This window comes from Peromyscus maniculatus, chromosome 10 (genome assembly GCF_049852395.1).
Source record: "Peromyscus maniculatus bairdii isolate BWxNUB_F1_BW_parent chromosome 10, HU_Pman_BW_mat_3.1, whole genome shotgun sequence".
In the NCBI taxonomy this organism is placed as follows: Eukaryota; Metazoa; Chordata; class Mammalia; order Rodentia; family Cricetidae; genus Peromyscus; species Peromyscus maniculatus.
The window spans coordinates 85,219,315-85,331,324 of NC_134861.1; the positions used below are offsets into that span (position 1 = coordinate 85,219,315).

Consider the following 112,010-nt stretch of genomic DNA (forward strand, 5'->3'; position numbering starts at 1 on the left):
GTTCTCCATCTACTTCTCCAGTCAAAATCCTCAAAATCCTCTCTAAGTCCCTGAAGTTTACAGTTATATACCCATGCAAGAGCAATGCTCTAGCTAAAGCAAGGTCACCAGGCTTGAATTCTTACAGGGTCAAAAATGCAGGTAAGAGTTGTCCTCAGGCAGTGTCTACCAGGCTTTCTTTTACAACCCAAAAAGGGAGTGGTAAAGGTGGAGGTCAACTGAGAGCTAATATTAGAAAGGGAATTTATCTGCTCAATCTACATTCCTAGAAGTGGTTAGTAAGAAGTCAGGAGTCTATAATGTTAGTAAGGCTGTATAAGGAAGGAGGGTCTCAGTTTAAATTGCACAAGAAATAAAGCTACCCATCTGACCTAGGAGACAGGCGTTGTTTCCATAAGGGTGTTACCTTAGTTCAGGAGATCATTTAGCCTTGGAGGCTTGATGGATATTTTAGATAAATACACTGCTAGGAGTTCTTGGAAGCACACATAACATACAAGAAAATCATTGTAGGAGCTGGCTAATATTTATAATATATATATATATATATATACATATATATATATAAGCTAAAATATCACCAAGACTTCTTAAGCCATGGCTAGACCTTCAGAAAAGACCTTGACCTTTCCAAGTAGCAGCTTTTGTAATAGTAGCTGGATTCCACTGCATTTTTTTTATGACCTGCAGCATTTTAGAATGCAAACAAGTAATGTCACTACTTTTAGAAAATCTGTGGTAAAATCCTGAGGACATTATCAGATATTGTTGTCTTATTTTCCTGGACACGTTTTAATTCCAAGAAGAGGTCTGGAAATACTATAGGATCATGGGGGAAGAAACGTGCAGGCTGGACCAAGGTTGGCAGATGGAAGGCAAGGCTGGTTTGAAAGAATTTATGAGAAGTTCCAGAAATCAGGAGGGAGAGAGAGAGAGAGAGAGAGAGAGAGAGAGAGAGAGAGAGAGAGAGAGGGATGGTTTTAATGGGATGACAAGGAAGTTAAAAAAATTCCAATGAGATAATCCATCTACTTCAAATCATCTTATCAAATTGAGTGAAAGCAAAACAAAACAAGAAACATCCAAAGAGACAATAGGAAACAAAGGGCCAAAGGGATTGAAGCTCAGGGTTAATTCCTAGTCATACTGGGTTTCAACAGAAGTGGTTTTTTTTTTCTTTTTTTACTACAAAAGGATGAACACACGATTATACTTTCCAAACAATGAATTTTCTCAACTACTTTCTATTTTTGAAATCCTCCCACAAGCATGAGAAAACACTTAAAATAATCATCTGAGATATTTTCTATTTACTCAGAAACTAGATTCTCTAAACCACATTTAAAACTCAGTTTAAAATTTGCATATGGTCATGCCAAAATCTTTTGATGACTAATAAACCATAGAATTTAAAAATGTGAATAATAGGACATTTAGAAACAACTAACAATTATGTGGCTTCGTTCCTCTCAGTATAGAATGTACCTGCAGAATTAATGCCAGGATTTTCAGAAGGAAGAGTATAAATTCTTTCTTACCAAATGCAACTGTTCAAGCATTTCTTATCAGGTGAGAAGATATGTAAGCATAGAGGTAGTGTAAAGAATTAAGCCCTTTCATTCTCTGCTGCTAATGAATAATTAGGATATGCACATGTAAAACATTGAATTAATACAGGTAAGAAAAAACTCAGTTGTTGTTAATTTCTATTTTAAAATTATTGGAGCTTCATCAGTTAGTAAATTAACTTAAGTTCCTAGTCCATTATGATAAATTTAGTTTTTTTTTAGATTTTGGTATTTATGATTATACTACATATGAAGGTAATTTTTTTACTCAATTATCAAACTAAACACACACCCACACAGTACATGTGAGTGAAAAACCTGAATTTGTGAGTTAGCAATACAATGTATTCAAGGACTTAAGTGTTGCATACTTGCTCATGCCTCCAGACTCACACTAGGACAGGGCTAGGCATGACTACTGACTTCAAACAAATAGTGTCCACTCTTTCTAGCAGACTTAAAGAGAAATTCATAATTTGTCCAAGAAATAAATAGCTTCTTTCTTTAGTTTCTCTTTTTCTTTCCCAGTTTTTGCCTCAACTACCTCACCCCTGTGAGGTAGTTATTTCCACAGGCAGTCATGTTGCTACACTCTGTTCATCTATGTTCAGAGACTAGTCTGTTATTTCATTTCAGGATGCCTTTGAGTCATAAAACAACAAGGAAACACTTGGTCCTTCTCCTTCATTATTTGTGTTTGATATCTCTCTCTTGTGTTTGGTTATATATTTCATACACTTTCCTGAAGATGAGGACATGAAATGAGGTTATAGAAAGTCGATTTCTTTCATTGTCTAACTAGATATGAAACAGGAATGCTTTTTCTGGCCACTCAGTGGCCTCTGTCCATGTAGGAACCATGGGAACAATTTGGATGGTAGTCTTGATTAACTCACTTTTTAAGGTAAGTAAGACAACTGGTCTGCTACTTATTATCTTTCTATTGTGTCAGAGGAAGTCACAGTGGCAAAGACCGTCATCACTATCATTTAGGTGTGTGTTCTTCTACTGTCTCTTCTAAAAAAAAAAAATCCTAAGAAAGAGATTCACATCAGATGAAAACATTCCACGGCAGACCTGTTTCACACACAGCCAGAGCTAGGATGGTGACACAAAACTTCTAAACATGCTTCAGGATTGTTCTTATTGCTCTGGCTTTTTCTCAGTTTACATTTGACGCAATGTGAGCTTTATAGGAAATTCTAATTTTGAAAGGGTGAGAAAGACATGGAAACCCTATAATTAGCTCACCCCTTCTCATGTAAACTCTTTATTATCAAAAGATAAAAGCATATTTGAAATGAGAAATACGTGTAATTCAGTTCTTAGCTTTTAAAATACATCATGTTCCCATGCAAAGGCCCAAACCAAAAATGTTCAGAGAGCACAGTAAAGGATAATAGGTTTGAACAGTTTAAACTCCAAAAAACAGTTTACAGTTTATGTAAAATTTGATGTTTTACATAACTTTCATGAATTGATAAAGTCTTGTGGGGGAAAAAAACTGCAGAGAGCAAACACACACAAGGGATTCGGTCAAACAACTTTATGGCAAAGATTGTATGATTTTGTAATTGGGGAGGAACCAATGAAATGTGAGCTGAGTCTGGTTAATGATCTAAAATTATTGTTTGAAGAACTATATTAGAGCAGATTTCCCTCCACACATCTCAACTTTCCTGTCAAACCCAGGAGCATCTGGCCCAATGAAGTGGGTGACCTTCCTTTTCCTCCTCTTTGTCTCAGGCTCTGCTTTACCCAGCGGTGTGTTTTGCCAAGATGCACGTAAGAATTTTATGTTTGTACTGCTCTACTTTTATCTTACTTTCCTAGTAATGGAAGCTCTGCATTTTGAAAGAGTTAAGGTGCGGAGGACAATTTTAAGAGCCATGCCATATTGCCTGCCTGAGTTAAGTTTCTGTTGTCCAGTATTGAGTCACCAACCAGAAACTTTTGACATGCCTGGACAAGATGTGAGTTACTAGAAAGTAACTTAACATTTTCTTATCTTTCTGCTACAGTGACCATTAGTAACAATGTTTTGTGGTTAGGTTCCTTGGTTGGGTGGCTTGGCAACTCAATAGTCCCCTGATCTTTTCCCAAAGAAAGTTTCCTGGTCTGCTTACTATAAAACCCACCTGAGAAAAATAAAATTTTGCAGCTTGATCAGAATACTGTCTTGCTGCCAATTCTTTGTGTCTCTTGTCCCTTTCATTCGCCATTCCCCCTTCTAGTGTCTCTGTGGAAGGTCCCGCTGGCTGGGACATTAAGGTTTCCTTTAGTACTTATTTCTAGACTTTGATGATATTTTGCATCTGAGAACCCTTGTGTGGCTGTATTATTAATATACCTTAGACAGCTTAGGTGCCAATAATGAGGGGATTTTTTTAAAGTTTAGTTTTATATTTCTTTTAATTTTGAAGACATGCTAGGCTGAGTGACTTAAGCTATACTGAATACAGCTGAAGCCAGAATCTTCAAAGTCTCAAAGGCCTGTTTACTCTACTGTGCTATACTGAAAACTAAACATGTGTGTTGTTAATTTTATACATGGAGCTTCCATTTGTATTTTCTTTCATTTCAGATTGTCTTAGTAGATCCTTAGAGACATGATAAAAGCATTGACTCAGGATTGAATGCAAAGCTATAAACACTCAGACAGTTGTAAAGTAGTATTCGTGGTGAAAGGGTAGTTCTTTAAATGTAGAAGGAAGGAGTCATTGGCAGATTCCTTTTTTTTTTTTTTTTTTTTTTTTTTGGAGAGATCAGAGGCCAGTGTCTTAAAGTAAAGGAATAGCATAAGTGTGTGGAAAAAGAGTGTGAAAAACAACATTATACTTAGTTGTTTTCATCCATCTTTAAATATGGTTTTTAGTTTATGACTCCCTGTTCCCACAGACAAGAGTGAGATTGCTCATCGGTTTACTGATTTGGGAGAACAACATTTCAAAGGCCTGTAAGTTAAAATGTTGAAAGTCAATTTAATGTTTCTGGTAGTATTAGTTCCAGTTCTAAATTGCCTTTTTTTCCACATTGAGCTTGCAAAATTGTAGGGCAGCACTGTCCAACAAAAATGTCTCTGTTAATGGAAAGACTGTGGACCTGTGCTGAGCATATGGCAGCCAGAGGACACATGGTTACTGGGCACTTGAAACATGGCAATTCTAAGTGAGGAGCACACATTCAAATGTTATTTAACTTTGATTGAATATATCTATCCACTTGTGGCTAATGGCTGCTTTAGTGGAGGATAAGATTCTGGGGACCACATTAAACTTGTGAAGAATGGAATCTTCGTGTTCTTTCTGGGAAGGTCTATGATATATAAGTCCTTGAGAGGCTAATTCGCTAATTCTTTATGCAACAAGATCCCATGGTATAGTGAGAATATTATTTTGTCTTTTTAGAACTGGGGATTCACACACGTGAAACAAGTGATCTATAATTAAGTCACATCCCCAACCTCCAAAATATTTTAATGTAGTGAAAATAAGTATTTTTAAAACATCAGCAGTGTCATATACCTTGTTTAAAAGGAGTGATAAAAGGTTATTAAATGATCAAAGTTGCAAGCAAGTGGAGACATTCTATCTATTCTCACAACTTATAAAAATTCTTGGAGGCTACAGATAGAAGTTACAATAATGTTAATGGCAATTTGGTACTTGTACAATTTTTTTTCAAGCTCTAAAATCTGAATTCTGTTCACAGAGGCAAATAGTAATAGCATGCTTTATGTAATGATTAATTTTTTTGTGGTTAGAGCCTTCTACTCTCTTACTATAGCTGGCGATAACTACAATGAAACCAAGCTTATCTTGGAATTTGTCTTGCTTAACTGAGAGAATATGCCAGATGATCAGTAACTGAGTTCCTCCTCTCTCTGTCAGCCATCACACCTCTTTTGGATTTTGTGAATTGAACTATTTTAGTTATCTTTTTTTGATTGTTTGTTTTTGGAGACAGGGTTTCTAGGTGTAGCTTTGGCACCTTTCCTGGAACTCACCTTGTAGACCAGACTGGCCTCCAACTCACACAGATACTCCTGGCTCTCCCTCCTGAGGGCTGGGATTAAAGGCGTGTGCCACCATCGCTAGGCCTTATTTTAGGTATGTTATCTGAGTAGAACCACGCAGAATGTGTCTTTCTATGACTGGCGTATTGCACTTACCAACATGTCCTCCAGGTTGGCCCATGTTGGTGCCAGTTGCAGAACGTTCCTCTTCTAAGGGTTAGAGTAATCCCTAGTGTGTATTCATCACACTATTACCTGTCCATCCACATTTTCTTTATCCTTTCATCTGCTGGTGGCTGTTTAGGCTGTTTACACATTTTGATTATTACAGGCAATGCTACAGTAGCCTACGAGGGCTAATGTTTTCTTGACATAATAGTACTATGCTAATCTTCTGAATGCATCAGCTGATTTCTATGCTATTTTGTTACTTAGAAAAAATTATAGTGTATAGCTCTTTATTTCTGTTTTAGTGACATAAATATTTTAGAAACAATTAAAAAGTGGGGTTTTCAGGCATTTAGAAGAAGTTGTGCTATTTATGGGTACGGATTTAAAACCTGAGGCATGAGCTTCTCTGACTGCTTAATATATGGGCAAAGCCATTTCTCAAATTGATCTCTAGGCCCTTTCTTTTTGCTTTTCCTGGAACACTTTCCTCTGGAAACCTTTTCCTCTATTTGCAGAGTTAGTGATTCACACAAAATATTACAGTTCTACCTTAATTTTCATAAAAGTACATTTTTGAAAGTTAATAATTTCTGTTTAGATAAGTAAAATTTCCATGAAGTTATGTTATTTTTGTAATAAAAATTAATGAGGAAGGGAAAGATTATTTAACAAATGATGTCCTTTGGAGTGGCATTGTTTCTAGAATAAAAGGGCAATCTGTGTTTCAATGCAGTAATTATTTATAGTAGATTGTGTTATTCCTCAGTTTGAAAGAAAACCTACTAAAACCTTGAGATTCTTCAAAAAAAGCAGATCACGTAAGAAGTTGTGTGCACATGTTGTTCCTGAGCATGAGGTCACATGCTCCTTTAAATCCTAGCTTCCCATGATTTTTTTTATAGTGACTTCACTCCTAGCTTTTAGTTCCATATAGAAAACATGTAAGGCAACATTCCTTAAGGCCATTAGCTATTTGCTTCTCTGTTTTATTCACCATGCACAATACTGTGGCACTTGGCTATTATGAAAATTATCAAAAAATAGATGAATCAAAGAAAGTACATGAATTTTTATGTGATTTTCTTTTGCTTCACAGTTAAAACATTATATGATTAACAAATATTTATACTTAAATTTATTTTAAGTAGTACATTAAGTCATAAAATTGTATTTACTTCAAAGTGTCATGTGATGTTTCAATATCATGCACATATCATCTATATACCTATACACAAGGCATTTAGTTTCTTAATCAAGTTTTATCTGCACATTCAGTTTTTTAACATTGCTCTTTGGTTATAGAGAAAGTCAGGTACTGGCAGGAATTTGACAGCTTCTGTTTCCCACTTAGCAAACTCTTTTTGGAGACAAGTTATGTTCCATTCCAAGTCTTTGTGAAAACTATGGTGAACTGGCTGACTGCTGTATGAAACAAGAACCCGAGAGAAATGAATGGTTCCTGCAACACAAGGATGACAATCCCAACCTGCCCCCACTTGTGAGGCCAGATGCTGAGACCATGTGCACCTCCATTCAGGAAAATACTGTGGTGGTATTCTAATTGTATTGAAATGTGATTTTGATTGTATGTCAATAAATAAAGTTGCCCAGGGGTCAGAGCTATTAGAGCCATAGCAAGAGTGTGGCGGTGGTGGCACATGCCTTTAATCCCAGCACTTGGTAGAAGAGCTAGGTGGATCTCTGTGTGTTCAGGGATACAGCCAGCATTGGAGACATATGCGTTTAAGACCTGTGGGGCTGTACATACAGGCAGTGATGAGGCAGTCAAGTGTTTGTGTTTACAACCAATGAGAAGGCAGAACAAAAAGACTATGAAAAGACATACACACAGGAAGTAGCTCTCCTTCGGAGAGCTAGGACCACCGAAGGAGGAAGGGTGAGATTTTAGCTCTGAGCTCTGACCTCTTGGCTTTCTCTTTTACATTGGTTCTCTGTTTCTTATTTAATAAGACGGTTGACTACATCTACATCTGGTGCCCAACGTGACAAGAATCAATTAAAAACCTCTTGGTTTGGCGGCAAGTCTGGTTTCCCGCAAGGGTGGCAGGCTCCCTAGCCTGGGCAGCTCCCTAGTCCGAGCATCGGGTCCCTAGCCCGGGCCCAGGTCTGCTTGGACTCAGGCCGGAATAACCGTGAGCTGCTTGCTTCAAGCAGGTGCTACAAACAACTCAGGCCTGCCCTGCCGAACAGGGCCCCTGCCTATAAAGCCAATGCACGTGGTCGGGGCTTAAGGAAGCCAGAGCCAAGCCTTGTTTCGGCTCAAGAGGGAACACTTGGCTGCTTGGCTGGATTTAAGCTTTAGCTGGCTATGCTTTCTTGCTCTCTCTCTCTCTCTCTCTCTCTCTCTCTCTCTCTCTCTCTCTGGATTCACACCTCAGACACTAGGTGGCTGTTTTGAAAATCCCCTCAGACTTCTACTGTTCTATGCAGATTTGGTAAGTCACAACACATCAGATATTTTAAGGAAACTATTTAAAGGAGAAAAATTTCCACATTAAAAAAAATGGGTTTTCGGTGTACATTGGAAGAATGGGTGTTGTTTGAAATTTTAGGCAGTCTGACAATGGAACAACTATATGAGAAGATTAGTATTATTGGAATTATGCAGTTTATCACTATGCTGATCCTCATTTTATAATTTAAAAAGATAGTCAATTTAAGTGCCAGGAAGACAACTTTAGAAAAACTTGTTAAACCTGTAAAATTTCAGACAGAAGAAATTAACAGTGAAGTTGTTTCAAGTTTGGATCATAAGGTTACAGAAAGAAAGCCTGTTTTCACACAGTCACCCTTAATTTATCCTGTAACCATACAGCAGTTGCCTGATCAAATGACTACACAAAATATTTGGGCTCCAATGAAATGTTGGATTTAAAAAGGTTTAAGGAGGCAATAGTATCTTATGGCATGCATTCCCCATATGTAAAGCAAATGTTAAACTCTTGGTCAACATATAATAGGATTGTACCACAGGACTGGCTGGAGCTGGCACAAGCTGTTATTGAACCCAGCCAGAGGCTGCAATTTTTAACTTGGTTTAAGGATGAAGCTAAAAACATAGAAAAACAATGGAGGGATAAAGGAATACAAGTTTGCCAGGATCAGCTTATTGGAGGCAGATATGCTTCAGTACAAGCACAATGTTTATATGATGTCCAAACCCTAATTTTATGTTGAACGGCAGCCTTGAATGCATGGGACAGAGTTGAGGAACCAGGAAAAAAACCTGAGTCATTTACAAAGGTTATGCAAGGCCCAAAAGAATCTTGCACAGATTTTTTACAAAGACTGGCTTCAGCAGTAAAGAGAATGGTCTCGGATTCAGGAGCTAGTAAGATAATAATTGAATCTTTGGCTGCTGAGAATTCTAATGCAGCGTGCAAAAGAATAAATAGGCCATTAAAGGCAAGGTCTGCACCTTTGGAAGATTAGAATAGAGACACGGTTAATGTTGAGGCTCATGAGTATGATGATATGTGTGTAGAAGAAGCAATTACAAAAGTTTTGAGGAGTGTTAGATGTTTTGGATGTGGAAAGCAAGGACATTTGAAAAGGGACTGTAAACAGGTCATTCCTAGAAACAATGTTTCTTCAAGGAACAATGGCAACAGAATGCCCCTTCCATCTGGAGTATGCAGAAGGTGTGGTAAGGGAAAACACTGGACCAAGGAATGTAGATCAACAAAGGATAGACAGGGTAATCCTTTGCCTCAGTTTTTGGGAAACTCCCAGAGGGGCCTCATGCAGGCCCCCATAGCAAATCCAGTTCAAACCTTTCCTGCAACCATAGAGGAAACCCCTGCTCAGAACGATTAAATAACCAAATGCCTATTGGAATAAATCATGCTGGTCAGGATGATGAAACAGAGAGAATAGCAAATTCAGGAGAAAACATAAAGAAAATTTTTTGGCAAACTTCTATAAATGAACAGAGACCAAAATTAATGATAAAAATAAATGGTGTTTTGTTGTCTGGTCTGGTAGACACAGGTTCGGATGTTACCATAGTTGCACTAGAATTTTGGCATTCAACTTGGCCTCTTCAGGAGGTAAATGTTCAACTGTTAGGAATTGGGACATTCTCTCAGGTGAAATAGAGTGCAAGATGACTTGAATGTATAGATCCAGAAGGACAGGGAGGAAAATTAAAACCATATGTGGTTAACATAGCTATGAACCTGTGGGGTCGAGACTTGTTGCAACAATGGAATACTCAGATTAACATCCCTCCAATCTCAGAAACAAATCATAAACTAGCACATGTTTCTGAGAGAAATATTAGAAGGCATTATTTTAGTGGTCACCAGCCATCCATATTATACAAGAACAGGGCACAACAACTGATGATCTTCCAAACACACCAACAGCTCTACCTTTAAAATGGTTAACAGACAAGCCTGTATGGGTCTAGCAATGGCCTTTAACAACAGAGAAACTCCAGGCTTTAGAAGGGCTTGTAGAAGAACAGTTAAATGCTCAGCATATTGAAGAATCAACCAGCCCTTGGAATTCTCCTGTATTTGTTATTAAAAAGAAATCTGGTAAATGGAGAATGGTAACAGACCTTAGAGCAATTAACAAAGTAATTCAGCCAATGGGCTCTCTACAATCTGGGATTCTTTTGCCTCCTCTGTTACCAAAATGATGGCCTCTAATAGTTATTGATTTAAAAGACTGTTTCACTTCAATACCCTTACAAGAAAAAGACAGAGAAAGATTTGGTTTCACAGTGCCTACTTATAATAATTCTCAACCGGTTAAAAGATTTCATTGGAGGGTCCTCCCACAGAGAATGTTGAATAGCCCAACTCTGTGCCAATATTTTATAAAACACCCATTGGAAGTGATACGTAAAAATTTCCTAAATCGATAATTTATCATTATATGGATGATATTTTACTAGCTGACTCAAATGCAGATACTTTAGAAGGAATGTTTGAAGAAGTAAAGAAAATTTTGCCCTTCTGGGGTTTAAAAATTGCTCCTGAAAAGATACAAAGAGGAGATTCTATTAATTAATTGGGATATAAAATAGAGCTACAAAAAATTAGACCCCAAAAGGTGCAAATTAGGAGAGATAGACTACAGACTCTTAATGACTTTCAAAGATTATTTGGAGATATTTCTCACCTATGAACTATTGTTGGGGTAAAAAATGATGATCAGAATAATTTGTTCAAAACCTTAGAAGGTGACAAGGACTTAAATAGTCCAAGAGAATTATCACCTGAAGCTGAGAAAGAATTGGCTTTGGTAGAAAAGAAAGTACATGAAGGGCATGTGGATCGTATTGATCCAAAGCTGGATTGCATTTTGGTTATTTTACCTCTAGGCGTTCTCCTACTGGAATATTAATGCAGAGGGAAGATATTATATTGGGATGGATATTTTTACCAAATAAACCAAATAAAAAATTAGAAACTTATGTGGAAAAAATTTCTGACTTGATTTGGAAAGGAAAATTGAGACTTCGTCAATGAGCAGGTATAGACGCAGCAGAAATTGTCATACCTTTAACTAAGGAGGAGATTGAAAAATTATGGACAAAAAGTGAACCTTGGCAAAGAGCTTGCAGTAATTTTTTGGGAGAAATTAACAGCAAATATCCCAAAAGCGATAGAATTGATCTTATAAAGAGAGCTGATTGGATCTTGCCTCGAATTGTACGGCAAAAACCTATATCTGGAGTTCGCACATTTTATACAGATGCTAACAAACAAGGAGAGGCAGGTTACAAATCAGAAAATTTAAGTAAAGTGGTTCAAAGTCCGTATAATTCAGTTCAAAAATCAGAATTGTATGCTATTCTGTTGGTATTAGTGGATTTTTCAGAACCCCTCAACATAGAAACTGACTCTCAGTATGCTGAAAGAGTGGTATTACATATTGAGACTGCAGAATTTATCCCCGACGCTTCAGAATTAACTTCACTATTTATTCAATTACAAGATACAATCAGGAAAAGGAGTCATCCTTTATATATAACTCACATTCGATCCCATACTGGTCTGCCAGGCCCTCTATCACAAGGCAATGATGAGAATGATAAATTATTGATAGGAAATGTGCTGGAGGCCTCAGAATTTTATAAAAAACATCATATCAATAGTAAAGGTTTAAAAAAGGATTTTTCTATAACCTGGCAACAAGCCAAAGAAATAGTAAAGAAATGTCCTACTTGTTCCTTCTATAATCAAACACCATTACCAGTAGCATGTAACCCAAAGGATACTCAGTGGAATGAAATCTGGCAGATGGATGTGTTTCACATTGCAGAATTTGGAAAACTGAAATATGTACACCACACCATCGATACTTATTCAGGATTTCAATGGGCAACTGCTTTGAGTTCTGAAAAAGCTGATTCTGTAATCACTCATTTGCTAGAATTATGGCCATCATGGGTATACCTGCACAAATCAAAACTGACAATGCTCCATCAGATGTCTCTCTTAAAATGAAACAGTTTTTTGCATATATAAAGCATATTACAGGTGTACCACATAATCCTACAGGTCAATCAGTTATAGAAAGACCAAACATAACTCTAAAGGATATGCTAAATAAACAGAAAGGAGTAACAAACCCCCCCCAGAAATAGATTGCATAATTATCTATTAACTTTGAATTTTCTCATTGCCAATGAGAAAGGAACAACACCTGCAGAGAGACATTGGATAATAGAAAAAAACTACAGAATTAAATCAGCCTATATACTTTAAGGATGTGCTGACCTCAGAATGGAAACCAGGATATGTGTTACTTTGGGGAAGAGGTTTTGCTTTTGTTTCTACAGGAGACGATAAGTTGTGGGTACCATCAAAATTGATAAAGGTTCGATTTAAACAAGAGAAAGCTCTTAATTAGAGGAGGTGATAGTTCATCAACCAGCATGAGCATCCAATTTACACTAACTTGTACCAGTAACACATACCTTTTCATTTAATCAGACTTGCTAAAAAGGAACATCCCCAAAATTAGTCTTGGGGTTGCCGGGCGGTGGTGGCGCACGCCTTTAATCCCAGCACTCGGGAGGCAGAGCCAGGCGGATCTCTGTGAGTTCGAGGCCAGCCTGGGCTACCAAGTGAGTCCCAGGAAAGGCGCAAAGCTACACAGAGAAACCCTGTCTCGGAAAAACCAAAAAAAAAAAAAAAAAAAAAAAAAAAAAAAAAATTAGTCTTGGGGAAAGGTGTTTGTTTTTGTCTTTTAAGAGAATGAAGGTTAAGGAATCTGAAGAACACTGGACAAATGAGACAACTGAAGAAAAGGGACAAATCATCTATCCCAGGAAACAGAGTGAAACGGCATATGGGTATATATTATCTAAAAAATTTTATGTCTTCCTAAATGTTTGTTTCTGCTTTTCTCTAAAGATTTAACACTATTGATCTTCTAATAGTCCCAGTTCAATTGAAATTTAAAGCTGACTTTGGAGTTGGAGAATGGCTCTTTCCTTCTTTAAACTGAAGCACGTTGTTAAAAGGAAAATGCAAACTCCCTGTATCATGCCAGAATAAAAGAGCCATCTTCTGCTATGGGACAGGACAAAAGCCAAATTAATTAAGGGACTATTCTATTACTAATCTCAACTCTTTGATTCTATTCTGATTCTTTAAATTTCTCTTCATGTATGAATTTTATATCAAAATGTACAAGATTAACATATATAGATATATATACATTTTAAACTTTGTTGAGATATGAATGGTCATATAGAGTACTAACTAATTCTAGAAAAAAGGCTTCAATTAGCTGCATATGTATGCCTTTGTGTTCGAGTCTCATCAGTTTTCTGCAGGAAATCACGGCCAGGCCTAACATCAAGTGAAGTCTCCTGAAAGAAGGTGGGGCCACACAACAACAACAATTCCACGTGGACAATAATAATATCATTAAGCTGACAAACATCATCCACAAATTAACTTTGAACTACAAGGTGCTTAGAGCAATTTTGAGATTACTAGCTGAGATGATTCAGTCTCAAAGACTACTTGAATAAGGACTTGAGATAAACTCTGAACTTTGGCATTATACACAGACTGGATAATGAAGGATATCGTTACCTTTCCTAGAATTTCACAATTAACCTAAAATTTTTCTTTCAGGATAAAGATAACTTTGCCCATACCCAGAAGGAAGCAATTTTAAGAATATGACACCCACATTCCCAAAGAGGTGGTATGGGGCGGGTTGTTTTTTGGTCTTTTTAATGGGTTTTGGGTCTGGGATAATTTTCATTGTTTAGGGGGGTTGGTTACAAGTTGTTGTCAAGGGTTAGGAAAAAGGCTAAGCAAAGGACATTAGATTTAAGGTTCTTGTTAGAAAAAGGAAAGAACAGAAAAAGACAATTACTAGTTTTAAATGCTTTACATTGGATTGGATTGTTTTATATTGTATACAAATTTGAATTTGATATTGTTAGAAAATGCTGTATGTATATTTCTAATTGTATTTATACCATTCATTTAACAATGTAATGCAATTTTCTGCTCCTTGAATGTTATTATTAACAACTATTAGGATATTAAGAAATGAAAGTTTAGTAGTTAGACATTACAATAGAATTTTTAGTCATATTAGTTATGTCTTAAAAATTGAGCAGATATATTTTAGACAGGTCATCTTCAAACCCTTCAGAGATCTATAGAATATGGCATTTAAAATGTTTTAATAACTTAGAAATTTTCCTTTTTTGAGACGTGTCGGCTCCTGGCAGTACCAATCTACTTCAGAGAAAATATGGGCATTGAAGAAACTGCATATGGAGTCAACTTTCATTGTGGCAAAAGTTAGCCACTGGACAACAAAGTATCCTTGAATCAACAAGACAAAATGGACAGACAGGACATGAAACAAAGGACTACTGATTCTTGCCAAAACAAGTATGGTTATGGCTTTATCAAAAGGCATCTTCTGAGGCCAGGACAATATGGGCCCATCCCTGAAGTGGCCTTCGCAATCCGGAAAAGGTACAGTGCCCTTTTCTTCCTAGGCAGCTTAACAGGCAGAGGGCCGATGGCTTCTGTTGTGCAATGGAACAGCATCTGAAAGCTCACACCTCTCCATAGTAGACTGGCATTTAATAGCGGGATGTGGAGAAGAAGGGGATGTTGAGATGAAGCCATATATACATAGCCAAGAAGAATGAACAGCTGAATTCAAAAACCATCAACAATTTCCAGAATATAAAATCCTGAATCATATGACACTAGTGGAATTCAGGTGTTTCTGGTACATGGACTGCTCTCACCCAATGTGAGGTTGAACTGTTGACCTTGTGTACATCCTACTTCACAAATGAGTCTGTCAGATACGCTAAGCCTATCGGCTAAAGATGATGCCCCAACACTGAGGAGAAACCTAAGGTGACTGTCCAGGCAGCAGGCTGTTTCTGTCAACTCATAAATTTTTTGGAAGTTGCTTGCATGCACTTCCTGTGTTTATTTTTGTTAGCGAATATTTCCTTCTTGGATCTCTGAGGGAGTTGAAGATTAGTTAGTTATAGTTGAAGATTATTTAGGTATAATTGAAGATTAATTAGGATGGAAAGTGAATTAGATACATTTCGGATTTACAAAAATAGGATAGATAATGGAATTATTTTCTCTGATTTGTCAAATACAAATGGACTAGACATTGGTTAGGTCATTATTACTTATATATATTTTATATAGTTATTGTACTTTTGTGTATAGTTTTTCTTATGTTAGTTATAACCTTTTGCTTTTTTTCTTTTTATTAAAATAGAAAAGGGGAAATGTGGTGGTATTCTAATTGTACTGAAATGTGATTTTGATTGTATGTTAATAAATAAAGTTGCCCGGGGGTCAGAGCTATTAGAGCCATAGCAAGAGTGTGGCAGTGGTGGTACACGCCTTTAATCCCAGCACTTGGTAGAAGAGCTAGGTAGATCTCTGTGTGTTCAGGGATACATCCAGCAGTGGAGACATATGCCTTTAAGACATGGGGGGGGGGGCTGTACATACAGGCAGTGATGAGGCAGTCAAGTGTTTGGGTTTACAACCAATGAGAAGGCAGAAGAAAAAGACTATTAAAAGACATACACACAGGAAGTAGCTCTCTTTCGGAGAGCTAGGACCACCACAGGAGGGTGAGATTTTAGCTCTGAGCTCTGACCTCTTGGCTTTCTCTTTTACATTGGTTCTGTGTTTTTTATTTAATAAGACAGTTGGTTACATCTACAAAATACTGCCGTATTGATAGGACAGTAAGTAAACAGATATCTATGTTTTAAATTAAAAACTGAGCAATAGCTCTGGTAGGAACACTTACGCTAGTAGTTATAAAAAACTCAAATATCTTCATCAAGCCTGGGAAAGTTTTACCTTGAGGTAATTTTTAAAAATTTCACATTTGATACGAAAAAACTATGCAAAATGACAATAAAAAATCAAAGATATTTTGATCTTGAAAACAGATATTGCCTGTGGGAAAAATCTGAGATTGAGAAGTTGTAAAATATTCTGAAGTGGTGTGTGTGTGTGTGTGTATGTGTGTGTGTGTGTGTGTGTGTGTGTGTGTGTGTGTGTGTGGTGTTCATGTTCCCTGGATAATTTTCATTTTAGTCAACAATATTACATCACCCAAATTTAACCACTTACTGAAAATATACATGTGAATATTTGTATGCAGATACACAAATTTAATCCACCTTCTCTCACTTGAGAACAATAGAGACAGACCATCACACATGGCCACAATGAGTAAACTTGGTCAATTACACATCTTTGGGTTTGGGTTGACTGATGATTTGTGTAGTGTTTCATGCTGTGGGAAAAGATTGCCCGCTTTCTCCTTTTATCATAACTCAGCAATTTGTACAAAGTTGGCAGAAGACACCCTTACTTCTATGGCCCAGAGCTCCTTTACTATACTGAGAAGTACAGTGCCATCATGACTGAGTGCTGTTCAGAAGCTGACAAATCTGCCTGCTTGACACCAAAGGTGACCCCTGGGGAGATGGGGACAGAACTGCTCTGTATACCAAACCCAGAGATTTGACCGTCTTGTGCTTGACTTAGGAAATCTGAATCTCTGAATGAGACTTCTCTATGTCAATAGAAATCCTTCTTCCCTCTTACGTTACCAATGGCTTTTAGTTCTAATACCTTTCTTCCTTCTAAGATTTAGCAGTGATGGTCTAGAGAGGAAATTCTTGGATGTGTGTTTACTTGTCTTCCAATTCTTTATGGTGGTGACTTCTGCAGTGTAATAACGTTTGTCACACTGGACAGCAAGAGATAGTTTGTTTGTTTTTTGCTTTTTATTTTTTAGTCCTTCCTTGAGACATTTTAATGGAGATGGAATTCAAAGCTGTGAATTTTACTGAGGCTAGATGTTGGAATCCATTCATTTTGTATATATATTTATTATGCAAATTATTTGTTTTTCGTAGGCACTTACTCATTTTATGAAAGATGATGAAATAGGAACTGAGGTGAATTAGTCACACAACTAAAAAGTCATATCCAGGGCCCTTCCCCTGACAATGTCTCTATGCTGCTTTCTAAGTACCTAGCAGTCTCCACTATGCCCATACTGATTTTCATTCTATTAGGTATCAAAAATAATCATTTGTCAAAAGAGAGTACATGTGAATTCAGGTATTCAAAAGAAAAATCTTTTGAATTTTTCATTTGGATGAAAGGTACAACTCAATAGCATAACTCTGGCCAAACTTGCACAAGGTCCTGATTTCAACTCCCAACCCTACAAATTATCTTGGCATTGGGCTGTCTGAACTTTAGAAGGGGTGTGTGTGTGTGTGTGTGTGTGTACCAATTATCTTTTCCAACTGGATTTCTTCTTGTAGCTTGATGCTCTGACAGAGAAAGTGTTATATTCCTCTGTGCACCACAGACTGAAGTGCTCCAGTATTCAGAGATAAGGAGAGAAAGCTTTCAAAGCATGGTATATATGTATATATTTTTTATATCACAATTCACGTCTTGATAATGATATTATCCAATCTACAAGATTGTGTATTTATGAAGTACATCTTGAGAAGTGGATAGAGGTGAAATCAAAAAAACAGTAATAATTTGAAAATTTGTCCCAGTGTTTTTGTTTGAAATTGTCAAAGAATGTAGAAGACTTGATTTTGTCTAACTGAAGACAGATATTTAGATGCCATTTTTTATAAAGACCAGGAATCTCATTTTAAATAATTAAAAAATACAGTCACAGTCAGGGTAATTAATTTACTTAATTTATTTTCCCTCAATCTGAAATGACTCTTGAATGTATGGATAATTGAACTTAGCCAACAACCAAGTTGGAGTTATTACTTGGACTTTTCTTACAACTCCAATTCTGTCCCTAATTTCTTGTGTTTGCTCCACCATCTCTTGCTTTTATGTTATGTAGCTGTGTCTGGGAGCATCCTTTAATATTTAAGTCAAGAATAATGTGCCTGCCCATCTAGTACCTCTCCTGTTTGTCAATAATGAATCAACACAACAGGAGAGAAAATGGAGATGACAGACACTGTGCATGTTCTCTGGAGGCTGTCAGCAGGAATTACCCTCACTGAGTCATCCTTACTATTAAAATTATTAAAGCCAATCAGAACAATAAATATAGCAACTACAAGATGAAGCAACACACTGTTACATAGGCTATGGTTGGTTCTTACAAAGACAAGATAGCTTTATTAGAGCTATAGAACTGAAAATTACTTTTGAAATAACGAAGATCTTGGCTTTTGACATCTTGCCATAGAGCTTAGAGGCTCTCTGCTGGAACAATTTTTTTGGCAGAAGGATTCATAATTAAAAAAAAAAACTCTCTAATTCTCCAGAAGTTTGGGAATTTTTCCCTCCACAGACCTTTAGAATTCAGAAAATTTAAAATTAAAGGCACACACCTTTAATCCCAGTACTCGGGAGCCAGAGGCAGGTGGATCTCTGTGTGTTAGAGGCCAGCCTGTGCTACAGGAAAGGCTCCAAAGCTACACAGAGAAAGCCTGTCTCATTCTGCCCCAACACCAAAAAAAGAAAAAAAAAACATTTCAAGAAAGTATGTATTAATTAAGACAAATTTGATGAGTCATCATTTCCAGATAAGAAAACACTTTCTTGTCATGATGTAATTTAACCTCGTGGATCCTTCGATTTAGTGTGTTGTAACAGTATAAAATCTAAAGCCTGCTGGAGGTCACATTGCTAAGATGAGACCAAGCCAGAGACAGAAGCCAGGTGAGGATACAAAACTGATGCCCATTGTACTGCCACCCCTTTAGGAATTGCTCTTTGGTTTTAATTTTATGAGGCATTTGCTTTCCACGCACTACCCACATTCTTTCAGTAGATTCTGCCAAAGGAAAACATAACTATTATGTCAGAACTAGCATTCTAGTAAAGCTAGTTGTTGTAACTAGTGAATTTTTATAATTTTCTTCATGTCAGTTAGTTTTGAACTTCCTTGTTATAAATGGTAACTTCTCACTGCTTTCTTACAAATAAAATATGATAATAAGTCTCTGATGGCAAATTTTCTTTTTAGGGTGGTGATTTATGCAAGCCAGAAATTTCCCAATGCTGACTTCACAGAAATTAGCAAATTAGCAACAGATGTTACCAAAGTCACCCAGGAGTGCTGCCAGGGTGACCTGCTTGAATGCGCAGATGACAGGCTAAAGAGTTGTTGCATGCTCACGGTCAATGAGTGGATTTGTTTGCCTGCATCGGTGAACACTGATGGTGGCTGACCTGATCTCTGGGCTCTCCTTTATTCTACCAAGTTTCCTTGTTTTGTGGCACTTTCCAGAAACAAACAAACAAACAAACAAAAAATGCAGAACAAAACAAAAAACAATCAAACAACAAGCCCAAAAACGGTATTCTGATTGTTACATGACCCAAAACTCCTCTGTTCAGCTACCTTCTGAGGAGGCTTAAATAAAAAGAGAACAGTTACACATGTAGATTTCTAAGATGTTTTGGGGAGAGAAGTAGGGCTGGAGACCCCACAGATTGGAGAGGCTTTTAAAGAATGATGTCCTCATCCCTCCATAGTCTTTCCCCTAATTAACTGTGTGTGAAGTACATAAATATATGCTGTGACCTCAGTTTCTCTAAAGTTGTACTATTATCTCCTTCACTTCCCCCTTCAAGAGATTAAAAATACAACCCCATCTTCTTCTGCTATGATAACCCTGGAAAACCTAAGATCCATATGTTATATATGTAAGCAGGGCCCGTAACTCTGCTCATTACTCATTATAAATTATGCCTCATATTTTAATGAGTTATTTAGTTTTAAAATACGTAACTTGATTTTGGAGGAATACTTGGAAAAATAGCACTAAATTTTATGGAAAAAACAACCTGAAGTCTCTCAGTCATAGAAACATAAAGTTAATAAACAATCAAAGCAAATTAATTTAAATAAATAACTTGATTCTGAACAGTATAAAATCTAAAGCCTGCTTGAGGTCACATTGCTAAGATGAGACCAAGCCAGAGACAGAAGCCAGGTGAGGACACAAAACTGATGCCCCTTGTACTGCCACCCCTTTAGGAATTGCTCTTTGGTTTTAATTTTATGAGGCATTTGCTTTCCACGCACCACCCACAATCTTTCAGTAGATGTGTGTGTGTGTGTGTGTGTTTTCAGGGCCCAAAACTTGTTGCTGCAAGCCAATCGGCCTTAGCCTAAACACATCACAATCACAAGCATCTCAGGTAAGTGTATTTGGAATTTTTTTTAAAAAAAGCAATCATATGTATTTTTCCTATAATGGCTAAGATTTGTTGACCATTTGGCAAGAGCCATGTAGACTAGCACCTGCCACCAATCTTAGGCCCTCATGTATGTTCACCGATTTGCATATAAGAAAATGAATACATAAAGGTCTAGATCAATGCAATTTACCCAAGGGGCAGCCAAACTAGGGAGAGAAGGAGCCAAACTCAAGAATTCACTCCAGAGCTGAGGACTTAATCATGGCTCTGTTCTGACTTACATGGTGTACTACATGGAGTCACACATGTTAGTCCAGTCAAGGGGGGGCCTAAGAATAAAAGTGAAGCCATATGAAAGAACATTTTTTAGTCAAAACAATTGTGTATTATTGATTCTGCAGAGTTTGACTCAGTACTTCTATAAATTCATTTCATCAGAATATTTAATGGAGCTTTTTTATGGGGGTTCCTGTTTCATAATAAATGATCTGTTTCCAAATCTCTGATGTGTCACATGCCAAGCTTTGACAGAATTTATATTCAGATTTCAAAACAGCATTTGAAAATGTAGATAATTGAACAGAGCTATGATGATAACTATTGTTTGAAATATTTTGGAAGAGAATTTAAAAAATAGACCAGCAATGGAATAAGGTGGCAAAATAAAATAGTTTCTGCACATGAAAACACATATATATTGTGTACTTAATCAAGGAACCTACATATATAGGGTTATTTCAAAATTATTTCCATTTTTAGAAGGAAAGGGAAATTTTGTTGCATTCTGAGAAGACAGCTTTCATTTTTTTTTATTTTTTTTTTTTATTATTATTATTATTATTATTATTATTATTATTTTACAACACCATTCAGTTCAACATAATAGCCACAGAATCCCCTGTTCTCCCCCTCTCGCCCACCCCTCCCCCCAGCCCATCCCCCATTCCCACCTCCTCCAGATCAAGGTCTCCCCCGAGGACCGGGGTTGACCTGGTAGACTCAGTCCAGGCAGGTCCATTCCCCCCTCCCAGACCGAGCCAAGTGTCCCTGCATAAGTCCCAGGATTCAAACAGCCAACTCATGCAACGAGCCCAGGACCTGGCACCAATGCACAGCTGCCTCCCAAACAGATCAAGCCAAATGACTGTCTCACCCGTTCAGGTGGCCTGATCCAGTTGGGGGCCCCTCAGCCTTTGGTTCATAGATCCTGTGCTTCCATTCATTTGGTTATTTGTCCCGGTGCTTTATCCAACCTTGGCTTCAACAATTCTCGCTCATATAAACCCTCTTCTTTCTCACTAATTAGACTCCCAGTGCTCCACCAGGGGCCCAGCCGTGGATGTCTGCCTTCAGATTCCTCAGTCCTTGGATGGGGTTTATGGCACCACTATCTGGGTGTCTGGCCATCCCATCACCCGAGTAGGTCAGTTCCTGCCGTCTCGCGACCATTGCCAGCAGTCTTTTGAGGGGGTATCTTTGTGGATCTCCGTGGGCCTCCCTAGCTCTCTGCTTCCTCCCCTTCTCACCTTCTCATGTGGTCTTCATTTACCATGGTCTCCTATTCCTTGTTCTCTCTCTCTTTTCTTGATCCAGCTAGGATCTCCCACTCTTTCCCTCGACTGTCGCCCTTCATTGTTCCCACTCATGACCAGGCTATTCATGTAGATCTCGTCCATTTCTCCGTGTCTTTTTTTGGGGTCCCGTTTTCCAGGTAGCCTCACTGGTGATGTGAGTAGCAGTCTAGTCATCCTTGTTCCACATCTAGCATCTTCCTATGAGTGAGTACATACCATATTTGTCTTTCTGAGTCTGGGTTACCTCACTCAGGATGATTTTTTCTAGATCCATCCATTTGCCTGCAAACCGTGTGATGTCATTGTTTTTCTCTGCTGAGTAGTATTCCATTGTGTATATGTGCCACAATTTATTTATCCATTCTTCAGTTGAAGGGCATCTAGGTTGTTTCCAGGTTTTGGCTATTACAAACAATGCTGATATGAACATAGCTGAGCAAGTGCTCTTGTGGTATGATTGAGCATTTCTTGGGTATATGCCCAGGAGTGGTATAGCTGGATCTTGGGGGAGATTGATTCCCAATTTTCTAAGAAAGCGCCATATTGATTTCCAAAGTGGTTGTACAAGCTTGCATTCCCACCAGCAGTGGAGGAGAGTTCCCCTAGTTCCACATCCTCTCCAGCATAAAGTGTATTCAGTGTTTTTGATCTTAGCCACTCTGACAGGCGTAAGGTGGTATCTCAGAGTTGTCTTGATTTGCATTTCCCTGATGATTAGGGAAGTTGAGCAATTCCTTAAATGTCTTTCAGCCATTTGGGATTCCTCTGTTGAGAATTCTCTGTTTAGTTCTAAAGCCCATTTCTCAATTGGACTGTTGGTCCTTTTGATGTCTAATTTCTTGAGTTCCTTATATATTCTGGATATCAGTCCTCTGTCAGATGTGGGGTTGGTGAAGATCTTTTCCCATTCTGTAGGCTGTTGCTTTGCCTTGTTGACCGTATCCTTTGCTCTACAAAAGCTTCTCAGTTTCAAGAGGTCCCATTGATTGATTGTTTGTCTCAGTGTCTGCGCTACTGGTGGTGTTATATTTAGGAAGTGATCTCCTATGCCAAGGCGTTCAAGACTACTTCCTACTTTCTCTTCTAGCAGGTTCAGAGTAGCTGGATTTATGTTGAGGTCTTTGATCCACTTGGACTTAAGTTTTGTGCACGGTGACAGATATGGATCTATTTGCAGCCTTCTACACGCTGATATCCAGTTATGCCAGCACCATTTGTTGAAGATGCTTTCTTTTTCCATTGTACACTTTTGGCTTCTTTGTCAAAAATTATATGTCCATAGGTGTGTGGGTTAATGTCAGGGTCTTCAATTCGATTCCATTGGTCCACATGTCGGTTTTTATGCCAATACCAGGCTGTTTTTATTACTGTAGCTCTATAGTAGAGCTTGAAGTCGGGGATTGTGATGCCTCCAGAAGTTGTTTTATTGTACAGGTTTCTTTTAGCTATCCTGGGTTTTTTGTTTTTCCATATGAAGTTGAGTATTGTTCTTTCCAGATCTGTGAAGAATTGTGTTGGTATTTTGATGGGGATTGCATTGAATCTGTAAATTGCTTTTGGTAAGATTGCCATTTTTACTATGTTAACCCTGCCTATCCATGAGCATGGGAGATCTTTCCATTTTCTGAGATCTTCTTCAATTTCTTTTTTCAGGGACTTAAAGTTCTTGTCATATAGGTCCTTCACTTGCTTGGTTAGTGTTACCCCAAGGTATTTTATGTCATTTTTGGCTATTGTAAAGGGTGATGTATCTCTAATTGCCTTCTCAGCTTCTTTGTCCAATGTATATAGGAGGGCTACTGATTTTTTTGAGTTGATCTTGTATCCTGCTATGTTGCTGAAGGTGTTTATAAGCTTTATCAATTCCTGGGTGGAATCTTTGGGGTCACTCAAGTATACTATCATGTCGTCTGCAAATAGGGAAAGCTTGCCTTCTTCCTTTCCAATTTGAATCCCCTTAATCTCCTTATGTTGTCTTATTGCTCTGGCTAGAACTTCGAGTACTATATTGAATAAGTATGGGGAGAGTGGACAGCCTTGTCTCGTTCCTGATTTTAGTGGAATTGCTTTGAGTTTCTCTCCATTTAATTTGATGTTGGCTGTTGGTTTGCTATATATTGCCTTTATTATGTTTAGGTATGTTCCCTGTATTCCTGATCACTCCAAGACTTTTATCATGAAGGGGTGTTGGATTTTGTCAAATGCCTTTTCTGCATCTAGTGAGATGATCATGTGGTTTTTTTCTTTGAGTTTGTTTATATGGTGTATTACATTGATGGACTTTCATATGTTGAACCACCCTTGCATCCCTGGGATGAAGCCTACTTGATCATGGTGGATAATTGTTCTGATGTGTTCTTGGAGTCTGTTTGCCAGTATTTTATTGAGTATTTTTGCATCGATGTTCATGAGGGAGATCGGTCTGTAGTTCTCTTTCTTTGTTGCATCCTTGTTTGGTTTAGGAATCAGGGTAATTGTAGCCTCATAGAAGGAGTTTGGTAATGTTCCTTCTGTTTCTATTATGTGGAACAATTTAGAGAGTATTGGTATTAACTCTTCTTTGAAGATCTGGTAGAATTCTGCTCTGAAACCATCTGGTCCTGGGCTTTTTTTGGTTGGGAGACCTTTAATGACTGTTTCTATTTCCTTAGGGGTTATTGGACTATTTAAATAGTTTATCTGGTCTTGATTAAACTTAGGTATGTGGTATCTATCCAGAAAAATGTCCATTTCTTTTAGGTTTTCCAGTTTTGTGGAGTAGAGGTTTTTGAAATATGACCTTATAATTCTCTGGATTTCCTCAATGTCTGTTGTTATGTCCCCCTTTTCATTTCTGATTTTGTTGATTTGGATTCTCTCTCTCTGTCTTTTGCTTAGTTTGGATAAGGGCTTGTCTATCTTGTTGATTTTCTCAAAGAACCAACTCTTTGTTTCATTAATTTTTTGTATTATTCTCTTAGTTTCTAATTTATTAATTTCACCTCTCACTTTGATAATTTCCTGGCGTCTATTCTTCCTGGGAGACTTTGCTTCTTCTTGTTCTAGAGCTTTCAGATGTGCTGTTAATTCACTAGTGTGCGATTTCTCCAACTTCTTTATATGGGCATTTAGTGCTATGAATTTCCCTCTTAACACTGCTTTCATAGTGTCCCATAAGTTTGGGTATGTGGTGTCTTCATTTTCATTGATCTCTAGGAAGTCTTTAATTTCTTTCTTTATTTCTTCCTTAACCCATTGGTGATTCAGTTGAGCATTATTCAGTTTCCATGAGGTTGTAGGTTTTCTGTAGTTTTTGTTGTTGTTGAAATCTAGCTTTAAACCATGGTGATCTGATAGAACACAGGAGGTTATTCTGATTGTTTTGTATCTGTTGAGATTTGCTTTGTGGCCAAGTATGTGGTCGATTTTAGAGAAAGTTCCATGGGGTGCTGAGAAGAAAGTATATTCCTTCTTGTTAGGATGAAATGTTCTGTAGATATCTATTAGGTCCAATTGGGTCATGACATCGGTTAAGTCCTTTATTTCTCTGTTAAGTTTCGATTTGGGAGATCTGTCCAGTGGTGAAAGTGGGGTGTTGAGATCTCCCACTATTAATGTGTGGGGTTTTATATGTGGTTTAAGCTTTAGTAATGTTTCTTTTACATATGTGGGTGCCCTTGTGTTTGGGGCATATATGTTCAGAATTGAAACTTCATCTTGGTCAATCTTTCCTGTGACAAGGATGTAATGTCCTTCTTGATCTCTTTTGATTGATTTTAGTTTGAAGTCTATTTTGTTGGATATCAGGATGGCTACCCCTGCTTGTTTCTTAAGACCATTTGATTGAAAAGTCTTTTCCCAGCCTTTTATTCTTAGGTAGTGTCTATCTTTGAATTTGAGATGTGTTTCTTGTATGCAGCAGAAAGATGGGTCCTGCTTTCGTATCCATTCTGTAAGTCTATGTCTTTTTATAGGTGAATTGAGTCCATTGATATTAAGGGATATTAATGACCAGTGATTCTTCATCCCTGTTATTTTGGTGGTAGTGTGTGTGTACTTCTCTTCTTTGGGGTTTACTGTTGTGGCTTTATCTATTGCCTGTGTTTTCGAGTGTGCCCCTGACTTCCCTTCTGGACCAGAGGTGAGTGCCTGGGTCCAGCCCGGACCCCATCCCTGGCCACCAGCCACCCCAGGAGGACCTGCCCAACTTGGCACCAGGTTCTGGCCACCGGGCAGCTCCCCTTCTAGCCCCACCGGGAGGGATCCCCTTTTCCAAGCCCCCGGCAGCCCCTGCAGTCTCCGCACCCTGCCCCCACGCCCATCTGCCCAAGACCCCAGCCACTTCCTGAGACTTAGAGACCGGCCCCCAGCTCCCAGCCTGCCCCGAGGACTTCCCTTCTGGACCAGAGGTGAGTACCCGGGTCCAACCCGGACCCCATCCCTGGGCACCAGCCACTCCTGAGAGGCCTGCCCAGCTTGGTGCCGGGTTCTGGCCACCGGGCAGCTCCCCTTCTAGCCCCACCGGGAGGGATCCCCTTTTCCAAGCCCCCGGCAGCCCCTGCAGTCTCCGCACCCTGCCCCCACGCCCATCTGCCCAAGACCCCAGCCACTTCCTGAGACTTAGAGACCGGCCCCCAGCTCCCAGCCTGCCCCTGACGCCTTCCCTTCTGGACCAGAGGTGAGTGCCTGGGTCCAGCCCGGACCCCATCCCTGGCCAGCAGCCACCCCGGGAGGACCTGCCCAACTTGGCACCAGGTTCTGGCCACGGGGCAGTTCCCCTTCAAGCCCCACCAGGAGGGATCCCCTTTTCCAAGCCCCCGGCAGCCCCTGCAGTCTCCGCGCCCAGGCCCCACGCCCATCTGCCCAAGACCCCAGCCACTTCCTGAGACTTAGAGACCGGCCCCCAGCTCCCAGCCTGTCCCCGACTGACAGCTTTCATTTTTAATAAATTAGGGAATAAGTAGGTCTAGAGAAATGGTGAGACTTCTGACCTGACACTTGAGGGCCCTGATGGGACCAGTGAGGAAGAGCAGGTGTCAGAACAGGCAACAGTGTATCATCTGTCCCTGAGTGAGGGAGGTGAGCTAAGTCTAGGTCATGCTTAGGCTGTCTAGACCACTGAAAATTGCAAAAAGATTTTAAGAGATTCAAAATTTCTAAAAATAGTTTTGGAAAACATATTCCAATTTTTTTTTTTTTTTTTTTGGTTTTTTCGAGACAGGGTTTCTCTGTATAGCTTTGCGCCTTTCCTGGAGCTCACTTGGTAGACCAGGCTGGCCTCGAACTCACAGAGATCCGCCTGGCTCTGCCTCCCGAGTGCTGGGATTAAAGGCGTGCGCCACCACGCCCGGCTACATATTCCAATTTTAAAAGACACTTTTTTGTTTTTCAGTATACTGCGAGAAAAGGAGAGACAAAGACTCAAAACTTACTCATCTTTTCTGTTGGCGTGAAATCAACACCCTAAGGAACACAAATTTCTTTAAATATTTGACTTCTTTTCTCTGTACTGCAATTAATAAAAAATGACTCTGTATTTTCCAGGACTGTATTTTCCAAAGGCATGCTCCCCCTGACAGCCTTGTAGGCTCTGGGAAATACTCAGTTTTCTCTCTTCTTTTCCTCAGCAGAGGCTCTAGCTCCTTATAAGCAACCCAATGAAAATAAATGTTAAAACTCTCTGGAGTTGTGATCAGTGAGCATATAAACTAATTTCAACATTATGAAAGTTCTGAATGAGAGACTAAAAGCTTATGAACCATGGCTTTCCTTGTCAGTGGGACTCTAGGAATGAGTTGGGGACAAAAGAGACAGGAATGGCTTTAAAGATGGCTCAGTGAATCAACAAAGTAAGTGGTTCTAGAAAAATTTATTACAGTTCAGGATGATAGCATAAAACCTCAAGAAGCAATGTTGGAAGAGTGGACTGGGTGATCTGGAGGGATGCTGGAGGACACTGGATTGATGAAGAGAGGACTGCGTGATCTGGAGGGGTGCTGAAGGACACTAGATTGATGTAGCAGAAGAGTTGGTTGGTGAAAATTTGTATAAAAATTTTGAATATATATTCAATGCTAGATTCTTTTCTCTGTTCTAGGGGGCGATTGCTCATATACACTCTTTTTTATGAATTTTGTAGACTCACCGATGTATTGTCTATTAATTTACATACATAGTAATTCATGTCCATATGAAATTTTTATTATTACATCCTTGGTTTCAAATTTTGCATATTATTTTACAACCGGCTCTTAGTGATCCTTTATAGTTTCATTTAAAGCATAATACTTGAAAAGATGAGGAGACCTCTGTAGCAGGAATCTTAAATGGTCTTATTAATTAAATCAAACCCAAGGCCAGTTTTTGGTGTGAATACTGGAAAATCAGAGAAGCAGAACAAGCCACAGCTTCCTCACCTCGCCAGTTCCTCAGGTGATCCTGTTTCCTCAGACTGGATGCCTCTGAGTCCTCATCCAGAATGGTTCTCAGCTGAATTGCTGCTAGACTTCTGAAAACTTAACCAGCCAAATGCTTAACCAGGCCAAATGCTTCTAGTTTCTGGTCCTCACGCTTTATAAATCTTTCTGCTTTCTCCCTCACTCCCTGGGATTAAAGGCTTGCTTTCTGGAATTAAAGGCATGAGTCATCATGCTTGGCTGTATCCTTGAACACATGGATTTCTGCCTCTGGAATGCTAGGATTAAAGGCATATGCTACCACTGCCTATTATCTATGTTTCATATTGTGGCTGTTCTGTCTCTGACCCCAGATAAGCTTATTAGGGTGCACAATATTTTGGGGAACACAATACCACCTCATTTCCCCTGTTTTGTCTAAAATTAAAAAAGCTTATAACTAATACAAGAAAAAATATACCCAGTAAGTATATACAGTATACACAGTCAAGATTACATTAATGATGTCTAGTCCAATAACATTTGACAGACTCAGACAAAAAACTCCATTAACATATAACAATGTCCAGTCCAATAACATTTGATAAACTCAAAGAAAAAATTTCACTACTTATCCTGTTTAAAATGAGTAGTTCCTTTTTAAATATAGATTCAATAATTGACCTTTTTATCTTTTCATATCCATATTCTATCTTTTTTCTTTTCATAATAGATTCAGTAGTCTACCTTTAGTCATTTTTATATCTTCCCCCTTTTCTTTTTAGTGTAGATTCAGTGATCTACCCATTTATCCGATTATTTCTTTATCTTTTTTTCTCAGAGTAGATTCAATTATATACCTCAAATCTATATTCTCTTTTTTCTTTTTCTTTCTTTCTTTTTCAAACAAAAACTGTACCTAGAGTTTTCCTGCCTGGCCCACAGTCAGGACAAATCTCTGACACCCGCTAGTCCCACAGACACAACCAAGTAAACACAGAAACTTATATTGCTTACAAACTGTATGGCCATGGCAGGCTAACTGTTCTTATATCTTAAATTAATCCATTTCTATAAATCTATACCTTGCCACATGGCTTGTGACTTACTGGCATCTTCACATGCTGCTTGTCATGGAGATGGCTGGCAGTGTCTTCCTCCCGCCTTCTTGTTCTATCAATTGTCCTCTCTGTTAGTCCCGCCTATTATTCCGCCTGGTCACTGGCCAATCAGTGATTTATTTATTGACTAATCAGCAACACATTTGACATACAGACCATCCCACAGCACTTCCCCTTTTTTTTCTAAAAAGGAAGGTTTTAACCTTTACACATCTCCAAAGTCAGCTTGGTATATTTGGGAATTTGCGCATAGCTCTCAGTACTTCCTGCTGGAGGGTGGTGCTGTATCTTATGGGGACACAAGGAATCTAATCTCCTTGTTTAGCTTTTTTCTTGACCATTAACAATTAACAACTTGTAACCAACCATCATAAACCATAACAATGTCCATAACTCATTAAATGACCAAAAATCTTCCACCCCACCTCTTGGGAATGTGGGCATCATTTTCTTAAAAATACTTTCTGCTTTCTAGGGGCAAAGACATTTTTACGGAATCTTGACTGTGTATATTGTCAAAATTGGGTTTGATTTTATTAATAATAGCTTTTTAAGAGTCCTGCTACATCCCACATGTAAACAAAGGTCCTTTTCAATCCTCTTATATGCCACACTCACCTCTCCCTCAACCTGTGCTTTGGCCTCCTAATGAAAGTATCAAAGACAGCAGAAAGACTGGAAGGATAGAATGAAGACTGGGACCTGGCCTGATGGAAACCAGGAAGTATAGCAGACAATTTTGAGTAAAGTGTTGCTATTCAACTGGACCAAAAGGGGCCAGGTCTAGATGCACTCTCTGGAAGACACTGCCCCGGTAACCACTCCTAGATACCAAAAGGGAACTTCATACTTAGAGAGAATTGTGTGTACCTCGAATTTTCTTCAGTCCTGCCTGGCCCATGGTCAGCACAAATCTCTCTCGCCCGCCAGTCCCACAGCCACTTAGGCCCAACTGAGTAAACACACAGAGACTTAAATTGCTTACAGACTGTATGGCCATGACAGGCTTCTTGTTATCTAGTTCTTATATCATAAATTAACCCATATCTATTAGTCTATAAGTTGTCACATGGCTCCTGACTTACTGGTACCTTACATCTTGCTTTTCATGGTGGGTGGCTGGCAGTGTCTCTCTGACTCAGCCTTCCACTTCCCAGAATTCTCCTCTCTCCTTGTCCTGCCTGTACTTCCTTCCTGGCTACAGGCCAATCAGTGTTTTATTTATTAACCAGTCAGAGCAACACATTTAACATACAGAACATCCCACAGCACTTCCTCTTCTCTTTTTTTTCAAATAGGAAGGTTTTAACTTTCACATAGTAAAATTAGAGATAACAAAACAATTATCAAGCAAGCAAGAATTACAGTTACAATATCTAGTCTTTTTATAATAACTAGTCTATTTGTATTTGGCAAAACTGGAGAAGATATCCCATCTATCTTGTATTTGTGAGTATAGGGTTTCATAGCTAGCATGTTTTAAGGAAATTATAACTATGGTCTCTGATGACACCAAATAACAAAATTAACTTTAAATTTGTATCAGTAAACTAAAATCTATACCAATATAAAACATTTCAAACAAGTTATTGCTCTTTAAAAGTAGGTTCAAAATTATTATTTTAAGGAAATTATAACTATCTAGTCTTCAACTACATCAAAGACCTCAGAAGGATATAATATTACCTGAGAAATGGGATAAGAATGCAAGCAACTTTCAGGAGTCTTGCAAGAGTAGACAGAGACAGCTGGCAGCCTGAACAGTCACCTAATGTTCCTTTGTAAAGTTGGGGCATCTGTCTTTAGCCCACAGGCCTAGAGTCTCTCAGTCACTTTTCTCTGTGTACTGTAGAATGTCTGGCAGTTTCCTCTGCAAAGCAGGAACCTAAAGGACCATTTTGCCAAGCAAAGTTCAGTGGTCACCTTCCTATGAGTCCTGTATGTCCAGTGGATACATTTTTTTCAAGTAGTCCAGGCAAGAACAATTTCTTGCCCAAATGACTATTTTTGTCTAGAAGAAGATAAACTCCATATGGAGTGTCTTCAATGCCCATCCTCCTCTCTGAAGTAAATTCATGCTGCCAGGAGCAGACATGTCTCACTGTCCAGAAAGCCTAAAATTTTAAAACATTTTAAATGCCATATTCTGTAGGTCTTTGAAGTGTTTGAAGATTGCCTATCTGTCTGAAATATATCTATGCATACCTAGAAAACTTAACTAACATGGCTCCAAGTATGATTATCATAGATGACTAATTATTAATCTATTTCTTAATTATCCATTACAATTTTAAATGAGCTCTACAAACATAATACCTTAAACAAGAGCAGAAATATACACATAGTATAACAAAATTAACTTTAAATTTGTATCAGTAAACTAAAATCGATACTAATGTAAAACATTTCAAACATGTTGTGGCTCTTTAAAAGAAGGTTCATCAATCTACCCTTTTATCCTATCATTATCTATATTGTCCCCCTTTTTTTTTCTTTAGAAAGAAGAGATTGCATTTATAATCAATCTGTTTTAAATAAGACTATTGGTTTTTCTCTGTCACACACCAGAGGGCTCTTTTGGTATGGGGCAGAAAAATCTCTTAACTTTTTTTTTTTTTTTTTTTTTTTTTAGCAACATGCTTGGGTTTAGAGAAGGAGTGAGCCAATTCCATCTTCAAAGCCAGCTTGGTATATTTGGGAATTTGGGCATAGCGTCTCTTATTACTTCCTTCTGGATAGAGTCACTGTATCTTATGGGTACACAAAGAAAAATTTAGGCCTACATGGTAGTCCGTGAGGCTATATTGTCTGAGCCAGTTGCCTGGAAACCCTTCTGGATGTTGGATCATCTGGGCTATGGTGTCATCGGAGACCTTTCAGGGGGTCTTGGCTGGTCAAACCTGATGTATCTTAATCTGGAACAAATCCATAGCCTCTGGCGTTCTGTGGAAACAAAAGCAGAGCCTCCTTTCCAAAGCAACATATCCTTAAATCCAAATTTTGAAGTCAAAGTATCTCTAAAATATACATATTGGCTTAATTCAACAGCTTTTAAAATCAAATGTCTTTCTGCAGGTAAGAATATCAAAGACAACATAATCCAGATTCTCTGTGTGATATCCATCTTTATGTGGCTTATTTTTTATATTAATTTTACTGTCTTTTTTTTATTTTACAATATTATTCAGTTCTACATAACAGCCATGGATTCCCTTGTTCTTCCCCTTCCCAGCCCCCCTCCTCTTCCCCCCAACCCACCCCCCATTCCCACCTCCTACAGGCCAAAGCCTCCCCAGAGGACTGAGATCAACCTGGTAGACTCAGTCCAGGCAGGTCCAGTCCCCTCCTCCCAGATTGAGCCAAGCGTCCCTGCATAAGTCCCAGGTTTTAAACAGCTAACTCATGCAATGAGCCCAGGACCTGGTACCATCCCATCACCAGAGTAGGTCAGTCCCGGCTGTCTCTCGTCCATTGCCAGTGGTCTTTTGTGGGGGTATCTTTGTGGTTTTCTGTGGGCCTCTTTAGTACTTTGTTTCTTCCTTTTCTCGTGTGGTCTTCATTTACCATGGTCTCCTATTCCTTGTTCTCCCTCTCTGTTCTTGATCCAGCTGGCATCTCCCATTCTCTTTCCCTAGACCCTCCCCCTTCATTGCTCCTACTCTTGTCCAGGTTGTTTATGTAGATCTCAGCCATTTCTCCATCATTGGGCGATCCTCGTGTCTTTCTTGGGTCCTGTTTTCCAGGTAGCCTCCTACTGAAGAAGAGTTTTTTTTTTTTGTGCTATCTGCCCAAGGGCTTGAATCACTAGGGGTGGTGCCAGTGTAACAGTTGAGGAGTTATCAGGTATGTCAAGCGAGCATCTGCATGAGTCCAGGCACAGGGAGGTTGTTATTGTCAGGATAGAAGAAAGAAGCAGGAGTCTTGCCAACCATCCACGGAAGGCTGGTCTTTAGGGAACAATGTATCCAAGAACCACGGCTCGTGCTGATTGCCAGGGGACTGCCGGGGGGCCTAGCCTCGAGAGACACGTGCCCCCCCTTCCTTGTGAGACCACCAGATCGGCATTTGTCACACGGGCAACACCTTCGCGGGTATGGCAACCTACTCTGGTGATGGGATGGCCAAACACCCTAATAGTCGTGCCAGAAACCCCATCCAACAACTGAGGGATCTAGATGCAGAGATCCACGGCTAGGCCCCGGGTGGAGCTCCGGGAGACTAATTAGCAAGAAAGAGGAGGGTTTATATGAGCGAAAATTGTTGAAACCAAGGTTGGATAAAGCACAGGGACAAATAGCCAAATGAATGGAAACACATGAACTATGAACCAAAGGCTGAGGGGCCCCCAACTGGATAAGGCCCTCTGAATAGGTGAGACAGTTGATTGGCTTGATCTATTTGGGAGGCATCTAGGCAGTGGTACCAGGTCCTGTGCTCATTGCATGAGTTGGCTGTTTGAAAACCTGGGACTTATGCAGGGACGCTTGGCTCAATCTGGGAGGAGGGGACTGGACCTGCCTGGACTGAGTCTACCAGGTCGATCTCAGTCCTCGGGGGAGGCTTTGCCCTGTAGGAGGTGGGAATGGGGGGTGTGCTGGGGGGAAGGGGAGGGGGGCAGGAAGCGGGAGAACAAGGGAATCCGTGGCTGATATGTAGAACCGAATGGTATTGTAAAATAAAACACACATACACACACACACACACACACACGCGCGCGCACACACGCACACACGCACACCCAACAGCTCCAAAGCCATTTAATATACTTGTTTACCTTCATGTATAAATACTGTATCACATGATTTTGTTCCTTCCCTTTCTTCCTTCCAACCCTTTGTTTGTACTCCCTCTCAAATTCATGACTGTTTGTCCTCAATTATTATTGTTACATATATATATATATATATATATATATATATATATATATATATATATATATATATATATATATATGAATATTAAATATTACAACCTGCTGAGTCCATTTAGTTCCAGAAACCATTTTCTCACTGGTCCTGTCCTTGGAGGCTAGCATCTGTATACTCATATGCATCTAAGTCTACATTGTAGTGTTCTTCTGTTTTTCTTGAGACAGAATTTCTGTCACTATATAGCCCAGGCTGGCCTGAAATTTATGACCTCTGTGTTCAATAGTACTAGGATTATAAGGATGTCTGCAGGCATGGCACAATGATGTCTTCTTGTAGCAGAGCTCAGCTTCCTTTTCCAACAAAATCTTCTCTTTACTCATATCCACTTTCTCCATTCCCACATTCCCTATCAAACTTCTCAGAATGGAAGTTTTCACAGAGAAGGTCCTGACTCATTTTTTGGAGTTCTGCACGTTTTTGTTGTGAATTGTTATCTCCAAATGGTTCTGAGTTCTCCCTCTACACACCATCCCAGGTAAATGTGGTCATTAACTCTCTTGCAATATCTTTATTTACCTGATGGAATCTAACCACAGAGGGCATGTTACTAAGTTCTTCCATTTTTAAAAATCTTCATCTTTTTGACCAGATCCAGTGGGTCACATTACTCAATATATCTAGAATCTTTTCCCTTCAATTGCTCTAGTTCTGACAGGCCCACTATTCACCACACTATACATCACCTTCACTGGCATATATTTAAATGATTAAGTCCCTGCCCAAAAGGTGCAAAAAATAAACAAAAGCAATGCTGGACCCTGTTGTGAATGATGTCCCACCTACTGCAGCCACTTTTGTCATGTTAGTACTGTTCAAACTGCTTGTCAATGTCATTATCTTTAAACAATGTCTGCTCTTGATAGTATCAAAACACCACTGTTAAATGTGTCTGTCACCATAAGGTACAGCCTGAAGGATACTCCATGCCACAGTTTCCATCCTTAAGGGACTAGAGTCATAACCTAGTGGTAGAGCACTTGCCCGGCATGGCATGAGACCCTGCATTTGATAGCCAGCACTACACAGACCCAAAGAACCTCAGCCGTTGAGTTACATTTGGGCTGTTCTTGAACTTTTCTAGAGGCACCGGGTGTTTAGGAATAGGCGGTTTATGAGGAGAGGCATTCTAAGCCAGACCTGTCAATTGTGAACTCAGAACTTTCCGCCACTGCTTTCCTAGGAAACTGATCAGAATGATTTGCCAATCTAAGAGCCAGGAGTTTCTGGATTTATGCACTGAGTTGGCTGTTACTTAAACACCTTTCATGACGTTCCTTCCATCAGCTCTATCTGCTGATGTGATGGAAATCAGTGCCTAGTACTGATGGGATCCACCTGTCTAAGGTGAGATTTTTTGTCATATAAATTCTTTATCTCCAAGGAAATCTTTAGCACAATATGTGTTTCTCAATAATTCCAGTAGATATTTTGGAAGAATTGAAGCCTTACAGTGGCAATGATGAGGGACAATTAATGTTTGAATTACAATGTGTATTTGCATTAGAAAACTTGAAATAAGATCAAATATCATGGACATGTTTTGATTTTTACTAGGAAAAGTATTTTCATAACTGAATGAGAAATTAATTTGCTTAATATGTTTCATTCATTATTTGTTGAGTTTATGATCTTCCATTTTACTTCCTTCATTTTTTTCAGCAATTTCTAGCCCTTTAGACTCTGTGGGATCTGCATATATCCACTAAATTATAGAAAAAAGGCTGAAAAAATATTTTGTGTTCCCATTTGTCTTTCAGATTCAGTCAAATTTCCTATATTTTAGAATGGATACAGGTAATTTTAGTACTTTTAGAAAATCTGTGGTAAAATCCTGAGGACATTGTTAGATATTTCTGTCTTGTTTTCCTGGACAAATTGTATTCTCAAGAAGAGGTCCAAAAGTTCTATAGGATCATGGGAGAAGAAACGTGCAGGCTGGACCAAGGTTGGCAGATGGAAGGCAAGGCTGGCTTGAAAGAATTTATGAGAGTTTCCAGAAATCAGGAGAGAGAGAGAGAGTGTGTGTGTGCTGGTTTTAATGGAATGACAAGGAAGTAAAAAAAAAAATCCAGTAAGATAATCCATCTACTTCAAACCATCCTATCAAAATGAATGAAATCAAAACAAAACAACAGACATCCAACAAGACAATGGGAAACAAAGGACCAAAGGTATTGAAGCTCAGGGTTAATTTCTAGTCATACTGGGTTTCAACAGGAATCTTTTTTCCTTTTCTTTTTTTTCCACTTCTAAATGATGAGCACATGATTATACTTTCCAAAGAATTTTTTCAAACATTCTCTACTATGAAGTCATCATGTAAGCATGAGAAAACACTTAAAAATTATCTGAGCTATTTTCTATTTACTCAGAAACTAGATTCTCTAAATCATATTTAAAACTCAGTTTAAGTTTTGCATTTATTGTCATGACAATCTCTTCTGATGACAGATTAACCATAGAATTTTAAAACTTGAATAATAGGACATTTAGAAATAACTAACAATTATGTGGCTTCATTCCTCTCAGTATAGAATATACATGTAGAATTAATGGCAGGATTTTCAGAAGAAAGAGTATAAATTCTTTCTTATCAAATGCAACTGTTCAAGCATTTATCAGTTGAGCGGAGCTCTAAGGATAGAGGTAGTATAAACAATTAAGCCCTTTAATTCTCAGCTGCTACTGATTAATTAGGATATGCACATGTAAAACTCTGAATTAATACAGTTAAGAAAAGACTCAGTTGTTATTAATTTATACTTTAAATTTATGGAACTTCATCATTCAATAAATGAACTGAAGCTCCTAGTCCATTATGATAAATTTGATTTTTTTAGACTTTGGTATTTATGATTATACTACAAAAAAAATGTAAAGTAGATAAGCAGGTGATTTTTCTACTCAATTATCAAACTAAAAATATTTATACACAGTACATATGAATTTGTGAGTTAGCAATACAAATACATTCAAGGACTTAATTGTTGCATACTTGCTCATGCCTCCAGACTCACACTAGGACAGAGATAGGCATGACTACTGACTTCAAACAAATAGTGTCCACTCTTTCTAGGAAGCTTAAGGAGAAATTCATAATTTGTCCAAGAAAGAACTATCTTCTTTCTTTAGTTTCTTTTTTTCTTTTCTAGTTTTTGGTTCAACATCCTCTCCCCTGGTGGAATTATTTCCACAGGCAGGCATTGTTTTATATTCCATTCATTTCTGTCTTTTGAGACTAGTGTGTTGTTTTCATTTCAGGATGCCTTTGAGTCATAAAACAGCAAGGAAACACTTATTCATTCTTCATTATTTGTGTTTGATATTGTCTGCATTTGGTTTCATAATTTGTATACTTTCCTGAAGATGAGGACATGAAATGAGGACATAGAAAGCGATTTCTTCATTGTCTAACTAGATATGAAACAAGAATGCTTTTCTGGCCACTCAGTGGTCTCTGTCCATGTAGGTACCATGGGAACAATTTGGATGGTAGTCTTGATTAACTCACTTTTTTAGGTAAGAAAGATAACTGGTCTACTACTTATTATCTTTCTATTGTGTCAGAGGAAGTATGTCACAGTGGCAAAGACCATCATCGCTATCATTTAGGTGTGTGTTCTTCTACTGACTCTTCTAAAAAAAAAGAAAAGAAAAAGAAAGAAAAAACCCAAGAAAGAGACTCACATCAGATGAAAATATTCCACGACAGACCTGTTTCACACGCAGCCAGAGCTGGGATGGTGACACAAAACTTGTAAAGATCCTCCATGATTGTTCTTATTGCTCTGGCTTTTTCTCAGTTTACATTTGAGGCAATGTGAGCTTTATAGGAGATTCTAATTTTGAAAGGATGAGAAAGACATGGAAACCCTATAATTAGTTCCCCCCTTCTCATGTAAATTCTTTATTATCAAAAGATAAAAGCATATTTGGAATGAGAAATGCGTGTAATTCAGTTCTTAGCTTTTAAAATACGTCATGTAACCATGCAAAGGCCCAAACCAAAATGCTCAAATGGGAGATACAGAGGGCACAGTAAGGGAAAATAGGTTTGAACAGTTTAAACGCTTATGTAAAATTTGATGTTTTACATAACTTCAATGAACTGACAAAGTCTTCTGGGAAAAACAGCACCAGATGGCAAACACAATCAATGGATTTGGTCAAACAACTTTATGGCAAAGATTGTATCATTTTGTAATTGGGAAGGAACAAATGAAATGCGAGCTGAGTCTGGTTAATGATCTGCAGTTATTGGTTAAAGAAGTATATTAGAGTAGGTTTCCCTCCACCCATCTCATCTTTCCTATCAACCCCACAAGCCTCTGCCACAATGAAGTGGGTGACCTTCCTCTTCCTCCTCTTTGTCTGTTGCTCTGCTTTTTCCAGGGGTGTGTTTCGCCGAGATGCACGTAAGAATTTTATGTTTTCAATGCTCCACTTTTATCTTACTTTCCTGAAAATGGAAGCCCTGCATTTTGAAAGAGTTATTTCTAGACTTTGATGCTATTTTGCATCTGAGAACCCTTGTATGGTTATATTATTAATATACTTTAGACATCTTAGGTGATAATAATTTGAGGATTTTTTAAAGTTTAGTTTTATATTTCTTTTAATTTTGAAGACATGCTAGGCAGAGTGACTTAAGCTATATTGTATATAGCTGAAGCCAGAATCTTCAAAGTCTCGAAGGCTTGTTTACTATACCATGCTATACTAAACAATAAACATGTGTGTTGTTAATTTTATAAATGGAGCTTCCATTTGTATTTACTTTCACTTCAGATTGTCTTAGTAGTTACTTAGAGACATGATAAAAGCATTGACTCTTAAGTTTGAATGCAAAGCTATAAACACTTAGATGGTTTTAAAGTAGTATTCATGGAAAGGGTAGTTCTTTAGATGCAGAAGGAAGGAGTCATTGGCAGATTCATTTTATTTTTTGTAGAGATCAGAGGCCAGTGTCATGAAGTAAAGGAATAGCTTAAGTGTGTAGAAAGAAGTATGAAAAGCAGCATTATAATTAGCTATTGTCATCAATCTTTAAATATGTTTTGTGGTTTTTGTCTCCCTGTTCCCACAGACAAGAGTGAGATTGCTCATCGGTTTAATGATTTGGGAGAACAACATTTCAAAGACCTGTAAGTTAAAATGTTGAAAGTCAATTTAATGTTTCTGGTAGTATTAGTTCCAGTTATCAATTGCCCCCTTTCCCACCTTGAGCATGCAAAATTGGAGGTCATGACTGTCCAACAGAAATATCTCTGTTGGTGGAAAAACTGCTGACCTCTAAGAGCATATGGCAAGCAGAGGACACATGGTTATTGGGCACTTGAAACTTGGCAATTCTAAGTGAGGAGCACATATTCAAATTATATTTAACTTATTTAAATATATCTATCCACTTGTGGCTAATGGCTGCTTTAGTGGAGAATGTGATTCTGGAGCCCACATTAAACTAGTGAAGAATGGGATCTTAGTTTTCTTACTGAAAAGGTCTATGATATATAGCTCTTTGAGAGGCTAACTTGCTAATTCTTCTTTACACAACAATTTCTCATGGTATCTTGAAATGATTATTTTGTCTTTGTAGTACTGGGGACTCATACCTGTGAAGCAAGTGATCTATAATTAAGTCACATCCCCAACCTCAAAAATGTTTTAATATGGTGAAAATGAGAAGTTTATATTTAAATGTTCAATAGTGTCATATACCCCTGATTAACAGAGGTATATGGATTAGAAGAGAAAAAACTCAAAGGACTTTCATGATGTCTAGCCTTGACAATGAAATGTATTTAGAACATAGTTTGCTGGTTTGCCCCATGTTCATAAATCTAACTACACACCTATGTGTCTATACTTAAGCATGGTAGGAATCCATGTTCTTTTTGCTTGGAAAGGCACCTCTTCCTGGTTATGTCTCAGAGAACAGCTGACAGGAATAGGCTTTCGAGATAGTTATAAGAAAGATAGACAAAATATAGATGGTATACATGTACACAATTTGCTGTTTAGGAAAGCCAGCTACTTCGTAGTAAAGTTTTATTTCTATGTCTGTTTTCCAGAGTTCTGGTCATCTTTTCCCAGCATCTCCAGAAATGCCCATATGAAGAACATGTGAAATTAGTGAATGAAATAACTGAATTTGCAAAAACCTGTGTTGCTGACGAGTCTGCTGCAAACTGTGACAAATCAATTGTCAGTACATTCTGATTTTGAGGATCCCTTTGCCTCTTCTATATAATTCTGAGTATTTCAAAGGAAAACAAATACTTTCTCCCATACCTAAGGCCCAGGGGACATTGTGGAAGAGGGGCCAGAATGATTGTTAGAGCCAGAGGAACAGGGATTTTGCTATGAGATTGTCTCCTAGCAATGTCACAAGCTCCTAAAAAGTCTCACCAACATGACTGGCCAAATGTGAGCTTAAGAGTGACAACACAACAGACATGCCAGGGTGGATGAAAGACCCCAAGGCCTCAACCTATACAAAGAACTTCAGGCAAACAAGGATGCTCAGAGAGGGAGAAATTGGCTTCTGCAGGGAAGAGAGAACCAATTGGTTACTTCAATACCAACGGTCAGCCCTGAAAACATGCATCTGAGTAACATTATACAGACCAACAGGCTATATTTAGGAATATATATGTGTATATTACACATATATGTATGAAACAACAATTAATGAGAAATGAAGTCATAGATCTGAAAGAGAAAAAGGGGCATATGTGGGTGGATTTGGAGGGAGAAAAGGGAAGGAGGAAATGATGTAATTATATAGTAATCTCAAAAAATAAAAGGAGTGATAAAAGGTTATTAAATGATCAAAATTGCAAGCAAATGGACACATTCTATCTATTCTCACAACTTATAAAAATTCTTGGAGGCTACAGATAGAAGTTACAATAATGTTAATGGCAATTTGTTATTTGTACAATTTCTTTTCAAACTCTAAAATCTGATTTCTGTTCACAGAGGCAAATAGTAATAGCATGCTTTCATGTAATGATTAATTTTTTTGTGGTTAGCACCTTCTACTCTCTTACTATAGTTGACAATAACTACAATACCACCAAGCTTATCTTGGAATTTGTCTTGCTTAACTGAGAGGCTATGCGAGATGATCAGTAACTGAGTTCCTCTTCTCTCTGTCAGCCATCACACCTCTTTTAGATTTTGTGAATTGCACTATTTTAGTTATCTCTTTTTGTTTGTTTGTTTGTTTTTGGACACAGGGCTTCTAGGTGTAGCTTTGGCACCTTTCCTGGAACTTGCCTTGTAGACCAGGGTGGCCTCCAATTCACATAGATACTCCTGACTCTCCCTTCCGAGGGCTGGGATTAAAGGCGTGTGCCACCATCGCTAGGCCTTATTTTAGGTATGTTATCTGAGTAGAACCACACAGAATGTGTCTTTCTGTGACTGGTTTATTGCACTTACCAATATGTCCTCCAGGTTGGCCCATGTTGGTGCCAGTTGCAGAACGTTCCTCTTCTAAGGGTTAGAGTAATCCCTAGTGTGTATTCATCACACTATTACCTGTCCATCCACATTTTCTTTATCCTTTCATCTGATGGTGGCTATTTAGGCTGTTTACACATTTTGATTATTACAGGCAATGCTACAGTAGCCTACGAGGGTTGATGTTTTCTTGACATAATGCTACTGTGCTAATCTTCTGAATGCATCAGCTAATTTCTATGCTATTTTGTTACTTAGAAAAAATTATATTATATCTTTATTTCTGTTTTAGTGACATAAATATTTTAGACACAACTAAAAAGCGGGGCTTTCAGGCATTTAGAAGAAGTTGTGCTATTTATGGGTAGGGATTTAAAACCTGAGGCATGAGCTTCTCTGACTGCTTAATATATGGGCGAAGCCATTTCTTAAATTAATCTCTAGGCCCTTTCTTTTTGCTTTTCCTGGAAAAATTTCTGCTGGAAACCTTTTCCTCTATTTGCAGAGTTAGTGATTCACACAAAATATTATAGTTCTACCTTAATTTTCATAAAAGTACATTTTTGAAAGTTAATAATTTCTGTTTAGATAAGTAAAATTTCCATGAAGTTAAATTATTTTTGTAATAAAAGTTAATGAGGAAGGGAAGGATTATTTGACAAATGAAGTCCTTTGGAGTGGCATTGTTTCTAGAATAAAAGGGCAATCTGTATTTCAATGCAGTAATTATTTATAGTAGATTGTGTTATTCCTCAGTTTGACAGGAAATCTACTAAAACCTTGGGCTTCTTCAAAAGGAGCAGATCACATGAGAAGTTGTGTGAACATGTTGCTCCTGAGCATGAATTCACATGCTTCATCAAGTCCTAGCTTCCCTTGATTTTTTTATTATAGTGACTTCACTCCTAGCTTTTAGTTCCATATAGAAAACATGTAAGGCAACATTCCTTAAGGCCATTAGCTATTTGCTTCTCTGTTTTATTCACCATACACAATACTGTGGCACTTGGCTATTATAAAAATTATCAAAAAATAGATGAATCAAAGGAAAGCAAATGAATTTTTATGTGATTTTCTTTTGCTTCACAGTTAAAATATTATATGATTCACAAATATTTATACTTAAATTTATTTTAAGTAGTACATTAAGCCATAAAATTGTATTTACTTCAAAGTGTCATGTGATGTTTCAATATCATGCACATATCATCTATATACCTATAGACAAGGCATTTAGTTTCTTAATCAAGTTTTATCTGCACATTCAGTTTTTTTACATTACTTGCTGGTTATAGAGAAAGTCAGGTACTGGCAGGAATTTGACACCTTCTGTTTCCAATTTAGCAAACTCTTTTGGGAGACAAGTTATGTTCCATTCCAAGTCTTTGTGAAAACTATGGTGAACTGGCTGACTGCTGTACGAAACAAGAACCGGAAAGAAACGAATGTTTCTTGCAACACAAGGATGACAACCCCAACCTGCCCCCACTTGTGAAGCCAGATGCTGAGACCATGTGCACCTCCTTTCAGGAAAATACTGCTGCATTTATAGGACAGTAAGTAAGCAGATATCTATGTTTTAAATTAAAAACTGAGCAATAGCTCTGCCAGGAACACTTACGCTAGTAGTCATAAAAAACTCAAACACATATGTGAATTTTTGAACGCAGATACACAAATTTAACCTACCTTCTTTCTCTTGAGAAGAACAGAGACAGACCATCACTCATGGCCACAATAAGTAAACTTGGTCAATTATAAATCTTTGGGTTTGGGTTGAGTGATCATTTCTGTAGTGTTATGTACTGAGGGAAATGATTGCCTGCTTTCTCCTTTTTTCACAACTCAGCTATTTGCACGAAGTTGGCAGAAGACACCCTTACTTCTATGGCCCAGCACTCCTTTTCTTAGCTGAGAAGTACAGTGCCATCATGACTGAATGCTGTGCAGAAGCTGACAAAGCTGCCTGCTTGACGCCAATGGTGACCCCTGGGAAGATGGGGACAGAACTGCTCTGTATACCAAACCCAGAGATTTGACAGTCTTACGGTTGACTTAGGAAATCTGAATCTCTGAATGAGACTTCTCTATGTCATTAGAAAACCTTCTTCCCTCATATGTTACCAATGGGTTTAGTTCTAATACCTTTCTTCCTTCTAAGATTTAGCAGTGATGGTCTGGAGAGGGAATTCTTGGATGTGTGTTTACTTGTCTTCCAATTCTTTATGGTGGTGACTTCTGGAGTATAATAGCGTTTGTCACACTGGACAGCAAGAGCTAGTTTGTTTGTTTTTTGCTTTTTATTTTTTAGTCCTTCCTTGAGACATTTTAATGGTGAAGGAATTCAAAGCTGTGAATTTTACTGAGGCTAGATGTTGGAATCCATTCATTTTGTCTATACATATTTATTATGCAAATTATTTGTTTTTCTTAGGCTCTCACTCATTTTATGAAAGATGATGAAGTAGGAACTGAGATGAATTAGTCACACAACTAAAAAGTCATATCCAGGGCCCTTCCCCTGGCAATGTCTCTATGCTGCTTTCTAAGTACCTAGCAGACTCCACTATGCCCATACTGATTTTCATTCTATTAGGTATCAAAATAATCATTTGTCAAAAGAGAGTACATGTGAATTCAGGTGTAAATTATCTTTTAAATTTTTCATTTGGATGAAAGGTGCAACTCAATAGCATAGCTCTGGCCAAACATGCAGAAGGTCCTGATTTCAACTCCCAACACAACAAATTATCTTGGCATTGGGCTGTCTGAACTTTTGAAGGTGTGTGTATGTGTGTGTGTATGTGTGTGTGTGTGTGTGTGTGTGTGTGTGTGTGTGTGTGTGTGTGTGTGTTGAAATGTCTTTTCAAACTGGATTTCTTCTTCTAGCTTGATGCTCTGATGGAGAAAGTGTTATATTCCTCTGTGCACCACAGACTGAAGTGCTCCAGTATTCAGAGATATGGAGAGAGAGCTTTCAAAGCATGGTACATATTTTTTTATATCACAATTCACGTCTTGATAATGATATTGTCCAATCTAAAGATTGTGCATTTATAAAGTACATCTTGAGAAGTTGATAGAGGTGAAATCAGAAAAACGGTAATAATTTGAAAATTTGTCTCAGTGTTTTTGTTTTAAATTGTGAAAGAACGTAAAAGACTTGATTTTGTCTAACAGAAGACAGGCATTTAGATCCCATTGTTTATAAAGACCAGAAATCTCATTTTTAATAATTAAAAAATACAGTCACTGTCGGAGTAATTAATTTACTTAATTTATTTTCCCTCGATCTGAAATGACTCTTGAATGTATGGATAATTGAACTTAGCCATCAACCAAGTTGGAGTTATTACTTTGACTTTTCTTACAACTCCAATTCTGTCCCTAATGTCATGTGTTTGCTCCACCCTCTCTTGCTTTTATGTTATGTAGCTGTGTCTGGGAGCATCCTTTAATATATAAGTCAAGAATAATGTGCCTGCCCCTCTAGTACCTCTCCTGTTTGTCAATAATGAATCAACACAACAGGAGAAAAAATGGAGATGACAGACACTGTGCATGTTCTCTAGAGACTGTCAGCAGGAATTACCCTCACTGATTCATCCTTATTTTCCAAATTCTTAAAGCCAATCAGATCAATAAATATAGCAACTCCAAGATGAAACAACACACTGTTACATGGGCTATGGCTGGTTCTTACAAAGACAAGATAGCTTTATTAGAGCTATAGAACTGAAAATTACTTTTGAAATAGCGAAGATCTTGGCTTTTGACATCTTGCCATAGAGCTTAGAGGCTCTCTGCTGGAACAATTTCTTGGCAGAAGGATTCATAATTTAAAAAAAACTCTCTAATTCTCCAGAAGTTTGGGAATTTTTCCCTCCACAGACCTTTAGAATTCAGAAAATTTAAAATTAAAGGCACACACGTTTAATGCCAGAACTCGGAAGCCAGAGGCAGGTGGATCTCTGTGAGTTAGAGGCCAGCCAGTGCTACAGGAAAGGCTCCAAAGCTACACAGAGAAAGCCTGTCTCAACCCACCCCCACCCCCCAAAAAAAGAAAAAAAAAACATTTCAAGAAGGTATGTCTTAATTAAGACAAAAGTTGATGAGTCTTCATTTCGAGATAAGAAAACACTTTCATGTCATGATATAATTTAAACTCATGGATCCTTCGATTTAGTGTGTTGTAACAGTATAAAATCTAAAGCCTGCTTGAGGTCACATTGCTAAGATGAGACCAAGCCAGAGACAGAAGCCAGGTGAGGACACAAAACTGATGCCCCTGGACTGCCACCTCTTTAGGAATTGCTCTTTGGTTTTAATTTTATGAGGCATTTGCTTTCCACGCACCACCCACATTCTTTCAGTAGATTCTGCCAAAGGAAAACATAATTATTGTGTCACAACTAGCATTCTAGTAAAGCTAGTTGTTGTAACTAGTGAATTTTTATAATTTTCTTCATGTCAGTTAGTTTTGAACTTCCTTGTTATAAATGGTATCTTCTCACTGCTTTCTTACAAATAAAATATGATAATAAATCTTTGATGGCAAATTTTCTTTTTAGGATGGTAGTTTCTACAAGCCAGAAATTCCCCAATGCTGACTTCACAGAAAATAGCAAATTGGCAACAGACATTACCAAAATCACCAAGGAGTGCTGCCATGGCGACCTGCTTGCATGCGCAGATGACAGGGTAAAGAGTTGTTGCATGTTCACGGTCAGTGAGTGGATGTGTTTGCCTGCATCGGTGAACACTGATGGTGGTTGACATGGTCTCTGGGCTCTCCTTTATTCTACCAAGTTTCCTTGCTTTGTGGCACTTTCCAGAAACAAACAAACAAATAAGCAACCAGAACAAAACAGAACAGTTTTCTGAATTGTTACATGACCCAAAACTCCTCTGTTCAGCCACATTCTGAGGAGGCTTAAATAGAAAGAGAACAGTTACACATGTAGATTTCTAAGATGTTTTGGGAAGAGAAGCGGGGCTGGAGACCTCACAGATTGGAGAGGCTTTTAAAGAATGACGCCCTAATCCCTCCATAGTCTTTCCCCTAATTAACTGTGTGAAGTTCATAAACATTTGCTGTGACCTCAGTTTCTCCAAAGTTGTACTATTATCTCCTTCACTTCCCCCTTCAAGAGATTAAAAATACAATCCCATCTTCTTCTGCTATGATAACCCTGGAAAACCTAAGATCCATATGTTAGGTATGTAAGCAGGGCCTGTAACTCTGCTCATTACTCATTATTTAATTATGCCTCATATTTTAATGAGTTATTTAGTTTTAAAATACATAACTTGATTTTGGAGGAATACTTGGAAAAATAGCACTAAATTTTATGGAAAAAACAACCTGAAGTCTCTCAGTCATAGAAACAAAGTTAATAAACAATCAAAGCAAATTAATTTAAATAAATAACTTGATTCTGAACAGTCTCTTTGAATCTATTTGTTTTAGTCACAGCATCTTGAGTCTGCAGGCTCTGAAGCACTGTGTGGGTGAGAATGTGTTGCAGAAGCTACTTTGGTGGTGTATGGTTTGGAGTAGGATGAATATGCTTTATCCATGTAACAGAGGTGTGCGGGGAAAATGTATCAAAGATGCCTTCTCTTTAACATTTCTTTTCTCACAGGCGGAGCTTGCCAAGTACATATGTGCAAACCAAGCATCTATCTCTAGCAAACTGCAGGCTTGCTGTGACAAACCAGTGTTACAGAAATCCCACTGCCTTGCTATTGGAGAACATAATGACATGCCTGTTGATCTGCCTTCATTAGCTGATGATTTTGATGGTGGTCAAGTGTGCACCAACTATGTTGCAGCCAAAGATATCTTCCTGAGCAAGTGAGGAGATGCCTTTCCTTCTTTTATAGTTTTTTTTTTTTTATACAGGGTCTCACTGTGTAGCTCTGACTGTCCTAGAACTCTTACTATGTTTACCAGGCTGGGATTAAAAGCGTGTGCCACCATGTCTGGCTCCTTTCATAGTTTTGGCAGAGCTGAATAAATTAAGAAACCTCACCAGGCTGTCTTTGGAGTTACCATGACTTCTGTGCCTCTCAGTAAGATATTCACCCTTTTCATTCTCAGCCTTTACAATTTACCTGAAAAGTATGTTAAGTAATTTAAAATATTGTTATGAAATCATCCATGCATTTAGCACAAACTCAATGTTCCTTACTTCATATGGATATTTCTGGAAATCTTTGCAAATATTCCATTAATATATAAATTTTATGTATCATTCAATCATTTTTATGACTATATTTCTTAAATATCTAATGCATTTGAACATATTATGTATTATTTACTATCTCCTTACCTGTCCACCTGTATCTATCCATCTCTGCGATGACAGGAAGGATATAAATCTATATATATATATGTGTGTGTTTGTATTCATATATAATATATATATATATACTAGTGTCATATTGATGTATATATGTATATGTGTGTTTTAAGTAAATAAATATCAATATGAAAATATTTGTTTGGTATTTGGTTGAAAAGCTTAGAATGTCACAGTGTGGCAAGGCAGGATACAATTAATAACAAAGGACTATATGTTTTCAGTAATTGCAACAATATATTTTATCTTTTTATTAGGTTATGATTGTACTGTATGCACTAAATAGTACTTAATGAAAGATTTTACTCATACGTAGAAGAGAAAGAAACTTTTAGTATGTCTCTACTCATTTGTTGAGATACTTTGGAGACATAAATCAAAGCAAACTAGATATACAGTAAAAATAACTATGAATCAAGCATTTAACATGCACCAGTCTCTGTGTGCTTTGACAGTGTGTCATGTATTTATCCCAACCCACCTTGTTAGAACGATGCTATCCTTCTTTCCCTTCTATATGGAGGAGGTTAATGCCCTGATAGTGTTAATAAGTTGCCCCTGCAGAACAGTAAAATACAGTGTGTTGGGAAAGCTGAACCTGGGAAGAGTTATCTCTGAGTTCCAAGTTCTTGCTGCTTAGTTTTCTTCATGGAGCTCATTCCAACGCGGGACACTTGGAATGTGAATCACTATTGAGATTACTTACGTGAGTCTATTACTTGCTCATCTATTTAACTCAGTGTATGTTCATCTTCATTAGGTTTTTGTATGAATATTCAAGAAGGCACCCTGACTTCTCTGTTGCCTTGTTGCTGAGAATCGCTAAGAAATATGAAGCCACACTGGAAAAGTGCTGCACTGAATCTGATCCTGCCATATCATGTGGCAGTGTGGTAGGTTTCCATAGGCCAAGAGCACAGCAGCTCCTGGCAGCACTTCCTGTAAGGAGAAAGGAAGCGATGCACTAATGAGAATTGACATATGGGTCAATTCAGATATTCTCTTGAGATGTAGGGAAGCCTGAGCTCTAAAGTTATCAGTCATTATAGGATCAACACTGGATAAAATGTAAGGAAACCTCAAATAATCACTCTAGAATGGGAAGGTGTGAAGAAAGGAAGGAATCTTAACTTGCACAAAATCTTTACAATCGTTTTTCTTTTTTCATACTCTTGAGAATAAAATAGAGTAAATTCAAATGCCAACTAAAGGAGATTTAACTTTGATTAAAGACACTTAACCCAATTAAAAAAAAGAAAAAGACATTTACTAATTTTAAATACTTTACATTGGATTGGATTGTTTTATATTGTATACAAAATATATATATTGAAATTGATATTGTTAGGAAATGATATATATATATTTCCAATTGTACTTATACCATTCATTTAACAATGTAATGCAATTCTCTGATCCTTGAAAGTTATTATTACCAACTATTAGGATATAAAGAAATGAAAGTTAGTATTTAGACATTATAATTGAACTTGTAGTCATATTAGTTATGTTTTCAAGATTGAGCAGAAATATTTTAGATAGACAGGTCATCTTCAAACCCTTCAGAGATCTAAAGAATATGGCATTTATAATGTTTTAATAACTTAGAGAATTTTTCTTTTTTGTTATGACTATGAGACATGTCGGCTCCTGACAGTACCAATTTACTTCAGAGAAAATATGGGCATTGACAAAACTGCAATTGGAGTTAACTTTCATTGTGGCAAAAGTTAGCCACTGGACAACAAAGTAACCTCGAATCAACTGCTGACAAACAGGACAGACAGGACATGAAACAAAGGACTACCGATTCTTGCCAAAACAAGTGTGGGTATGGCCTTATCAAAAGGCATCTTCTGAGGCCAGGACAATATGGCACCATCCCTGAAGTGACCTTCACAATCTGGAAAAAGTACAGTGCACTTTTCTTCAAAGGCAGCTGAACAGCCAGTGGGCTGATGGCTTCTGATGTGCAGTGGAACAACAGCTGAAACAATTATTCTTGAAGAGTAACTAAACTCACACCTCTCAATAGTAGACTGGCATTTAGTAGAAGGATATGGAGAACAGGATGCTGAGATGAAGCAACACACACACATAGCCAAGAAGAATGGACAGCTGAATTTAAAAAAAAAAATCAACAATTTCCAGAATTTAAAATCCTGAATCAGGACAGAACACTAGTGGAATTCAGGTGTTTCTAATACATGGACTGCTTTCACCCATTGTGAGGTGTTGATGTAATCAACAGTCTTATTAAATAAGAAACACAGAAACAATGTAAAAGAGAAAGCCGAGAGGTCAGAGCTCAGAGCTAAAATCCCACCCTTCCGCCTGCGGTGTTCCAGCTTCCCGAAAGAGACCTATTTCCTGTCTGTTTGTCTATTTATAGTATTTTGTTCTGCCTTCTCATTGGTTGTAAACCCAAACACGTGACTGCCTCGTCACTGTCTGAATGTACAGCCCCCTAGGTCTTAAAGGCATATGTCTCCAATGCTGGCTGTATCCCTGAACACACAGAGATCTATGGGATTAAAGGCATGTGCAACCACCGCCACACTCTTGCTATGGCTCTAATAGCTCTGACCCCCGGGCAACTTTATTTATTAACATACAATCAAAATCACATTTCAGTACAATTAGAACACCACCACATTTCCCCTTTTCTATTTTAATAAATAGAAAAAAAGCAAAAGGTTATAACTAACAAAAGAAAAACTATATACAAAAGTACAATAACTATATACAATATATACAAGTAATAAATACCTAAACAGGTATTTGACAAATCAGAGAAAATAATTCCATTATCTATTCTATTTTGGTAAATCCAAGATGTATCTAATGCACTTTCTATCCTAATTAATTTTCAACTATAACTAACTAATCTTCAACCATAACTAACTAATCTTCAACTCCCTCAGAGACCCAAGAAGGGAATAATATTAGCTAAAAAAATAAAAACAGGAAGTGCATGCAAGCAACTTCCAAAAAAATTTGTGAGTTGACAGAAACAGCCAGATGCCTGGGTAGTCACCTGAGGTTTCTCCGCAGTGTTGGGGCATCATCTTCAGCCTATAGGCTTAGTGAATCTGACAGACTCATTTGTGAAGTAGGATGTACACAAGGTCAACAGTTCAACCTCACATTGGGTGAGAGCAGTCCATGTACCAGAAACACCTGAATTCTACTAGTGTCCTGTCATGATTCAGGATTTTAAATTATGGAAATTGTTGACAGTTTTTTAATTCACCTGTTTATTCTTCTTGGCTGTTGTATATATGGCTTCCTCTCAGCATCCCCTTCTTCTCCACATCCCTCTATTAAATGCCAGTCTACTTTCAAGAGGCATGAGCATTCAGCTGCTGTTCCATTGTACAACAGAAGTCATCAGCCCTCTGCCTGTTAAGCTGCCTTCGAAGAAAAGGCCACTTCATGGATGGGGCCATATTGTCCTGGCCTCAGAAGATGCCTTTTGATAAAGCCATAACCACACTTGTTTTGGCAAGAATCAGTAGTCCCTTGTTTCATGTCCTGTCTGTCCATTTTGTCCTGTTGATTTGAGGATACTTTGTTGTCCAGTGGCTAACTTTTGCAACAATGAAAGTTGACTCCATATGCAGTTTCTTCAATGCCCATATTTTCTCTGAAGTAGATTGGTACTGCCAGGAGCCGACATGTCTCAAAAAAGAAAAATTTTCTAAGTTATTAAAACATTTTAAATGCCATATTCTGTAGATCTCTGAAGGGTTTGAAGATGACCTGTCTAAAACATCTCTGCTCAATTTTTAAAACATATCTAATATGACTACAAGTTCTATTGTAATGTCTAACTACTAACTTTCATTTCTTTATATCCTAATATTTGGTAATAGTAACATTCAAGGATCAGAAATTTGCATTACATTGTTAAATGAATGGTATAAATAGAATTAGAAATATACATATAGCATTTTCTAACAATATCAGTTTCAAATTTGTATACAATATAAAACAATCCAATCCAATGTAAAGTATTTAAAACTAGTAATTGTTTTTTTTCTTTTCTTTCTCTTTCTTTTCCTTCCTTTTTTTTTTAAAACAAGAACCTTAAATCTAATCTCCTTTGCTTAGCCTTTTTCCTAACCCTTGACAACAACTTGTAACCAACCCCACTAAATACTGAAAATTATCCCAGACCCAAAACCCATTAAAAAGACCAAAAAACCACCCGCCCCACACCACCTCTTTGGGAATGTGGGCGTCGTATTCTTAAAATTGCTTCCTGCTGGGTATGGGCGAAGTTTTCTTTATCCTGAAAGAAAAATTTTAGGTTAATTGTGAAATTCTAGGAAAGGTAACTATATCCTTCATTATCCAGCCTGTGTATAATGCCAAAGTTCAGGGTTTATCTCAAGTCCTTATTCAAGTAGTCTTTGAGACTGGATCATCTCAGCTAGTCATCTCAAAATTGCTCTGAGCACCTTGTAGTTCAAAGCTGATCTGTGGATGATGTTTGTCAGCTTAATGATATTATTATTGTCCACGTGGAATTGTTGTTGTTGTGGGGCCCCATCTTCTTTCTGGAGACTTCAGTTGATGTTAGGCCTGGCCGTGATTTCATCGTTTCATTCTGTTTCTTGGGATAGATGATTTGTCCCTTTTCTTCAGTTGTCTCATTTGTCCAGTGTTCTTCAAATTCCTTAACCTTCATTCTCCTAAAAGACAAAAACAAAAACCTTTCCCCAAGACTAATTTTGGGAATGTTTCCTTTTGACAAGTTATTATCTGATTAAATGAAAAGGCATGAGTTACTGGTACAAGTTAGTTTAAATTGGATGTTCATGCTGGTTGATGAACTATCACCTCCTCTAATTAAGAGGTCTCTCTTGATCAAATCGAACCTTTATCAATTTTATCTTATCTTCTCCTGTAGAAACAAAAGCAAAACCTCGTCCCCAATGTAATACATACCCTGGTTTCCATTCTGAGGTCAGCACATCCTTAAAGTATATAGGCTGATTTAATTCTGTAGTTTTTTCTATTATCCAATGTCTCTCTGCAGCTGTTGTTCCTTTCTCATTGGCATTCAGAAAATTCAAAGTTAAAAGAGCATTATGCAGTCTATTTCTGGGGGTTTTTGTTACCCATTTCTGTTTATTTAGCATATCCTTTAGAGTTCTGTTTGATCTTTCTATAACTGCTTGACCTGTAGGATTATGTGGTATACCTGTAACATGCTTTATATTGTAATAAGCAAAAAACTGTTTCATTTTAACAGAGACATATGATGGAGCATTGTCAGTTTTGATTTGTGCAGGTATACCCATGATGGCCATAACTTCTAGCAAATGAGTGATTACAGAATCAGCTTTTTCAGAACTCAAAGCAGTTGCCCATTGAAATCCTGAATAAGTATCAATGTTGTGGTGTACATATTTCAATTTTCCAAATTCTGCAAAGTGAAACACGTCCATCTGCCAGATTTCATTTCTCTGAGTACCCTTTGGGTTACATCCTGCTGGTAATGGCGTTTGATTGTAGAAGGAACAAGTAGGACATTTCTTTACTATTTCTTTGGCTTGTTGCCAGGTTATGGAAAAATCCTTTTTTATACCTTTACTATTGATATGATGTTTTTTATGAAATTCGGAGGCCTCCAGCACATTTCCTATCAATACTTTATCAATCTCATCATTGCCTTGTGCTAGAGGGCCTGGCAGACCCGTATGGGGTCGAATGTGAGTTATATATAAGGGATGATTCCTTTTCCTGATTGTATCTTGTAATTGAATAAATAGTGAAGTTAATTCTGAAGCATCGGGGATAAATTCTGCAGTCTCAATATGTAACACCACTCTTTCAGCATACTGAGAGTCATTTACTATGTTGAGAGGTTCTGAAAAATCCATTAATACCAACAGAATAGCATACAATTCTGATTTTTGAACTGAATTATACGGACTTTGAACCACTTTACTTAAATTTTCTGATTTGTAACCTGCCTTTCCTTCTTTGTTGGCATCTGTATAAAATATACGAACTCCAGATATGGGTTTTTGCCATACAATTCGAGGCAAGATCCAATCAGCTCACTTTATAAGATAAATTCTATTGCTTTTGGGATATTTGCTGTTAATTTCTCCCAAAAAATTACTGCAAGCTCTTTGCCAAGGTTCACTTTCTGTCCATAATTTTTCAATCTCCTCCTTATTTAATGGTACAATTTCTACTGGGTCTATGCCTGCTAATTGACGAGGTCTCAATTTTCCTTTGTAAATCAAGTCAGAGATTTTTTACACATAAGTTTTTAATTTTTTATTTGGTTTATTTGGTAAAAATATCCATTCCAATATAATATCTTCCCTCTGCATTAATATTCCAGTAGGAGAACGACTAGAAGGTAAAATAACCAAAATGCAATCCAGCCTTGGATCAATATGATCCACGTGTCCTTCATGTACTTTCTTTTCTACCAAGGCCAATTCTTTCTCAGCTTCAGGTGATAATTCTCTTGGACTATTTAAGTCCTTGTCACCTTCTAAAATTTTGAACAAATTAGTCAGTTCATCATTTTTTACCCCAACAATAGTTCGTAGATGAGAAATATTTCCAAATAATCTTTGAAAGTCATTAAGAGTCTGTAGTCTATCTCTCCTAATTTGCACGTTTTGGGGTCTAATTTTTTGTAGCTCTATTTTATATCCTAAATAATTAATAGAATCTCCTCTTTGTATCTTTTCAGGAGCAATTTGTAATCCCCAGCAAGGCAAAATTTTCTTTACTTCTTCAAACATTATTTCTAAAGTATCTGCATTTGAGTCAGCTAGTAAAATATCGTCCATATAATGATAAATTATAGATTTAGGAAATTTTTTACGTATCACTTCCAATGGCTCTTGTACAAAGTATTGGCACAGAGTTGGGCTATTCAACATTCCCTGTAGGAGGACCCTCCATTGAAATCTGTTAACCGGTTGAGAATTATTATAAGTAGGTACTGTAAAAGCAAATCTTTCTCTGTCTTTTTCTTGTAAGGGTATTGAAAAGAAACAGTCTTTTAAATCAATAACTATGAGAGGCCATCCTTTTGGTAACAGAGTAGGCAAAGGCATCCCAGATTGTAGAGAGCCCATTGGCTGAATTACTTTGTTAATTGCTCTAAGGTCTGTTACCATTCTCCATTTACCAGATTTCTTTTTAATAACAAATACAGGAGAATTCCAAGGGCTGGTTGATTCTTCAATATGCTGAGCATTTTACTGTTCTTCTACCAGCTCTTCTAAAGCCTGGAGTTTCTCTGTTGTTAAAGGCCATTGCTGGACCCATACAGGCTTGTCTGTTAACCATTTTAAAGGTAGAGCTGTTGGTGTCTTTGGAAGATCATCAGTTATTGTGCCCTGTTCTTGTATAATATGGATGGCTGGTGACCACTCATTAGAACAAAATCTTCTAATATTTCTCTCAGTAACATGTGCTAGTTTATGATTTGTTTCTGAGATTGGAGGGATGTTAATCTGAGTATTCCATTGTTGCAACAAGTCTCGACCCCACAGGTTCATAGTTATGTTAGCCACATATGGTTTTAATTTTCCTCTCTGTCCTTCTGGACCTATACATTCAAGCCATCTTGTACTCTGTTTCACCTGAGATAATGTCCCAATTCCTAACAGTTGAACGTTTACCTCCTGAAGAGGCCAAGTTGGATGCCAAAATTCTGGTGCAATTATGGTAACGTCCGCACCTGTGTCTACCAGACCAGACAACAAAACACCATTTATTTTTATCGTTAATTTTGGTCTTTGTTCATTAATAGAAGTTTGCCAAAAAATTTTCTTTATGTTTTCTCCTGAATTTTCTATTCTCTCTGTTTCATCATTCTGACCAGCATGATTTATTCCAATAGGCATTTGGTTATTTAATCGCTCAGAGCAGGGATTTCCTCTATGGCTGCAGGAAAGGTTTGAACTGGATTTGCAACCTGGGCCTGCGTGAGGCCCCTCTGGGAGTTTCCCAAAGACTGAGGCAAAGGATTACCCTGTCTGTCCTTTGTTGATCTACATTCGTTGGTCCAGTGTTTTCCCTTACCACACCTTCTGCATACTCCAGACGGAAGGGGCATTCTGTTGCCATTGTTCCTTGAAGAAACATTTTTTCTAAGAATGACCTGTCTACAGTCCCTTTTAAAATGTCCTTGCTTTCCACATCCAAAACATCTAACACTCCTCAAACCTTTTGAAATTACTTTTCCTACCCATGTATCATCATGCTCATCAGCCTCAACATTAATTGTTTCTCTAATCCAATCTTCCATAGGTCCAGATCTTGCCCTTAATGGCCTGATTATTCTTTTGCATGCTGCATTTGCATTCTCAAAGGCCAAAGATTCAATTATTGCCTTACCAGCTTCTGAATCCGAGACCATTCTCTTTACTGCTGAAGCCAGTCTTTGTAAAAAATCTGTAAAAGACTCTTTTGGGCCTTGTATCACCTTTGTAAATGACTCAGATTTTTTTCCTGGTTCCTCAAACCTGTCCCATGCATTCAAGGCTGCTGTTCGACATAAAATTAGGGTTTGGACATCATATAAACATTGTGTTTGTACTGAAGCATATTGGCCTTCTCCAATAAGCTGATCCTGGCAAACTTGTATTCCTTTATCCCTCCATTGTTTTTCTATGTTTTTAGCCTCCTCCTTAAACCAGGTCAGAAATTGAAGTCTCTGGCTGGGTTCCAGAACACCTTGTGCAAGGTCCCGCCAATCCTGTGGTACTATCCTATCATATGTTGACCAAGAGTTTAACATTTGCTTTACATATGGGGAATGCATGCCATAAGATACTATTGCCTCCTTAATCCTTTTTAAATCCAACATTTCAATTGGAGCCCAAATATTTTGTGTAGCCATTTGATCAGGCATCTGCTGTATGGTTACAGGATAAATTAAGGGTGACTGTGTGAAAACAGGCTTTCTTTCTGCAACCTTATGATCCCGACTTGAAACAACTTCACTGTTAGTTTCTTCTTTCTGAATTTTTACAGGTTTAACAAGTTCTTCTAAAGCTGTTATCCTGGCACTTAAATTGACTATCTTTTTAAATATTAAAATGTGGATTAGCATAGTGATAAGCTGCATAATTCCACCAATACTAATATTATATAGTTGTTCCATTGTCAGACTGCCTAAAATTTCGAACAAAAACCAATTTTCCTCAATGTACACATAAAACCCATTTGTTTTTTAATGTGGAAAAAATTCTCTTTTAGATAGTTTCCTTTAAAATATCTGATATGTTATGACTTACCAAATCTGCGTAGAACAGTAGAAATCCGAGGGGATTTTCAAAACAGCCACCTAGTGTCCCAGGTGTAAATCCAGAGAGAGAGAGAGAGAGAGAGAGAGAGAGAGAGAGAGAGAGAGAGAGAGAGAGAAGAGAGAGAGAGAGAGAGAACGCACAAGAAAGCGTAGCTGGCTAAAGCTTAAATCCAGCCACGTTTTCCCTCTTGTGCCGAGTCAAGGCTTGGGTCTGGCTTCCTTAAGCTGACCACGTGTGTTGGCTTTACAGGCAGGGCCGTGTTCGGCAGGGCAGGTCTGAGTTGTTTGTAACACCTGTAACACTGGCTTTAAGCATGCACGATTTAAGCAAGCAGCTCACCAATAGTCCAGTCTGAGGTCAAGCAGACCTAGACCCAGGCTAAGAAGCCGCTCCTTGGACTAAGAAGCTGACCGGCGCCTGCCGCCGCCTGCCGCTGCCGGCCGCCTGCTGCCCTTGCGGGAAAGCGGACCTGCAGCCAAGCCAAGTGGTTTTTAATGGATTCTTGTCACGTTGGGCGCCAGATGTTGATGCAATCAACAGTCTTATTAAATAAGAAACACAGAAACAATGTGAAAGAGAAAGCCGAGAGGTCAGAGCTCAGAGCTAAAATCTCACCCTTCCGCCTGCGGTGTCCCAGCTTCCCGAAAGAGACCTATTTCCTGTCTGTTTGTCTATTTATAGTATTTTGTTCTGCCTTCTCATTGGTTGTAAACCCAAACACGTGACTGCCTCGTCACTGTCTGAATGTACAGCCCCCTAGGTCTTAAAGGCATATGTCTCCAATGCTGGCTGTATCCCTGAACACACAGAGATCTATGGGATTAAAGGCGTGTGCCACCACCGCCACACTCTTGCTATGGCTCTAATAGCTCTGACCCCGGGCAACTTTATTTATTAACATACAATCAAAATCACATTTCAGTACAATTAGAATACCACCACAGTGAGGTTGAACTGTTGACCTTGTGTATATCCTAATTCACAAATGAGTCTGTCAGATACGCTAAGCCTATAGGCTAAAGATGATGCCCCAACACTGGAGAAACCTCAGGTGACTGTCCAGGCAGCAGGCTATTTCTGTCAAGTCACAATTTTTTGGAAGTTGCTTGCATCTACTTCCTGTTTTAATTTTTGTTAGGTAATATTATTTCCTTCTTGGATCTCTGAGGGAATTGAAGATTAGTTAGTTATAGTTGAAGATTAATTAGGAGAGAAAGTGAATTAGGTACATTTTGGACTTACCAAAATAGGATAGATAATGGAATTATTTTCTCTGAATTTGTCAAATACAAATGGACTAGACATTGTTTAGGTATTTATTACTTGTATATATGGTATATAGTTATTTTTGTACTTTTGTATACAGTTTTCTTATGTTAGTTATAACCTTCTTCCTTTTTTCTTTTTATTAAAATAGAAAAGGGGAGATATGGTGATATTTTATTTGTACTAAAATGTGATTTGTATGTTAATAAATAAAGTTGTCCGGGTGTCAGAGCTAACAGCAAGCCATCACAGAAGCTAGGTGCTGGTTGTGCACGCTTTTAATCCCAGCACTTGGTAGGCAGAGCTAGGTAGATCTCTGTGGTTCAAGGATACAGCCAGCATTGGAGACACATGCCTTTAAACTCAACACCAGCCATAGAAGACCTGGACATCTGTACAGACAGGCTGTGACAAGGAGGTCATGTGGTTGGTTATACAACCAATGACAAGGCAGAACAGAAAGTCTTTATAAAGACAAACACACAAAAAGTCGCTCTCTTTCGGAGAGGTAGGACCACCATGAGAGGAAGTGTAAGGTTTTTAGCTCTTAGCTATTGCTCTGACCTCTTGGCTTTCTTCGTTGCATTGGTTCTGTGTTTCTGATTGAATAAGATGGTTACTTCTACAACCCAATCCTCCAGTTGTCCACTATTAGCTCTAATATCTCAAAGGAGTTTGTATACTCTATTACTTGAAAATTCTTTCAAACATTTTGGAGAAGGTTTTGGAGTAATTTTACAAGAAGTTATACTTGCAAATTTGTTGTGGCAGACTTCTGGGTTCCTATCAAAATACACTGGTTTGTGACCTATTTGGGGCCAGAAGAGAATTATACCTTAAAGAAGCTTCTGAGTAACAGGCACTAATCTGTGACTGAGTCTGGAAGTAGATTTTCTCATCTCAGAGACCTCAAGATCCAACTAGAGAGATTGCCTAAAAATGGTGGCTGTTGTCTATTGAAGGTCTGCTATTGACTAGGTGTGATTTTAATTTCATCCATTTAGTTGGTTAACAGAACAGTTCTAGTTAAGTACATGCAATGCTGCTGTAGAGGGGAAGATTAGACATGGGAAGAACAGTTGGACAACAAGAAAATAAGTCAGGTGACCTGGTACAAACACAGCCATTGAATCCCAGAGCCTGAAGATTCTTATTGACTTATTGCACCAAATGACCTTGCAGATAGAAGGGACAATTTCAATGTAATGTGACAGACATAACAGGGAAGATCTCCTGAAGTCTATTTGGACAGAAGGAAGGGAGAAATGCAAGTGACTTACACTGGGTTCTCAGGAAGGATGCTATAAACACAATTCTTTTATGTTGCAGCTTGGTGAACTTCCTCCTCTTGTAGAAGAGCCTAAGAATGTAGTCAAATCTAACTGTGAACTTTTTGAGAAGCTTGGCGAGTATGGATTCCAAAATGCGTGAGTAGTTTTTTAGCTATTTTTTCTCTTGGTCAATTAAATTACTTAAAGCAATGTATAGGTGACCGAGCATGTGGCCTTAGTAATGAAAACACATTATTTATAATCCTGGGCTCATAGAAAACCTTGATATATTGGAGCTGGGAGTATCCTTCAAAGGTTAGGCAGAGTTTATGAGCAAGCAGTAGAACAATATAGGGTAGAACAAGAAAGAGCATGCTTTGGATAGCAAAACCTCAAGAATTGGTAGAAATGCTGAACATAAAAATATAACAAAAGATTTAGATAACATTCAAATGATACATGAATAAGGGTTCACTTCAGAAAACATTGGAGCTTGAGAGTTATACCTAAACTTTCATAGTTGTGATTTTGTATTCCTATGGAATTTCATTTTTAGAAGAGATAGATTCTGAATGCGCTGCTGGAGTAATGTCCCAATTCCATAGAACCTTATCTATGGAGGTAAAGTGAAGACACATTATTCCTTATTCAGGTTGTTACAGTTTTAGTGCTCTTCTAACTCTAGCATTTGGAGTTGACATGATTTCTTCACTTGAGTAGATTACAGTCATTCACTGACTTTTATTATTATGTTTCATTGTTAAATACTAGATGTTATTAGATGCTAGATAATGTACCAGGCAGACACATTATTTGCTTTCATTTAATCCTTGTGCAGTCTCTATTAAACCAGCCATCTTTTCATCAGTATTTTTAAGATTATCACAGTGTTAATACGTGTAAGTTTGTGATAGAATTTATTTCAAGCAGCACCAAGTACATTAATACTGTTAGACTAGAGAAATGTAACTCACTTCCTTATGATTATAGTACAGATCTAAGACTAAGATCATATGCTCCAGCAAATTTTCATGGACATGTAGCTAATTGCTCAGGAGAAGGCCTTCCTCTAATACTATGCTATCATCCTGGAAGTGAAGAACTTTGGTTCATGTGGAAAAACTATCTTAGTTGACTTGGGGTAAATTTTCTCTTGTTGAAATACTTTACAGCAGACCAGTTTCTTGTCTGGATGGAAACAAATAAGTAATTTTTTTATAACAGGCTCCTAATTCGTTACACTCAGAAAGCACCTCAGGTGTCGACTCCAATTCTTGTGGAAGCTGCAAGAAACCTAGGGAAGGTGGGCAGCAAGTGCTGCATGCTTCCTGAAGCAAAGAGACTGCCCTGTGTGGAAGATTATGTGAGTCTTTTAAACTATGATTAAGTCAGCAGTGCTTGGTTTTTGTCTTCAGACATTGACACTTCTAACTTTTAGGAGCAAGGGTATGCTGATATGTGCATGTGTATATGGTAACTGATATGGGTACCTATATTAAAGTGAAAGAGAATTTTATAAGTCATATGTTTGGTTTCAAAGATAAATAAATCACTATGGCAATCAATGTTGAATTCATAGTTGTTAATTCAATATGGCAGTTCTTTTAGTGCATCAGAAAGTGAGTGTCTGTGGATCTATTGACTGTTCTCCTCCTCTCTGCCTGTCCCTTAGCTGACAGAGATCCTGAACTGGGTATGTGTGCTGCATGAGAAGACTCCAGTGAGTGATCAGGTCACTAAGTGTTGTAATGGATCTGTGGTAGAAAGGCGACCATGCTTCTCTGCTCTGCCAGTAGATGAAACATATGTCCCCAAAGAATTTAAAGCTGAGACCTTCACCTTCAATGCTGGTATCTGCACACTTTCCAAGAAGGAGAAACAGATAAAGAAACAAATGTGAGCAATATTTTCTAATTGCATAGGTTTTTTTCCCGGGTATTGCTTCCTCTACAAGTATCAGTGACAGAGACCCAGCAATCTCCTCTTGCTTGGCTTTGTTTAATTCTTATAACATCCCCATTATTAACTCCAAATGGGGCAGATGTTAGAGAGCAAAATTCTGTTTATTAAGTGCAAAGAGAGAAGTCTTTCAGGAATTTTCTGGAAACTACGTAAAACACTGAGTGACTTGCATTGATTATTCCATTTCATCCAGTCCTAGCCAAGTGGCCCTAATTGCCCTCATACACAGTCAAGAATACTAAGTCTGGCAATGGCCTGCTTGGTCCTGGAAGCCAAAGTCACTTAGCTCAAGATGTATAATCTTGAACTGTGGCCTCGCCATCCTTGCTGTCTTGGTTTCCTGCATGGGAGTCAACATTTCCTTGCTCTTCCTGCTCTCTGTCCTAATGCAGGGCACTTGCTCAGCTGGTGAAACACAAACCCAAGGCTACAGATGAGCAGTTGAAGACCGTGATGGGCGATTTTGCAGCTTTCTTGGATAAGTGCTGCAAGGCTGACGACAAGGAGGCCTGCTTCTCTGAAGAGGTAACAGAGCATTTTGCACTTTAATATGTTCAGTTTCCATTTGTGTGCATTTGGTCAGGTTGAGGATTAGACACTCATATGCTGAATGATGTGATCAATCTAGATCTTGTTCACTACAGAACTGTAATACAAACTGACTTTCATAGCTCTTAAGTTGTGTGTCCTACCACACTGTAGCATATAAAATGTTCATAAAGGTCATTCAATTCCAAACTTATGACACTTAAGAACAAAGAAATATTTGTAAAGCCCAGAATCATTAACTCATTTAATCCTTGTCTTGAAATGTTACACTTTGAACTGACTAATATCACACGTGAGAGGAGAACATTTACAATTACATGTCTGAATCATTTCACATTTCCCCCCATGCCCTAACAAGAGTTTACTTTAGTCTTTTGGATACAACAGATATCAGTGAGCTTTGTTTAAGAATTCTAGGAGAACTGTAATTAAGTGATGCAAGGCATGTGAATTTACATTATAATCACTGAAAACTGTGGAGGTGCAAATTCCAATAGTCTTGCTAGTATTTTTCTAACATGTATCATTTTGTGTGTGTGTGTGTGTGTGTGTGTGTGTGTGTGTGTGTGTGTGTGTGTGTGTGTGTTTTCAGGGCCCAAAACTTGTTGCTGCAAGCCAAGCAGCCTTAGCCTAAACACATCACAATCACAAGCATCTCAGGTAAGTGTATTTGGGATTTTTTTTAAAAAAGCAATCATATGCATTTTTCCTAAAATGGCTAAGATTTGCTGACCATTTGGCAAGAGCCATGTAGACTAGCACCTGCCACCAATCTTAGGCCCTTGTGTATGTTCACCAATTTGCATATAAGAAAATGAATACATAAAGGTCTAGATCAATGCAATTTACCCAAGGGGCAGCCAAACTAGGGAGAGAATGAAAGAACATTTTTTAGTCAAAACAATTGTGTATTGTTGATTCTGCAGAGTTTGACTCAGTACTTCTATAAATTCATTTCATATTTAATGGAGCTTTTTTATGGGGGTTCCTGTTTCATAATAAATGATCTGTTTCCAAATCTCTGATGTGTCACATGTCAAGCTTTGACAGAATTTATATTCAGATTTCAAAACAGCATTTGAAAATGTAGATAATTGAACAGAGCTATAATGATAACTATTGTTTGAAATATTTTGGAAGAGAATTTAAAAAATAGACCAACAATGGAATAAGGTGGCAAAATAAAAGTTTCTCCACACGAAAACACATATATATTGTGTATTCAATCAAAGAACCTACATATATAGGGTTATTTCAAAATTATTTCCATTTTAGAAGGAAAAGGAAATTTTGTTGCATTCTGAGAAGACAGCTTTCATTTTTAATAAATTAGGGAATAAGTAGGTCTTGAGAAATGGTGAGACTTATGACCTGACACATGAGGGCCCTGATGGGACCAGTGAGGAAGAGCAGGTGTCAGAACAGGCAACAGTGTATCATCTGTCCCTGAGTGAGGGAGGTGAGCTAAGTCTAGGTCATGCTTAGGCTGTCTAGACCACTGAAAATTGCAAAAAGATTTTAAGAGATTCAAAATTTCTAAAAATAGTTTTGGAAAACATATTCCAATTTTAAAAGACACTTTTTTGTTTTTCAGTATACTGCGAGAAAAGGAGACACAAAGACTCAAGCCTTACTCATCTTTTCTGTTGGCGTGAAATCAACACCCTAAGGAACACAAATTTCTTTAAATATTTGACTTCTTTTCTCTTTACTGCAATTAATAAAAAATGACTCTGTATTTTCCAGGACTGTATTTTCCAAAGGCATGCTCCCCCTGACAGCCTTGTAGGCTCTGGGAAATACTCAGGTGCTCTTCATCCCCACAGCCTTGTAGGCTCTGGGAAACACTCAGTTTTCTCTCTTCTTTTCCTCAGCAGAGGCTCTAGCTCCTTATAGGCAACCCAATGAAAATAAAAGTCAATACTCTCCCGAGTTGTGGCCAGTGAGCATATAAACTAATTTCAACATTATGAGAGTTCTGAATGAGAGACTAAAAGCTAATGAACCATGGCATTCCTTTGTCATTGGGACTCTAAGAATGAGTTCGGGACAAAGGAGACAGGAATGGCTTTAAAGGTGGCTCAGTGAACCGATAAAGTAAGTGATCCAAAAATTTACTACAGTTCAGGGTGATAGCCTAATGCCTCAAGAAACAATGTTGGAAGAGGGGACTGGGTGATCTGGAGGGGTTCTGAAGCACACTGGATTGATGAAGGGGGACTGGGTGAACTGGAGGGGTGCGGAAGCACACTGGATTGATGTAGCACAAGTGTTTTGGGTGGTGAAACAGTCATATAAAAATTTCAAAGTTACATTCAATGCTAGATTCTTTTCTTTTCCCAGGAGGCAATTGCTCATATATACTATCGTCTATGAATTCTGTAGACTTATCCAAGGATTGTCTATGATTTTAAATATATAGCTATTCATAGCCATATGAAATGTTTATTATTATATCATTGATTTCAAATTGTGCCTATTATTCTACAACCGGCTCTTAGCAATCCTTTGTAGTTTCATTTAAAGCATGATACTTGAAAAGATGAGGAGACCCCATGTAAAGAAAGGTCCTTTTCAATCCTCTTATATGCCACACTCACCTCTCCCTCAACCTGTTTTTTGGCTTCCTGATGAAAGTATCCAAGACAGGAGAAAGACTGGAAGGATAGAATGAAGATTGGGACCTGGCCTGGTGGAAACCAGGAAGTATAGTAGACAATTTTGAGTAAGGTGTTGCTATTCAACTGGACCAATAGGGGCCAGGTCTAGATGCACTGTCTGGAAGACACTGCCTCAGTAATCACTCCTAGATACCAAAGGGGAACTTGACACTTAGAGAGAATTGTGCTCCACAGTGCACTCTTCCCTGAGCCTCCACTTCTCCTGCTTCCCATAGAGTCAACATCTGATACTAATGAGCCCAGGTCAGCTCTGATTTTGCAAGATCAGCCTTTGGGGGATAGTTCCCATCTGTCTATCATCTAGCTGTTTGTCTCTGTATTTTGCTTCATGATTCAGATGGCTACCAGAATATTGCAGGCCTACTGGTGTGTGTGTGTGTGTGTGTGTGTGTGTGTGTGTGTGTGTGTGTGTGTGTGTGTGTATGTGTATTTGTATGTGGGCACGTGTATTAATGCTGGTCTCATAACACACTGGAGACATGATATGATGTCAACATGATTTAATACTGGGATGTTAGGTTAATGACTTCTTTTTTTATAGATTATTTTTAGCTCTATTAAAAATGCAAATTAAGTCCTATTATTTTGTTTGATTTGTTTTTTATTTTTATTTTTTTCATTTCTATTAAGAGATTTCCTATTCATTTTACATACCAACCACAGATTCCCCTCTCCTCCCTCCTCCTGCCCCCAGACTTCCCCTGGAACTTACTTCCATTCCCACCTTCTTCAAGGCAAGGTCTCCCATAGGGAAGTCAGCAGAGCCTATTACATTCAGTAGAGGCAGGTCCAAGCCCCTCCCTCCCTGCACCAAGGCTGTGCAAAGTGTCCCAGCATGGGCTCCAAATAGCTGGCTCATGCATCACGGATGAGTCTTATCCCTCTGCTTTGGGACCCCCTAAACATTTCAAGCTAAACAACTGTCCAGAGTGCCTAGTCCAGTACCATGGGGGCTCCTCAGCTATTTGTCCACAATTCATGTGTCCACTAGATTGGCTGGTCATCTCTGTACATTTTCCCATCATGATCTCAGTGTCCATTGCTCATAGAATCCCTCCTCTCTCATCGATTGGACTCTGGGATCTTGTCCTTGCTTCTGGGGCATGGATCTCTGCATCTGCTTCCATCAGTCACTGGATGAGGGCTCTATGATGACATTTAGGGTATTCAGCCATCTGAAAACTGGAGTAGGCCAGTTTAGGCACCCTCTCAACTATTGCCAGTAGTTTTAATGTGGGGTTATCCTTGTGGATTCCTGGAAACTTCTCTAGCACTCTGTTTCTCTCTGTTCCCATGATGTCTTCATTTATCATGGTATCTCTTTCCTTGCTCTCCCACTATGTCCCTGTTCTAGCTCTAACCTCCTATTCCCCCTTCTCATCCCCCTTCCCTTGCCCTCCATTACCCCCTGTCATCCCCAGTTTGCTCATGTAAACCTCATCTATTTCTCCTTTGCTGGGCGATACATGCGTCCTTCCTAGGGCCCTCTCTGCTAGTTAGCCTCCCTCAAGATGTAGATTGCAGTCAGGTTATTCTTTGATTTACATCTAGTATCTGAAAGGGAAAAATTAGTAGTTCTCTTGAAAGATGATACCCCCCCCAAAGATATTTGCTGAGTAGCAGTTTTAGATCTGACCAGAGATTGAACTGGTGTGAAGATAAGGCTTGAACAATAAATCTAAATGTATATATCCTGGACTCAGCAAAACAGGATATAGGGAGTAAAAATTTACATCTCTGTAGATACCCTGCATCCTGTCAGCAGTTAGTAACATCACGATTATAGTTCAGCCAGTAACTTCAAAGACCTACCTCACCCCAGGTCCCTCATCCAATCCTAAGATATGTAAACCACTGCATGTAAACTATTCCTATATAACCCCCTTGTAATGAGTGTTAGGGGGCTTTCTCCTGTACTTACTGGGAGTGTTGGGCAAAGTCCCTGCCAGGCTTGGCTGAAATAAAGACAGCTTTTGTTGTTGTATGGAAGTTGGTTCCTTGGTAGTCTGGTTGCAGGACTCAGGACGCAGGCATTACAGTATCCGCTTATGAGTGAGTACATGCAATGTCTGAGTCTGGGTTACCTCACTCAGGATGATATTTTCTAGTTCCATACATTTGTCTGCAAATTTTATGATGTCATTGTTTTTCTTTGCTGAGTAGTACTCCATTGTACTACATTTTCTTAATCCATTCTTCAGTTGAGGGGCATCTAGGTTGTTTCCAGGTTCTGGTTATTGTGGTGATATTGTGTTCCCCAAAATATTGTGCACCTTAATAAACTTATCTAGGGTCAGAGAACAGAACAGCCACTAGATATAGAGGCCAGAAAATGGTGGCACACATGCCTTTAATCCTATCACTTGGGAGGCAGAGATTTATCCAGATCTTTGTGAGTTTAAAGCCACACTATAAACAGCCAGGCATGGTGACTCATGCCTTTAATCCCAGGAAGTGAGCCTTTAATCCCAAGAAGTAATGGTAGAAAGCAGAAAGATATATAAGGCATGAGGAGCAGGAATTAGAGCCTGGTTAAACTTTTAGACTTTTGAGCAGCACAGTTCAGCTGAGAGGCATCCAGTCTGAGGAAACAGGATCAGCTGAGGAATTGGCAAGGTGAGGTAGCTATTGCCTGTTCTGTTTCTGGATCTTCCAGCATTCACCCCAATACCTGGCATCAGGTTTGATTTTATTAATAACACCTTCTAAAATTCATGCTACAGGCTATTACAAATAATGTTGCTAAGAACATAGTTGAGCATGTGTCCTTATGATATGATTGAGTATCCTTGGGTATATGCCCAAGAGTGATATACCTGGGTCTTGAGGGAGTCTGATTCCCAGTTTTCTGAGAAACCGCCATACTGATTTCCAAAGTGGCTGTACAAGTTTGCATTCCCACCAACACTGGAGGAGTGCTCCTCTTCCTCCATATCCGCTCCAACATAAGCTGTCTTCAGTGTTTTGGACGTTAGCCATTCTGACAGGTGTAAGATGGTATCTGAGTCATTTTGATTTGCATTTCCCTGATGACTAAAGATGTTGAACAATTCCTTTCTTCAGCCATTTGGGATTCTTCCTTTTAGAATTCTCTGTTTAGCTCTGTAGCCCATTTTTAATTGGATTGTTAGGTATTTTGACGTCTAGATTCGTGAGTTCTTTATATATTCTGTAGATCAGCCCTCTGTCAGATGTGGAGTTGGTGAAGATCTTTGCCCATTCTGTAGGCTGTTGTTTTGTTTTATTTACTGTGTCTTTCACTCTACAAAAGCTTCTTCGTTTCAAGAGGCCCCATTTATTAACTGTTGTTCTCAGTGTCTGAGTTATTGGTGTTATATTTAGGAAGTGATCTCCTGTGCCAATGCATTCAAGACTACTTCCTACTTTCTTTTCTATCAAATTCAGTGTAACTCAATTTATGTTGAGGTCTTTAATCCACATGGACTTGAGTTTTGTGCATAATGACAGATATGGATTTATTTGCAGTCTTTTCCATGTTGACATCCAGTTATGCCAGCACCATTTGTTGAAGATGCTTTCTTTTTTCCATCATACAGTTTTGGCTTCTCTGTAAAAAATCAGGTGTTCATACATGTGCAGATTAATGTCAGGGTCTTCAATTTGATCCCATTGGTCCACATGTCAGTTTTTCTGCTAATACCAAGCTGTTTTTATTACTGTACCTCTATAAGAGCTTGAAGTCAGGGGATCATGATGCCTCCAGTGGTTGCTTTATTGTACAGGATTCTTTTAGCTATCCTGGGTTTTTTGTTTTTCCATATGAAGTTGAGTATTATTCTTTCCAGGTCTGTGAAGAATTGTGTTGGGATTTTGATAGAGATTGCATTGAATCTGTAGATTGCTTTTGGTAAGAATGTCATGTTTACTACATTAATCCTACCTATCCACAAGCATGGGAGGTCTTTCCATTTTCTGATATCTTCTTCAATTTCTTTCTTCAGAAACTTAAAGTTCTTATCACACAGGTCCTTCACTTGCTTAGTTAGAGTTATCCCAAAGTATTTTGTATTATTTGTGGTGGCTATTGTAAAGGGTGATGTTTCTCTGATTTCTTTCTCAGCCCTTTTATCATTTGTATATAGGAGGGCTACTGATATTTCTGAGTTAATCTTGTATACTGCCACATTACTAAAGGAGTTTATCAGCTGTAGGAATTCCCTGGAGAATTTTTTGGAGTCACTTATGTACACTATCATATTGTCTGCAAATAGTGAAAGTTTGACTTCTTCCTTTCAAATTTCTATCCCATTGATCTCCTTTTGTTGTCTTATTGCTCTAGCTAGAACTTCAAGTACTATATTGAATAAATATGGAGAGAGCAGACAGCCTTGTCTTGTTCATGGTTTTAGTGGGATCATTTTGAGTTTCTCTCCATTTAATTTGATGTTGGCTATTGGCTGTTGGCTTGCTGTAAATTGCCTTTATTATGTTTAGGTATGTTCCTTGTATTCCTGGTCTTTCTAGGACCTTTATCATGAAGGGGTGTTGAATATTTTCAAAGGCTTTTTCATCATCTAATGAGATGATCGTGTGGTTTTTTTCCCTTTAAGTTTGTTTTTATGGTGTGTTACATTGACAGATTTTCGAATGTTGAACCATCTTTGCATCCCTCGGATGAAGCCCACTTGGTCATGGTGGATAATTTTTTTGATGTGTTCTTGGATTCAATTTGCCAATATTTGATTGAGTATCTTTGTATCAATGTTCATGAGGGAGATTGGTCTGTAATACTCTTTCTTTTTCACATCTTTGTGTGGTTTGGGTATCAGGGTAACTGTAGCTTCATAAAAAGAATTTGGTAATGTTCCTTCTGTTTCCTTTGTGTGGAACAATTTGAAGAGTATTGGAATTAGCTTTTCTTTGAAAATCTGGTAGAATTCTGCACTGAAACCATCTGTACCTGGGCATTTTTTGGTTGGGAGACTTTTAATGACTCTATTTCCTTAGGGGTTATTGGTCTATTTAAATAGTTTATCTAGTCTTGATTTAATTTTGGTTTATGGTTCCTATACAGAAAATTGTCCATTTCTTTTAGATTTTCCAGTTTTGTGGAGTACAAGTTTTAGAAGTATGACCTGATGATTCTCTGGATTCCCTTGTTGCCTATTGTTCTGTCTCCCTTTTCATTTCTGATTTTGTTAATTTGGATGCTCTCTCTCTGCCTTTTGGTTAATTGGATAAGAGCTTGTCTATCTTGTTGATTGTTTCAAAGAACCAAGTCTTAGTTTTATTGATTCTTTGTATTATTCTCTTTGTTTCTATTTTATTTATTTCAGCTCTCAATTTGGTTATTTCCTGGCATCTATTCTTCCTGCGTGAGTTTGCTTCTTTTTGTTCTAGAGCTTTCAGGTGTACTGTTAAGTCACTAATGTGAGATTTCTCCATCTTCTTTATGTGGGCATTTAGTGCTATGAATTTTTCTCTTAGCACTTCTTTCATAGTGTCCCATAAGTTTGGGTATGTAGTACATTCATTTTCTTTGAATTTTAGGAAGTCTTTAATTTCTTCCTTTATTTCTTCCTTGACCCATTGGTGATTCATTTGGGCATTATTCAGTTTCCATGAGATTGTAGGCTTTCTATAATTTTTGTTGTTGTTGAAATCTAACTTTAAGCCACGATGGTCCAATAGAATACAGAAGATTATTCCAATTTTTTGTGTCTGTTGAGATTTGCTTTGTGACTGAGTATGTCATCGATTTTAGAGAAGGTTCCATGGGGTGCTGAGTTGAAGGTATATTCTATTTTGTTAGGGTGGAATGTTCTATAGATATTGATTAAATCCATTTCAGTGCTCGCTTCGGCAGCACATATACTAAAATTGGAACGATACAGAGAAGATTAGCATGGCCCCTGCACAAGGATGACACGCAAATTCGTGAAGCGTTCCATATTCTTTTGACATGGTTCCAGAGTTGCTTAGTTCTAACTTATGTTCCTTAAGATCCAATGTTGACAGGTTGGCATTTTCCTGTATTTGGGAAATGAATCATAATGCTGAAACCTTAAAAACAAGATTTACCAAAAGTGTAATTAATTCAAAGGCTTCTCTTACGTATGCTGAAGCACAGATGAGAATTGATCAGCAGCTATGAATGATAATATCACCACTAGTCTCCGTGGATTAAATAAACTAGCTAAAATTCTAAAAAAAAAAAAAAAAGGAAGGATTGAAAAGGGGGCTTTGACTCTGTCTTCTCCAGAAGTTCGATTCCACATGGACAGTGAAACTCACGATCCAATAGATCTACAGACCAAGGAGCTGAGAGAAACAAATTCCATGGTGGGAGAATTTATGTTACTTGCAAATATTTCTGTTGCAAAAAAGATTCATGAAGAATTTTCTGAACATGCTCTGCTTCGAAAACATCCAGCTCCACCTCCCTCCAATTATGAGATTCTTGTTAAGGCAGCCAAGTCCAAGAATTTGGAAATTAAGACTGACACAGCTAAGTCTTAGGCTGATTCTTTGGACCTGGCTGAATCCCCTGATTTCCCATACCTGAACACTCTTTTAAGGATATTGGCCACTCGCTGTATGATGCAAGCTGTCTACTTCTGTTCTGCGATGGACAATGACTTTCATCACTATGGCTTAGCCTCCCCAATATACACACATTTCACTTCTCCCATTAGAAGATATGCAGACATAATTGTTCATCGGCTGTTGGCTGTGGCTATTGGGGCTGATAGTACTTATCCAGAGCTGACAGATAAACACAAGCTTTCAGATATATGTAAAAATCTCAATTTCCGGCATAAAATGGCTCAGTATGCTCAGCGTGCATCAGTAACTTTTCATACCCAGTTGTTTTTCAAAAGCAAAGGAATAGTAAGTGAAGAAGCCTATATTCTCTTTGTAAGAAAGAATGCAATTGTGGTGTTAATTCCAAAGTATGGCTTAGAAGGTACAGTTTTTTTTTGTGTGTGTGTGTGTGTTTTTTTTTTTTTTGAAGAAAAAGATAAACCAAAGCCACGGGTTACTTATGATGATGAGATACCTTCACTCAGAATAGAAGGTACAGTGTTCCATGTGTTTGATAAAGTTAAAGTGAAAATCACATTAGATTCATCAACTCTTCAACATCAAAAAATCCCCATGGCCCTTGTAGAACCACAGATACCAGGAATAAATACTCCTCCTGATGTTTCAGACATGGATCTCAGTGGGCCAGGGGGGAAGAAGAGGAAACTTGAGAAGTAGCTATGTGCAACAGAAAACATCGAAGATGGATTACCTTCAACAACAAAATTGAAAGCACACTTAGAAGCTCGTGTGCATGTTATTTACTTTTAAGTACATTTCAATAATTTTAAGAAATTTGCATTTTTATTGAGTTGCTGACTGAATCTGTCTTACACTGTGCTTCAGCAACAACACAAATTATGCAGAAAAATTCACTTGAATATCCATCACTTAAATGGCAGCAGAATAGCGACCTCAGGGATCGGTGATGATCATTTAAATGGAGTACTCATCTGCTCATTGAAGAGCAGATTAATTTTATATTAGTACTTTATTGACTATGGGGGAAAACTGTCAATTTCTGAGGAAAATAACATTTTAGAATCAAAGAGCAAGCCTTTCTAAATCTTGAGCTGTCAGTGTATTTGATCTTTTTACCAATTTAATTTGCCTATTTGCAGCACTGTGTTCACATATCTTTTCAAAAGACTCCTGTACTTGACTAGTGGTCCTCAAACAATTGTGAATGTTTGGGGATGATAAGAAAACAAAATCTCAGGTATCTTGACATGAATGGGAACATTGTGATTTTTGTTAAAAGGTGGTAAGTTCAGTCATCATTATCCTTAATCTTTGTTGCCCATGTTTCTCTCAAACAAGGCATTACCCCTCAGAGGAAAAACAGATGTGGAAATGTCTGCTTTCTTACAAAAACAGATAATGGCCTTTGAATTTTAGTTATATCCAATTATATAGGAAAGAAGGGATTGTATTAAAGACATCAAAAGGAAAAAAATCCATTTGAATCATAACATCAGAAACATACCTTATTTCTCTGTTAATTTTCAGTCTGGCAGATCAGTCCAGTGGTAAGAGTGGAGTGTTGAAGTTTCCCACTATTAATGTGTGGGGTTTGATGTGTGACTTAAGCTTTACTAACGTTTCTTTTGTTATATATGTGGGTGCCTTTGTATTTGAAGCATAAGTGTTCAGAATTGAAACTTCATCTTGGTGGATCTTTCCTGTGATGAGTATGTAATGTCCTTCCCAATCTCTTTTGATTAAATTTAGTTTGAAGTCTATTTTGTTAGACATTAGGATAGCTGCACCAGCTTTCTTCTTAAGTCCATTTGATTGGAAAGCCTTTTCCCAGCCTTTTTCTCTGAGGTAGTGTCTGTCTTTGAAGATGAGGTATGTTTCTTGTATGCAGCAGAAGGATGGATCCTGATTTCATATCTATTCTGTTAGCTTGTGTCTTTTTTTTTTTTTTTTTTTTTTTTTCGGTTTTTCGAGACAGGGTTTCTCTGTGTAGCTTTGCGCCTTTCCTAGAGCTCACTTGGTAGCCCAGGCTGGCCTCGAACTCACAGAGATCCGCTTGGCTCTGCCTCCCGAGTGCTGGGATTAAAGGCGTGCGCCACCACCGCCCGGCGCTTGTGTCTTTTTATAGGTGATTGAGTCCATTGATATTAAGGGATATTAATTACCAGTGATTGTTAATTCCTGTTATCTTTTCGTGGTAGTGTGTGTGTCATGATGGGAAACCTACAGGGATGACCAAACCAAACTAGTGGGAACTCATGAAATTTGGATCAAAGGCTGAGGAGCCTGCGTGGGACTGGTCTAGGGCCTCTGCATGGCAAGACAGTTGAGTAGCCTGATTTGCTTGGGGGCCCCCTGGTGGTAGGATCAGAATACATCCCTGGTGCATGAGAGGGCTTTTTGGAGCCCACTACCTGTGATGGGACACCTGGCACAGCCTTGGGGCAGGGGGAGGGGCTTGGACTTGCCTCTACTGGATGTGCCTCCCCATGGGAGGCCTTGCCTTCTTGTGGGGAGGAGTGAGAGGTGAGTTGGGAGGGGGAAGCTGGGGAGGCAGAGGAGGGAAGAGGGAAATCTTTGATTGTTGTGTAAAATTAATGGAATTTTTTTTTAAAAAAGAATATTGTTATTAAAGGTAATACTTGTTTATGCTCATTTCTAAGGATTTGGAATTTATTGTTTTGTTTCTTTTTTCTTCTTTTTGGTTTTTGATTTTTACTTGTTTGTTTTGTTTTGTTTTTTGAGACAGGGTTTCTTTGAGTACCCTTGCTGTCCTGGATCTTGCTCTGTAGACCAGGCTGGCTTCAAACACACAGAGATCTGCTTAGCTCTGCCTCCCAAGTGCTGGGATTAAAGGCATACACCCCCACTGCCTAGCTAGCATTTAATGTTTTATAATCTCCCAAGGCCAGTCCTTACCTAAAACTTCCTAACCTATTACCCAGCTAAAACTTGAAATTTAAGTCCTGAAATGTCTGAGTTTTGCAAATAACTATAAGCAGTATAACAATGAGAAATGGATTATTTGTCATAAATCACTTGTGAATTTCTCATAAAACAAATAAGTAATTGTCCATGATATTTCTTTTAGAGTATTAGAGAGAGATGCCTCTGTAGCTTAATTATTGTAAGCTATATAATATAAATGTTGGAAAGATGATTGTAAAATATTACTGGGTATATAAGTATTGAATTGTTCATATTGACTTTTTGTGATATTGCCATTGATTTTTAAAAAACCTTTATTAAAATAATATACATGGATTTGAAGGGTTTTTTGCAAAACAGTTTCAGGGAATAATATCATGACAAAAGTCTGCACTCAAATAGAATGTGTAACAATATGAGTAACTTCTGACTCTAGAGCACTCCTTCCCGGATGGGCCTGATTAGTGGTTGTGACTGCACCAGTGTTCTTAACACCAAAAGCCTAAATAAGTAGCTAAAATGCATGTAATTGATCTTTCAATAGTTCTAATAAATCTATACTTACTACAGTTACATATTAAAAGTATGTGAGTTAGACATTTTGTATTGCTTTAAAGGCAGATGGCTGTATTCATCAGTCCAAATACTTTCTGTGATTACATGTGAAACTGGCCAAGATAAGCACATCAGGAGTGATGGTATCTGAGAGAAAACATTCCCTGGCATCAACCAGCAAGGTGTCCTGCTGAGGGAGCACAAGGCACAAAGTAACGTTTCATTCTTATTTTAAGTAGTATCACCCCATGCTTTACTCATGCTCAACAGATGCTGAGTGGACACTGTAACACAGGCTGTGTTCCAGACTGTGAGAATACAGTGAATAAGATACAAAAATAGGAAATGAATAAGACACTCTTGGCTTCAAGGAGCTCACCATCCAAGAGGAGAGACAGGTGGACCCCGGAAAGTAATTCCAGTGCAGCCTTAGTGCAGCATTGCAAGACACGGTGCATGGAGAAGACATGATGTAGCTAGGATAGTAGAGCAGAGGCCTTGAACCAGACAGCGATCTCATGTCTAAGGATGTGTGGGTGCGACCTCTGTAGCACCTATGCAACTCAGAAGACTATACAATTTAGAGTGTGCGTTCACTGGATAAATTTGTGTTTGTGGAGCAACATTTGGGAGGTAGTGGGGGCGTGGCTAGAGAAATGTCATGAGCAGGCAGAACACTGCGGGAAGTAGGAGGATGAAAAGACAGGTCATTTCAAAAGTTTCCCCAAAGAGCAAATCAAAGAAGTAGATCCCACCTTAGAAAAGAGTGGAACTTCCTGTGGGAACATTAGGAAAGAAATTAAAGGTAAGCTGGCCGGTGGAAAAGAAAAACTGAAATTTCAATTATTTGGGTTTCCAAGCTAAGTGTGGGGATATGGTTATTTTACTAGTACAAGCTCCTTCAAAAGATAATATCTCTGAAGAATGCAACAAGATATCTGGGTGAATGAGTTATTAATGATGACTGATAAACTCTATCGCACAGATAATTAGGATAAAACAGTATTCCTGATTCAACCATTACTGGGAACACCATTGGCCTGGGAGATTGAGAGGTTTTACTAAGGGTCATGGAAGATATAAGCTTTTAATGAGCATGAGTAGTAGAGGGAAAGTAGCATTTAAGGTAAAAGAAGAGCAGAACAAGACTAAAAAGAAAAAAAAAACTAAGAAAGGTCAATCAGGGTTCTAGGGGGCCTGGTGTGAGATGAGGTAGTTGTATAGAAGACAGCTTTGTATCGCATATTCGCTACAGTAAACATTTCATTTTGTATTAAAAAACTGTTGAATGGCTTCATTAGCTCACTGATTTAATCTGATTTATGCTTCAGCAAGACTAACCCAGCTGCAATGTGGGGAAGAGGTTACAAAGATAAGAGTAATGCATGAGGAAAAGTGGCCAGGGAATTAATGCAATAATCCTGGCAACAGAAAAGAAGAGCTTGAATCCTGTCAATGGTGTAGACATGGACATCTATGGAAATATTAGAGTGAGACCAAGAATAATACTGGCCTTTGACCTAACAAGAAAATCCCTCTCTACAATATGTTAGAAAATCTCCTGTTTTCTTCAGTTTTATAGTTCCCCAGAGGTCAACCAAACTGATAATATGTGCCCATCATATAAAATCTGTCTTCCTCCTCTGCTAGACCATGATTGAAGAACCGTGACTAAGGAATTCCCTCTCCAAACAACCTCAAGAATCTTCTGAGGCCTGAAAGGACTTCTTCCATCAGGATATCCTACTATTACTCAGTGGTTGCAAAGCATTGGCCGAAAAACCAGTGATATAACAAGATGACTGGTGGGGTCTGTACATGTTAAATTTCAGGCATTTTGAATCTTCTAAGAACATATTTCTTTTAGATGATTATATATTAAAGGATACAGAGGTCCCAGACAAGGTTTCATCTATGAGTATTATTTGTGAGTCATGAAGAAGGGAGAAATTGCCAAGTGTGGTAGCTCATATCTGTAATTACAACATCCAGGAGTCTGAAGCAGAAGGACCACAAGTTGCAATCCAGTCTAGCTACATAGTAAGACTGATTCTCAAAAGAGAAAAAAAATAGCCTTGGGAGAAAGTAAAATGATACATAAAAGAGAAATCCATGATGCAATCTTAAGAAAGATTCCAGATTCAAGAACAGATGACCAGAAGCATGGGAGAAAATCAAGACAATGTTATCACGAGAAACAACAGAAAGAGAGGATGTAAAGAGTAAGAGAAGCTGTCTGTGCCACTCACCTCCTTCCCTGGCCCCTCACTAGATTCATCATAACCCCTTAGTCTCCCTCCACCATCTACACCGTCTAACAGCTGCCTTGGACTCACACCAGGATGTGCTCCGATTCTCCACTATGAACCAGCCTCTAATTTCCATGTACCTTTACTATAATATAATATATTGACTCTAATATCATAATTATCATATCCCATCCATTTATAAACTTTCTGACAAATTTAGTGTTGCAATGTCTGTAATCCACACCTAAGCTTCCCTAAAATATAGATATTTGGAGGCACAGTTATTCTATATCCTCACACAGTGAAAGGAATGGCACTCAGGATGGAACTAGCCTGAAGATATGGATTCATGGGTCTCCAAATGTCACCACATAGGTCCTGTCCTCTAGGACAGAAGGTTAGTTGTTCTTGTAAACAGAGGTTAAGGCCTGAACTTTGGTCAGTAAACTTTGGAGTCTCTCTTGGGCTGTTTAAAATTTGATTTTACTGTTTTGTTTGTTTGTTTGTTTTGTAAATCACTAAGGTTGCTACATTAATGTTTCCATGCAACTGAAATTCATAGTTTGTGTTCTACATCTGCTTATAAGGAGTTCTGCAAAAGCACAAGTCAAGTCTTGAGCTCACTGTATCCCAAACTCAGTCTTGTACATGCCTAGGGTCAAGCAGCCATTCGGAACACTCACTGGCTGCTGGTTTAACTTGACCAGTGAAGACAGAGTTGTACATGTGATAAGCATCCATGAGCAATTTCCCATCCTACGATCTCCCCCACTTCTCTCATTACACAGCAATGAGTACTCGTAGGGTTAGAGGAATAGGGTAGAGGTAAATGGGTTGGCAGAGCTGTCTTACTTCACTCCTGACCAATTAAAGAGGCTAAAAACATTCAGGCCACTAGGCTTACTAAGGTCTCTTTAGTCCAGTGATCTACCCACTACATCTATCACTCAAATGCTGGTGATTATAATGTCCCTTCTTTGCCCTCTCCACACAAATCTAAATCTCAAAGCAATACTATTTGGCACACACATTCTTTGGTAATCTGCTTAGCTTAGTAAGGAAAAGGGGTGCTGCAGAAATTAAAATATGGATGTCCTCTGAATGTCTCAGCCACCCTGCAAATGAAGCCATTGTGATAGAGAAACATGTTTGTGGCTCCTCACCAGATACATGCAGTTGTTCCTTAATCAGTAAATTTAAAGTGACAGTTACAACACTCTACACCAGCCCAGAGATGGCTCTTTGGTTCATGTTCAGTGTCACATAAAACTATAAATATTCATGGGAAACATCACATTACAAGTGTGGCTGCAAGAATAGGGAAGAGGGATATTGTTGACAATCCTTTTACTAAATAGGAAAAATTTCATAGTCATGTCTTTACATATTTACTCATTTTAAATCATAATGCACATGTTTCAAATGTAGCTATTTCTAATGTCCTTTGTTATCTACACACTATGAAATGACTATCTAGCTTACTCTTGTGTTGGGCTATTTTGTTTTTGTTTTTTGATTTTCATTAAAAATTTTATTTTATCATGATCATTATGCTGTTTTATTTTTTATATTTTTTTAAACTTATTTTTTATTCAATCATTTACTAAAATATTTATGTAAATAAATATATACATACATTTTCAATGAATATGTATATGTACCTTTTCTTTTTTTTTTTAAAGAACCTTCCATGTTTGTACTTTTGAGGCATTAAATCCCCACCCCCCATGCCTTTTTTAAAAACAAACTGTTAGGTCTAACTCATCCAGTCATAATCTATACACATATCCGGGTCATCAGAAAGAAATAAAATGAAGGCTGGAGAGAGGGCTCAGTAGTTAACCTCATGCACTGCTCTTCGAGAGAACCAGAGTTCAGTTCCCAGCACTTACAGGAGCTCACAACTTCTTGTAACTCCAGCTGGAGAGAATCTGACATTGCATGTCCCAGTATGCATAAACACACACACACACACACACACACACACACACACAATAATAACAATAATAGTAGTAGTAATAATAATAATAATAATATTTTTAAAGGAAAATAAAATGGATTCTAGAATGTTTTCAAAATACAAGATTAAAATGAGACCTTTGGTGCTTCCTCATCAATGGCCTCAGTTTACCACTGGAACACACTGCCTAGGAGATCAAGCTGCCACACAGCTTATGGATATCAAAGCTAGATTGGAACTCAGGTTCCTCCAACTAATGGTTTTACATGCCTCTTACTACTGGGTCTAGTCAGCACAGGTCCATTGACTTTTCAGTATGAAATGCAAATTTAGGAATTTATATGAGTCAATTCAGATGGTGGTAAACAATTTTATTAGCTAGTATTAAACGTAATTTGTAAAAGATAGAGGAGGTCTTTTAACATTGAGGAAAACTCAATTCTCATGGCACAAGTGACCCTGGATGCATTTAATTTCACAATGTTGTTGTCATAATATTGTATATGGAAATCACTTTGCTTTAATGCACAAATTAACATCTACTTCTGAATAGCCACCAATGATGTTAATATTTCAACTCTTTAATGCTTAAATGTTATGTGCATTTGATAGTGCGTATTAAATTAATTAGAACAGAAGTGATAGGCAGGAATACCAATTGGATCCTCTTATTTAACCCAACTTCCTCATCTCAATGCTTGTGACATTTGACTATCACTATGCTATTTTTTAATTTTTTTTTTTATTTTTGAGAATAAAGGAACTTCCGTATCTAGCAAGGGTGAGGTCTTTTGCCTCGTCCCTTGGCATTGTTATAAAAATCCTCTTTGAATAAAGTTCTGGGGCATTGGGAATTGACCCAGGTCCTCTCGAACCTATCCTGTGTTTCTGTCTTTCTTCTCATCAGCTAGGCCTATCATTCTACCTGATATTTTCTTATCCCTTTCTCCTCAAGAGTACCCTGGGTAAAGTGGGGCAGGTCCCCCACACTTTAGCATTAAATGCTACTGGGATGAGAGTGTGATGGGAGAGTAGGGGTTAGAGACTGAAACATCAGGAATAACATAAACAAACCCAGTGTTCAAAGAAAGACAGATGGGGAGCCCTTCTTCATCTGGACTTCATCTAATGAACAGAGCATGCTGAGAAAAATATCATGCTATACAACTGAGGGAGAGATGGTGCTGTAGAAATGTCCAAGTAAAGGTCATGATGCTTTTGGTTGGCAGTGGAGACCGGGTTGGTGTGGGGCGTAGGAATGGAGGGTGCTTTCTCCCTTAGCTCACTAGCACCCTCCTGTTCTCAGGAGTTCCTTCTACTTTATAATAAATGGTCTCTTCCCATTTCTAACCATGTGTTCCTGTTATAGTTTTTTTGTCATGGGGCACAGAAATCTAGATACTTCAACAAGTGCCCCAGGACACGGTGGCCATTGCTCATAACAGGAGGGAGTGTGTTGTAGGATGGAACCCAGGAGACAGCTGTAGGCTAGACATCAAATGGCCTGAATTACTTTCAACTAGGTCTCAGGAAGGTGACCCCACCTAGTTTTCAGACAGGCACGAAGTACAATTCACCAACTCTTCAGTCGAAAAGACTGAGTTCTTGTGCCCTCCTGCCTCATATTCCTTTCTCTGCCCAGCCATATCACTCTTCCCATTTCCATCTCCCAAGTACTGGGAACAAAGGCATGAGATCCCAAGTGCTGAGATTAAAAGTGTGGGCCACCCCTGCCTGGTCTCTATGACTAACTAGTGGCTGGGTTTGTCTTCTGATCTTAGGGCAAGCTTTATTTTTTAGAGCATACACAAAATATCACCACAATGCAGACACCTGAAAGGGATACAATAGCCTACCTGAAAGGAGCCTGGATATTCAAACTGTAATAATTTGAGTAATAAAATATATAACTGCATTATTGCCCCAAATCCAGAAAGAATATTGTGTTCATTTTTGTATAAATAATTGAACAATTGTGAAGCAAATCTGTCTTCCTGAGGAATTCTAATGAAGCATGTAGATGTCCCCCTTCCAGAAGTTTAATACCTTTCATGCCTCATATTCTGGGTGAGCTGTATAATGGTTTGCTTCCCCCAAAAAGAGTATGTAAAGGTAAAAATAATAACTTCACAGTGAAGATACTTGGCAAACCCACCTTTAAAGAAATATGTCATTAACCTAACATCCCAGGATTAAATCATGTTGACATCATATCATGTCTCCAGTGTGTTATGAGACCAACTTTACACACACGCACACATACAAACATACATACATACATACACACACACACACACACACACACACACACACACACACACACACACACACACACCAGTGGGCCTGCAATATTCTGGTAGCCCAGACTTGTGAACTTCTGAATCATAAAGCAAAATACAGAGACAAACAGCTAGATGATAGACAGATGGGAATTATCCCCCAAAGGCTGACCTTGCAAAACCAGAGCTGACCTGGGCTCGTTAGTTTCAGATGTTGACTCTATGGGAAGTAGGAGAAGTAGAGGCTCAGGGAAGAGTGCACTGTGGAGCACAATTCTCTCTAAGTGTCAAGTTCCCCTTTGGTATCTAGGAGTGATTACTGAGGCAGTATCTTCCAGATAGTGCATCTAGACCTGGCCCCTATTGGTCCAGTTGAATAGCAACATCTTACTCAAAACTGTCTGCTATACTTCCTGGTTTCTACCAGGCCAGGTCCCAATCTTCATTCTATCCTTCCAGTCTTTCTCCTGTCTTGGATACTTTCATCAGGAAGCCAAAGCACAGGTTGAGGGAGAGGTGAGTGTGGCGTATAAGAGGATTGAAAAGGACCTTTCTTTACATGGGGTCTCCTCATCATTTCAAGTATCATGCTTTAAATGAAAGATATTTAAAGAAATGATATAATGAAGGATATTTAAATGAAAGATATTATTCTACAACTCACTAAGAGCCAGTTGTAGAATAATATGCACAATTTGAAACCAATGATATAATAATAAAAATTTCATATGGCTATGAATGACTATGTATGTTAATTCACAGACAACCCTTGTGTAAGTCTACAAAATTCGTAGACCAGAGTACATAAGAGAAATCGCCGCGTAGGACAGAGAAAAGAATCTAGCATTGAAAGTAACTTCAAAATTTTTATATGACTCTTTCACCACCCAAATCTTGTGCTTCATCAATCCAGTGTCCTTCAGTATCCCTCCAGATCACCCAGTCCCCTCTTTATTGATCCAGTGTCCTTCAGCACCCCTCCAGATCACTCAGTCTCCTCTTCCAACATTGCTTCTTGAGGTTTTATGATATCATCCTGAACTGTAGTAAATTTTTCTTGAATCACTTACTTTGTTGGTTCACCGAGCCACCTTTAAAGCCATTCCTGTCTCCTTTGTCCCCAACTCATTCTTAGAGTCCCATTGACAAGGAAAGCCATGGTTCATAAGCTTTTAGTCTCTCATTCAGAACTTTCATAATGTTGAAATTAGTTTATATGCTCACTGCTCATAACTCAGAAGAATATTAACATTCATTTTCATCAGGTTGCCCATAAGGAGCCAGAGCCTCTGCTCAAGAGAAAGAAGAGAGAAAACTGAGTGCTTCCCAGAGCCTACAAGGCTGTGGGGTGAAGAGCGCCTGAGTGTTTCCCAGAGCCGATGAAGCTGTCAGAGGGAGCATGCTTTTGAAAAACACAGCCCTGCACCACAGAATAGAGTCTTTTCATTTTTTATTAATTGCAGTACAGAGAAAATAAGTCAAATGTTTAAAGAAATTTCTGCTTCTTAGGTTGTTGATTTTACACCAACAGAAAATATGAGTAAGGCTTGAGTGTTCATGTCTCTCTTTTTCCCAGGGTAGACTGAAAAATAAAAAAGAGAAATGCAAGTTTTCTTTTTAAAATGGAATATGATTTCCAAATCTATTTTGTTTTTTGAGATAGGGCTTCTCTGTGTTGTTTTGGTGCCTGTCCTGGATTTCACTCTGTAGACCAGGCTGGCCTTGAACTCACAGAGATCTGCCTGGCTTTGCCTCCTCAGTGCTGGGATTAAAGGAGTGTGCCACCACCGCCTGGCCCAAAACTATTTTTAGAAATATTGGATTTCTTAGGTTCTTTTTTTTGCAATATTCACCAGTGTAGACAGCCTAGGCATGATCTAGCTTTAGCTGAACTCCCTCACTCAGGGGGCAGATGATACACCATTGCCTGTTCTGACACCTGCTCTTCATCACTGGTCCCATCAGGACCCTCATGTTTCAAAGTCAGAGGTCTCACCATTCTCAAGACCTACTTATTCCCTAATTTATTAAAAATGAAAGCTGTCTTCTCAGAATGCAACAAATTTCCTTTTCCTTCTAAAATGGATATATTTTAAAATTAATTCTATATTTATTGGGTATTTGCTTGAATATACAATAAGTATGTGTTTTCATATGGAGAAACAATTTTCTTTTTTCATCTTTTTTGTTGGTCTATTTTTTTTAAAATCATTTCCAAAATATTTCAAACAAAATTGATCAGCATAGCTATGTTCAATTATCTACATTTTCAAAGGAAGCTGTTTTGAAACAGGAATATAAATTCTGTCAAAGCTTGGCATATGACACATCAGAGATTTGGAAGCATATCATTTATTATGAAACAGGAACCCCCTTAATACAGCTCCATCGGATCTTCTGGTGAAATGAATTCACAGAAGTATTGGCTCAAACTCTGCTGAATCAAAAATACACAATGGTTTTGACTTAAAAAATGTTCTTTAATATGGGTTCAGTTTTATTCTTAGGCTATCCTTGACCAGACTAACATGTGTGATTCCAAGTAGTACATGATATAAGTCATAGCAGAGCCATGATAAGTCATCAGCTCTGGAGTGAATTCTCGAGTTTGGCTCCTTCTCTCCCTAGTTTGGCTGCCCCTTGGGTAAATTGCATTGATCTAGACCTTTATGTATTCATTTTCTTATCTGCATATGGAACCCAAATGGGTGAACATAAATGAGGGCCTAAGATTGGTGGCAGGTGCTAGTCTACATGGCTCTTGCCAAATGGTCAGCAAATCTTAGCCATTTTAGGAAAAATGAGTATGATTAATTTTTTTAATAAAATCCCAAATACACTTACCTGAGATGCTTGTGATTGTGATGTGTTTAGGCTAAGGCGTCTTGGCTTGCAGCAACAAGTTTTGGGCCCTGAACACACACACACATACACACACACACACACACACACACACACACACACACACACACACACACACGATAGATGTTAGAAAAATACTAGCAAGTCTATTAGAATTTGCACATCCACAGTTTTCAGTGATTATAATGTAAATTCACATGCCTTGCAAAACTTAATTCCAGTTCTCTTAGAATTCTTAAACAAAGCTCACTGATATCTATTGTATCCAAAAGAATAAAATAAACTCTTGTTAGGCCATGAGGGGAAATGTGAAATGATTCAAACATGTAATTGTAAATGTTCTCCCCTCAAGTGTGAAATAAGTCAATTCAAAGTGTAACATTTCAAGACAAGGTTTAATGATGTTAATGATTCTGGGCTTTACAAATATTTCTAACTATGTTCATAATTGTCATAAATTTAGTACATATAAATTATAAACATTTATATGCTACAGTTTGGTATGGCATAAAAATTAAGAGCTATGTAAGTCAGCTTGTATTATAGTTCTGTAGTGAACACGATCTAGATTGATCACATTATTCAGCATATGAGTGTCTAAGCCTCAACCTGACCAAATGCACACAAATGGAAACTGAACATATCAAAGTGCAAAATGCTCTGTTACCTCTTCAGAGAAGCAGGCCTCCTTGTCGTCAGCCTTGCAGCACTTATCCAAGAAAGCTGCAAAATCGCCCATCACGGTCTTCAACTGGTCATCTGTAGCCTTGGGTTTGTGCTTCACCAGCTCAGCAAGTGCCCTGCATTAGGACATAAGGCAGGAAGAGCAAGGAAATGTTGACTCCCATGCAGGAAACCAAGACAGCAAGATTTGAGACCCCAGTTCAAGGTTACACATCATGGATCCAAGCGACTTTGGCTTCCAAGACCAAGCAGGCCATTGCAAAACTTAGTATTCTTGACTGTGTAAGAGGGCAATAAGGGCCACTTGGCTAGGACTGGATGAAATGGAATAATCAATACAGGTCATTCTCTGTTTTATGTAGTTTCAGGAAACTTCCTGAAAAGCTTCTCTCTTTGCACTTAATACACAGAATATGGCTCTCTAACATCAGCTCCATTTGAAGTTAATAATGGGGATGTTATAAGAATTAAAACAAGCCAAGCAAGAAGAGACTGCTGGGTCTCTGTCATTGATATTTGTAGAGCAAACAGTACCGGAGAAAAAGAGTTATGTGGGGGATGAGTCTGGTAACATGGTCTGGACCACCAACACAGGTCTCCAAAGATGATGAGAACATCTTGCTACAATTCATGCTGTTGGAACCTCTCTCGAGAGCAATGAGGAGTCCATCCTCTTTGTGCATTTCCAGCTGTTTCCTTTGCTATTCTCAGAAGTCACCCTGTGGTCTTTTCTTGTCTCTGCTATGGTTTCATCATGTAACAATTACAGATAATTATTCATACCTTGAAAAAATTCTATGATTTCTATGGCCAATCATATATCAATATAAATTCACCAGTTGGCTATTTAGAATTTTCTACTGTGTCTCAACTGGAATTGTAGTCTTCTGTGGTTTTTATGCACAGTATTAAAGATAATTCATATGAAAGATTTTAATACATTTTTTCACATAGAAAAAAAGTTGACACTTTTTCAACTCAATAATACCAACATCTAAACAATGCTCTCTAAGGTATATAATCACTGCACACAAAAAAATTCCAAGAAAATTATTCAAGAAAATATGGCTCACATTTGTTTCTTCATCTGCTTCTCCTTCTCTGGAAGTGTGCAGATATCAGCATGGAAGGTGAAGGTCTCAGCTTTAAAATCCTTGGGGACATATGTTTCATCAACAGGCAGAGCAGAGAAGCATGGCCGCCTTTCCACCACAGGTCCAGTACAACACTTGGTGACCTGATCACTCACTGGGGTCTTCTCATGCAGCACACATACCCGGTTCAGAATTGCAACCATCTAAGGAACAGGCAGGCAGAGTAGCAGAACAGTCATTAGATCCACAGACACTCACTTTCTGATGCACTAAAAGAATTGCCATATTGAATTAACCACTTTGAATTTAGCCTTGACTGCCATAGTGATTTATTTATCTTTGAAACCAAACATATGACTTATAAAAATTCTCTTTCAGTTAAATACAGGTGCCCATGTCCCAGTTACCATAAACACATGCACATATTAGCACACCCTTGCTCCTAAAAGTTAGATTTGTCAGTTTTTAAAGACAAAAACCCAGCACTACTGATTTTATCATAGTTGAAAAGACTCACATAGTCCTCCACACAGTGCAGTCTCTTTGCTTCAGGAAGCACGCAGCACTTGCTGCCCACATTTCCCAGATTTCTTGCAGCTTCCACGAGAGTTGGAGTTGATACCTGAGGTGCTTTCTGGGTGTAACGAACTAGGAGCCTGTTATAAAAAAAATAACTTATATGTTTCCATCCAGGCAGGAAACTGGTCTGGTGTAAAATATTCAACAAGAAAATTTTTCCCCAAATCAGCTAAGATATTTTCCCCCCACCAATCAAAGCTCTTCACTTCTAGGATGATAGCACAGTATTGGAGGAAGACCTTGTCCTGAGAAACAAACTAGGTTGAAATCTCCCTGGAGTGTATGATCTTTGTCTTAGATCTGTACTAAAATCATAAGGAAGTGAGCTACATTTCTCTAATCTGACAGTATGGATGTAGTTGGTGCTGCTTGAAATAAATTCTATCATAAATTTACACATATCAACACTATGATAAACTTAAAAGATAGTTGTGAAAAGATGACTGGTTTAATAGAGACAGTGAAAGGATTAAATGAAAGGAAATAATGTGTCTGCCTGGCACATTATCTAGTATCTAATAACATATAGTATTTAATAATGCTCCATAACCCATAAAAGTCAGTGAATGACTGTAAAATGACAGTGAAGAAATCATGTCAACTCCAAATGCTAGAGTTAGAAGAGCACTAAAAGTGTAAATGATCTGAAGAAGGAATAATGTCTCTTCACTTTACCTTCATAAATAAGGTTCTATGGGATTGTGACATTACTCCAGCAGGTAATTCAGTCTCTATCTCTTCTAGAAATGAAATTCCATAGGAATACAAGATCACAACTATGAAAGTTTAGGTATAACTCTCAAGCTCCAATGTTTCTGAAGTGAACCTTTATTCATGTAACATTTGAATGTTATCTAAATTTTTTGTTATATTTTTGTGTTCAGCATTTCTATCAATTCTTGAGCTTCTGCTGTCCAAAGCATACTACTTCTTGTTCTACCAAATATCATTCTACTGTTTGCTCATAAACTCTACCTAACCTTCGAAGGATAATCCCAGTTCTAATGTATCAAGGTTTGCTAGAACCCTCAAAACTATATACTCCCAAGAGACACTGTTTTATATTATAGTGTGGTGATATTGTGTTTCCTAATATATTGTGCATCCTAATAAACTTATCTCGGTCCAGAGAACAGAAATAAACTTATTTCGGGTCAGAAATTTGTGGCACACACACACACCTTTAATCTTAGCATTCCAAAGGCAGAGACCCATCTGGATCTCTGTGAGTTCAAGGCCACACTGGAAACAACCAGGCCTGGTGACTCACACCTTTAATCCCAGGGAGTGATGGCAGGAAGCAGAAAGGTATATAAGGTGTGAGGACCAGGAAGCCTGGTTAAGTTTTTAGGCTTTTAGTAGCAGTTCAGCTGAGATTCATTCAGGATGACAACTCAGAGGCTTCCAGTCTGAGGAAACAGGATCAGCTGAGGAACTGGTGAGGTGAGTAAGCTGTGACTTGTTCTGCTTCTCTGATCTTCCAGCATTCACCCCAATACCTGGCTTCAGATTTGATTCTATTAATGAGACCGTTTAAGATTTGTGCTACAATACAGGGATATAATCCTCTCCATCCTATAAAGGAAGTTACCTACTCTCCAGAATTTTGTGATGGATAGGGATTATAAATAATGTGTTTTCATTACTAAGGCCATATACTGGGTGGCCTAAGCCTTGTTTTAAATAATTACAAATTGACCAAGGGAAAAAAATAGCTGAAAAACTACTCACGCATTTTGGAATCCATACTCGCCAAGCCTCTCGAAAAGTTCACAGTTCGTTTTGACTAAGTTTTTAGTCTCTTCTACCAGAGGAGGAAGTTCACCAAGCTGCAACATAAAACAATTGTGTTTATAGCATCCTTCCTGAGAACCCAATGTAGGTCACTTGCATTTTTCCCTTCCTTCTGTCCAAAGAGACTTCAGGAGATCTTCCTTGTCATGTCTGTCACATTACATTTAAATTGTTCCTTTTATTTGCAAGATCATTTGGTGCAAGTCAATAAGAATCTTCAGGCTCTGGGATTCAATGACTGTGTTTGCACCAGGTCACCTGACTTGTTTTCTTGTTGTGCAACTGTTCTTCCCATGTCTAAGCTTCAGGCTGATCCCTCTACAGCGGCATTGCGTGTACTTAACTAGAACTGTTCTGTTAACCAACTAAGTGGATGAAATTAAAATCACACCTAGTCAACAGCAGACCTTCAATAGACAGGGTCATCATTTTCAGGCAATCTGTCTAGTTGGATCTTGAGGTCTCTGAGATGAGAAAGTCTACTCCCAGACTCAGTCACAGAGGGATGCCTGGTATTCAGCAACTTCTTTGTAAAGTACGATTCTCTTCTGGCCCCAAATAGGTCAGAAACCAGTGTCTGCTGACAGGAACCCTGATGTCCTCCAAAACAAACATGCTCCAAAACCTCCAAAATGTTTGAAAGTATTTTAAAGTAGAAGAGTACACAAACTCCTTTGAGATATTAATGGTAAAAGTTGACAATTTGGGGGATTGGGTTAAGTGTTTTTAAATGTGAGTTAAATATCTCTTTTAGTTGGCATTTGAATTTATTTTATTCTCAAGAGTATGAAAAGGGAAAAGCTATGATAAAGATTTTGTGCAAGTAAAGATTCCTTCCTTCCTTCAAATCTTCCCTTTCTAGAGTGATTATTAGAGGTTTTCTTACATTTTATCCAGTGGTTATCCTATAATGACTAATAACTTTAAGAGCTCAGGCTTGCCTACATCTCAAGAAAGTATCTGAATTGACCTATAAGTCAATTCTCATTAGTCCATCGCTTCCTTTCTCTTTACAGGAAGTGCTGCCAGGAGCTGCTGTGCTCTTGGCCTATGGAAACCTACCACTTTGCCGTAGCATGCAGCAGGATCAGCTTCAGCACAGCACTTTTCCAATGTGTCTTCATATTTCTTTGTAAGTCTCAGCAACAAGGCAACAGAGTAGTCAGGGTGCCTTCTTGAATATTCATACAAAAACCTAAAGAAGATAAACACAGACTGAGTTAAATAGATGAGCAAGTAATAGACTCACATAAGTAATCTCAATAGTGATTCACATTCCAGGCGTTCTGCATTGGAATGAGCTTCATGCAGGAAACTGAGCAGCAAGAACTTGGGACCCAGAGATAACTCTTCCCAGGTTCAGCTTTCCCAATACAATGTATTTTACTGTTCTGCAGGGGCAACTTATTAACACTATCAGTGCATTAACCTCCTCCATATAGAAGGGAAAGAAGGATAGCATCGCTCTAACAAGGTGGGTTGGGATAAATACATGGCACAGTCTGTCAAAGCACACAGAGACTGGTGCATATTAAATGGTTGATTCATAGTTATTTTTACTGTATATCTAGTTTGCTTTGAATTATGTCTACAAAGTATCTCAATAAAGCAGTAAATAGAGACATTACTAAAAGTTCCTTTTTCTTCTACATGTGAGGTAAATCTTTTATTAAATACTATTTACTATAGGGTAGAATTATAATCTAATATTGAAATGATAGAATTAATTGTTGCAGTTACTCAAAACATAGTCATTTTTTATTAATTGTATCCTGTCTTGACACACTATGACATTCTGGTCATTTCAATCAAATACAAAACAACTTGTGTCATATTGATATTTTTATGTATATGTGTGCTTTACATACATAAATGACATTAGTTTATATATATATATAAACATACACATATATAGATATATATCCTTCCTGTCATCACAGATATGGATAGATATAGGTAGACTGGAAAGGAGAATGTTAAATAATACATAATATGTTCAAATGCATTAGATATTTAAGAAATATGCTTATAAGAATGATTAAGTGATACATACAATTTATATATTCATTGAATATTTCTAGATTTCCAAAAATATCCTATGATGTAAGAAACATGGAGTTTATACTAAATGCATGGATGATTGATTTCATAACAATATTTTAAATTACTTAAAATACTTTTCAGGTAAATTTTAAAGGCTGAGAATGACAAGGGTGAACGAATTTACTGGGAGCCACCTAATTCGTGGTAATTCCAAAGAAAGCCTGGATTCCAAAACAGTCGGAGCTACATGCACAGTGAGACCCTGTCTCAAAAACAAAACAAAAACTATGAAAGGAAAGGCAAAGACTCACTTGCCCAGGAAGATGTCTTTGGCCTCAACATAGTTCTTGCACACTTCGCTATCCTCAACAAAATCAGCAGTCAATGAAGGCAGATCAGCAGGCATGTCATCATGATCCACCTGAGCAAGGCAATGGGATTTCTGCAACAGTGGTTTGTCACAGCAAGCCTGCAGTTTGCTAGAGATAGATGCTTGCTTTTCACACATGTACTTGGCAAGCTCCGCCTATGAAAAAGGGAAACAAATATTTAAGAGAAGTTATCTTTGCTACATTTTTCCGTACACCTTTGTTACGTGGGTAAAGCATATTCATCCTGCTCTAGACCATACACAACCAAAGTGGCTTCTGCAAACACATTCTCACCCACACAGTGCATCAGAGCCTGCAGACTCAAGATGCTGTGACTCAAACAATTAGATTCAAGAGAGACTGTTCAGAATCAAGTTATTTATTTAAATTAACTTGCTTTGATTGTTTATTAATTTTATGTTTCTATGACTGAGATAATTCAGGTTATTTTTTCCATAAATTTTAATGCTATTTTTCCAAGTTTTCCTCCCAATTGAAGGGTAGGTATTTTAAAACTAAATGACTCATTAAAATATGAGGTATAATTATAATGAGTAATAAGTACAATTACAGGGCCTGCTTACATACATAACACATTGAACTTAAGTTTTCCAGGGTTATCATAGCAGAAGAAGATTTGGTTGTATTTTTAATCTCTTGAAGTGGGAAGTGAAGGAGATAATAGTACAACTTTGTAGAAAGTGAGGTCACAGCAAATGTTTATGAACTTCACACAGTTAATTAGGGGAAAGACTATGGAGGGATTAGGGCATCATTCTTTAAAAGCCTCTCCAATCTGTGAGGTCTCCAGCCCCGCTTCTCTTCCCAAAACATCTTAGAAATCTGCATGTGTAACTGTTCTCTTTCCCTTTAAGCCTCCTCAGAATGTGGCTGAACAGAGGAGTTTTGGGTAATGTAACAATTCAGAAAACTGTTTTTTTTTTCTTCTGTTTTTTGTTTTGTTTTGTTTTGCTTTGTTCTGGTTTTTTGTTTATTTGTTTGTTTGTTTGTTACTGGAAAGTGCCACAAAACAAGGAAACTTGGTGGAATAAAGGAGAGCCCAGAGACCAGGTCAACCACCATCAGTGTTCACCGATGCAGGCAAACACATCCACTCATTGACCGTGAGCATGCAACAACTCTTTACCCTGTCATCTGCGCATTCAAGCAGGTCGCCATGGCAGCACTCCTGGGTGACTTTGGTAAGGTCTGTTGCCAATTTGCTAATTTCTGTGAAGTCAGCATTGGGGAATTTCTGGCTCTTACGAGCTACCATCCTAAAAAGAAAATTTTCCCATCAAAGACTTATTATCATGTTGTATTTGTAAGAAAGCAGTGAGAAGATACCATTTATAACAAGGAAGTTCAAAACTAACTGACATGAAGAAAATTATAAAAATTCACTAGTTCTTACAATGCTAGTTCTGGCATAATAGTTAATAGTTACATTTCCCTTTGGCAGAATTATCTACTTAAAGGATGTGGGTGGTGGATAGAAAGCAAATGCCTCATAAAATTAAAATCAAAGAGAAATTCCTAAAGGGGTGGTTGTCTGAGGGGCATCAAGTTTTGATACCTCACCTGGCTTCTGTTCCTGGCTTGGTCAAATCGTAGCAATGTGACCTCAAGTAGGCTTTAGATTTTTATACTATTACAACACACTAAATCAAAGGATCTATGAGTTTAAATTACATAATGGCATGAAAGTGTTTTCCTATCTGAAAATGAAGATTCTTGTTTTTTATCTTAATTAGGACATACCTTTCTGAATTCTAAAGGTCTGTGGAGGGAGAATAAATTCCCTAACTTCTAGAGAATTAGAGAATTTTTATCATGGATCCTTCTGCCAAGAAATTGTTCTATCAGAGAGCTTCTAAGCTCTATTGCAAGATGTAAAAAGCCAAGATCTTCATTATTTCAAAAGTAATTTTCAGTTCTGTAGCTCTGATAAAACTATCTTGTCTTTGCAAGAACCAACCATAGCCCATGTAACAGTGTGTTGTTTCATCTTGCAGTTGCTATATTTATTGATCTGATTGGCTTTAGGAATTTGGACACTAAGGATGACTCAGTGAGGATAATTCCTGCTGACAGTCTCTAGAGAACATGCACAGTGTCTGTCAACTCCATTTTCTCTCCTGTTGGGTTGATTCATTATTGACAAACAGGAGAGGTGCTAGAGGGGCAGGCATATTAGTCTTGACTTATATATTAAAGGATGCTCCCAGACAAAGCTACATAACATAAATGCAAGAGAGGGTGGAGCAAACACATGAGATTTGGGACAGAATTGGAGTTGTAAGAAACAGAAGGAACATTACCAAACTCCTTCTATTAGGCTACAATTACCCTGATTCCTACACCAAACAAAGATGCAACAAGGAAAGAGAACTACAGACGGATCTCCCTCATAAACATTGATGCAAAAATACTCAATAAAATATTGGCAAACAGACTCCAAGAACACATCAAAACAATTATCCACCATGATCAAGTTGGCTTCATCCCAGGGAAGCAAGGGTGGTTCAAATACGAAAGTCCGTCAATGTAATACACCATATAAACAAACTGAAAGAAAAAAAAACCACATGATCATCTCACTAGATGCTGAAAAGGCATTTGACAAAATCCAACACCCCTTCATGATAACGTTCTTGGAGAGATCAGGAATACAGGGAACATACCTAAACATAATAAAGGGCAATTTACAGCAAGCCAATAGCCAACATCAAATTAAATAGAGAGAAACTCAAAGCTATTCCACTAAAATCAGGAACAAGGCGAGGCTGTCTGCTCTCCCCATACTTTTTCAATATAGTACTTGAAATTCTGGTCAGAGCAATAAGAAAACATAAGGAGATTAAGGGGATACAAATTGGAAAGGAAGAAGTCAAGCTTTCGCTATTTGCAGATGACATGATAGTATACACGATTGACCCTAAAAATTCGACCAAGGAACAGCTTATAAAGACTGTCAGCAACATAGCAGGATACAAGATCAACTAAAAAATTAGTAGCCCTCCTATATACAATTGACAAATAGGCTGAGAAGGAAATCAGAGATACATTACCCTTTATAATAGCCACAAACGATATAAAATATCTTGGGGTAACTTTAACTAACCAAGTTAAGGACCTATATGACAAGAACTTTAAGTCCCTGAAGAAAGAAATTGAAGAAGATGTCAGAAAATGGAAAGATCTCCCATGCTCCGATGGGCAGGATTAACATAGTAAAAATAGCAATCTTACCAAAAGCGATCTACAGATTCAATGCAATCCCCATCAAAATACCAACACAATTCTTCACAGACCTGGAAAGAACAATACTCAACTCCATATGGAAAAACAAAAAACCCAGGATAGCCAAAAGAATCCTGTACAATAAAATAACCTCTGGAGGCATCCCGATCCCAGAGCTACAGTAATAAAAACAGCTTGGTATTAGCATAAAAACTGACATGTGGACCAATGGAATCGAATTGAAGATCCTGACATTAATCCACACACCTATGAACATATAATTTTTGACAAAGAAGCCAAAAGTGTACAATGGAAAAAAGAAAGCATCTTCAACAAATGGTGCTGGCATAACTGGATATCAACATGTAAACGGCTGCAAATAGATCCATATCTATCACCATGCACAAAACTTAAGTCCAAGTGGATCAAGGACCTCAACATAAATCCAGCTACTCTGAACCTGATAGAAGAGAAAGTAGGAAGCAGTCTTGAAGGCATTGGCATAGGAGATCACTTCCTAAATATAACACCAGTAGCACAGACACTGAGAGAAACAATCAATGGGACCTCTTGAAACTGAGAAGCTTTTGTAGAGCAAAGGATACGGTCAACAAGGCAAAGCAACAGCCTACAGAATGGGAAAAGATCTTCGCCAACCCCACATCTGACAGAAGACTGACATCCAGAATATATAAGGAACTCAAGAAATTAGACATCAAAATGACCAACAGTCCAATTAAGAAATGGGCTATAGAGCTAAACAGAGAATTCTCAACAGAGGAAGCTCAAATGGCTGAAAGACATTTAAGGAATTGGTCAATATTCCTAATCATCAGGGAAATGCAAATCAGAACATCTCTGAGATACCACCTTATGCCTGTCAGAATGGCAAAGATCAAAAACACTGAAGACAGCTTATGCTGGAGAGGATGTGGAACTAAGGGAACTCTCCTCCACTGCTGGTGGGAATGCAAGCTTGTACAGCCACTTTGGAAATCAATATGGTGCTTTCTTAGAAAATTGGGAATCAATCTCCCCCAAGACCCAGCTATACCACTCGGGCATATACCCAAGGAATGCTCAATCATACCACAAGGGCACTTGCTCAGCTATGTTATTAACCAGAACCTGGAAAGAACCTAGATGCCCTTCAACTGAAGAATGAATAAATAAAATGTGGTACATATACACAATGGAGTACTACTCAGCAGAGAAAAACAATGATATCATGAGGTTTGCAGGCAAATGGATGGATCTAGAAAAAAATCATCCTGAGTGAGGTAACCCAGACTCAGAAAGACAAACATGGTATGTACTCACTCATAGGAGGATAATAGATGTAAAACAAAGGATGACTAGAGTTCTACTCACAACTCCAGGGAGGCTACCTAGAAAACAGGACCGTAAGAAAGACACAGAAATCTCCCAATGACAGAGAAATGGATGAGATCTACATGAGCAAACTGGATGTGAGGGGGGTTAATGAAGGGTGAGGGTCGAGGGAAAGAGATCTTAGGGGAGTGGGAGATCCCAGTTGGATCAAGAACAGAGTGGGAGAAAAAGGAAAAAGAGACCATGATAAATGAAGACCCCATGGGAATATGAAGAAGCAAAGTGCTCGAGAGGTTCCCAGAAATCCACAAAGATACCTCTACAATAGACTACTGGCAATGGTCGAGAGAAAGCCCGAACTGACCTATTCTGGTGATAGGATGGCCAAACACCCTAACTGTCGTGCTAGAAATCTCATCCAATGACTGATGGAAGCGGATGCAGAGATCCACGGCCAAGCCCCAGGTGGAGCTCCAGGAATCCAATCGGCGAGAAAGAGGAGGGATTGTATGAGCGAGAATTGTTGACATCAAGATTGGAAAAAGCACAGGGACAAATAGCCAAACTAGTGGAAACACATGAACTATGAACCAATAGCCGAGCAGCCCCCAACTGGACCAGGCCCTCTGGATAAGTGAGAAAGTTGATTAGCTTGGACTGTTTGGGAGGCACCCAGGCAGTGGGACCGAGACCTGTCCTTAGTGTATGAGCTGGCTGTTTGGAAACTGTGGCCTATGCAGGGACACTTTGCTCAGCCTGGAAGGAGGGACTGGACCTGCCTGGACTGAATCTACCAGGTTGAGCTGAATCCCCAGGGGAGTCCTTGCCCTGGAGGAGATGGGAATGGGGGGTGGGCTGGGGGTATAATGGGGGTGGATGGGTGGGAGGAAGGAGGACAGTGGAATCCGTGGCTGATATGTAAAATTAAATCAAATTATAATATTAAATATATATATAACAAAAAAGAAAATTCAAAGTAATAACTCCAACTTGGTTGATGGCTGAATTCAATTATCTGGACATTAAAGAGTCACTTTTAGATTGAGGGAAAATAAATTAAGTAAATTAATTTCCCCAACTCTGACTGTATGTTTTAATCATTTAAATTGAGATTCCTGGTCTTTATAAACAAGTGGAATCTAAATACCTGTCCTCTGTTAGTCAAAAAAAGCCTTCTACATTTTTTGATAATTTAAAACAAAACACTGAGACAAATTGTCAATATATTGCCATTCTTCTGATTCACCCCTATCAACTTTTCATGAGGTACTTTATAAATGCACAATCTTCTAGACTGGAAAATTAATTATCAAGATGTAAATTGTGATAGAAGACAACATGTACCATGCTTTGAAAGGTCTCTCTCCAAATCTCTGAATACTGGAGCACTTCATTCTCTGGTGGGCATATGAACACAATGCTTTCTCCTTCAGAACATCAAGCTACAAAAAAAATCCAATTGAAAAAATTTAGAAAAGACAATTTCTACACACACACACACACACACACACACACACACACACACACACACACACCCCTTTAAAAGTTAAGACAGCCCTATGCCAAAATAACTTCTTTGGGTGGGGAGTTAAAATCAGGTCCTTGTGCATGTCAGTCAAGAACTCTGCTACTGAGTTGCACCCTCCCTCCAAACAAAAATTTTAAAAGATAATTTACACATATATTCACAAGTACTCCTTTTGACATGTGATTATTTTGGTACCTAAGGGAATGGAAATCAGTCTGGTCCTAGTGGAGGTTTCTAGGTACTTAAAATGCAGCACCAAGGACAGGTCCTGGCTCCACTTCCTGGGGGCCTCCCAAAGAGTTCAAGCTAATCAAATGTCTCCCTTATTTAGAGGGCCCTGCTCCAGTTCCATGTGTGCTCCTCAGGCATTGGTTCACAGTTCATTCATTTCCACTAGTTTGGTTATTTGTCCTTGTGCTTTTTACAATCATGGTCTCAATATCTCTCGCTCATACAATCCCTCCTCTCTCTCGCCAATTGGACTCCTGGAGCTCTGCTTGGGACTCGGCAGTGGATCTCTGCATCCGCTTCCATCAGGCACTGCATGAGAATTCTATCATGACAGCCAGGGTGTTCGGCCATCAGATCACCAGAGCAGGTCAGCTCAGGCACTCTCTGGCAGCATAGAGACACTGCCAGGGGAAGAGTCCTAGATAGGTATAGTAATACCCAGGGTATGTGTGTGTGTGTGTGTGTGTGTGTGTGTGTGTGTGTGTGTGTGTGTGTGTGTGTGTGTACCTATAGTGACTTTTTAATTGTGTGACTAATTCATCTAAGTCCCTACTTCATCAACTTTCATAAAATAAATAAGTGCCCAAGAAAAACAAATGATTCACTTAATAAATATTGATGGAAGAAAGAATTGGATTGCAACATCCAGCCTCAGTAAAATTCACTGCTTTGAATTCTATCTCCAGTAAAATGTCTCAAGGAAGGACTAAAAAGCTAAAAAGCAAAAAACAAACAAAAAACAAAACAAAAGAACTATCCCTTGCTGTCCAGTGTGACAAACGCTATTACACTCCGGAAATCACCACCATAAAGAGTGGGAAGACAAGTAAACACACATCCAAGAATTCCCTCTCTAGACCATCACTGCTAAATCTCAGAAGGAAGAAAGGTATTAGAACTAAAAGCCATTGGTAACGTAAGAGGGAAGAAGGTTTTCTAATGACATAGAGAAGTCTCATTCAGAGATTCAGATTTCCTAAGTCAACCGTAAGACTGTCAAATCTCTGGGTTTGGTATACAGAGCAGTTCTGTCCCCATCTCCCCAGGGGTCACCTTTGGTGTCAAGCAGGCAGCTTTGTCAGCTTCTGCACAGCACTCAGTCATGATGGCACTGTACTTCTCAGCATAGTAAAGGAGCTCTGGGCCATAGAAGTAAGGATGTCTTCTGCCGACTTCGTACAAATAGCTGAGTTATGGAAAAAGGAGAAAGCAGGCAATCTTTTCCCACAGCATGTAACACTACACAAATGATCAGTCAACCCAAACCCAAAGAATTGTAATTGAACAAGTTTACTTATTGTGGACATGAGTGATGGGCTGTCTCTGTTGTTCTCAAGTGAGAGAAGGTAGATTAAATTTGTATATCTGCATGCAAATATTTACATGTGTATATTTTCAGTAAATAGTTAAATTTGGGTGATGTAATGCCAGGGGCTATTCCCCGGCAGTGGATGGGTCCTGCAGAGGGTGTAAGGAGTGGGTGAGAAAAGGAAGTGAGCCAGGCCATGGTGGTTGGGAGAATCTTGCAGCCTGACTGACTAGCAGCCAGATTGTTTCTTTATTTATACAGAATTTAGTTAGCAGGGATACATTCATGATGTTCCAAAACATAGATCATATTATTTTTGTTTTAGGACATGTGTTTTACTTCCTTTTGCTCATCTTTTAGTCATCATTAATAAACTATGACAAAACAGATTAATCATTTCCAATCATTTCCCTCAAGTTTTGACATCATTAATAAACAGTTATCATTCTTACTCATAAACCCATAACCCAATTTTTGAGAATCTAGAGGCATATGACATCCTGTGCTCAGACTGGTTGTTTTGGTTGCTTCAAGGACATGACCTTCAAGTAGATAAGGATATCTCCCTCAAAATGTGTGAGTGAACAGTATGTTCAGGGCTTTCCTGAATAAGCTTAGAAGCAGCATTCCTGGGAAAAGGCATAAATGATTTATAAGGAATTTTCAATCAATCCAATATCCTCAGATTGTACAAATATTAAAAGTGCCTCAAGTATGTAACAGATGGAGATGAAAACCAAAGGTGGCATGGTGGCCATCATGTGGCTCAGCTTTGCTGGATCTTTGTCAAGTAGCTGCGCTGGCTTTATGACTTCTGCCATTCCATTCAGATGTGGCTGTGCCAATGTAACATTGCTGACTAAAATGAAATTGATCCAGAGAACATAAACACTACACACACACACACACACACACACACACCACTTCAGAATATTTTACAACTTCTCAATCTCAGATTTTTGACACAGGCCATATCTGTTTTCAAATATGAAAATATCCTTGACTTTTTTATTGTCATTGTGCACAGTTCTGTGGTATTAAATATTATATTTTAAAAAATTACCTCAAGATAAAACCTTCCCAGTCTTGATAATGGATAATTGAGTTTTTTATGACTACTAGCATAAGTGTTACTGGCCGAGCTATTGCTCAGTTTCTATTTTAAAACATAGATATCTGTTTACTTACTGTCCCATAAATGAAGCAGCATTTTCCTGAAAGGAGGTGCACATGGCCTCAGCCTCTGGCCTCACAAAGGGGGGCAGGTTGGGGTTGTCATCCTTGTTTTGCAGGAAACATTCATTTCTTTCGGGTTCTTGTTTCGTACAGCAGTCAGCCAGTTCACCATAGTTTTCACGAAGACTTGGAATGGAACATAGCTTGTCTCCAAAAAGAGATTGCTAAATGGAAACCAGAAGCTGTCAAATTCCTGCCAGTACCTGACTTTCTCTACAACCAAAAAGCAGTGTAAAAAACTGGATAAAACTTGGTTAAGAATAAAACAGAAGCCAATAGTTAATGGCCTTAAGGAATGTTGCCTTCCATGTTTTCTATATGGAACTAAAAGCTAGGAGTGAAGTCACTATCATAAAAAAATCAAGGGAAGCTAGGACTTGAAGGAGCATGTGGCCTCATGCTCAGGAGCAACATGTTCACACAACTTCTCACGTGATCTGCTCCTTTTGAAGAAGCTCAAGGTTTTAGTAAGTTCCCTGTAACACCGAGGAATAACAAAATCTACTATAAATATTACTGCGTTAAAATACAGCTCTCCTTTTATTCTAGGAACAGTGCACCTCCAAAGGACTTCAATTGTTAAATAATCCTTCCCTTCCAAATTAATTTTTATTACAGAAGTCATTTAACTTCATGGAATTTTTGCTGATCTAGACAGAATTTAATAACTTTCAAAATTGTACTTTTAGGAATATCACAGTACAACTGTAATGTTTTGTGTGAATCACTAACTCTGCAATGAGAGGGAGTGTTTTCCATAAGAAAACAAAAAGAAAGGGCCTAGAGATAAATTTGAAAATGGTTTGCCCATATATTAAGTAGGAAGAGAAGCTCAGGCCTCAGCTTGAAATCCTACCTGTAAACAGCAGAACTTCTTCTAAATGACTAAAAAGGCCACTTTTTAATTGTATATAAAATATTTATTTCCCTAAAACAGAAATAAAGAGCTATACTATAATTTTATCCAAGTAAACAAATAATAGCATAGTAATCGGCTGAGGCATTCCGAAGATTAGCATAGTACCATTATGTCAAGAAAATATTAGACCTCCTAGGCTACTGTAGCATTGCCTGTAATAATCAAAATGCGTGAACAGCCTAAACAGCCACCAGCAGATGAATGGATAAGAAAATGTAGGTGGACAGGTAATAGTGTGATGAATACACACTAAGGATTCCTCTAACCCTTAGAAGAGGAACGTTCTGCAACTGGCACCAACATGGGCCAACCTGGAGGACATGTTGGTAAGTGCAATAAGCCAGCCATAGAAAGACACATTGTGTGTGGTTCTACTCAGATAAAATGCCTAAAACAATCCAATTCACAGAATCCAAAAGGGGCATGATGGCTGACAGAGAGAAGAGGGACTCAGTTACTGATAATGTAGCATAGCCTCTCGGATAATCAAGATAAATTCTACGAATCTGCTTGATGGTATTTTAGTTATTGTCAGTTACAATAAGAGGGTAGAGGGCTCTCACCACAAAAAAAAATTAGTCAATACATAAAAGCATGCTATTCCTATTTGCCACTGGGAATAGAAATCAGATTTTAGAGCTTGGAAAACGATAAATTGCCATTAAAAATATTATAATTGCTATCTGCAGCTTCCAAGAATTTTTTTAAGTTGTGACAATGGATAGAATGTCTCCGTTTGCTTGCAACTTTGATCATTTAATAACTTTTTATCACTTCTTTTCTTTTTGAGATTACTATATAATTACATCATTTCCTCCTTCCCTTTCTCCCTCCATATCTGCCCACATATGCCCCTTTTTCTCTTTCAGATCTATGACCTCATTTCTCATTAATTGTTGTTATATATATATAACATATATTCCAAAATAGAGCTCGTTGGTCTGTATAATGTTACTTGGATGCATGTTTTCAGGGCTGACCACTGGTATTGAATTAACCAATTGGTTCTCCCTCCCCTGGAAAAGCCAATTTCTCCCTCTCTCAGCATTCCTTGTTTGCCTGAAGTTCTTTGTGTAGGGTTTAGGCCTTGGGGTCTTTCATCCACCCTGGCATGTCTATTGTGCTGTCACTGTTAAGGTCACATTTGGCCAGTCATGTTGGTGAGACTTTTTGAATCTAGCTTGTGACATTACTAGGAGACAATCTCATAGCAAAATCCCTGTTCCTCTGGCTCTAACAATCATTCTGGCCCCTCTTCTACAGTGTTCCCTGGGCTTTAGGTATGGGAGAAAGTAGTTGTTTCCCCTTGAAACACTCGGAATTATATAAAAGAAGCAAAGGAATCCTCAAAATCAGAATGTACTGACAATTGATTTGTCACAGTTTGCAGCAGACTCATCAGCAACACAGGTTTTTGCAAATTCAGTTATTTCATTCACTAATTTCACATGTTCTTCATATGGGCATTTCTGGAGATGCTGGGAAAAGATGACCAGGACTCTGAAAAAAAGACATAGAAATAAAACTTTACTATGAAGTAGTTGGCTTTCCTAAACAGCAAATTGTGTATGTGTACCATCTATATTTTGTCTATCTTTCTTATAACTATCTCGAAAGCCTATTCCTGTCAGCTGTTCTCTGAGACAAAACCAGGAAGAGGTGCCTTTCCAAGCAAAAAAGAATATGGATTCCTACTGTGCTTAAGTATAGATGCACACATGTGTCAGTAGATTTATGACTAAATACATTTCATTGTCAATGCTAGACATTATATAAGTTGTTTGAGTTATTTCTTTTCTAATCCATATACCTCTGTTAATTGGGGGTATATGAAACTACTAATCTTTTAAAAATAAACTTCTAATTTTTACTATATTAAAACATTTTTACAGTTGGGGATGTGACAATTATGGATCACTTGCTTCACATGTGGGTGTCTCCAGTACTACAAAGACAAAATAATATTCTCAATATACCATGGGATCTTGTTGTGTAAAGAAGAATTAGCAAGTTAACTGCTCAAGGAACTATATATCATAGACCTTTCTAGAAAGAAAACTAAGAGTCAATTCTTCACAAGTTTAATGTGGGCTCCAGAATCTCATTCTCCACTAAAGCAGCCATTAGCCACAAGTGGATAGATATATTTGATTAATGTTAAATAGCATTTGAATGTGTGTTCCTCAGTTAGACTTGCCATGTTTCAAGTGTCCAATAACCATGTGTCCTCCGGCTGCCATATGCTCAGCACAGGTCCACAGTCTTTCCATCAACAGAGACAGTTCTGTTGGACAGTGCTGCCCTACAATTTTGCAAGCTCAAGGTGGAAAAAAGGCAATTTAGTGCTGGAACTAATACTACCAGAAACATTAAATTGACTTTCAACATTTTAACTTACAGGCCTTTGAAATGTTGTTCTCCCAAATCATTAAACCGATGAGCAATCTCACTCTTGTCTGCGGGAACAGGGAGACAAAAACCACAAAACATATGTAAATATTGGTGAAAACAACTAAGTATAATGCTGCTTTTTCATACTTCTTTCCACACACTTAAGCTATTCCTTTACTTTAAGACACTGGCCTCTGATCTCTACAAAAAAAATAAAATAAAATAAAATGAATCTGCCAATGACTCCTTCCTTCTGCATCTGAAGAACTACCCTTTCACCTCGAATACTCCTTTAAAACCATCTAAGTGTTTATAGCTTTGCATTCAAACCTAAGAGTCAATGCTTTTATCATGTCTCTAAGTAACTACTAAGACAATCTGAAGCAAAAGTAAATACAAATGGAAGCTCCTTTTATAAAATTAACAACACACATGTTTAGTTTTCAGTATAGCACAGTAGAGTAAACAGGCCTTCAAGACTGTGAAGAGTCTGGCTTCAGCTGTATTCAGTATAGCTTAAGTCACTCTGCCTACCATTTCTTCAAAATTAAAAGAAATGTAAAACTAAACTTTAAAAAAAAATCCCCTCATTATTTTCGCCTAAGGTGTCTAAAGTATATTAATAATATAACCACACAAGGGTTCTCAGATGCAAAAAATCGTCAAAGTCTAGAAATAAGCACTGAAGGAAACCTTAGCTCTTTCAAAATGCAGGGCTTCCATTTTTAGGAAAGTAAAAGTGGAGCAGTGAAAACATAAAATTCTTACGTGCATCTCGGCGAAACACACCCCTGGAAAAAGCAGAGCAACAGACAAAAAGGAGGAGGAGGAAGGTCACCCACTTCATTGTGGCAGAGGCTTGTGAGGTTGATAGGAAAGGTGAGATGTGTAGAGGGAAACCTGCTCTAATATACTTCTTTAACCAATAACTGTGGATCATTAACCAGACTCAGCTCGCATTTCATTGGTTCCTTCCCAATTACAAAATCATACAATCTTTGCCAAAAAGTTGTTTGACCAAATCCCTTGCGTGTGTTTGCCTCTGGGGCTGTTTTCCCCACAAGATTTTGTCAGTTCATTGTATGTTATGTAAAACATCAAATTTTACATAAGCGTTTAACTGTTCACAACTCTCGTTCCTTACTGTGTTACCTGCATCTCCCATTTGAGCATGTTTGGTTTGGGCCTTTGCATGGAAACATGACGTATTTTAAAAACTAAGACCTGAATTACATGTATTTCTCATTCCAAATATTCTTTTATTTATTGGTAATAAGGAATTTTCATGGGGAAGGGGAGAAGCTGATTATAGGGTTTCCATGTCTTTCTCAGCCTTTCTAAATTAGAATCTTCCATAAAGCTCACATTGCCTCAAACGTAAACTGAGAAAAAGCCAGAGCAATAAGAACAATCGTGGAGGATATTTAGAAGATTTGTGTCACCATCCCAGCTTTGGCTGTGTGTGAAACAGGTCTGAAATATTTTCATCTGATGTGAATTTCTTTCTTTGTGTTTATTGTTAAGAAGAGACAGTAGAAGAACACACACCTAAATGATACTGATGGTGGTCTTTGCCACTGTGACATACTTCCTCTGACACAAAGGAAAGATAATTAGTAGTAGACCAGTTGTCTTACTTACCTCAAAAAGTGAGTTAGTCAAGACTACCATCCAAATTGTCCCCATAGTACCTACATGTACAGAGACCACTGAGTGGCCAGAAAAGCATTCTTGTTTCATATCTAGTTAGACAATGAAAGAAATCGACTTTCTATAACCTTATTTCATGTCCTCATCTTCAGGAAAGTGTATGAAATATATAACCAAATGCAGGAGATATCAAACACAAATAATGAAGAAGGAACAACTGTTTTCTTGCTGTTTTATGACTCAAAGGCATCCTGAAATGATATAACAGACTTGTCTCTGAATACATAGATGAACAGAATGTAAAAGAATGCCTGCCTATAGAAATAATTCCACCAGGGGCGAGCGGGTTTACCCAAAAACTGGAAAAGAAACTAAAGAACAGAGATAGTTCTTTCTTGGACAAATTATGAATTTCTCCTTAAACTTCCTAGAAAGAGTGGTCACTATTTATTTGAAGTCAGTAGTCATGCCTAGCCCTGTCCTAGTGTGAGTCTGGAGGCATGAGCAAGTATGTAACACTTAAATCCTTGAGTGTATTTGTATTGCTAACTCACAAATTCAGGCTTTTCACACTAGGTTTATATATTTTTAGTTTGATAATTGAGTAGAAAAATTATCTGCATGTCTACCTTGCATTTATATTGTAGTATAATCATAAATACCAAAGTCTAAAAAAATCAAATTTATCATAATGGACTAGGAGCTCAGTTCATTTACTGAATGATGAAGTTCCATAAATGTAAAATACAGATTAATAACAACTGAGTCTTTTCCTAACTGTATTAATTTAATGTTTTACATGTGCATATCCTAGTTAATCATTAGCAGCAGAGAATGAAAGGGCTTAATTCTTTACACTACCTCTATGCTTACATTTCTTCTCACCTGATAAGAAATGCTTGAACAGTTGCAATTGGTAAGAAAAAATTTATATTCTTCCTTCTGAAAATCCTGCCATTAATTCTACATGGATATTCTATACTGAGAGGAATGAAGCCACATAATTGTTAGTTATTTCTAAATGTCCTATTATTCAAGTTTTAAAATTCTATGGCTAATCAGTCATCAGAAGAGTTTGGCATGACCATAAACGTAAAATTTGAACTGAGTTTTAAATATAGTTTAGAGAATCTAGTTTCTGAGTAAATAGAAAATAGCTCAGATAATTTTTAAGTGTTTTCTCATGCTTACATGAGTACTTCATAAGAGAGAAGTGGGTTGAAAAAATTCTTTGGAAAGTATAATCATACGCTCATCATTTACAAGTGGAAAAAGAGAAAAACCCCACTCCTGTTGAAACACAGTATGACTAGGAATTAACCCTGAGCTTCAGTCCCTTTGGTCCTTTGTTTTCCCATTGTCTTGTTGGATGTTTGTTGTTTTGTTTTGCTTTCACTCATTTTGATAGGATGGATTGAAGGAGATAGATTATCTCATTGGAATTTTTTACTTCCTTGTCACCCCATTATAACCTAAAAAACAGCTCGCTCTCTCTCTCTCTCTCTCTCTCTCTCTCTCTCTCTCTCTCTCTCTCTCTCTCTCTCTCTCTCTCCTGATTTCTGGAACTTCTCATAAATTCTTTCAAGGCAGCCTTGCCTTCCATCCGCCAACCTTGGTCCAGCCTGCACATTTCTTCCCCCATGATCCTATGGTATTTCAGGACCTGTTCTTGGAAATACAATGTGTCCAGGAAAATAAGACAGCAATATCTAATAATGTCCTCAGGATTTTACCACAGATTTTCTAAAAGTACTGACATTGCCTGTATCCATTCTAAAATATAGGAAATTTGACTGAATCTGGAAGACAAATAGAGACACAAACCTGTTCTCAAACTTTTTACTATAATTCAGTGGATATGTGCAGATCCCACCTACTCTAAAAGGCTAGAAATGCCTTATAAACAATGAATTGGGTAAAATGGAAGACCATGACACATAAAATTCAACAACTGAAGCATAATAAGCAGATTAGTTTCTCATTCAGTTATGAAAATACATTTCCCAGTTAAACTTTGGTGTCAATGGACACCAAAGCCAATATTACTTGAGTTTAGAGGGCTTTCTTCTCCTAGTATCCTCTTCAGTTCATTTCTTCAGTGTTTTAAATTTTTCACTGTAAATTTTTCCTTGATTAGGTTTATTGCAAGGTTGTTTTTTTTAGAGTAAACTGAGAATGGGGATGTTTTTGTGATTTTATTTGCACATTATCTGTCTACAGGCAGCCTACTGATGGCTGTAGATTAGTTTTCTATCCTGCACCTCACTGAAAGTGTTTATCAGATCTAAGAGTTTTCAAATGAAGTCTTCTGGGTCTTCTCTCTCTAGAACCACCTCTGCACACAGGGATAGTCTAGCTTCTTTTCATACCCATATCCTCTTCCCCTTTTGTTTTGTTTGCTCTGGCTGAGATTTCAAGCACTATTTTGAATAGGAGTAAAGCTAGTAGTAGGTCCTGGGCTCAGTGCATGAGTTGGCTGTTTGAAACCTGGGGCTTATGCAGGGATGCTTGGCTCAGCCTGGGAGGAGGGGACTGGACCTGCCTGGACTGAGTCTACCAGGTTGATCTCAATCCTCGGGGGAGTCTTTGCCCTGGAGGAGATGGGAATGGGGGGTGGGCTGGGGGGAGGGGAGGGGGCGGGAGTGGGGAGAACAAGGGAATAGGTGGCTGATATGTAGAACTAAATTATATTGTAAAATAAAATACAATTAAATTAAAAAAGACCTCCCTCCAGCACAGCCAAGTGCAGACTATCCCAGACACCTGGTGACCATGCATGTGGTCAATCCATCCCTAATGCAGCTCTGCTGTGTAAAGTGAGCTCAGGTCTCACTAGGAAACCTCTGTGGGCTCCCACAATAGTACCCACATGAATCTCTCGGTAGCCTGGTAAAACAGGCAATACTGCAGTTTGTGAGTGCATTTCTGTAGACAAGATTAAAGTCCAGAAGGTTAGGCAATTTGCCTAATGTTACACCAGCAGTAAAGACCGGGAGAAGAATAAAATCTAGGCCATGAGCTTGCAAATCGGAGAGAATTTTCTCTATGCCAAACACTGCTTATTAGGAAGAGGTAAACTGTTGGCTTTCTAAGGAGATGCACTACTGCCCAAGAGTTGAGCCTGCAAAGTTACTAATGCCTTCTCACTGGACTCTGTTTCATAGACTAAAAATCCCTTTTGGTTCCTTTGGTGTATATTTGTGGCATGTCTTATAGTCATGACTCATATACGTTCATATTAAACCATGACTTCTTAGCACACATCAATATCTCTATGCCTATATGTTTATACTTATACGTATGTGTGTGTGCATGCTGCTAATACAAAAAGACTAATTATTAAATGAACCAATGGACACACACACACACACACACACACACACACACACACACACACACACTGACCAAAGAGATCTATATGCTACTGCTCCCTCTCTCTTTCTGGCTTGATGAATGATTTGCCTTGTGGTTACAGACTTTGGCACTTAGGCCCACAAATGAATTTCTATCACGGTAAAATGAATTCTCAATCTTGCTGTCCTGCTTGTTTTCCATGAAACGTGATGATTTCTCTTTCAGGAAAAAAAAAACAAAACATGATTTTTTTTTCAGTTTTTTCAAACTCACTAACTAAAAAAAAAGAGTAGTTAAGCAAATATTGTTATTAAACTCTTAGGGAAAATGCTTTTGTAATCCTAACAAAAGCATTGTTGTGACCTTGAATAAACTATGACAGTGTCTATTTTTCAGAAAGAGATGCTCCTAAGAGTAATCTGTGAAAGCCATGACCGTGTTAAAATTTACTGTGACTTACACAAGAAGTTGGGAGGCCATAACTTCCAGGATAGGTATGCTCCTAAAATGGCCCAGGTGCTATTGATTAATCCCCATGCTAAGAGCTGCTCAGAGCTTTTATCCACTCTCCAGTTGAGTATTAACCAACCCTCCACGTTGATTCAACAGATATTTATGTAACTACGGGAGCCTCCATCCTGCTCCCAAGGCGAGTTCTCCAGATGCCCCTGAGGTGAGGGAGTAAAGCAGGCCCTGAAGGGCCACCATGAACTCCTATACCTCACCAATTATTTACCATGGGGCTTCAACTGTGACTTGAAGTCAAATCTACAATAGAGATTAAAATCTAGGATTCCTTGTCGCTTACAAGTCAGGTTTTTCAGGCAAGGTTAGTATGTTGTCCACCAAGTGCAGAGCTAGGTGGATGCCTTAGTTATTTGTCAAAGGGAATGTGAACACCTTGGATACAGAAAGCCTGGAGAATCCTATTTATCAAGAGTTAGGTGGTCAAAAGGTAAAGCCCATTCTAGGAATCTCAGAGGTCTTCCTAGAATGGTCTATTTAGAAACACACTATTAAAGAAAAGTTCAGTTTGATATAGTATCTCATGATATTGAGTTTAAATTAGATGTCCAAAATAATGGACCACAGAAAGGACCCTGGTTCTTTTGGGCAGTGTTTTTGGCTTAATGCTTTTCTATGATGCTGTGTTTGTTCCCTTGCTAATGCCCATTGTAAAGATTGGATTTGTGGCTCTCAAACTTTAGCATGTGACAAAATCTTCCAGAAGACATTAGAAGCCAGGCCCCAGACTCTCCCTGGCTGCCGTAGACACTGCATCCTTCTTCCATGTGCGTTTTCTACTAGCAACGCAGCAATTAATTGTAAGTGTGTGTGGTCTTGAACATGCGGTTCTGTAGTCTTTCTCTCTAAAACCACTTCAGGTCTTTCTGTCTTCAACACTACTATTCCAGTTCAGGTTATTTTCTTTTACCTGTGTTGCCAGAATAACCTTAAAATAGCTTGATGCCCTGCTGTGACTCTTGTTAATCCCTGGACCATTCTTCTCAAAGAAGCCATTGCTTTAAAACAATGTAAGACTGATTTCATATCTAATCCCCCACCCCCCCCAAAAAAAACCATAGTCAATGACTTCTCAAATCTTGTTATCCTAACCCCTTGCGCTTCACCTGGCTCATTCAGAGGCATTGTCATTTCTCAGTTCAGAATCCCTTTCCTCTGGATGCCCTGCCTGACCTCCTGAAGTGGAAAGTATGTCATCTTTTATGCACTGTTAGGGAAATAACATTAGGAACAAAATTTATCAAGGTAGTGTTGATAGAGACGAGTTTCTTCTTAGTTGAATAAACATTAAAGCAGAATGTGATAAGAATCACAGGCTGTCCACTAACAGCTTGCAAAAATGGAAAAAAATCACACTCCCTGGCCACAGTTAAGCAGACACATGCACCATAATTACGCACCATAATTGGTGAACTCATTCTGAACAATGACTAGTCCTCAAGATGATTTGACTGTCCCACTTGCCAAAAGTCAGCCTAGCTTTACCTGCCTATATACCTAATTCAAAAGTCCGCCTAGCTTTACCTGCCTGTTTACCTAATTCACGTTAACTCTCTAGAGATCTACAGCAGCCCCGCCCCTACCCTCAATCCCTTCATACATCTTTAAGCAAGGAGGTAGTTTGTAACTTACAGCAGGGTTTTTCCCCCAAGCTAAGCTCTCCCCTACATCCAAAAGCTGGGAGAAAGCGGAGCTGTCTGTGTCCCTAGATCCTGGGTCGCCGAAGAAGACATTGCTGACTCATAAAGTGGATGAAAAGGTAGATCTGTTTTTAAATCCATGTTGTACATACTTCAGCGAGAGGAGAAATCCTTGCAAGGTTTTCTGAAGTGAACGCACTAGGAAAGACGGGGAGGCCATTCCTTCCCTCATTTTCGGCGAGAGACTTGAGCCTTTTTAAAGTTTTGACTCAGCTCACAGCACCAGCAGCATGCTGCACCGCCCACATACTATACTTGTCTGCCCCTGCTCGCTGGGGTGTGAGTCCCTGGAGCACTGGAGCTGATCCACACAAGGCAAAAGGTCCCTAGTAAACTTCACCCCAGCTCCTCCAGAAACTGCATACTCTAGGTCTGATTTTTAGCTCTGTAGGTATCCCTGATTAGTCCAATAAAGATGGGTTAGGATGGAGGACAGCGTTAAGTGTGTGGACAATGGCAATTGTGTCTAATTACCCACTGAGTCATTAGGACAGGGCAGAAGAGATCGGTAAGCCTGGTCTAATGCCTCGTTCCTCCTACATCAGATATAATGTTGGATATCGTGGGAAACTTTCAATCAGTGGTTCTCAACTTTCCTAACGCTGCAACCCTTTAATACTATTCTTCCTCTTAACCCTCAACCATAAAATTACTTCATTGCTACTTCATAACTGTAATTTTGCTACTATTATGGATCAGAATGCGGCTGATATGCAACCCCAATGGGTTGCAACCCACAGGTTGAGAACCACTGGTATAGATGGGTATTTGCTTGTGTGTGTATGACCAAGAGTAAGAAGAACTTAGTGCTTTGGGCTCATAGTCTTAGTCCTCTATACTAAGAAAGCCCCACAGCTGTCTGCTGCGGGATGGTCTGTATGTCAAATGTGTTGCTCTGATTGGTCAATAAATAAAACTGATTGGCCAGTGGCCAGGCAGGAAGTATAGGAGGGACTAACAGAGAGGAGAATTGAGAGAACAGGAAGGCAGAGGGAGACACTGCCAGCTGCCGCCATGACAAGCAGCATGTGAAGATGCCGGTAAGCCACGTGGCAAGGTACAGATTTATAGAAATGGGTTAACTTAAGATGTAAGAACTAGATAGCTAGAAGCCTGAGCCATTAGGCCAAACAGTTTAAATAATATAAGCATCTGTGTGTTTATTTTATAAGTGGGCTGTCCAACTGCCGGGCCTTGGCGGGGGTCCGGAGAGAAAACTCTCCAGCTACTGCTGTCTGCACAGGAGTTGGTGGCATTCATGAAGAAGACTGCAGCAGCTGCCAGTAGATGCTGCTCAACTAAGTGATGAGCTACAATCTGCCTGCATCGAGA

General features: G+C 38.3%; 2 protein-coding genes, 1 long non-coding RNA gene, 1 other non-coding gene and 1 pseudogene across 5 annotated transcripts; 4 read left to right on the forward strand and 1 right to left on the reverse strand.

The window, feature by feature from the left end:
• The first annotated feature begins 3,259 nt into the window (after positions 1-3,259).
• LOC102924681 (albumin-like) lies at positions 3,260-64,394 on the forward strand. Of its 2 annotated transcripts, none has more exons than XM_076546601.1 (14): positions 3,260-3,353; positions 4,467-4,524; positions 40,552-40,684; positions 43,292-43,503; positions 43,797-43,929; positions 44,837-44,934; positions 46,519-46,648; positions 47,593-47,804; positions 49,073-49,205; positions 60,204-60,301; positions 61,370-61,508; positions 61,818-62,041; positions 62,500-62,632; positions 63,249-64,394. In XM_076546601.1, exons 1-14 carry the CDS (start codon positions 3,275-3,277, stop codon positions 63,288-63,290), a joined length of 1,824 nt encoding a protein of 607 aa, XP_076402716.1. In that variant the 5' UTR covers positions 3,260-3,274; the 3' UTR covers positions 63,291-64,394. The 2 variants fall into 2 exon arrangements, with proteins under 2 accessions (XP_076402716.1, XP_076402715.1); XM_076546600.1 differs by lacking the exons at positions 3,260-3,353; positions 4,467-4,524 and adding exons at positions 38,739-38,895; positions 39,567-39,624.
• LOC143267646 (uncharacterized) lies at positions 20,411-27,562 on the forward strand. The gene is made up of 2 exons (XR_013043003.1): positions 20,411-20,480; positions 27,426-27,562. It is a non-coding gene; the product is annotated as an uncharacterized LOC143267646 (long non-coding RNA).
• Positions 64,395-71,148: 6,754 nt separating the features above from the next.
• LOC121821081 (U6 spliceosomal RNA) lies at positions 71,149-71,255 on the forward strand. The gene has a single exon (XR_006061769.1). It is a non-coding gene; the product is annotated as a U6 spliceosomal RNA (small nuclear RNA).
• LOC102916895 (exosome complex exonuclease RRP44 pseudogene) lies at positions 71,246-73,339 on the forward strand (annotated as a pseudogene).
• Positions 73,340-83,266: 9,927 nt separating this feature from the next.
• LOC102916574 (albumin-like) lies at positions 83,267-104,373 on the reverse strand. Its single transcript, XM_006993523.4, has 15 exons — positions 104,218-104,373; positions 103,457-103,514; positions 102,426-102,558; positions 100,092-100,303; positions 98,648-98,780; positions 97,180-97,277; positions 92,408-92,537; positions 91,201-91,415; positions 89,909-90,041; positions 88,784-88,881; positions 86,991-87,129; positions 86,453-86,676; positions 85,363-85,495; positions 84,678-84,745; positions 83,267-83,415 (listed from the first exon to the last, which is right to left on the reverse strand). Exons 1-14 carry the CDS (start codon positions 104,294-104,296, stop codon positions 84,704-84,706), a joined length of 1,827 nt encoding a protein of 608 aa, XP_006993585.1. The 5' UTR covers positions 104,297-104,373; the 3' UTR covers positions 83,267-83,415; positions 84,678-84,703.
• Between the last annotated feature and the right edge of the window lie 7,637 nt (positions 104,374-112,010).

Excerpts from the sequence above, each read along its gene's own strand:
- LOC102924681 (XM_076546601.1), top strand. The coding sequence starts at position 3,275 with ATGAAGTGGGTGACCTTCCTTTTCCTCCTCTTTGTCTCAGGCTCTGCT. Across the intron at positions 4,525-40,551 it reads GAACAACATTTCAAAGGCCT|AGTTCTGGTCATCTTTTCCC; the intron begins GTAAGTTAAAAT and ends TCTGTTTTCCAG. Across the intron at positions 47,805-49,072 it reads AAAGATATCTTCCTGAGCAA|GTTTTTGTATGAATATTCAA; the intron begins GTGAGGAGATGC and ends CATCTTCATTAG.
- LOC102916574 (XM_006993523.4), bottom strand. The coding sequence starts at position 104,296 with ATGAAGTGGGTGACCTTCCTCCTCCTCCTTTTTGTCTGTTGCTCTGCT. Across the intron at positions 103,515-104,217 it reads TGTGTTTCGCCGAGATGCAC|ACAAGAGTGAGATTGCTCAT; the intron begins GTAAGAATTTTA and ends CTGTTCCCGCAG. Across the intron at positions 90,042-91,200 it reads AAAGACATCTTCCTGGGCAA|GTTTTTGTATGAATATTCAA; the intron begins GTGAGTCTTTGC and ends TATCTTCTTTAG.